The sequence below is a fragment of the Miscanthus floridulus genome, chromosome 12 (genome assembly GCF_019320115.1).
Source record: "Miscanthus floridulus cultivar M001 chromosome 12, ASM1932011v1, whole genome shotgun sequence".
Classification (NCBI taxonomy): Eukaryota; Viridiplantae; Streptophyta; class Magnoliopsida; order Poales; family Poaceae; genus Miscanthus; species Miscanthus floridulus.
Genome location: NC_089591.1, coordinates 68311114 through 68451820, shown reverse-complemented (window position 1 = coordinate 68451820; position 140707 = coordinate 68311114). Strand labels below are relative to the sequence as shown.

At 46.1% G+C, this 140707-nt stretch overlaps 10 protein-coding genes, 2 long non-coding RNA genes and 5 pseudogenes across 14 annotated transcripts; 10 read left to right on the top strand and 7 right to left on the bottom strand.

The window, feature by feature from the left end:
* The first annotated feature begins 4123 nt into the window (after positions 1 to 4123).
* LOC136497632 (FCS-Like Zinc finger 3-like) lies at positions 4124 to 5109 on the top strand. Its single transcript, XM_066493476.1, has 2 exons — positions 4124 to 4448; positions 4569 to 5109. Exons 1-2 carry the CDS (start codon positions 4219 to 4221, stop codon positions 4723 to 4725), a joined length of 387 nt encoding a protein of 128 aa, XP_066349573.1. The 5' UTR covers positions 4124 to 4218; the 3' UTR covers positions 4726 to 5109.
* Positions 5110 to 7146: 2037 nt separating this feature from the next.
* On the top strand, positions 7147 to 8608 carry LOC136498307 (uncharacterized). Its single transcript, XM_066494248.1, has 2 exons — positions 7147 to 7634; positions 7744 to 8608. Exons 1-2 carry the CDS (start codon positions 7348 to 7350, stop codon positions 7970 to 7972), a joined length of 516 nt encoding a protein of 171 aa, XP_066350345.1. The 5' UTR covers positions 7147 to 7347; the 3' UTR covers positions 7973 to 8608.
* A 25723-nt stretch (positions 8609 to 34331) lies between these two features.
* Positions 34332 to 36347, top strand: LOC136496999 (uncharacterized). The gene is made up of 2 exons (XM_066492778.1): positions 34332 to 34771; positions 35682 to 36347. Exons 1-2 carry the CDS (start codon positions 34482 to 34484, stop codon positions 35857 to 35859), a joined length of 468 nt encoding a protein of 155 aa, XP_066348875.1. The 5' UTR covers positions 34332 to 34481; the 3' UTR covers positions 35860 to 36347.
* A 2530-nt stretch (positions 36348 to 38877) lies between these two features.
* LOC136497429 (uncharacterized) lies at positions 38878 to 40990 on the top strand. The gene is made up of 5 exons (XM_066493225.1): positions 38878 to 39374; positions 39467 to 39546; positions 40194 to 40269; positions 40347 to 40478; positions 40566 to 40990. The coding sequence occupies exons 1-5, from the start codon at positions 39033 to 39035 to the stop codon at positions 40692 to 40694; spliced, it is 759 nt and encodes a 252-aa protein (XP_066349322.1). The 5' UTR covers positions 38878 to 39032; the 3' UTR covers positions 40695 to 40990.
* Positions 40991 to 41084: 94 nt separating this feature from the next.
* Positions 41085 to 44301, top strand: LOC136498265 (uncharacterized protein At4g15970-like; annotated as a pseudogene).
* A 649-nt stretch (positions 44302 to 44950) lies between these two features.
* LOC136498604 (uncharacterized) lies at positions 44951 to 48582 on the bottom strand. Its single transcript, XR_010769667.1, has 2 exons — positions 48007 to 48582; positions 44951 to 45272 (listed from the first exon to the last, which is right to left on the bottom strand). It is a non-coding gene; the product is annotated as an uncharacterized lncRNA (long non-coding RNA).
* A 2445-nt stretch (positions 48583 to 51027) lies between these two features.
* On the top strand, positions 51028 to 63539 carry LOC136496059 (glutamate receptor 3.1-like). Its single transcript, XM_066491790.1, has 21 exons — positions 51028 to 51494; positions 51600 to 51692; positions 51932 to 52005; positions 52089 to 52147; positions 52253 to 52301; positions 52869 to 52967; positions 53266 to 53299; positions 53387 to 53485; positions 53747 to 53805; positions 53904 to 54078; positions 54642 to 54815; positions 55001 to 55112; positions 55982 to 56039; positions 56119 to 56224; positions 57605 to 57802; positions 59560 to 59875; positions 60086 to 61434; positions 61527 to 61804; positions 62013 to 62044; positions 62146 to 62552; positions 62654 to 63539. Exons 1-21 carry the CDS (start codon positions 51108 to 51110, stop codon positions 63134 to 63136), a joined length of 4641 nt encoding a protein of 1546 aa, XP_066347887.1. The 5' UTR covers positions 51028 to 51107; the 3' UTR covers positions 63137 to 63539.
* A 2999-nt stretch (positions 63540 to 66538) lies between these two features.
* Positions 66539 to 68073, bottom strand: LOC136496057 (uncharacterized; annotated as a pseudogene).
* Positions 68074 to 71606: 3533 nt separating this feature from the next.
* On the top strand, positions 71607 to 82999 carry LOC136497172 (protein S-acyltransferase 21-like). 2 transcript variants are annotated; one of them, XM_066492962.1, is made up of 10 exons: positions 71607 to 72180; positions 78770 to 78883; positions 78965 to 79067; positions 79158 to 79363; positions 79889 to 79957; positions 80074 to 80145; positions 80281 to 80409; positions 81070 to 81150; positions 81257 to 81448; positions 81924 to 82999. In XM_066492962.1, the coding sequence occupies exons 1-10, from the start codon at positions 72136 to 72138 to the stop codon at positions 82746 to 82748; spliced, it is 1836 nt and encodes a 611-aa protein (XP_066349059.1). In that variant the 5' UTR covers positions 71607 to 72135; the 3' UTR covers positions 82749 to 82999. The 2 variants fall into 2 exon arrangements, with proteins under 2 accessions (XP_066349059.1, XP_066349058.1); XM_066492961.1 differs by lacking the exon at positions 71607 to 72180 and adding an exon at positions 77378 to 77499.
* On the bottom strand, positions 72188 to 76533 carry LOC136497174 (uncharacterized). 2 transcript variants are annotated; one of them, XR_010769231.1, is made up of 3 exons: positions 76264 to 76533; positions 72592 to 75590; positions 72188 to 72480 (listed from the first exon to the last, which is right to left on the bottom strand). It is a non-coding gene; the product is annotated as an uncharacterized lncRNA (long non-coding RNA). The 2 variants fall into 2 exon arrangements; XR_010769230.1 differs by lacking the exon at positions 76264 to 76533 and having other exon boundaries at positions 72592 to 72895; positions 72968 to 74968.
* Positions 83000 to 85163: 2164 nt separating the features above from the next.
* LOC136497968 (probable E3 ubiquitin-protein ligase ATL44) lies at positions 85164 to 87461 on the top strand. Its single transcript, XM_066493876.1, has one exon. It carries the CDS (start codon positions 86605 to 86607, stop codon positions 87160 to 87162), a length of 558 nt encoding a protein of 185 aa, XP_066349973.1. The 5' UTR covers positions 85164 to 86604; the 3' UTR covers positions 87163 to 87461.
* Positions 87462 to 90111: 2650 nt separating this feature from the next.
* LOC136497537 (probable L-type lectin-domain containing receptor kinase S.5) lies at positions 90112 to 92647 on the bottom strand. Its single transcript, XM_066493373.1, has one exon. The coding sequence runs from the start codon at positions 92379 to 92381 to the stop codon at positions 90279 to 90281; it is 2103 nt and encodes a 700-aa protein (XP_066349470.1). The 5' UTR covers positions 92382 to 92647; the 3' UTR covers positions 90112 to 90278.
* A 1033-nt stretch (positions 92648 to 93680) lies between these two features.
* On the top strand, positions 93681 to 96547 carry LOC136497166 (protein MULTIPLE CHLOROPLAST DIVISION SITE 1-like). Its single transcript, XM_066492956.1, has 4 exons — positions 93681 to 94208; positions 94812 to 94978; positions 95425 to 95812; positions 96204 to 96547. Exons 1-4 carry the CDS (start codon positions 93990 to 93992, stop codon positions 96387 to 96389), a joined length of 960 nt encoding a protein of 319 aa, XP_066349053.1. The 5' UTR covers positions 93681 to 93989; the 3' UTR covers positions 96390 to 96547.
* Positions 96548 to 96586: 39 nt separating this feature from the next.
* Positions 96587 to 100258, bottom strand: LOC136497165 (uncharacterized). The gene is made up of 6 exons (XM_066492955.1): positions 99766 to 100258; positions 99250 to 99310; positions 98968 to 99103; positions 98498 to 98825; positions 98119 to 98247; positions 96587 to 97858 (listed from the first exon to the last, which is right to left on the bottom strand). Exons 1-6 carry the CDS (start codon positions 99842 to 99844, stop codon positions 97362 to 97364), a joined length of 1230 nt encoding a protein of 409 aa, XP_066349052.1. The 5' UTR covers positions 99845 to 100258; the 3' UTR covers positions 96587 to 97361.
* A 477-nt stretch (positions 100259 to 100735) lies between these two features.
* Positions 100736 to 103775, top strand: LOC136498408 (putative pentatricopeptide repeat-containing protein At3g11460, mitochondrial; annotated as a pseudogene).
* A 328-nt stretch (positions 103776 to 104103) lies between these two features.
* LOC136497164 (calcium-dependent protein kinase 13-like) lies at positions 104104 to 108592 on the bottom strand (annotated as a pseudogene).
* An 8543-nt stretch (positions 108593 to 117135) lies between these two features.
* LOC136496056 (uncharacterized) lies at positions 117136 to 120484 on the bottom strand (annotated as a pseudogene).
* Between the last annotated feature and the right edge of the window lie 20223 nt (positions 120485 to 140707).

The window sequence follows — 140707 nt, the reverse complement described above, 5'->3', positions numbered from 1 at the left end:
AGCTGCCCCACCGAACGCAATCATGGCTCCGCCGCGCCTCGTAGGTCCGTCCGCACCGAGCTCGGCCACCACTTCGCCGCCGACATGCCCTCACCGTGGTGCCGCTCGGTCTTGCGCGACGACGCACATGGCCAGAGCTCCACGCCCTAGCTCAGGCCGAGTTGCGTCCTCCTGCGGGTGCGCCCGACATCGGGCAAGCCATGAGGCCACCTTCCCACCGCCGTCGTTGAGCGCGCGGTCGGATTTCACCGCCGGCCGGTGACTCTGTTCCGTCCTCTGTTTTTGGGGAAAGAGAGAGCAAGGTGAGAATATGTAAATAGAGATAGCAGAAAGGTCCTAGGTGCGATAATCGTGACTCATAGAAATAGTAGAAATGGTAGCATACTAAATAAATAGGAGTCCAGGAGGTTCATGCAAAACGGTCACTGTGCACTGGGCTTGCACAGCTGGGCCGCCCTGTCGCCCCGTGCCTGGGCCGCATGTGCGCGCTATGCGCGTGGGCCGTCTGTTTTGGCTGCTGGGCCACTGGTCGCGCGCGGCCTGGGCCTTAGGCCTGCTTGCACTGCTGGCCTGTTTCTGGCCGGGGCTGGACCGCGTTTCGCGTTGGGTCGAGATCGTTGACGCCGACCCGTTTCGATTTCTAGGGCAATTTATAATTTAGCTTATAAAGTAAACTTGTAAAATCAATATAAAATCGTGTAGGTATTCAAAAATGATGAAACCAATTTTGTTGAGTCTCTAAAATTATGATCTACCTGTTAGTATATTTTGTTCACATAGTTTGATAATATTCTTGGAAGCTATATAATTAATTTAAGGTACTTGATATTGTAAAATATAAACTTGTAAAAATTTCTAGGATAAATTGGTAATAGTGTTGAATCTAAAATTTATACAGTAGTCTCCTAGCAATATTAGGTATTCCCTATAAGTTTTGTAGCTCTAGAATAATTAGTTTTCTAAATAGATAATGATGTCCTATTACGAATAAAAATTAAATTGATAGAATAGAATAAAAAACAACCTTGGTTTATATAACTAAACTAATTGTTGGAAAGTAGCGTCTTATTCAACAACAGGGATACGTAGACCAGCGTTAGAGCTATCTCGTTAGCTTGGGAGGCGTGATCGTGTTTCTAAGCATTTCGGCTGTCGTTGATTAATTACTTCTTGCATTGCATCACATTGCATATCATATAGGTACGATGATGGATCAACGGATCGATCAAAGGATGATTGTGAATCCAAAGATGGTGTAAGGGTATTCTCTCCAGGAGATGATGCGATGGACTTTCTATTCAGTTGATGGTGGATGATCTGAAGATGCAGATACTAACTTTTAATATATCTTACCCAGGCAAGCCCCGGTGCATAACCTCTATTTTTCTGTAGTTTAAATTATATTTGTGTATTAAGTTTTAAGGAGTTGAATGAAACCCATTTGCATATATATCTTTATCCTATGAGTCTTACTAGTATGACAGGATCGTGTAGAATGCTATGCTATAGGACTCCGGTAGAAGTCGAGTGATTGCCTGTCACTCGCGAGAGATAGGAAATATATTGCTATATTATTATCACTTGGAAAAAATAAATGGTGGAAAGGAAAAAATGGTGACTGGATAGGGATATGGTTTGGGTATTGGTGGGTGTAAGAGGTTGTGTCGCCGTGGACGCGGGGCAGAGCTTGGTTACACTGTTTTCCCAGTCTGGTCGGTTAAGGACCGATCGTTGCATAAGGCTCTAGGCAGATCACAGACTTATTATCCCGAGCACATACTTGTGTATGGGCGCTTGGAAGACTTGTTGCTCACTTGTCGCGGATCCGGCTCTTTTTGGACCGACTGTCAGGGTTTCTTTTTGGTGGAGGAGGTCCTTGCACCGCACTGAGTCCGGGACTCAAGGACGGGGGCTTGGAGTCCCAGTTTTGACGGGGACCTGGATACCCGGGACAAGAGAGTGATGGGTTGGTCTTGCTTGTGCCTGGGGTACAAGCGGGGCATGTGTTTTTGGGGTACCAAGCTGGGGGCATTGATTCGCGAATCGCTGGGCAATCCGGTACGGCTTGTCTGCGGTTTAGCATTGTAGTAAGAACTGGAAGAAGAAAGATGGAAAGAAAAGGGATTCTGATTGCTTACCACCTACTTGAACGTAGTACATGTGTTTACATAGAATGGTTAGTTAATGAACTAATGTCGCTATTAATAAAAATCGAATATAAGGACGCATGTTTAGTAATGCTTTCTGCACATGCAATAAATACACAAGCCAGATAGCCTTGCATATCCTTGGAGTCTTCTCTTTTCTCCTGTCGGGTAAGTCTTGCTGAGTACAATTGAGTACTCAGGGTTTTATTCCCCCTGTTGCAGGTGACAGGTTGATGCTAGAGCTAACCCTTGTGTGTGGATAGCTCCTGGTGGGCTCAACGAGGTTTCCTTTACGCTGTGGTCGTAGTTTTTAATTATAACTCTTACTAAATGTTTTATAAAAGAAAGTTCTATAATATGTTGTCCTAATTATTTATCAATGCTTCATCATGTCATGTATAGATATTTATTTTCGCTGTAATTCTGATCACATGTTTATATTCCGCTGTTAACTTAAATTGTTCATAACTCTGATAATATGATTATATTCCGCTGTTATAATAATATTATTATACTCTGATGTACATGTAAAGTGATGTAAGAAATGGTTAAGAATATTGCAAGCTTTATTCTCTCATTTGTGATTCTGATGGCAAAAATGTGGATTTTTGGGTTCTCCCACGGGGTGTGCCCGATGGAACCGAGTAATTTGGTGTTCTCCTTTGGGTGCTTAGTGTCTAATGAAAGACGAGCGCTCCTGAGAGGCATTAGATTAGGCGATTCTGTCACAGTTTATATACTATAATTGTGCACGCTGTGGCTACACAATCTGGTATGTTTAGAAAAAAATTTAGTCAAACCTCAAAACACTATAAGCATAAATAGCTTTAAATTATTTAGTGTTAAAATATGGAAGTTATAACTTTATTTTAAAATGCTTTCAAAATCTTATGAAATTTAAAATGGTTTAATAATATATCTAGAAAGAACTAGCGGTCCAATGCCTATTGAAGACTGTGAATCAAATGAGACGCGCATATTTTACTGAATTGATTATATACGGGTAGGTACTCAAGTAGTCAAGCTACACGTCTACTTCATAAATATCTGATTAATTGCTTATCATAATCTTCACCCACATGAATGAATAGGTAGAGGAACTATGGCAGGAATGTGAACAAAGTTGAAACAACAGTAATCACAGCAGTAGTATATTCTCCAGTTCACTTGTAAGTTGTAACAAAAGCCCTCAAAGTTGTGCTGAAAAATCAACTTATCAAAAAAAAAGTTGTGCTGAAAATCACTAAAAAGTGTGCTGAAAATGGTTGAACCGCCCAATGCAAAAAGCAGAGTCTAGTCTACTACACAACCATGTGTTTTATGCAGTTTTCAATACATAATTTTTTTTGCATCATAAGATTAAGATCCAACAGCCTCTAGCTTTCTTCTATCTCCAAGCCTTCTAGCCTCCACAGATCACTATATCATGAATTTTTTTTTATAGAAAAATAAATCACAGATCCATCCGTCGCCGCCCGCCGTCTGTAATACTACATACCAGTAACTGGGAACGGCGGACACTGCTGCGTAGGGACTCTGGTGCATGTAGCCGTACATCGCCGTCGGCGTCTCTGGCTCCGGCTCCGGGCCGCAATCGAGGTTGACGCCGAACAGCCGGAGCTTCCTCGACGGCGCCGTAGCCGTAGGTGTGCCGCTGCTCTTGGCGTCTGCCTCACCTGCAGTCATCGACCGGAAATGGCGTGAGCTGACAAAATCTCTGCTCTTTTCTACCTTTGTTAGCATCACATCAATCATAAATAAAGAGTCAAGAGAGAGGGAGAGAGATAAAAAAAATTCATGTTTTTTTTCTTTCTAAAACACGTATAGCATTTCTGAAAGCGAAACATGGCTCCACTTGGGCATAAAGACGCGAGGGATTACTTTAAAGTTTAAACCCCACAAATAAACCGAGGACCAAAATGAGAAATTCCCCCTTCCCCCTCCCTCCAAAATATAAAGCCCCTCGCTCTCGGCTTCCCCGCACTCCACTAGTCCACTTCCTTCCTTTCCCAAGCGGAAAAGAGAAAGCAGAGCACCAATTCGCCGAGGAAACAGACAGAGCCAAGGAGAAATGGCGCACTACCACCCCGTCTCCACGGAGGCTTACAAAGACCTCGAGGCCGGCTTCTCCGGCCACTCCTCCTCCCCTCTGAAGCCGGCGGCCTCGCCGAGGCGGCCCGGCCGCATGTTCTGCGACCCCTGCGACGACTCCGACGAGCTCCACGGCCACCACCACTACCTCGACATCTGCTTCCTCTGCCGGAAACTCCTGTCTGGCAACATAGACATCTTCATGTACAGGTAAACAACAGCACCACCACCAATCTAGAATATTCAAAGGGTTTGAGATCTCCATGGCATGGAAGAAGGAAAGAAGGAATTGTTTCACTGATGGCGGTGTGGATGTTTTTGTTATCGCAGAGGTGACATGCCGTTCTGCAGCGAGGAGTGCCGGCAGGAGCAGATCGAGATCGACGAGGCGAGGGAGCAGCGGCTGAAGCAGACGGGGTGGGCCGAGCAGCAGCGGCAGCGGCAGCAGAAGCAGAGCCCCCAGAGGATCCCCATCTGGGCGTGGTGATGATGACAAAATTTTGGGCACCGGGAAACGAACGAACGGACGTAGTAGGATTTAGCTGCATCTCTAGAACAAGAAGAACCCAAGCAAGGTCGACGATGCGTGTGGATCGCCGGCTCGACGGAGGAGAAGGCCACGACACAGGCCGGCTGCGTCTTTTACTTCGGTGGTTGACGAAACCGATCGAATGACCTCCTCCTCTTGATCTCCGAAAGATGGAGATGGAAGGGTTTGGTTTGAGCGTGAGTTTGCACGGGTTCTGTTCCTCTTGCACGGTTGCACGAGTGAAAAGGTGTGCGTGCTGCGTGTGGGATTGCCGTGTAACGTGTTGATACGTGCTAGTATGAAACAAGTGAGAGGCCTAAGAAGTCCTCGAATTTCTCGTCAGTTTTCAGCTGTCTTCCGCTGCTCCTTCCTCTGAGCTAGTGATTTCTCGCTTAGATGTCTTCTTGCTTACCGCCACGGCAGAATCATTTGTTTTGGTGTGAACTGTGAAGGAGAAAAATCATGCTTATGCTGCCTGAGCTGTTAATGCTTTTTTTGGGGGGGAGTTCTTTGCTGTTAAAAAAAGAGACAATTGGACTGAAATGACCATTATTTATTCAGTTGTTGTGAACAGAATTCCCGTTGCAGGCTGCAGAAACCTCAGCCGGGTCATTGTCGCCTTTTTACTGTGCACAAACAGTGGACAAGGCACTGCTTGTTGTTCGAGCAGCTGAGCAGAAAACTCAGAGAGAGAGAAGCTTGTTTTTTCTGTTGAAATAGTATTTTTTTCTTCTAATAAATTAGCTGGAACAATATTTTGGCTTTGTTTTTTCAGCGAAGCGAACGCGACATAGAGAGAATCGTAGGAGAAATTGTTTACTCCGTATTTATTACAGTGCGGAAAATTGGCCGTGAACTTGTGAATATGCCATCGGCTGTTGCTCCCCACGAAAGAAAGGGAGCACGGAGGCAGTAATAAAGAAATGAAATCACAAAGCAAAGCCGAGCGTCATGTGTCGTCCATGAGGCCAGCTTCCTGGAAGCTTACAAACCTGAGGTCACACCACTAACTGGCCAGCGACAACGGTGATTTTTATACCCAAATGCACTATCAACGCTCCTTTTCTCCCTTAACTCCTTCATGGGCTCTCTCTGGAAGGTGGACCCACAAACCACAAATCTTGTCCCGGGCCCACATGCCAGCCTCTTAGATAGAAGGACATAAGCCGGTTGTGCTCGTACGTGCAACTAGCACCGTCCATTATTACTTCTAGAGGGCCTGACAGTAGCGTACACAAAAGCATGTTGGCACCGTTGCGTACCCCGGGCTAAACAAATCTTTCTCGACCAGGGACGTAGATTTCTTCATCTCGCCCCTGCAAGTTGCCGTCCATGTGCCGCCGGGAATCCTTTGGGCAATCTAGGCCTTAAACAAAGCACTCGGATTCCGCCCGCCACGTTACGCGGCCACGGCCTCCATCCCTCCATGCTCCACGACCGCGCGCACCGTCTGCCGGCGTGCCGCCGTGTGTGCCCTTTGGCGACCGTAGCTCGCAACGAACACTCGCTGCGCTGCGCGAGCGGCATCTCACCCGGCGCCGGTGGTTCGGGGGGGCACCCACGCCGGCGTCGCACGTGTCGCGGCCGCGCACCCATGCCTCCGCTCCGCATGCGCGTGCCAGGACGTCCTGGCGCTGCGCTGCGCCGCGCCACCAGCCCCTGCCCCCCTCCGCTGCCTACACGCACAGGACCGCGCCAGCAGGCCACCACGCCGTGCGCGCATGTGATGTGAAGCGCCTGTGCCTTCGTGTACGGTGGTTGCTGCAGCCTGCAGCGTGACTGTCCGGGTGGAACGCCAGGAAGAAGACGAACGCGTACGGGCACGAAAGCGGGCATGTCGCGGTGGAATCGAATCGCCCGCCTGCCTGTCCACCTCTCGGCGCGTTGGACGGGAGTGGGCTGTCGACCTCTTGAGGGTGCCAAAGTTTGAACGAGCCGAGGTGCATGTCGCCACCGTTTTTTAATGGCGTCCTGGACGGTAAGGAAAACGATGTGCGCTGCTAGCTAGAGCTAGCCAGTTCTTGTCGCTTTGGACTTTGGAGAGGTAAAAGACGCGCGGTGAAGGCGACACGAATGTTTTTATCAGAGGAGAGATGTCCTCGTTCCGCCTTGCCGAGACAGTGGCCTCGGTAGGAGTAGAAAATTTGGGGTCATGTACATGTGGAATCGCACTGTAGTTTCGGTACTTTTTTTTTTGGTTCGAGAAGACATTGACGTGGTCGACATCAGTTTGTCGTTTCACTGGAGGATGTACGTTCACATATGAGCAGGCCAGCTGGCAATGCAAGCACGAGCATGTTCCTAGTGGTGGTAGATCTTTCATTAGCATCCTTAAAAACTTCTTGCCCTTTGCTAAGTTGGCACGAACGTGATGCAATGCATCTAGCTAGTGGCCATAGATCTGTTCCGAAATAGAAGAACAGAGCAAGAAGGAATAGTAATATAATAATAAATTTAAGACAAGATCGAGTCTCTGCTTAATTTTAGCCACGTTGTTGTCCTGTTCATAGTACTATCTCCGGCTCCCGGCGACCGTGAATTCCCAGCCGCTCCTCGTTCCTCGTCGCTCGGCGGCTAAAAATGGACGCGCCGGGTGCACTACTTGAACGCGGCCCGGCCACACCCGGAGAGTCCCGCAAGCTAGCCGAGCTCCTCGGGATACCGGTGCCAGGCCCTCGCCCTCACGCGGCGGTGCTCCCTCTCTTCGTCCCCCAGCGACGCAGGACAGGCGGCATGAAGGGGGGCGGTGCCATGAAGCCGTCGTCCATGTTCTACGTCCACGAGGCGGACGTCGTCCAGATCCACCACTTCCTCGAGGAGTGCTCCCTCTGCACCAAGTCGCTCTCCGGCGACATCTTCATGTACAGGTCGCCGCCACGACCGTTTTTTTTTTGTTTTTTTTGTTTTTTTTTTGCGTATATCCAAGACGACAGATGCGTGCACGGATCAGAGAGGCTTAGTGGTTTGCGTGTGCAGAGGTGACACGCCGTTCTGCAGTGAGGAGTGCAGGCAGCAGCAGATCGAGGTGGACAGGGCGAAGCACCGGCGGAAGAAGCGCGCGGCGGCGCACGCGCTGACCGCGCGCAGCAGGGAGCACCGGCACCACCACCACCACCACCACCATCAGCAGCCGCAGCCGCGGAAGGCCAACCACCACCCGTGGGTCGACGCCGGGTTCGCCAGGGCGCCCGCGCTTCGCGTCTGAACAAAAGGAACGCGCGCGCCGCGAACTTCCCCCGCGCCGCGGGGGACAGACATCCATCCTTCTCCGCGGGTTTCTGACGCGTGCTGCAGCAGGCCGAATCCTTTGGGTTTTAGGGATCGGCTGCATGCATGCACTAGTGCGTAAGTACGCGGCCGAGGGGTTTTTGCTACTACACTACAAACACGTTAGTATCCTGATCCAAGCAGGCTAGAACTGTAGAGCCATGCTGCAACGACTACCACTGACGGAGAGCCAGGCATGGCCGTGGACCAATAGCGTCTCTCCTCCACTTCTTTGGGCCTCATATTTTGGCTGTAGTTCTTGCTTTCGTGGAATGAAATACGTATGGATTATCCTACCAGACTAGTATGTATTTCAGACTCTGAATGTATACCTACAAGCTACATCTTATATTAGATTATTCCTGGGTGCTGCATATATTGCCTTTAGCTAGTCACTGAGGCGGCAGTACAAACTGTAAAAGATACAAGACAAAACCTTGTGAAATACACGAACCGACGATGAGTCGGTTCGGAGGGCCAGTGAATATATGAAGTGGATTTAGAAAGTCAGAACGATGATGCAGTGTAATTTTGGGGATGTACAAGTGTAAACAGCCGTGGCACTACAACTTCAAAATCGATCTTATTTTACTGTCTCCGGCTCTCGCTCTGCGGGCGCTCTGACGCTCCAAGTTGTATCTCTTAGTCGTGTGTCCATGTAACCTCTGCCCGGTGTGCCAAAAACGTCCATACCACATTCGTCTCAAAATAAATCGATTTCTTGAATCACTCTAAATCATACTATCTTAAATTTGATCAACTTTATGTGAAAGGGTAACAACATCCATGGCACCAAATATTTGTGCTTGAAAATAAGATAAATTCTACATAAAAAATAAGATAAAATTGCAAATTGGAGTCTCTCAACAGCCTTCGCATTACTTGTGCTTGAAAATAAGATAAATTCTACATAAAAAATAGAAACACCCACCTACCATTAATTGGTAGGCTCTAATCATCATTGACAATCATAAACCTTATGTCTATTCAGTGTTATAAAGAATAACTAAATTTGCTATTTATAAGATAACACTAAACATAAATAAAGTAACCATCTAATTGTGCATATAATTTCTGACCTACCTCATTAAAATGATAATCTAAAAGCACCGCCTAAATTTGCATCCACCTATATTATTATATAAAATACTTGACTATGTAAATTTATCCCTAAATTTGCTTCTAATTCACCCTCATACCTTTATTAATAACAACTAGAAGAGTTAAATGCATCAACGCTTCTTGGACTTGTCAACGGAGCCATTTAGGTCCTCAAACTTTGAAAACATATTTCTAGTCCCTATACCTATTAAGTAGTGCACTGCACATCCCTAAACTTTTAAAATCGTGCACTGCAAATCCATTTCTGAATGATACCGTCTACTGTGGTGCAACTGCACCATTTTATAAGTTTATTGACCTAGAAATGTGTTTTTAAAGTTCAAGTACTTAAATGACATCCCTTGACAAGTTTAGGTGCAGCTGATGCATTTAACTCAAACTAAAATATCCTCCTCAAATTTTCTTGTACTTTACCGGTGGGTGCTATCAAGGAAAAAATAACCATGAAGTAGGGCAGTAGGCCATGTATGTTTCAGCAGAACAATGTATTTTTTGGACCGGGCTCAACAAATCCGAATTATTTGTGTCATAAAAATCACTTGTCACACCCAATTTTAAGGATAAAATTGAATGCACTAAACTCGTGTGTGCCCAGGAATCAATCACACACACAAGCTGACAAATTACAATAGTATCATCACAGTGTCTCATACATCAGAGTTATAATAGAACTTAGTCTCATACATCACAGCGGAATAATAAAAATAGAATGAACTCTCGTGGCCGTCATTACAGGGAAGGTCAACTGGTTGACCACAAGCCTAATAATCCTCCGGAAAATCCACATACCCGTTGTCATATGTTACCCATCCGGGATTTTTATCCAAGTAAAGAAAATAAACAAGTGTAAGTACATTCCGTACTTAGCAAGCTAACATGGGGTTATGAAGCTCAAAAAGGATAGACTCTGGTTTACTGCAGTTAGCATTTTTAATAGGTCAAACTTTTATTCTCAAGTATTATCAAGTTATGCTTAAGCTCCCATTTAAGCCCATAAGAACAAATATCGGGGTCAGGTGTACCATATATCATCATTGAACAACTTTAAATGATCATCAACAATTTAACCAGTTATTCTGTGAGTTTTCCGGGCCGCTCGTAACCGTGAGCACGGCTGTTATAACAGTTTGTTACCCTCTGCAGAGGTGGTGCACATTCACCGCGAGTCGTGATCCCCATACGCCCGGGTTAATTACTCCCATGTCACTACCAAGGTGAGCGGGCAGGGTACACTATGAAGCCATTTCATAGGTTTCCCTAACAGGTTAGGGCCGCTAGGTTTCCTTGGCAGGCAGATGTAGGGACCCCCCTTTCCTATGGCACAAATCCATCGCGGCTATACTCATAGGAACAGAGGCAACCCTATACCCAAAGTGGCAAGCCCCATTTGCGCCAAAAAGGTAACCTCTAACTAGCTAGGAAAGGTCCTATTACTGAGCTAAAGTCAGAGCCATATGACTCTCCCGGTTGCACTGTCAGTCCCAGCTTTTGCCGACAGATAAGTCCTTATGGAGGGCCGGGAGCAACATGAACCAAGGTCATTTGCACTTTCGCCCTATGGAACAGTTGTTATAAATCATGTCACTCACTTTGTTCCATAGTATTATTCATCAACATGTATATCAAGTTCAGTTAGAGCACTAGCAATCTACCCATATGCATTTAACCCATAGGAGACAAGGAACAGAATAACAATCACTAGGATTTCCTTACGAGTATCAAAATTAGACACATGCAAATGAGTAATTGATTAGAGTGAAATAGGACATCAAGGAAGGCCCATGTTATACTTGCCTTGGTTCAAAAACTCGTGCTGGTCCTGCTGGTCGTCGAAGAGTTCTTGGTCTCCAACGTTTTCCTCATCGTCTGAACGCGACCAACACGGCAACATACAACATTCCAAAAGCATTCATGCAAAGCAAACATTCCTATCATTAGAACAGTACACCAACAGTATTGAAAACAAGATAAAATATTTGTAAACATATTCTACGTCTCGCTACGATCACGTCAACGCGAAGTTCACGAAAAACGGAGCTAAAATGCGAAAGTTATGATTTAAACGGGTTTTCCTATAGCCATATATTTAATTAAATCTAATCATGAAATTAAAAAGTTCCAAACTTGACTAACAGTAGTTCTAACATGTAGCTTATGAAATTACGAAGCTAACGCGATTTGAATGGATCAATTCGGAGTTAAAACGATAATTCTATGAGCGAAACAGTTCGAATGGCATTTCTGTAAATACTGAAAGCGTACTTTAGACTAAACCAGTGAACTATACGCTTTCAAAACGAGAATGCGTACTCGAGGAAATACGCTAAGGACGGCGGGTTCTATTACGCGAAAACAGGAGGGCTCTTAAGCAATTTGACCCACGAAGGGGTATCGGCCAACGATGGCCGTCGGATTAGAAATGGACGGTCAGCAATGGATCTGGGGGGTTCGGCCGGCCGGAACAGTAACACCGGCGAGGCTCAGCCATGGCCGACGGCCAAGAACACGCCGGCGAGCTCGGTTAGGGGGCTAGGGTTCGCCAATCGAAGAACTGAGAGCACCGGGGTTATCGGGGGAAGCAGGGGGTTACGGCTAGGCCAAAAAGGTGGCCGGAGGGGAAGGTTGGAGCGGCGGCCGCCATGGCCGACGGCCAAGAGCTTCCCGGCCGCACGCAAAACGGACACACAAGCCATCAAACGCCAAGGTGAATGACAGGGAGAGAGAGGAGAGCCTGGGGGTCTCACCGCGGGGAAGAAATGGGTCGGAGATGGCTCGGGGAAGGCGGTCCACGGCGGTTCCAAACTCGGTGGACGGCGGGGCTTCTTCGAGCGACGGTGGCGGCCTCCGAAGCGTGAGCGAGGGCGAAATTGGAGCGGAGAGCGAGAGAGGAACGCGCGGGGGCTCGGCTTCGCTTAAAAAGAGGCCGGGGCGAGGGGAGGGCGATCCCACGACGCGCGACGTGGGCGCGGGCGGCGGTTGCGGCTGACGCGCGCTGCGGTTGCGGGAGGAAGGGGGCGGCACTGACGTGCGGGCCCAGGGCGTCAGCGGCCTGAAGGAGGAAAGGGAGGCGCGGCGGTTGCAGCAGGGGTGCGCGCGACTTGGGCCGGCGTGGAGCTGGGCTGTCGCGGGGGCAGCAGTACCGCCCGAACTGGGCCGGCCCAGGAAGGAGAATGGGAGGAGGGTAAGGAAGAGAAGTGAGCGGGCCAGCAGGCCGAAATGAGAGAGAGGGGGGAGATGTTCATTTTTTCCTTTTTATTTTCCAAACAAATTTTTTTTCCAAAAGCATTTTCAAATAATTTTTTGAATTCATTTGAACTCTAATTCATGAACAATCATCCCATGAATAAATGTTGCAGCAGCATGTATGCATCAAAAGTTTCAAATCTCATAATTGATTTTAATTCCCAAAAATTATTAATTTCCTATAATTGAATGCACACATAATTGCATATTTAAATCAAATTTACTATTTTAAAAAGAATTCAAATTTTAGGGTGTTACAATTCTACCCCCCTTAAGATGAATCTCGTCCTCGAGATTCGGGTGATTGCTTACTCAAACAGTTGGGGATAAGTCTTTCTCAGATCCTCTTCTCTTTCCCAAGTAGCCTCATCCTCGGTATAACGATTCCACTGTACCTTGCACATTTTTACTGTTCGGCTTCTCGTAACTCTTTCGGCAATTTCCAAGATCTTTATCGGATACTCTTCATAAGTAAGGTCTTCCTTGACAACAAGTTCTTCCAAAGGGATTTGTTCTTCTGGTACCCTCAGACACTTTTTCAACTGGGAGACATGGAACACGTCGTGCACACCGGATAAGCTCTCAGGCAATTCCAACTGATAAGCTACTTCTCCACGTCTCTCTAGGATCTTAAAAGGTCCTATATACCTTGGTGCTAACTTTCCCTTCATATTAAATCTTCTCACACTTTTCATTGGTGACACTTTCAGGTACACATAATCATCAATCTCGAAAGTCAGCTCTCTTCTGCGAGTATCAGCGTAACTCTTCTGTCGAGACTGAGCTACTCTCAAATTGTCTCTAATCATTCTCACTTGTTCTTCCGCGTCTCTAAGGACATCAGGACCAAACACTTGGGTTTCTCCAGTCTGATTCCAGAACAAAGGTGTTCTACACTTACGTCCATACAACGCCTCGAAAGGTGCCATCTTGAGGCTCTTTTGATAACTATTGTTGTATGAGAACTCTGCGTAAGGCAGACTCTTATCCCAACTATCACCATACTGAAGTGCATAGGCTCTCAACATATCTTCCAAAATCTGGTTGATCCTTTCAGTCTGTCCATCAGTTTGCGGGTGGTAAGCAGAACTGAAATTTAACTTGGTTCCTAAAGATCTATGTACTTTATGCCAGAATTGCGATGTAAATTGGGTGCCTCTATCCAACACAATTTTCTTGGGAACACCATGTAAGCACACTATTCATTCCATGTATAACTCTGCTAATCTTGCACCATTATATGTAGTCTTGACTGGTAAAAAGTGAGCGACCTTAGTGAGTCGATCCACTATTACCCATATTGAATCATAACCTCTTTGAGTGCGAGGTAATCCTACAATAAAATCCATGCCAACTTCTTCCCATTTCCATTCAGGGATCTTCATTGGTTGTAGTAACCCTGCAGGTCTTTGATGCTCAGCTTTCACTCTTTGACAAGTGTCACACAAAGCCACGTATTCCGCCACATCTCTCTTCAAACCATACCACCAATACTTTTCTTTGAGATCCAAGTACATCTTGGTACTTTCGAGATGTATAGAATAAGCAGACTCATGGGCCTCTTGTAGAATTGCATCACGGATAGCTTTCGCTTCCGGTACACATATCCTTTTCCCGAACCAAAGAGTTCCATTCTCATCCATTCTGAATCCGGGTGCCTTTCCAAGCACTACATTCTCTGCTATCTCTTTAAGTTTTTCATCCTCCAATTGACCTTTGCGTATCTCCTGTTCCAGTGTAGGCTCTATTACCAATCCCATTGCATTAGTGACCAGGCTCAAGTTGAGATACTCCATTTCAGCACACAACTCTGCTGACTTAGGTGTTGTCTGAATTCCATTGGCATAGCTCTTTCTGCTAAGTGCATCAGCTACTACGTTTGCCTTTCCTGGGTGATAATGCACTTCCAATTCATAATCTTTGATCAATTCCAACCAACGACGTTGTCTTAAATTCAGATTTGATTGGGTGAAGATATACTTTAAACTCTTATGATCAGTAAAGATATGACTCTTATGTCCAATCAGATAATGTCTCCAGATCTTCAAAGCATGAACCACAGCTGCCAATTCCAAGTCATGAGTAGGATAATTCAATTCATGCTTCCTTAGTTGTCGGGATGCATATGCAACCACTCTTCCTTCTTGCATAAGCACACATCCAAGACCCAAACGGGATGCATCACAATATATAGAGAAGTTCTTGTTTAAATCGGGCAAAATTAATACTGAAGCTGTAGTCAATCTCTTCTTTAGCTCTTCAAAGTTTGCCTGGCATTTATCCGACCATACATACTTAGCATTCTTTTCCAACAAAGCTGTCATAGGCTTGGCTAGCTTGGAAAAACCTTCAATGAACCTTCGGTAATAACCAGCCAATCCCAAAAAGCTTCGAATCTCACTTACAGTAGTTGGTGGTTTCCAATTCAGTACATCTTGCACTTTGCCTGGATCCACTGCTATTCCACCATTGGAGACAACATGACCCAGAAAAGAGACTTCCTTTAACCAAAACTCACACTTGCTCCGCTTAGCGTACAACTTATGTTCTCTAAGCTTTTGCAAGACCATCCTTAAGTGTTCCGCATGTTCTTCTTCAGTCTTGGAGAATATTAGTATGTCATCTATGAATACTACCACAAATTTATCCAGAAACTCCATGAACACCTTATTCATCAAATACATGGAGTATGCAGGTGCATTGGTCAATCCAAAAGACATAACGGTGTACTCATATAATCCATACCGTGTAGTGAATGCTGTCTTAGGTATATCCAAGTTCCGAATCTTAAGCTGATGATAACCAGATCGGAGATCAATCTTGGAGAACACATGAGCTCCTCTCAACTGATCAAACAAATCATCTATCCTAGGCAAAGGGTATTTATTCTTGATGGTAACCTCATTAAGTGAGCGGTAATCCACACACATCCGTTGACTACCATCCTTCTTATCCACAAAGATCACAGGTGCCCCCCACGGGGAAGAACTGGGGCGTATGAAACCTTTTTCTTGCAACTCTTTTAGTTGTTTCTTAAGCTCTTCTAATTCATTAACTCCCATTCTATATGGGCGTTTAGCTATTGGTGCAGTTCCAGGTAATAATTCAATAATGAATTCAATGTCTCGGTCAGGTGGCATACCTGGCAAGTCATCGGGGAAGACATCCGGAAATTCCTCCACGACACGATCTTGTTCATTGATTTCACCATCTAGCTGATTCACTGTGGCTGTAGGCTGAGCTTGCACTACTACTTCTACACAGATTCTATCCCCATTGAGTGATGTCACAACCACAGATTTCTCCTGACACTGTATCACTGCCCGGTGTTGTTTCATCCAATCTATTCCCAGGATAAGGTCAATTCCCGCTGTTCTCAACACAATAGGCTTCACCTTGAAGTCTACCCCCCTTAAGGAAATGCTAGTTGAGGGGCTCCAATAAGAAGCGGGCATACTACCTCCCGGGGAATTCACTAGTATTGGGTTTTTCATGGCACACAAAGGTATGCTATGCATTCTAACAAAAGCTTGGGAGATAAAAGAATGCGAAGCACCAGAATCAAAAAGTACGGTAGCAGAAATAGAGTTGACACTGAACGTACCCAACATGACCTCAGGCGTCTCCTGAGCTGCATCAGATGACACATAGTTCACCTTCGCTGTGAGAGGTGGTCGGGCGTTGAACTTCTGATTGTTGGCCTGATTCTGAGGTACTTGCTGGTTCTGCTTCTTAGGACACTGATGAGCATAGTGACCTACTTCTCCACATCGGTAACAGGCATTGGGATTGTTGGATGTGCCACCCTTTACAGGAGCATTATTAGGCACTCCCTAGCGTGTTGCAGGATTGCTAGTCTGTTGCGGGGGACGCTGACTTCCAAACTGTTGCTGATACTGAGGGCGTTGCTGGAACTGGTTCCGCTGAGGATACTGACCATGGTTTCCCTGATGAGTTGGTCCTTGATTCCTCTACTGGAAACCTTGCTGGGGAAAAGCACGTGGGCGTGTGTTGCTTCCAGAAGCTTGCTCTTGGAGCCTTCTCTTCTTAGCTTCCATCTCCTTGCGCTTATCATCAATCACGATTGCGTGATTCACCAAAGACTGGAAGTTAGGATAAGTATTAGACATCAGCTGGAGCTGCAATCCATCATAGAGTCCCTTGAGGAAACGGCGTTGCTTATCCTTGTCATCTGCCACATCATTAGGAGCATAGCGAGATAGTTGTGCGAACTTGTCCCGATATTCCGCCACAGTCATTGATCCTTGCTTGAGAGATCTGAATTCTTCCTGCTTTAGTTCCACTAGTCCATCAGGAATATGGTATGATCGGAAACTGTCCTTAAATTCCTACCAAGTGATATCAGGAGCATTGTTGGGACGTCCAAACTGGAATGATTCCCACCAATCCTGAGCAGCTCCTTGGAGTTGCTCGGAAGCATACAACACTTTCTCCAGGTCGTTGCATTGTGCTATGTTCAGTTGTTTCTCCACAGCACGCAACCAGTCATCGGCCTCCATAGGGTCTGTGGCATGTGTGAACACCGGTGGACGACCTTTCATAAACTCTCCACGCTTATCTCTAACCTGGACAGGCGGTGGACCTCTTGCAGGTTCATTGTCCAAATGCTGCATCATAGCTTGCATTAGCTGCGCTTGCATACCCAAGATCTGCTCCATGGTCACAGGTGGCGGTGGTGGATTCATAAGAGCATCACACCCACGACCACGGCCTCTGTCTCTTCCTCCTCTTGCGGCCATCTGTTTTCCAACAAATGTGCAAAATTTAGAGATTTTTTTTTCCAATTATAGAGAACTTACAAGAGATATGAAACAATGCTGAAATTTTTCTGGGCAAGACTCAATTTCAGCAGTTCAGTAAAACTGTTATAACTCGAGTTTCAGAGGTCCAACAGAGGTGCACCAAGATTCGTTAGAAAGCTTAGGACATCAGCTACAACTTTCATTTTGACCACTTTTACAGATTCAAACTCACACATAGTCAAAAATAGAGTTAAGCCGAAACTGTTCTGAGTTCCAGACAGCGCAGAGGAACATCAACTTGTGCCAATTAGATCTCCCAAACCTGAATAGCTATTGACGTGATTCCAAAGACACTTGAGAGATACAGAGGTCTAGTCATCTCCACAACAAATTTCAGAATTTTTATCATCCCAGATTTCGAGTTACAGATAAAGAACACAGGCTGCTCCAGAAATCAGCACAGCAGAGATAAGGTAAAATGATACTTCTGCATTAAGATTTCATTCTAAATTTAAAGTTCCAATCTAAAGAAGTTGTGGACATGCCCACAAACTTCCAACAATCAAACAAAATACCAAATCAACAAAGTCCACAAATCAAACATCTAATCAACCAAGTTCACAAGACCAACAAGACTAAATAAGGACACGAACTAACGACGTGATAATCTAGATCAAGGCACCTAACACCTATGGAGCGGTGTCAATCATGGTGAAGGAACGGCGCTTCTTCTTGTAGATGGAAGGCTGTCCCAGCTGTGCTCGAAGTTCATCCACTTGTTTCTGAAGACGTCTCTGCGCCCTCTGAGATGCACGTAGTTCTCCTTTGATCTCATCATCCACTCCCTGCATAGCGTGGACATGTTGCACCGTTGCCTCCAGAGTTGGGTCATTCTCTGGTGGAGCCAAAACCTGCCAAACACCCTCATGATCATTTCGAGGAAGGAACCTGAAACGATCCTCCCTCATGGCCTCGAAGCGACGACCATGGTAGTGGATGTAGGCATTCTGTGCTGCATCCTCCATGCCATCCAAAGCATGGGCTCTCCTGGCAGGGGCACTGTGGACAGTCTCCACCTCATGTCCATTGATGATATCATTCCATGCGGTGACCACCAACTCTACCTTCCAGAAGGTAGCCTCCAGTGGGTGCTTGTACTCGGCGCAGTGATAGCTGATGGAGGCGTGCAAGTCGGGGCAGTAGTCGTCCAGCACGTGGGTGAGAAGAGTGTGGTAGTAGGCTGTCTCTGGAGCTGGCTTGAAGTAGTACTTGCACTTCCAGCCAATCGCATCGTCCTCCACGGGGGCAGCTGGGGAGGGTGCAGGTGTAGGAGAAGTAGCCGTCGACTCCTCAGGTGTAGCGACCATAGGGTAGACGGGCACGGCGACTGGTGTAGGAGTAGGTGTAGGCGTCGGTGTAGCCATGTCCACGTCGTCGGAGATTATCACAATCTCCCTCTCTGCCGGTGGGGCACGCGGGGTGAACATGGCACGATAGCCGGCGGTGCTGAGTCGAGCAGTCTTTGGATTATGAGACATCTATAGATTTAAAGTGAGATAGAAATTAGAATCAACAATTTTAAATAATAGATTAAGGTATGAAAAACATAAATGTTTTAATAAAATAACAAGGATAAGTCAGTAAGCAAGAAACCAGAGGAGCAAAGCTGCTAAAACGACCATTTTCTAACTAGGCTTGCGTCCTACAGTCAACACGGCTCTGATACCAATTTGTCACACCCAATTTTAAGGATAAAATTGAATGCACTAAACTCGTGTGTGCCCAGGAATCAATCACACACACAAGCTGACAAATTACAATAGTATCATCACAGTGTCTCATACATCAGAGTTATAATAGAACTTAGTCTCATACATCACAGCGGAATAATAAAAATAGAATGAACTCTCGTGGCCGTCATCACAGGGAAGGTCAACTAGTTGACCACAAGCCTAATAATCCTCCGGGAAATCCTCATACCCGTTGTCATCTGTTACCCATCTGGGATTTTTATCTAAGTAAAAAAAATAAACAAGTGTAAGTACATTCCGTACTTAGCAAGCTAACATGGGGTTATGAAGCTCAAAAAGGATAGACTCTGGTTTACTGCAGTTAGCATTTTTAATAGGTCAAACTTTTATTCTCAAGTATTATCAAGTTATGCTTAAGCTCCCATTTAAGCCCATAAGAACAAATATCGGGGTCAGGTGTACCATATATCATCATTGAACAACTTTAAATGATCATCAACAATTTAACCAGTTATTCTGTGAGTTTTCCGGGCCGCTCGTAACCGTGAGCACGGCTGTTATAATAGTTTGTTACCCTCTGCAGAGGTGGTGCACATTCACCGCGAGTCATGATCCCCATACGCCCGGGTTAATTACTCCCATGTCACTACCAAGGTGAAAGGGCAGGGTACACTATGAAGCCATTTCATAGGTTTCCCTAACAGGTTAGGGCTGCTAGGTTTCCTTGGCAGGCAGATGTAGGGACCCCCCTTTCCTATGGCACAAATCCATCGCGGCTATACTCATAGGAACAGAGGCAGCCCTATACCCAAAGTGGCAAGCCCCATTTGCGCCAAAAAGGTAACCTCTAACCAGCTAGGAAAGGTCCTATTACTGAGCTAAAGTCAGAGCCATATGACTCTCCCGGTTGCACTGTCAGTCCCAGCTTTTGTCGACAGATAAGTCCTTATGGAGGGCCGGGAGCAACATGAACCAAGGTCATTTGCACTTTCGCCCTATGAAACAGTTGTTATAAAATCATGTCACTCACTTTGTTCCATAGTATTATTCATCAACATGTATATCAAGTTTAGTTAGAGCACTAGCAATCTACCCATATGCATTTAACCCATAGGAGACAAGGAACAGGATAACAATCACTAGGATGTCCTTACGAGTATCAAAATTAGACACATGCAAATGAGTAATTGATTAGAGTGAAATAGGACATCAAGGAAGGCCCATGTTATACTTGCCTTGGTTCAAAAACTCGTGCTGGTCCTGCTGGTCGTCGAAGAGTTCTTGGTCTCCAACGTTTTCCTCATCGTCTGAACGCGACCAACACGGCAACATACAACATTCCAAAAGCATTCATGCAAAGCAAACATTCCTATCATTAGAACAGTACACCAACAGTATTGAAAACAAGATAAAATATTTGTAAACATATTCTACGTCTCGCTACGATCACGTCAACGCGAAGTTCACGAAAAACGGAGCTAAAATGCGAAAGTTATGATTTAAACGGGTTTTCCTATAGCCATATATTTAATTAAATCTAATCATGAAATTAAAAAGTTCCAAACTTGACTAACAGTAGTTCTAACATGTAGCTTATGAAATTACGAAGCTAACGCGATTTGAATGGATCAATTCGGAGTTAAAACGACAATTCTATGAGCGAAACAGTTCGAATGGCATTTCTGTAAATACTGAAAGCGTACTTTAGACTAAACCAGTGAACTATACGCTTTCAAAACAAGAATGCGTACTCGAGGAAATACGCTAAGGACGGCGGGTTCTATTACGCGAAAACAGGAGGGCTCTTAAGCAATTTGACCCACGAAGGGGTATCGGCCAACGATGGCCGTCGGATTAGAAATGGACGGTCAGCAATGGATCTGGGGGGTTCGGCCGGCCGGAACAGTAACACCGGCGAGGCTCAGCCATGGTCGACGGCCAAGAACACGCCGGCGAGCTCGGTTAGGGGGCTAGGGTTCGCCAATCGAAGAACTGAGAGCACCGGGGTTATCGGGGGAAGCAGGGGGTTACGGCTAGGCCAAAAAGGTGGCCGGAGGGGAAGGTTGGAGCGGCGGCCGCCATGGCCGACGGCCAAGAGCTTCCCGGCCGCACGCAAAACGGACACACAAGCCATCAAACGCCAAGGTGAATGACAGGAAGAGAGAGGAGAGCCTGGGGGTCTCACCGCGGGGAAGAAATGGGTCGGAGATGGCTCGGGGAAGGCGGTCCACGGCGGTTCCAAACTCGGTGGACGGCGGGGCTTCTCCGAGCGACGGTGGCGGCCTCCGAAGCGTGAGCGAGGGCGAAATTGGAGCGGAGAGCGAGAGAGGAACGCGCGGGGGCTCGGCTTCGCTTAAAAAGAGGCCGGGGCGAGGGGAGGGCGATCCCACGACGCGCGACGTGGGCGCGGGCGGCGGTTGCGGCTGACGCGCGCTGCGGTTGCGGGAGGAAGGGGGCGGCACTGACGTGCGGGCCCGGGCGTCAGCGGCTGAAGGAGGAAAGGGAGGCGCGGCGGTTGCAGCAGGGGTGCGCGCGACTTGGGCCGGCGTGGAGCTGGGCTGTCGCGGGGGCAGCAGTACCGCCCGAACTGGGCCGGCCCAGGAAGGAGAATGGGAGGAGGGTAAGGAAGAGAAGTGAGCGGGCCAGCAGGCCGAAATGAGAGAGAGGGGGGAGATGTTCATTTTTTCCTTTTTATTTTCCAAACAATTTTTTTTTCCAAAAGCATTTTCAAATAATTTTTTGAATTCATTTGAACTCTAATTCATGAACAATCATCCCATGAATAAATGTTGCAGCAGCATGTATGCATCAAAAGTTTCAAATCTCATAATTGATTTTAATTCCCAAAAATTATTAATTTCCTATAATTGAATGCACACATAATTGCATATTTAAATCAAATTTACTATTTTAAAAAGAATTCAAATTTTAGGGTGTTACATCACTCCCACAACCGTCCCATGGGTGAGTCGAGCCAACATTTTTCAGGCTGGGCTCAGTCCTAGGCAGGCTGCCCACTATTACTCAGTTAGAAAACAAATAAAAGAAATACTTCAGGCCCAGAAAATTTTTTGTGGGCGGGCTGCCCACTATTATAACATATTTATAGGGATAATGTAGTTGTAAGCACTCTATTTTCGATAAAAAGTTACTAATACACACAAAGTTATTCCATAGAAGAAATTCAATATCTAGAGCCCCCCAAATGGTTGTCTATATTGTTGAGTAACTAAAGTGCATTTTAGGACCTATAATATACTTATTTAACAAAATAGAAATGAGATTTTTGAATAAAAGCAACGGCAACTCACTAGAGTTTCAACATAAAATATGGAGAAAAATATTTAGTAGCTAATAAGAACTAAAATTGAAAGCTGGAATAGATTTTTGAGGTCATGACACATATGCAACGACAAGAGCTGATATAACATGAACAATAGTGAAGACATATATGTAGAGGTGCCAAGGAGAGAAGCTATGAATAAAGATATGTAGGAATTGATTAATGTATTACTCCCCCCCATCTCAAAATATAATTTATGGAAACAAAAATTTAATCATTAGAAAGTATTTCTAAATACAAATATAATGTAACTAATTTTTGTAGTATGGTTAGTCTAATTTTTAGTCAAAGAAAATAAAATTTGAATTTTAAAATACGTGCAGGCCTTGCATTTCAGTACGGAGAGAATATAGTTGAATGGAGAGTACATATTGTTTTTATGGTTCTTGTGTTAGCAAAATGAACAAAGATAGACCGTGCAAAGATAAGCAGTTTTAAGTAGTTGTAGTTGTACGAGTAGGAGTATGTATCTAAATCTATGCACAAATTTATAATACTCCTTCTGTCTCTAAATAAATTAATTCCTATAGTTGATTTAAGTTATTTTTCTAATGTTTGATCAAATTTATATAAAGGGGCACATATACTGTATCACTAAATGAGTATTATCAAGATAAATTTTATAGTGTATCCAATAAACTAGTTCGGTGTCATAAATTTTAGCGCTCTATGGATTAGTGCACAAATATTTATAACAGTCTACTCTACGGAATATTACTCTACTAAGGGCACCCTCAACGGTATGAGATAGTTAATAGCTTTAAGACAATTTCTTCAATGATATTTACCTTTTTACTCATAATATGAATAACCCCATATTATAACCTCATATGATTTTGGAGTAGGTGCATGAGACTAGTTCTTTTCTCTCTTTCCTATTAAAATAGTTCATGAATCACCATTAGAGATGCCTTGATCCATAGATGACATCGCTAGCTATTGCTGGAGAATAAGATCCTCAGCGAGATTTTCCTGCCTGATTTCCCGGCATCTTGCCTGGCACGCCCGACAGCCAGAAAAAAAAAGGAGGTGCATATATTGCCATATTCTCGTGAGGCAGTGCACCTCGGCTACTAGCTTGATCGCATCCATGATTCTCCTCCTTTCACGTGTAGCAGGTTTCTTTAACCACCATACATTTCTTTAGCTCTGATGGTGACCTGTGTTGTCCAGCTTCCTTCAGATCGTCTCTTCTCTGAGACTCTGACTCCGAGCTCAAGCTCCAAAGCCGAGCCGTGCCATGGAAAGACGGAACCATCAACCCACGGGGTCCGTCCATCCACCGGTGTGTCCCCCCAGCGCGAACCCCGGTCCGGTTGGAATCCAGGAGACTAGCTCTGGGCGCCCGGCGTCAACCTCGCTCCCCATATTTTACCTCCTCCCATGGCCGCGACTAGTTTACTCGCAAGGGTCTATGCTTAGATCTCCGTTTCACTTGATTATTAGGAGTAGCTAGCTAGTATAGATGGATTCATTAGTGACGCGTGCAACCTTCCAAAGGCGTGACCGTGACCACAAATACGATGGCTGGCACCGAGACGAAGCACTCGATCGATTAACAAGTCCCGCCCGTCACCAATTGTTTTTTGCCGCACTTTTGTTCGGTTCCGCGGTTTCGTGACCGGAGCATCCGGTACATGATGGCGAACTCGCCAAATACATGAAAGAGCGAGAGGCATGGGGACCGTGCACACTTGTTTAATCTTGTGAGATAGGTGGCGGTGGACCAGCTCAAAAGGTGGCAGTGTATTCACCTCAGTGAGATCCATTTTTTCTTTTCTTTCTCTTTATCAGTAATGGTCCTAATGGAGTGGAGAGTAATCTATGCTGCTGATTGTACTGGGGCTTGTTGGTTGGTGAGGAGGCAAGCGATCAGAGGGGTGGTTAATTGGGCCGTGACATCACCTCACCACGGATGCTCATATTAGTTGAGTGCCGTACGTCCATATGCTTGTGCCAAGCACTGGAGTTAGATGACGTACTGCCCCCACTTCATTATTGCCCTGTGCAGTGATGAATTACCTAATCATGGTACGGGTGTCACTAGGATATAGTGCGACTCCATCTGTATAGGAGATTGTAATAAGATGTGAGTGCAGCGGTGCCACTCCACAAACAAAACAGTGATATAATGATGACTAGCTAAGCACGGTGACATTCCTGCGCTGGCCTGTGCTCAAACCTTACGGCATGGGCTCAACGCATGTGCCGGAGCTTGGCCCAGCCCACTTAGCAGACCTTGCCTTCCACCCGAAGTGGGTCAAATCCGGCCTTCTCTTTTGCTCTAGGACTAGGAAGTTTCAAAAAAAAAAAAAAACTCTAGGATGAAAGTAAACAAAACCTTGGGGCCTCGATGATGAAGGAAAAGAGGAAATACCAAGGTTCCTCCAACCTTGCCGACTTAAGCTTGCCACCCGAACGCACTTAACTTTGGCTAGGTAGTCAATTACTACACCACCAAACCTTTTTCTTTTCCTTCTGCAATCACAGAAGGATGAAAACAAAAGAGAAACGTTACCTTTCTTATTTTGATGCATCACCAAGATTCCCAAGAGGCCGCAATGACACTATGACAGTGATTAGCAAGCGCAGTGGTTACTTTAAGTGAGAAATGTGAGATCACTCTTGGATCACTGTCTTGCGCTACTCTGAGGATCGCTGCGAGGATTATTAATTCAGCAGAGGTTAGTAGGTTCTGAAATGTCAGAGCCTCATCAGAGGCCTTCGATGTACGGACTACGACTCCATGAATGGCAGTCGCATCTGACGAAAATAGCTCTCAATGCAGCAGCTGCTGCTGCTGCTTTCCACCAAACTCAGCATGTGCGGCCGGCTTCATTTTGAACCATAATAGTGAGTGTTAATTAAGTAACAACAAAATAAATACGTACATGATACATGTCTTCAGTGGAGTACGTGGTGTCTAATTATGCATACAGAAAAAACAAAAACCCCACACGGCCCCAGGTAGGGAAGCCCAAGGATCTCTACTCACCCTGTTCGCTTGTTGGTTTCAGCCAGGCTTATTCAACCAGTCAATAGTATTTTTTTCTCACAACAAACTAGCACCGGCCAGTCCAAATCAGCCCAGAAATCAACCAGTATACCTAATTTCTGTCGCTAAGGATGAAAGCCATACTGACACCATAATGCGGTAGCAATGGTACTCCGTATCTGAGTCATATATCAATCATGCATCATGCTGAAAGCAAACGAGACGTGACACTGAACATGTCGTGAAGAACCTAGTAGGAAAGTAAGCACGCGGTGTAAAAAGTTGATAAAACTGAAGGGACATCATCAATGGCCCTTAAACCAGAAACAATAAAAGGAAATGTGACTTTACATAATCGTTTGAGAGCACAGCTAGCGACTATAGCTTTAATTATAAATAATTATAAGGGTATAATAACTGTATAAAGAAATATAAATAATTATAAGGGTATAATAACTGTATAAGGAAATAACATAACCATATATTCAGAGAGACACGCACCTTCGTCCTTAAATAAATCAATTCATTCTTAGAGTTGTGTTAACTCAAACTTTTTTATGTTTCATCCAATTTATAGAAAAGACCATAAATATTTATGAAACCAAATAAGCACGTTATAAAAAAATATTTTATGATATGTCTAACAGTTCTAGTCTGGTGTCATAAATGTTTACGTTCTTTTCTATAAATTTAATTAAACTTAAAAAATACTTAAGACAACTCTAAAAATTAATTTATTTAGGGATGGAGGTAGTAACTGCAAAGTAGTTTTTTAATTAATATTGTACTATAAATAGGGGTAGATATCAAGCTAGCCCGGGACAATAGGGATAGATATCAAGCCAGCTTGGCTCGACTTGGCTTGTTTGCTAGCTCGAGCTAGCTTGTTTGGCACGCGAGCTATGTTTGAAAAATCAAAAATAGAAAATGAAATTCGGGTAACTTATACTAGAAAATGTCAATTGCACATTAGGAACAAATTATTTTCCATATCAAATCTTTAACCTTTTCAAAAGAGAATGGTAGATAATTTTTTGATCCCATCAATTGAACAAATGGAACAATACATACACAAATAAATATGGATGGATGAGAGATGAAGAGAGCTAATTTTGCTCCGTATTTCTGCTATTTTGGCCCTGTTCGTTTCGCTGAAATTTAGCTTATACTAATTTGTTGATTCGTTCGCTGAAAAGTACCGTTGAAAGTACAATTGTACCTTGCCTTGTTTGATGATTTGGCCTGCGTGTGCTTGTTAGCAGCTGCTTGGTGGCTTCCATGGTGGAGGGCGAAGGTAGGATGGGTGTGTGGTGGAGTGTCAAGTATACTCGCGACGTGTTGTAGCCGCTGGCTATAGGAACTACGACCCTATGAATAATGCACCATCACATCAGGTGTACGAGAGACGATGGTCGTAGGACGGTAGGAGTATAAGGCAACCGGAAAAGAGAAGAGTCGGAGATGAGGGGAAGCGTCACGAAGTGCGGTTTTAGTCGGTTGGGGACTCTGTCTCTAGGGTTAGATGGGATGTTAGGTTACAATGTTTTTGGTGGACCAATTCATTATTATTATTATTATCGTTGTTGTTGTTGTTGCTGCTGCTGCTGCTATTCCTATTCCTATTACTACTACTACTATTACTATTACTAATATTATTACTATTATTACTACTATACTATTACTATTAGTATTACTATTATTACTATTACTATTACTGTTAACGAGCTCAAGCTCGGATCGCTAGAAAAAGTAAATAAGCTAAGTCGAGCGAGTTATGGAGCCACGACTTTTTTCGGCCAACCCTAACTATAAACAACCTTAGAAACAAAGAATTGTCCTTTTAGTTTTATCCTAAACTTCTCTAAGTTTTATCAAGTTTATAGAAAAATATATTGAAATTTACAGCATTGAATTAGTTTACTAAATAAAATAAAAAAATATGTATTTATTTGGTATTGTGCTTGTTAAGATATATTTCATAAACTTGATAAAATAATATAAAAAAATTAACAATTGACATTTTAGAATGGAAGGATCAGTGAAAAAACTTAGGGTACATTTGGTTTGAGGAATGAGATAGTCCATCATCTACTCAATTCTCACTCTTTTGTTTGGTTTGTGGAATGAAATATGTGATGCATCACCACCTTATTACTCATAAGCCAATAATTAGTACTAGTACGAGAAATGAAGTCATTTCATAAAATTTGAGGAATTGACTCATGATGCACCACCTCATTTAGGATGGAGTGGCTTCTCAAACCAAACACACTATTAATGACTGATGCCATCAAAAACAATAGTTTTGGGGTTTTTGGAACGGATTGAAAACACTTCTCGATTAACATAAAACTAGTGAGATAATGGTTTTTGAATCCTGTGGACCTGGTGCCCTTCGCCCCGGTACCCGTTCACATCACCAAATTTGTCTTTGCCCGATAATCCTACCTCCAAAGCCGTCAAATCCCAGGGAAACCATAAATTTGCATCCACGAACCAAATAAAACAAAGCAACATCTCGGCGTACGAGACCAGGCGGACCACTAGTTTCAATTGCTTCCGCATTTCAGAGCGACGATGACTTCTACCCATGGGTATGTGGGCAAAATTTCATACCCTTTGGGTTAGTGGCGTTGGCCGCCATCGTGAGCGCGCCACGGCCTCCTTCCTCGCATGTTGCTGCGAGCGAGCCTCGACCTCCATCCTCGAGCGCTATCGGTTCTTCCTCACGCACCCCGGCCGCGAGCGTGAGGTCTGGAGAGGCCACACCCACGAGCTCCGATGAGATGTCGTCGCTGCGCTGGTCGCCGCCCCTCTTCGGGGCCGACTACGCGTGCCCCGGGCGCCTACCCCCATGCCCCACCCACCCGATCCGCATGCCCCTCTCCCGGCGGCTGCTCCCATCGTCACCATGGCGGCGTGGGCCCCCGCGCGAGTGCCGCGCCGCCGCCTACGGGAGCCACCATGGACCTGGCTCGTCGAACATGGAGATCGGGCCGAAACCGCGGTCGTGGCAGGTTTGACTGGGCCAAAACCACGGTCGAATGGGCACAATGGTCAATTTTAAACGGTTTTGAGAGTTAAGGGACTGCGCGTGTCTGATTTTCGAGTTAGAAGGCTAGAAACAAACTGTAGTTATAGTTGGAGGGCCAAAATGGACTTTATGCCTATAACACCGTAGAATGAAACTCTTCATTGAAAGTGTGTGCTTCATTCATGTTTCATTGCATTCTATGTGACAGTTTTTAAAACAACGTCATAAAACTCTCCACTGAAACTGACCTCGTAGTTAGGCTATCTACTTGTATTTTCCCCCTTGATATATTCAATAAAACTGGCATTGTCAAACGTCGTTTGTTAAAATACAGAAAGAAAGAGATAAGTGTGCGTATGTTGTGAGTGTCTACGGTGTACCGTGTAATTCTTTAAAAAAAGGGCGTTGACATGTCAGTGGCAACTTCTCATAAAGTTATGACCAAGCGCATTTCAATAGGCTCGCTGTAACGAAACTTCTCCTTGCATTGATCTTGGTCTTACATTTAGCGTCCCGGTGATGTCCACATTTGTGTCCCTAAGTTTCTAGATGGATATATAATTTCGACCTAGAAGAGATATGGGTATGCATGGCAATCTTAAACCATTCGTTCTTCTCGTGAGTCGTGACACTGGATTGTCAGTCGTATTCGGCTGGTACACTTTCAGCTGATTTCGGCTGATTTCAGCTAATTCAATAGTGTTCTGTGAGAGAGAATAAGCTGAAACAAGCTGAAAGGCTGATACCCACCACCTACAAGTGCCACGGGCCCACCCGAGCGCACGGGCCGCCATAGAAACGGTGTGCTGCGTGTCTGGACGGTCACTTTCCTAGCGGGGGCTTAATCGTGGGACTTATACGTTGTTTTTCTCTTGTAATAAAAAGCATTAGTGGGCTTATAAACCATAAAAATGATGAAGATACAGTATTGACCGCTGATTTTGCATTAATAAAAACGGCCGTGACCCTTCGCCTTTACTCGCTTCAATAAATAGCGCACTCCCTGACAGGCGGGCCCCTCGGTGCGCTTTTCCCCGGTTTTATGTTTGCATCACGTCCCTTTCCCCGTTTTTCTTCGGAAGGTGACGCCTGACGAGTAGTGCCCGCCTTGGAAATTTGGAAAAATCTCTTTTCAAGTCCTGCAACTTGCCTTGTGGTATTCCAGCTAACAGCAGCGTCTTCGTTAACACTTAACAGCGATGGTAAACGACGACTGGCTCCTGTACATGCATGCACAGCTGCACACACACTGGGATGCGCATACGATAGCGATGCGATGGTGTACAAGTGCTGCTTTGAATTTTGGAGATTAAATTTCTTCAGGCCATGGAAATGGAAGCCTCTCCTCTAGTGTCCAGAATCTGGTCACGAGGGGCGCCAAAAGTGATGACGGCGACACTGGATTCAGAGTACTGACGACGATGGTGAACTCGCCCCAGACACTGTACGCGTGCTCTGAATCCGAACAAATCTAGCGGCACCAGCAACGTGACCTTCGGCTTGTTCGGGAGGCCGTAAACGATCGTGGATTATTTATTGCTGGCTGATTTGGTGTGAGAGAAAAACACTGTTTCCGACTGGAAATTTACGATCGTTTACGAGTAAGCGAACAGGCTGCTTGTCTGAGCCGGCGAACCGGAACATTTCAACAGCCAAAAAGCCCGTGACCCTAGACTAGAGGTTGTGGATTCAGAATCGAGAAGATGTGAAATATTTGCACCTAACTGAACCACTCTGCTGAAGATCCAAAGGAACGAACGGAGCGCAGGAAAGGTGCTCACCAAACACGCATTTTCGATCTTGTTGTGCGGTGAACCTACAACTGCAAGGGAACCTGCCTGCATGTCCTTTTTGTTTGTATAAATCAAATCAGCGGAAAAAAACAATGGTGTTGCCAGGACAGCAGCGGTTGGAGTTGATTGAAGCGAGTTCTCCGGCCATTTTCTTCGGCGTTTCACATTGCGATTCTGACGGCTTACAGTTTTTACCTTGGCGATGTGCTAGTAGCATGATGTGATGCGGTGAGACAGCAACATCTCCACAGACCGTCAGAAATGGCCGCACGGGGAACCAGGGACCATGCCTTTCTTTGAACACGATGTAGTATTCCCTGCCCCTTCCTTCTGAACAAGAAAAACCCGTCCGTGGAAAACAGGCCACGGATGATAGAAAGAAAACAGGCTCAAGCCAAAAAAAAAAAAAAAACCCTGCTCGGTGGCCAATTTACCACAAAGTTCAAGAGGTTTGCGGCATGTTCACTCCTACGCAGACGGCAGACAGGCTCTGCAAGACAGGCCTGGGCCGCGTTTAGGTTCCGCCGGAATCGGTATTTGCACAGTGTTTGATGTGACGGCAAACATGGTAGTAATTTCGTTTGTATTTGTGAATTATTGTCCTAACATTGATTAGTTAGGCTCAAAAGATTTGTCTTGTAAAGTTTAACCAAATTGTACAATTAATTTTTGATTTCATCTAAATTTAGTACTCTATACATGTATCATAAATTTGATGTGATAGGAAATCTTATTTTTTATAGTGCCAAGTTAGGAGTCTAGGGAACTAAACAAGGGCGTGACCATTTCTTCTGCAATAGGGAAGAGCCACTAGTACAGCCGTCGGAGTCATCGGTCATTTACACCAGCTACACGGTGATTCCGTGAAAGTGACGGGTGAATCAAAGAATCGTCCTAACCATTTTCACCTCCACGATTTGTTAACAGGCACTCGTCGGTCGTGTTTGTACCACCGCTCACCGCCCAATTACAACCCCCGCTTTAGTGATTGTTTAGTTTCCAAAATTTTATAAAATTTTTAAGATTTTTCGTCACATCAAATCTTTAGAAGCATGCATGAAACATTAAATATAAATAAAAAATAAAACTAATTACACAATTTAGACGAAATTCACGATACGAATCTTTTAAGCCTAATTACACTATGACTAAATACTAATTACCAAATAACAATAAAAATGCTACACTATCGTTTCTCAACAAATTTCGCCAACTAAAAAGCCTTACTTTTTCCTCCCCTGTCGTCACGACCGGGACGGCGCGTTTCACTGTCTCTCGCGGGACTCACGGAGCGCGCGCGCGCGCACACGAGTCACAGCAGACACACACTACAAGCACTGTGGTGCCAGTGCAGCAGCCTACGAGGGTGACGTTTACTCGCGCATCAAACGATTTCAGTGTCAGTCAGAATCAGTACTGCTGCCACCGCCAGGCCGGAGCAAAGGAGATGGTGAAATTCAGGCCACTCCACCATCAAGCATCACTTCTAGTTAACCCGAGGTAACTTGGCTTGGAGTGCAGCGCATCAGTCATAATCCCCCCATTAACAATCCCATCACCATTGCACTGCCGTGTATGCGCCGGGGTCGCCGGCCAACCAAACCGTGGTTTAGTGGCGAAAGAAATGGATGAAACCCGCGCCACGAACACCATCGGGGATTCTTATGCGTCCCGTCGCTTTCGCGGGTCGAGCTCGATCCAGCGAGCATATGGAACCCTAGACACTAGACTAGTTGGCTAGCTTGCATTGCTTGGCCCATCCCGCGACCAGAGAATTCTCTTGGCCTCATCATCCGGTTCCCGAAATGTGAAACAGGACCCCTACTCCGCCGGAAAAGATGGAGCACGCATAGTATAGTGGTACGGGTCCAGCTAGGCCAGCCGTTCGCCGGCGCCGTTGAATCGTTTGATCGCGGATTCGTGCTGACGATCGACCTGTGGGCCGCTGGACGTCAATTAATACTCCTCTAGTTAATTTGCATGGAATGAGCTAGCATCGTCAAAGAGGGGTTCGGACTTGGACCGTACGTGCTTGGACCGGAGCTCGTTGGTGACTGGTGATCAGCAGGACGGCGCGCGCGGGGCAGGATCGCCGGTTGACCGGGGGAGCCAGACTGTCCAGTTTGTAATGGGATGAATCGGCCGGTCAACTAGACGTAGTGGTACGCTAGACTAGACGGCGGCTACTGGATGGCTGCGCCAGTGCACCCTGCATTCATCAAGCGCGGCGCGGCGCAGGTTGATCTGGCCTCGCTAGCTCTTCGATACGGACCGGTGACTGCCGAGAGCCAGAGACGGCTGCAGCGTGGCGTGCACCGCGAACGCGCGAGGTCAGGGCCAGAATTTACAGTCCCCTCAGATCAAGCCGCGGCAGAGCGAGTCGGTGCGCGCTGCGCGCTGCGCGCTGGGCGCTGGGCGCTGGGCGCGTTCGTCGTGAACTGGTCGTACACTGGCCGGCTCGCAGCCCACCGACCGCAAGGACGTGGCATGCCCATGCGTGGAGTGAATGCCATTTGCTGCTTCCAGGCCCGGAGGGAGCAACTGCGCTGCGCTCTGCTCCCCTCATAAAAACTCCCGTGAACGCGTCGAGGGAAGTAGGAGTACAGGTTTTGTTTACAGATCTGGGAGTAAAACGGGTTAGTTACTGCGATTAAGGCTATGCTTTTTTTTTGAAGGTCTTAAGGCTATGCTTTGTTTATGGGACGGAGGAGTAATCCATTAGGGTAAATCGTGACATCATATCATATATGTATAAATTGCAATTATACAAATCATCGAACATTGCATGTTACCTCTCAATTTCTATACAATAGCTATGCCACATAAATTATTAGCATATGCTTGGTTTGGGGATGAGATGAGACGGGACGGACCGGTCCTTCATTTTTTTTGGAATGAGACCAATCCACATATGTATTTAGTTGAGGAGACAGGCTGACCCTAATTTTCTGTTTGGATGGAGGGTTTACTCCCCTTGTCAATGCCCATGCCGTCCTCACCGCTCGGAGCGTCCGCCCACCACCAGTGTCCCTCATATGTGCCTCGCCAAGACGAAGGGAGATAGTGTTCAAAGATGATAAAGCACTTCCCTCGATTTTGTGAAACCGAAACATCTCGAATGTGAGAGGTATATTATCCTTAAACCACCTATCGTTCCGAAGCTAAACAACTTCAAAACTAAGATGGGCCTATCTTGTCCCTTGTTGTTTTATCAACCAAATACAAAGTACTAGGGATGGCAACGGGTGAGATAAGGTGCGGGTAAAGCATTTACTTGCCCCCAAGTATACCCGTATCTAAGTTTTACCTGTCCGCGAGCATATCCGCGAGTAAGATTTTGTACCCGTGCCTGCGTCTGGTGGGTATCTGGTACCCGTCAAGCATATTAAAGAGAGATCAATAAAAAAATACACGCAAATATGTCGAATCTCACTTACATATAGTTCACTAGGATAATATACACAAACCATAATAAATCATAGATTCATAATTCGATCATTTATGCTAATACAAAAACACACAAAACAACTTACACAAAAATAAAAGTAACAAGTTAATACTAGCTCACACAATCACTTTATTCAATCGTTCATAAAAAATATGTAATTTATAGTTGGACACGCTATGTATACTCTTATGTATCCGCTGATAAATTTTCGTCCGTACCCACACTCATCTCTACTACGTACATGCTTAGGTACTGCAATGTGATTGCACTGATGCCCGGTGCCGAGGGCACCTGCTCCTCCGCGTTGCAGCAGGTGCAGAAGCTACTAGAGAATCGAAGGGCTCAGGTGCAACGCGCAACAAACTCGCAAAATGTATAGTACTGTACTAATAAAGTCACAGAATCACGCTGTCAAGTTGCCCCGGATCCGGTTGCCCCCACTGAACAGTTCAAGAGAAGTTTCACACGGACGTCGAAACGGCAGCAGGCCTAACAAAACCCACGCGCCTGAGCGGCCGGGCCCGGGCCCGGGCCCAATCCCAAGGCGAAAAAGAACGCCCGAGAAAAACAGAAAAAGAAAAACCCCGGAAGCAGAGGCTTTCCTCTGCTCGTCGAGCAAAGCAACCCTGGGAGTCGAGCCGCGCCTAGATGGTCCCCCCGGGGCAGGGATCCCACTAACCAACACCGCCACGCGGGCCCCGCGTCCGGCCCGCGGCGGACCCACCACCCAACCTCTGGCCGCTCCCTACGCTCAACTTCATAAAACCACCTCCACCTCTCCCTTTAAACACACCCGATACAACAACACACCGTCCATCTCTCCCTCCCCCCTCGCACCGCCGCGCGGACACGAACACGCGAGCCACGGAACCGGGCCGAGCCCGATCGCACCGACGAGCCGCGCCCCCGGGGCGGGGAGGTGGATCCAGGGGCGGGCTCTTCTTCACCGCCGCCGATGGACTTGGGCCTCGGCGGCGCGGGTAGGACCGGGGGCGGAGGCGGAGGCGGAGGCGGAGGTGGGGGCGGTCGGGACAGCCCGTTCGCTCTCGGTAGGGGCGGCGCGTCGGCGGCGGCGTGGACCCGGCTCGTCAGCTCCGGCGTGGAGGACGAGCTGGTGGCCGCGTCGGGAGGAGGCGGAGGACGCGCGGGGGCGAGAGCGGGAGGGCTGCCGCAGGGCCACTTTTTGGAGGTCTGCTTCCTCTGCCGGAAGCCCCTCGCCAGCAACCGCGACATCTTCATGTACAGGTTCGCCACTCTGCCACCTCCATGGCTACCGCTACCTGGCCTTGTTGTGCCGCTCGTTTTGCTTTGCGCTTGTTGGGGGGAATGGTTTTGGAGTTTTCTGCAGCGGAGCGGGTCCCGTGGTATGGACGTTTCCGACATCTTTGGAAGGTGTATTTTTCCTTGGAAGAGCAGGAAATTTGACTGCCGAATCGTCTGCCGGAAAAGTGGGAGTTCGAACGTCCAGCCCAGATTAATTAAAAAAAAAGTACTAGTAGCATGGAAAATTTGGTGAGAGCTCTTTTTACTTTTTCCGATGTGGTGTTGGTGCGAAGTTTTTGTCATCCTTGATGTGTTCGTTCAGGTTGCTTTTGCGCGTGAATCTATTAAATTCTTGGGACCCAAAATTGGTGCGCTTATTATTTATGACCACGCCGTGAGTTCCTGCCAATTTACTACGGAGTACACTCTTTTGTTTGTTCTTTATATATGGAAATGTTGGTAATAATCGGAACAGGCCCTTCGCTGCTAAGCACGGGAGCTTTATGGGTTTGTTACCTGTGATGCGGTAAGGCAGAAGTAAAATATAGTAGTACGCGTTGGGTATCGTCAGGTCCATGAATTTGTGGGCAGGTTGAAGTTACTAGTGTTCAGTTCCATGAGTTGTGTTGTCCCCTTTTTAAATTTCAGCCATGACACTGGTCTAATGGTTCTGTTGCACGAGCACAAGTGGTGCACATTTTTTCTCTTAAAAAAAGTGGTGCAGGCATCCAAAGACGTCTATTCTTGGTACTCCCTCCATTCCAAATTATTGACTTTCTAATATTCTTGGAATGATAAATAATTTGAGATTGAGGGAGTACGATACTACTGCTTGGGGTTTTCATGGCCTGCTAATCTTATGGGGGTGGGTGGCCTTGTGTCTCTTGTGCAGAGGTGACATCCCCTTCTGTACCGAGGAGTGCAGGAGGGAGCAGATCGAAATGGACGAGGAGATGGAGCGGAAGGAGAGCACCCCCAAGAAGGTGGCGCCGAGAGCTGCATCCCCCAAGGACGTGGAGTCCCCGCCGAGGCCTCCCAAGGCCAGGGCCGGGTCGATCCTTGCCGGCTAACACCGTGAAAGAAAAGCTCACAAACGAGCTCGCTTGTGTGTGCTCTGTGCTCCCCCTCCCCGAAACCAAGAGATCAGACGCCCTCTTACCACCAGGAACTACCGCTACAGTTACGTATATGGGTTTGTGTTTTTTGTTTAAACCCTTGCGCCATTGGTGGCGTCGTGACCTACTCAGTCAGTCAGTGCCTGCCCGCCTGCCTACCTGTATCGCTGATGGTGTATAGAGACGGGAGGGAGAGGAGAGCGCGCCGGTGTTTAGGACTGCCTGCATGCAGCTCTTTGCGCTGCTGTGTCGTTCGTTGTATATCATTGTATGGGTGTTTCTGGCCTTCGTTTTAGGGGATTTTTGTGAAAAAAAATCTCTATGTGCTACGTAGTAGTAGTTGTTGATGGTGTTAGGCTTAAGGTTTTCCTGACGCTGATGATGAAAAGTTGAAAACATATGGCTACAGAAGAAATAGACATGAATGGCACCCTGGTCGCTTCGTTTATGTGGCAGATGCTCTTTTATTGTCAAAGAAAAATACTAGCAGATACGATTGAGCGAACAGGTTGCGACCCTTGTGTCCATGACTTGCTCCTGTACCATCGTCGATCCTGCTTAGGATCTTCTGATTGGCAACAAGTCCTGATTAGTGTTGTTCTTGGTCGATACCTCCAATGCTTTCTATGGCTGGTGCTGTGCAAGTTTTAGTGTGTGTGGTATGTGCCATTTATTATTGCTGTTTGTTCATAACGATGAGAGCAGTTAGCTTAACACTCCCCACTAGTTATTCGGTTGGCCGCTGCTTCAGCGTAAGAACATCAACCCTGAGGATGTCTTCAAAGTTGGTCGAAACGTAATAAGCATGCAAAATACCATCAAGAACGCTTAACTGCAATGTATAGTGACGATGTTTCGTACTACTACTAGTAGTGCGTAGGATTTGACTAGGCCTGTTTGCGCAATGTATAGTGACGATGTTTCGTCCTACTACCGGTAGTGCGTAGGATTTTACTAGGGCCGTTTGTTTCAATTTATCAGTCGGTTTATCGGACGATATTTTCGTGCGACGGTAAATTAGTTTTAGCCGGCTTAAATACTAATATCAGCCGAACGCCGCGGAGGCTTTCGCTTTTACCCTTTGGTACACGGAGGTGTCATCGAAAAACGGGAAGCAAAAGCTAAACCAGGAAAGACGATTCGTACAGACGGTACAGTCCTCGCCGAATCTACAGCAGATGTACTCGCGCCGCAGGCTAAACGACACAACTTCGCCGAGCCATGGCGGGGAGCAATAGCATTGAACCGTATAGCCCCCTCTATTCTCGTCGAGCTCTTCCACTTGCAGGGTTCCTTCCCTCCGGCGGCCACGAAGCGAGTCAGGCTAGACTGCTAGAGCATTGTAGAAGAACAGCAGTCCAGAACTGCAATTGAATGCCCATTTGACGCGAGAGTAGAGGAGCAGGTGAGGAGGAGCGGGTACTGTTGAACACTGACGGGAGCTTGCAGGAAGCAGCAGCAGTTATAATGCCCCACGAAGCACGCCGGTTTTATGCAAAAGAGGGAGGACAAGTGCCAGCCCGGAGGCCGGAGGGCTCGCCCGTCAGCCTAGGCCGACGTCTCCCGCGGGTCCAACTGCCAGTCCCTCCTCAAGTCCCTGTGCAGTGCTGCAGAGAAGACTCACATTCACCGCACTCGCCCTGCACCTGCTCCTGCCTTCTCTTCTCTTCGTCAAGGACCGCAGCAGCGCTTGGAAGAAAAGTTCCCGGTGCGGGAAAAGAAAAGAAAAGCGCCTCGTCCTCGTCGGTCGTCACGGGCGGCTCTTTCGCGCACCGGAGGAAAATGATGGCGCGCCTTTGGTTTGACGTGAGTGAGTGAGTTCGATCGATCGATCGGTCGCCCGAGCCGAGAGAGGCATGGCAAAGGAAGGCGCACGGCGGCGTGCCGAATTGATGAGGATTCGCAGGAAAGGACTGTGGTCGGTGATGGCGCCTGGCTGACTGCCAGCCCACTACTCGGCGTCCGCTGCCAAAAGCGACCAACGAACCAACCCCCCAGAACCCAAAAAGGCTGCTCCCGGCTTGCGTCATCTGCCCGGCTTTCTTTGTTTGGGGTGGTTGGGCAAATGGGCAGGCAGAGGCACGCGGCCCGCAGGGGGAGTTGCTTTCACAGTAGCGCAGCCTTCGCAGGGTGCCTGTGTCACCTCAGATCTCACCCACGGGCTACAGTGAACAAGTCAAACATTGGAAAAAGAAAAATCAAATTTCCCCTTTGGGCTGCAGCACGATGCCTGACTGGGAACAAAGCACGGCTAGCCCAACCTTCAAGAACCTTGCTGAACAGAAATGATCCGGCCTAGCCCGAGTCTGCTCACGCCGATGATTTGGGCCGTTCGATTCGCGCTTTTTCAGACCTGAGCAAATTGAGCTCGGCTCAAGCCCGATGTATTTTAGCCTGCCCACGAATCTTATGGACAGGGCCTGGGCGCAGATTCCGTTGTCCAGGAATTTTTTTCTTGGTCTGAGCCCGGTCCGAAAACTTTTTTTTTGCTATTTTACTGTACACTATAAAATGCACGTGTGGCCCACCTAGGCTCAAGCCAGCTCGAAAAATTAGACCCGACCTGTCCAGTAGGACGGTCATGCACGGGACTTTTTTGGCTTGAAATAATTAGTTTTTTTATGTCCGGTCTAGCCCGCAAAATGTTACTCCCTCTGTCATCGAATAAATCAATTACTAGAATCCATGCCATTAAATTTGACTAATTTTATAGAAAATAATAATAACATATATGACAAAAAATAAGTATATTATGAAAAATATATTCTATGATAAATCTAATGATACTAATTTGATACCACAAATCTTATCGACTTTTTTTAAAAATTCGATCAAAGTTTAAAGAATTTGATTTAAGGCAACTTTATGAATGTATTTATCTTGAAACCGATTTGCATACGTGTGCGTTTCACTTAAAAGCATATTTGTTTATTGGTTTTAGTCGAGCTTATCAGTCACCAGTATTTTTCACTCGCAACGAAGCAGCACCAGCCCGGCCCAGCCCAACAACCAGCGAACAGGAAAAGAGTAAATTCCGGCTCGGCAAAGGCGGAAATGACTGTCCTGCCAATTACCAGTACCAACCCTCTGCTTGCTCGCAGCCGCTGTTCCCCGCGACCCCAACCCCGATGCTCGCCGCCACCGCCGCCTCCCTTCGGCCTCCCCTCCGCCGCTTCCCTCGCGTCGCCTCTCCCGTGGGGGCCTCCCATGGAGGCGCCCGTGGGGCGAACCCGCTCCTCCCCTGGCGCAGGCGGCGGGCGCTAGCCTGCCGCGCGGACCTGCAGCAGGACGCGCCGTTCGCGGCCGCCATCGGCGCCTGCGTGCTCGCCTCGCTCGTGCTGCCCCCTCCAAGGCCCCGAGGGGAGGCGGGCGAGGAGTTGGAGGAGGAAGGGGAGTTTGGCTTTGGCGCGACGGACACGAGGATGGCCGTGATGGGGATCATCTCCTTCCTGCCTTACTTCAACTGGCTGGTGAGCGAGGCCGAAGGGTCCAGTGCTCTTTCTCTCCATTTTTTACCTTGATTTCATTGAATGATTTTTCGGTCTTTTCTTCGTGCACCTAGAGCTGGATCTTTGCGTGGCTGGACAGCGGGAGGCGGCGGTATCTGGTCTACGCTGCCGTCTACTTGGCTCCGTACCTTAGGTGGTTTGTAATTCTGAATCCTTAGAGACCAATTTCTGTTGCCTTTCTTATGCTTGGCTCAGTTGATTTTGCGTTCTGTTATGTTGGTTTACTTCAGACTTGCTTCTGCAAGCTTGTGTAGCTTTACATCCGTCTATTGCTAGTTGTCTGGGACTGTTGCTGTCCAAGGAGCATCTTTTGCTGGGAAAATACTTATATGTGCTATTCAATCTGTAGAATTCGCAAAAGCTGACTGATAGTGTTTGCGATTATGGCCTAAGTTATCAAAGCAATGGTTATGCTGAAGGTGAACTGTTCTGCAGTGCCTTGGTATTGCTGGCAGCCCAGTGTCCTCAATCTACTTTAATTTTAGTAGTATATAAAATGTTTTGCACCTGTTCAGTGGATTCTTCTGAACGAATTGAAGTGATAAATTACTTAAACTATCAATGGAATAATATTTTGTTGTGTGTTGTAATTCTCATTTCCGTGTACCATGTATGGATCGCTCTTGTTCTGTAATACTAACTGTTCCACAGGGCACAAATGTTTCTGGTTACTCATAAAAAAGAAGAAGAAAATTTTGCTGTTTTATCTGATCCCTGTGTTGGAGATTGAGTTCATAATGCCTTCCAAGTTCACTGATAAACACTGATATTCCTTTTCAGAACTAACTTATCGCTGTCACCTGATGAGAGCTGGTTACCTATTGCTAGCATCTTTATCTGCATTTTACATATTCAGGTCAGTGGATGAGGTTCCTTACAATCATTCAAGCAAGTTGCTTCTTTTTTGTACTGAGATGCTTTCTTCCCTTGCAGCTAGAAGCAGGCATCAGGAGTGGTGATATCGAGAGTTTCAAGTTCATCGAGAGAGCTTGGAAGCTCATCTCTCCGAGTGCTGCTAAAGAGAAGGATGACCACCATGGAAACAAGAGAGGCTCAATCGGAATGGTACAGTGCAAGGATCTGTACATGTTAGCATCATGAAATTTCTGCTCATTTATACTTATAAGTGATGTCCTTTGTCATTTGGTCCAGGGCGACAGACACAACAGGAGGATACCGACGGCGCATGAATCCAGGGAGAGGCTTCGCAATTCCGAAATCTTCAAGAGGAAGCTTGATGACCCCAACGATGAGAAGCAAAAGAAGTCAGATTGGAATTGATGCTCAAAGGTCCCTTTTCTCTTGCATTTGCCAGAATCTACGGAAAATGGTATAGGGGGATGCAATGAATTTGTAGGAAGCCATGCGGCTACGGGTGAAACTGAAATGGAGCTGTAGCAGTCTGCTGTTTCGAATGGGTCTGAATCGTCAGATATTTTTTTTCCTGGCTCCAAATACTAGATCTTAGGTATAGCTAGCTTCTTACAATGTAGCGCGCACAAATAACTTGTCAGCGGAAGCTAATGGACAAATCATTTTGTTGTCTACTCGTATAAATGGAATCAAGTTTGTTTTTAGTGTCTCTGTTTCACTGTTCGTGTAATCCCAGGCTGCAGTTGGGGCTTTGGACGAGAGATTAGAGCATGCGGTTCCGTCTTCCGTCTCACCGGCATGGCATGTTTTTCATGTTGCTCCCGGCCTGTCACGTGGGATGTAGCTTGCACTACCACGTAGTATTTCCTACGGTTCTCACAATCTCACTTCCGCAAACTGCAACGGGACTAGAGCGCTGGGGCGCCACTGAACTACGGTAGTCCTTTCTCTCCCGGCCCGACATGGGCAGTCCAGCACGCAAAGCCCTGATGGGCGCGCCCCCTTCCGCCGCGCGCTCGCGTGGCCTCCCGAGGCACGCGCTCCGAAGATTCGGTGCCGCTCTCTTCCTTGCCACCCTCGTCGCGCTGCCCTTCGCGGTGCTATACCACGCCGCCGTCTGGCGCTCGCTGGGGGCTTCCTGGGGGTGGGACTCGCTGCCCTCGTTCGCCGCATCCCAGGAGGAGGGCGCCGAAGGCGACGATCTGGTGAACCCGCTTGCTTCTATCTTCTATTAATGCTGATGATTTGGTGTTTCACTGTTCTGTATGATTGAGAGTTCTTAAGCATAGTGACATTGACATTCTGAGTTATTGGACAATTGAAGTTCGTGGTTGTGCGGTTGTGCCATATGTTTGTTCACTTGATGTCTTGGAAACGGAAGGCTTACCTTGGGATGAAGCAACTGAAACCAGTTCTCTGCAAGAGAGGAGAGAGCGGCGACTCAAATCTGTTGGTCGTGGTTTTAGATCGGCTAGTACATTAAAGTGTACATGAGCACGTTGATTTTTTTAACGAAACATGCTTCCTCCATCTAAACTAACCCCTTCTGATGCCATAGATCGAAAAATGGAAGACCGATACAATACTCATCTCATTCTACTGTATTTTCGCCTTTTGGGTGTCAGTTCGACTGTATATCCATCTGGAATAAAATTACTGTGTCTTGGAACATTTTTTAATTCTAGATACTTTATTTGAATCTTGCTAAATGACTCCAAGTTTATTAATGTTTGCTGCTGGTCATTTTTGTCATTCACTCTTTTTAAAGTACGGATTGATGCCTTCGCAAAAAAAAAAAATTTGGATTGATGATGTTTTCCCAACCTGGATTGGCCAAACAAGCAACAGCATGCTGCGAAGCTTATATGTAGTAGTTGTGCTCGGCTTCCAGCTAATCACAAACTGATGTTGGTTGTTCACATGGAAAATGCTGATTGTAATGGCAAATGAAATGGTGAACTAGGCTTATGAGAACTTACTAAGTAGTGATCATGCTGAAGTCTTGCTACTTATCTCTCTCAGAAGATCTGTTTTGTTTTAGTTTTGCATTGCTGATTTTTATAGCCAGTGGATAAGTCACTTTGCTCATTTATTTATTGGTTTCCAATTAATATATAATGATCTTTATAGGACAGTGAAGATCTCAAACTTGAGCGACTCCTAAGTCCTAAAGAAGGCTTCAATGCGAGACAATACAGTTATCTTGACTACACTTGTTGTCTCATTTTGTATGTATGTAGTGCACCGTGGGTACCTAGCTAGGGTTGGCCTGGCCGACGGGTAGCACACAGAGACACCGTACCCATCGTCCATAAGCCGCTTGTGCTGATTTGTACGGCTGATTTGTTGGGAGAGAAAAAACACTATACCATGGCTGATAAGCCGGCTTATTAGAACAGCCAAACAGAGCCTTAATGCTGCATGGGCTTCTCCTGGGTCAGTGATAGACCTTTTCATCGATAGTTTCCGTTCTGGTGTCAGAACAAATTTGCTGTTGAAACACCTTGTAATTGTAGCATTTGATTGGAAAGCATACGAGCAATGTGTCAAAATCCATCCCTACTGCTTTGCTCTGGGAACCGAGGGTGTGGATTTCTCTGAAGAGAAGAGGTTCCTGACTTTAGGATATCTTGAAATGATGTGGAGAAGGCTAGATTTCTTGCGGCTGGTTCTTGAAAAAGGTTACAACTTCATATTCTCGGTAAATTCTGCAAAACAATAACTTATCTTGATGACTAGTTATTCCCATTTTGCAAATGAGAAAGATTCAGGTGTCGTTTGTTTGTGAAATATGACCCCATGCATTATTGAATATGTGAAATGAAAGTAATTTGGTAGTCTTATTTATCTTTCTTTCGTTTTCATTGAAAACCAGGATGCAGACATTATGTGGTTTCGCAATCCGTTCCCACATTTCTATCCTGATGTAGACTTTCAGATTGCATGCGATCACTATGTCAGGAATGCAACTGACTTGAGAAATATTGGTATTGGAGGCTTCTGCTATGTGAAATCAAATGAAAGAAGCATAGAGTTTTACAGTTTCTGGTATTCGTCAAGATTGAGGTATCCTGGCTATCATGATCAGGATGTATTCAATGCTATAAAGCATGATCCTTACATTGTAGACATTGGATTGACAATTAAGTTTCTGAGTACAAAGTACTTCGGAGGGTTCTGTGAACCAAGCAGAGATCTGAACGAAGTCTGCACTATGCATGCTAACTGTTGCATTGGGTTGCGAAGCAAGATTCATGATCTTAGGATTATGATGGAGGATTGGAGGAGTTATTTGTCCTTGCCCCCAAATTTGAAAAGATTGCAGATATCTGCTTGGCGGGTGCCACAAAATTGCAGGTACGATATCCTACACTCAGTTCAAACGGTATGAGGTTAAGCTGGTTTCCGGCATGCTGTTGTTGCTGTGTCTTCATCTTAATTAGTAGTATTCATTTTGCAGTCTTTCATGGTCGCACCGTTAAGGCGATAAAGCATGCTGAGAGTCAAGAAAAGGATGCGAGATCACTGATACATAAAAAAGGTTCCATGTATTTTGATCCCGAGCCCGCGGCCGAAGTGGGGAAAAACCCTAGCGCCCGTACGGCCGCCGCAGCGCGTGGCTCTGTCAGGCGGCACGGCAGGCGGAGGCGAGGACTGGACACTGGAGGGAGGAGTGGGGAGGAGGAGAGCAGGGGCCGAGGCGGACGCGGTCAAAACGTGAAAGTCGAAGAAGGTGCGGGCGGCGATGGGCGACGGCTTTGGATTCCTCCTTGCTCTCGGGATCGGGCCGTCCGACTACTTCCAGTTGCAGTTGGTGTGTGGACTGCAATTCTGCAAACGATTTTGTTTTCCTTTTTTTACTTCGTTTTACGGTAAGGCAGGCTCAGTGCTAATTTATACAAATATTATTTTTAGAAACTATGTTTTAATAGTAGTTTTTTATAGAATAAGTTTTTATTCAATCATACGTCGTCGGCCCTGTTCGCTTTAACTTATCAACCTAGCCATGGTATAGTATTTTTCTCCTACAGCAAACCAGCGAACGGTACTTTTCAGCCTGACTTTTCAGCGAATGATATAGAAGCCATCTAATTTCATAGTTGGGAGTTCCCTAAAGAATCTTACTTTTTCCTTATCTAAAATATAAGTCCAATGGCACTTTTGTAAGTAATATATTTCCTTCATTTTAGAACAATTAATGTTTTAGAATTCAAAATTTGTATCTATAAAAATTTGATGTTTTAGTTCTTAGATTTTTGGTTTGACCAACATCAGTCTAGATAGCAGCATGTATGTTTATCCATTCATTTTAATCAGTAGTTTATTTCTTAGTTAACATAGTTAACCTTCAATGCAATGATAATTTCTTATCACTAATTTATCCTAAAAATCTTAACATCAAGTATTTTGTGACGAGGAACGACTATATAAATATATTTTTCTAAATAGAAAGAAAAGGAGTATATGTTATGAAGATTATTACGATAATGCATGTGTTCGTTTCGCTGAAATTTGGTTTATGCTAATTTGTTGTCAGAGAAAAACATTGTTCGTTTGCTGAAAAATATTGCTGAAGTAGTGCTACGGAACATGGCGACTAACTTTCTCTCGAATCTACCTCAAGTCACCCTAAGCGACTTATTGTTATCGGGCACGCCACCTCCTGCTGAAAGTATTTGAATTTGAGTGGACAAACTCCAAGAACACAACTTACCTGAGTTACCCTCAATTTGCTAATAACACTAACCTTGTGTTGTCAATATCAGTATATAAAGAGATTTAGATATGGTCAAACTTGGCTTGGCTCCTCAAAAAAAAACTTAGCTTGGCTAATTTAGGAACCAGCCAAACAGAGCCTTAATCCTGGGCTCCTGGCCATATGGCCTTTGCCTTTTGCCTCCTCGTACACCGGACCTTCCTGTGCCACGGTGCTTCGTTTTTTCTGTGCTGGACGCATCTTCTTGCCTGGAGGTTCCGTTCCGCCTCCTGAAATTTGACTGAAACTAACTGAAAATATTGTTTTAGCTGAATTATTGTGAGAGATAAACATTGCTCCGGCTGAAACAATAAGCCAAACAGTTTCTAAGTAGGGAAAATTGGTTCTATAGCACTCAAAGATTCATAGAATCGTGAAATACCATTGAAACTTCTTGGCAACGTAAAATGACACTGAAAGTTCAAAAGGGAAAATTGGTTCTATAGCACTCAAAGATTCATAGAATCGTGAAATACCATTGAAACTTCTTGGCAACGTAAAATGACACTGAAAGTTCAAACGTTAACCGGATCAAACAGTCCGTTAGAAAATGTTCACAGAAAACGTACTGGATGGGTACATAAGCACGTGAAATGACCGTTATACCCTTAGAGAGAGAACCTTATCCGGTTCACGATTCACGACTGCTATCTCCTTGAGCACGTCCGACTTCTCCAGGACCAAGCGCAGTCAGTCCATCTGCTCTGCGCCGGCGCCACCGCCGGTCATGCCCCACCGCCGGTCAGGCCCCACCGCCCGCCAGCCCCGCGACTCCGCCCGCCCCCATCGCCGTCCGAGTCGTCGCCCCAGACACCGGCCGGGTCGTCGCCCCCCGTCGAGGAGGGGGTCGTCGCCCTTGACGCCGGCCGCCTGAGGCTGGGGCTCGCGCCCACGACGCCAGCAGCCCGAGGCCAAGGCTCGCGCCCGCGACTCCAATCGTCGAGTCCAGGGCTCGCATCCGTGACAGCTGCTGGGCAGCGCGCTGTCGGCTGCCGGCTGTGCAGCACGAGCCTACCCCTGCCGGCCAGTGCTTAGAGCAGGTTGTTCCACTCCGCGTTGCTGCTCTTCTTCATCAACACAGTAGTGTTGTTCTCTTTCTACAGATGCATCGATTTGAGATCCCTGAAGGGTAAGTCTCGAACCCTAGCTCTGCTTGAATGTTCCTCTGTTGCCTCTAGGTCAGTGCTCTATGTTAAATTAGTTTGTTTCTCTAAAAATGTGATCCGTTTGTGGTGTCTGGATGCGGTTGGTCAGTGTTGATCTTGATCCTGTGGAAATTGCTGCAGGCAGTGCTATTAATTTTCTGCACTGCTGCTCTTTCAGGATCGATGAGAAGAATGGTTGTAAAATTTTCATTGATGTTTGCTCGTTCTCTACTATCGAGGATGATCGATCTATGTACTGTAAAGGCCGACGTTTGGAGTGGTGGGTGGATCCAGAGGAGTACTCCATCATTGAGATGGAGGACGATGTTTCAAAACATTACAGCTGGGCAAGTTATCAAGAACCAAATTTCTGGTATTCAGATCAGAATGGTCAAACAATGCGGCTTGCTAGTGATAAGGAGCTTCTGACCTTATTGCGGGCATCAAGACAGGTGAAGTTTATTATGACGGTTGATAGATGCTCAAGTGTAGGTGCTCTGAATGTGACTCAAAATGAAAACGATCTGGTCACAGATAGCAAGTTGCAGCTAGTTTAGGTGACAGGTGAGTTGAATGAGCAACATATTCAAGTGACAGATGAGTTGCAGCTAGTTCAGGTCATAGATAGCAAGTTGCAGCTAGTTCAGGTGACAGATGAGTTGAATGAGCAACATATTCAAGTCACAGATGAGGTGAATGAGTCCTCGGCTCAAGCTACACAAGAGGTGCCACAATATAATGGTCAAGAATGGGCTGAAGTACCAGAACTTGGACTTACAGCCGCTGGTCCTGCTAGAGTAGAAGAGGAAGAAAAGGAGCACTACATGGAGCCTGGTGTTGACCCTGACGGAGATGAACCAATTGGGGCTGATGAAGAATGGAGGTATTTCAAGAAGGCAAAGGTAGCTGAAGGAGATAAGATTGCAAAAGTGCTGCAAGAAAACAAGAAAGTGGATAAGAAAGGGGAGAAAAAAGGGAAGGGACAAGAAGCATTTGATCCTGATGCTGTACCAAGTGATGAAGCCACTATGGCCAATGATGCCTTTGTTGCACACACCACATATGATCGAGATAACCCTGACATAAAGAAAGGATCAACATTTGTTGACAAGAATGCCTTTGTGCTACTTATGAAGCAATTTGCAATCAAAAGGGAGTTTGAGACTTTTGTGGTGCATAGTGACAAGTCAAGGTATAGGGCTAAATGTGTAGATTCAGAGTGCATAGTGACAAGTCAAGCTGAATTTGGAGGTCAAGTCCGACATCACATCATAGACGAAAGAGCAGAACGGCCCAAGAGAATACCAACAAAAAGTGACACTTTTATTGGAGAAAGCGAAATGCCAAATCAAAACAAGACACATGCTATGCCGCAGGAGATCAGGATGTAGCGCTGCATAAAATTCAGGTAAACACCTGCCGTTAGGATAAAACCTTAGCAAAACCAAATCCATGTGCTACTACTTCGTGTTAAAATAGAGAAGTAACGGAAGTGACCAAATTCTCGCGCGCTTTTCAGAGTATACAGAGCCGCTCAAACGCATCGGGAAAAGAGAAGGACAACCCATCACATCGCATCGGATCACAGGAAACTAGGCTGCCCACAGCATTCCTCATCAAAAGCTAAGCACGTCAGATAGAAGCAGCACCAGGAAATCCGTTCCAACATCGCCCCAGAAACACCGACCGAAAACCTCCCCCACTTCCGCGGAAAACCGAGCACAGCGCGACGGGATCCGGAACCACATTGCGCGCTCAACTCGCACATTCAGAACGGAGAACAACTCATGGTGCGGGAGTAGGAGAATCGCGGGCGAACCTGCAGGGTGTGGGCGGGGAGCTGCCACCCGTGGCGCCGCGCCATGGCGGCTGCCCGCTGCAGCAGAGGCGGCGGCGGGAGGAGGAAAGGAATGGAGGCGGCCCCGGGATCAGCGGCGCGTGAGCTGCATTGCGGTGCGGCGCGAGATCCCGAGCCCGCGGCCGAAGTGGGGAAAAACCCTAGCGCCCGTACGGCCGCCGCAGCGCGTGGCTCTGTCAGGCGGCACGGCAGGCGGAGGCGAGGACTGGACACTGGAGGGAGGAGTGGGGAGGAGGAGAGCAGGGGCCGAGGCGGACGCGGTCAAAACGTGAAAGTCGAAGAAGGTGCGGGCGGCGATGGGCGACGGCTTTGGATTCCTCCTTGCTCTCGGGATCGGGCCGTCCGACTACTTCCAGTTGCAGTTGGTGTGTGGACTGCAATTCTGCAAACGATTTTGTTTTCCTTTTTTTACTTCGTTTTACGGTAAGGCAGGCTCAGTGCTAATTTATACAAATATTATTTTTAGAAACTATGTTTTAATAGTAGTTTTTTATAGAATAAGTTTTTATTCAATCATACGTCGTCGGCCCTGTTCGCTTTAACTTATCAACCTAGTCATGGTATAGTATTTTTCTCCCACAGCAAACCAGCGAACAGTACTTTTCAGCCTGACTTTTCAGCGAATGATATAGAAGCCATCTAATTTCATAGTTGGGAGTTCCCTAAAGAATCTTACTTTTTCCTTATCTAAAATATAATTCCAATGGCACTTTTGTAAGTAATATATTTCCTTCATTTTAGAACAATTAATGTTTTAGAATTCAAAATTTGTATCTATAAAAATTTGATGTTTTAGTTCTTAGATTCTTGGTTTGACCAACATCAGTCTAGATAGCAGCATGTATGTCTATCCATTCATTTTAATCAGTAGTTCATTTCTTAGTTAAGATAGTTAACCTTCAATGCATGATAATTTCTTATCACTAATTTATCCTAAAAATCTTCAGCATGTTCGTTTGGTCGTATTTGGCTTATTAGCCATGGCTTATCAGCCAACGAACAATATTTTTCTCTCACACTAAACCAGCCAACAGTACTTTCAGCCATGGCTTATAAGCCAAATCAGCCCAAACGAACAGAGAAAAGGAGTACATGTTATGAAGATTATTACCATAATGCATGTGTTCGTTTCGCTGAAATTTGGCTTATGCTGATTTGTTGTAAGAAGAAAATATTGTTCGTTTGCTGAAAAATACTGTTGAAGTAGTGTTATGGAATAGGGCGACTAACTTTCTCTCAAATCTACCTCAAGTCACCCTAAGCGACTTATTGTTATCTGGCACGCCACCTCCTGCTGAAAGTATTTGAATTTGAGTGGACAGACTCCAAGAACACAACTTACCTGAGTTACCCTCAATTTGCTAATAACACTAACCTTGTGTTGTCAATATCAGTATATAAAGAGATTTAGATATGGTCAAACTTGGCTGGGCTCCTCAAAAAAAAAAAAAAAAACTTCGCTTGGCTAATTTAGGAACCAGCCAAATAGAGCCTTAATCCTGGGCTCCTGGCCATATGGCCTTTGCCTTTTGCCTCCTCGTACACCGGACCTTCCTGTGCCATGGTGCTTAGTTTTTCTTGTGCTGGACGCATCTTCTTGCCTGGAGGCGTCGTTTGGCTCGCTGAAACTTGATTGAAATTAGCTGAAAAATATTGTTTTGGCTAAAATATTGTAAGAGAAAAATACTGTTCTAGCTAAAAAATCGAATAAGCCAGATTTAAGGTAAGCCGAACAGAACCTACACGATAAGATCTCACCAAAGACACACGAACAGCTAAACACCACAGTTCCATTTTCGATCGGATAAAATCAGTAAACTTCATTCACACTATCCGGTAACTATCACCATGGATGCATGGTCGATTACTGCTTGTTTCATCGAGCATGCTTCTTTTTAAGAATGTCTATTCAACAATCATATGTTTTATATAGTTTTAACACATAAATTTTTTTCACCATAGAATTAAGATTTAACAGCCTCCACCCTCCTTCTACCTCTCGCCTTTAGCATTCTTCTATATTCAGACAATCACAAATTATAAGATCACGGATCCACAAATCATAAAAAATAATTTTTTTTTATGGAAGGACAAATCACAGCAGAGGAGGAGAGGTCTACTTGAGCCGGCTCACGAGCACGTGTGCGTCAGAGAACGAACGAACTTAGGCTATATTTAGATGGCGAAAATTTTTGCAAAATGCTACTGTAGTATTTTTTGTTGTTATTTGACAATTAGTGTCCAATCATGAACTAATTAGGCTTAAAAGATTCGTCTCGTGAATTTCGTTTAAACTGTGTAATTAGTTTTATTTTTTATTTATATTTAATGCTTCATGCATGCATTCAAAGATTCGATGTGACGAGGAATCTTGAAAAATTTTGTAAAATTTTCGGGAGCACTTGCTTAGCCCTTGTTTAGTTGGACCCCAAAATCCAAAAAGTTGCTACAGTACCTGTCACATCGAATGTTTGCGGTCCGTGCATGGAGCATTAAATGTAGACGAAAAGAAAAACTAATTGCACAGTTTGGTGGAAAATTGCGAGACGAACGTTTTAAGCCTAATTAGTCAATGTTTGGACACTATTTGACAAATAAAAACGAAGGTGCTACAGTAGTCCCAAAATCCAAATTTCGCGAACTAAACAAGGGCATAGTCAGAGAACACGTGCGTCAGCGAACGCTTGCGTGCGTCAGAGAACATGTGCGGCAGCAGCACGGAGTGCTAGCAGAAGGGAGGGAAAGAGAGGGAAAAAAATTCATGTATTTTTTTACACTAAAATACATATATGTTGTCATTTTATGGATATAGACGAGGACTCGTCGTCTACGGAGTACGGAAAATACAGGGAGCTGTGCCGCGTTCCAAATTCTGTAGTCTGGCCGTGCGTCAGCTATCGCTAGACGGGCCTCCATTGGGCCACTTCATTCATACTGGACGCGCGCGTAGCTTAGCTTTTTCTACACAGGTCGGACTGACAAGCCGCACCTACGTCCATAAACCCCAGAACTCACCTCCTCCCCCTGCCTCCCCGCCGCCGCCGCTTCCCACCCCTCCCGCCATGGCGACATCGTCGTCGCCAACGGCGACCGTGTCTGCCTCTAAGAAGCGGCGTTCCAGAGGCGGGACCCTAACCCTAGATGAGGTGAAGAAGCTGGGAACCGAGCTCCTTTCGTCGCGCGCCCACCTCAACCACGCCCCCGCCCTCCTCGCGCTCCTCTCCCCCACCGCGCCGCTCGACCTCGCTCTCGAGGCGCTCATCTCGCTCCAGTCCTTCTTCGTACCACTCATCCCATCCATCCCTTCCGCCTCTGCGGCAGCCACCGCGGGGGATGCTGGCAGCGACCCCGAGCTCGTGTTTGGAGCCTGGCTGCGGCAGCGGTTCGACGAGCTCGTTGCTGCGCTGGTGGAGCTCAGCGTGTCTCCACACAGCGATGACGCAATCAGGGTGAACTTGGATAGCATTGCTAGCATCTTCTCTGAGTGTGTCGAGTAAATAGTTGAACAAACAATTTGGCTTTACTCTTAGTCGCGTACCTTTTGTGCTGGATAGGATGTAGCGCTGGATGCTCTCATGGATTTCGTGAAGCTGGGGAAGGACGGGAAGTTCCAATCGGCAATTTACCACAAGTTTCTCTACGCTGTCGTGAGTTTCTCTTCAATTATGGCATTACAGATGTTCGATTTTTGCCTTAGAAATGTATACTTTCCCCTTATTGCTGGGGGAGGTTTGCGTTGCGTCAGAGTTGAGCTTGTTTCTTAATTGATATAAATCTCTGTTTGTTTCTACTCAAGTAACCGTGTTGCCAACTCAATATTAGCGACTATGTATCTCCTGTTTATTACTCTAGGGTTTGCTCTTATCTGTTCCCATTCTTTCTACAGGTTCATGCTGCTGATCCCATTGATACGTTGTTAGAGTTGCTTGGATCAAAGTACTTCAAATACACTGATGTTTGGTAGGATGTGCTCAATTTTTCAATTGTATTACTGGCATTTTTCTCAATATGTACTTATTTTCACCCTACCATTGCTTCTGCAGTTACTTTACTTACACTAGCTTAGACAAGATTGCCAACAGTCTGGGCAGTAAAACCACTGGTAGTCTTCAGTCTTTGTTTTTTGTTCTTTCTTTGTTTGACCATCAAAACGCTTGCATAGTTTGACATCTCTACTAATTTGTAACTGTATTGTTGTTCTGTTCAGGTTCTGGAAAAGATGCCATGCAAAATGGAAATGATAGGTCAGAAAACAGGTATTCTTTCTTTTACATACTATATGTCTTAAATCTTAAGCTGTAGACCTTTAGTTTAATGCTTCCAGAAACAACTTCAGCGAAGCTCACACTTTGGACTCACAATGAGACCATAGAAAATTGCATTTCTGTGCCAAATTTAATGATTATTACAAACCTATGCACAAAAAATGCATGCAACTCATGCTTCCTTCTAAAGAACGTGGGTAGGAAAGTCTTGTGTGTAGGTGTTATTGTTCCAGTACTAGCTTCTTGGTTTTCGGCAATTAGCATGGAATCGTGGATTTGTTGCTTGTGTTTCATCCTGCGCTTGTGCACTCTAGCCATTTAGCAAAGGTTTGTTCCTTGTGGTGTTATAGTTTTGGCTCTGGAAAGTCAATCCGTAGGTTATGGTCATTGGTGTGGATTATTTAAAGCATGATCATGCATTGTCTTACTTCTCAGCTGAAAGATTGGAACCCATACAACCCCTGTGACCCTGTGGCTGTTGCTATATTTGATGCCTTTGAACATCTTCAAAGCTGTATAGTTTTAATGTCTTGTGATGTTCTTCTCCTTACATAACAGAAGTAGTATTTTTGTACACAACATATACAATCTTTTGGCACATGTTCCTTCGATGGATTTTCAAAAGGAATCATCATTTGATATGTGGAGTACTCTTGGTGAGTAATTTATTAGCCCTGTTTGCTTGAGCTTATTCAGCACTACTTTTCAGCCATGGAACAATATTTTTCTCTCACAACATTTCAGCATAAGCATCAGCATAAGCCAAATTTCAGCATAAGCTTTCCTCTCATTTACAATAGTAATTTCATGTATTCCTGTGAACCTACAAAATTATTCTCATTTAAATTATAAAATGGCTTTAATATTATGCTTTTATGAGCCCACGTATGTATATGCGCTAATGTGTGATTAGTGTTCTTACTCTTGCCTTTTGGTTTTGTACTTTTGATGATGGGCTGTCTTCTAAAGGAGAAAAGGACTCTTCCAAGGTACTTCATCATATATACCACAAATAAACTGGCATTTTTTTAGCTTAAGCTCAAATTTTCTGGGTATTAACTGATGGAATTATTTAGGACACTTCTACTTACATCAAGAAAAAACTAAAATTGAAGTTCACCAAAGCATGGCTGTCTTTTCTCAAGTTACCACTACCACTTGATGTGTACAAGGAGGTAAATCTGTTCTTGCCCTGAAAGACATAACTATGGTTACTGTTGTATCTGAATTATGAGCCCTTGCTGCAATGATTTTCTAATCCTATGTGCAGTCTAGCACATTGTGGTATGGTAACAATATACGTACTTAGGAAGATGAAAATATTTATCGTCTGCTTTCACTAATCTACATTACGAGCACTCACTTTATTTTGCAGTAGTTTGGTGCTTCATTGTTGGCTATGGTTTCCTGCCTTGATTTTTTTTGGGGCCTTGCAGGTCCTTGCTTCAATTCATCAAAATGTTATTCCTTCAATGTCAAACCCTTCCATCTTATGGTAGGTTGTACGATTTCCGTATTATTTGCATATCAGTTCAACATTTCACTGACATAAATCTTCTCATATGTATTAACTCTTTTTTTTTTCTGCTGCAGTGATTTCTTGACTAGATCATATGATATTGGTGGTGTTATCAGTGTGATGGCCTTAAGTGGCCTTTTCATTCTTATGACACAACACGGTCTGGAGTATCCAAAATTCTATGAAAAGCTTTATGCACTACTGACTCCTGCTGTTTTCATGGCAAAACACCGGTCAGTGTTCTTGCAAGTAAGTGAAAAAAAGTATGACTGCCACATTATGGTGCCGAGTATGGTAGATCACCCTTTTTTTTATGATGAATCAACTTCTGTGAGCTGAAAAATATCATAAAGTTCCACTATGGGAAAAATATCAAGGCCTGCAGCCATCCACAACTTCGTATTTTATAAATGCTGCTCCAGAGCATCTCATTCAGGCCCTATAACAGTGATAGTCTGCCATCTTTGTCTGGAACTATTTTTTCAGTTGGAACAATCATGGCCATCTTAATGTGGACTCTAGCAGCTAGCAGAAAGAATTATCCATGTGCAAGTTACCTACGAATTATAGTAGGCTAAACTTGTAGTTTATTAGTTAATCCTGATGCTTGAAAACCATGGGAAACACCTTTGAGTTCGTGTCCACTGCTGGTCTAGTTGTGGACAACACTTATGATTGAAAAGGAGCAAATATCCATAATACATGCTGCTGAATCTTGAAATAGATTTTGTTTTTATCTTTCTGTAAGCATTATTATTTTATTTGCCATTTAGTTATGGCTATCTGCTGACATTTGACTTGTTTTCTTGCAGCTTCTTGACACATGCCTGAAATCTTCTTATCTTCCTGCATATCTTGCTGCTGCATTTGCAAAAAGATTGAGTAGACTTGCTCTTTCAGTTCCTCCAGCTGGAGCTCTTATTATTATTGCTTTAATTCATAATCTGCTGCGGAGACATCCCTCAGTTAATTTCTTGGTCCATTGGGTATGTTACTTGCTACACCATTTTTTTATAGTTGTATTGGATGTGTAAGACACTTGATTGATCCAAGTGTGCATACTCCACTGTCCACTGGGCAGATTTTGAGCTACATTGGTAGCATATTCAGCCGTGCAATCTTTTTTTTGTTGTTTCACAAGCTAATTTTTATGCTATGGAATTCCTTTCAGGAGGTTGATGAGAGTGATAGCAATGCCACAGGAGAAGCTAGTCAATCTAAGAAGATTGGTGCTGATCCTTTTAACAATAATGAGGCAGACCCTGCAAAGTCTGGTGCAATGCGTAAGTATTTCATCATATCAAACAGATGTTATCTCATCCTTTTCTTTTTCTTCGGTTGTTTTCCTTGCAGTCCTGAGTGACAAGCAGTCACCTAAAAATCTTTCTTTGAGCTCAAGTTACACTAATGTCAATTCCCAAGCATGTTTTTTTAAACTTGATGGTCAGATTAAGGATTTCACGATAATGAGACTGAAATAGGAAGAATTATAACTCTGAAATAGAAAGCAGTAGAACTGTAAACTTCATCCCTTTTTTTGGTATATACTGACCTAATCAACCTACCTTGAAAAATTAATTATAGAACCTATACTTTTCTTAAAAGAAGAAATGTAGCTTCATTCTTTTGGCTCATTGCTTTATGATGCTGATGTAATTTTCTGTCTTTTGAGTTTTGATTCATTATTTTTGAGTAAAAAAACTTTAGAGGAAGCATGTTTACTATCAAAATCGGTATTGTATGAGCTTTAGTATTTAGAATTTTATTGGTGGACTGCTATAAATTCTCTTGCTTGGACCCCCACCTTTTTTTAGAGCTTTCAGCACTGTTTATGCCCTATGCTATAAAATATCCAGGTTGTCTGGTGGGAACTTAAATGAAATGACCCTTGGTTGATTCTATGTTGTCTGATATGACATTTTTGGACCAAACTAAATGATTACTGTATATTATGATTTATCAGCCATTCAGCCATAGTTAGATAATGACAAGTTCTAAATTACAGCCTGAAGTTACATCCATAATAACTTATGGATGCAACTGCAAGTTGATATGCTTGCATGTTTACATATTTATGCCAATAACACATTCATTTATGATTTTTTTGTGAACTGATTCCTCTGTATCATGTGTTATATTTGTTTGTGTGTAGGAAGTTCTTTGTGGGAAATAGACACGCTCCGCCATCATTACTCTCCCGCAGTTTCTAGGTAATAGGAAAGTAACTTGATGTCCTGATTGCTACGCAGTTTTCTTTGTTGTGTGCTCATTTTCTCGTGGTACTCTTAGATTTGTCGCATCACTTGAGGAGGATCTCACTGTCCGGGCCAAAACTACTGAGATGAAAATAACGGACTTCAGTTCAGGTTCCTATGCAACAGTTTTCAGGGATGAGGTACACCTTCACTGCCTTAGTACTTTTCACCTCGTGCATTTATACTTGAATCAATGCCATTTGCATCCTCCCCCCTGGAACTTGTCGCTGAGATTTAAAAAAATGAACTTGAGTACCAAACAATATACATCCCTATCTCTCAAAACCACACAAATTACGTGATTTCAAAGGTGGTTTTGGCTGGCATGGCATATACGTGTCATGTGATACATGCCATCAGTTTTTTTAGCCATGTCATCTATATTGGGTCATGTCTCTATCCCTCGTTTTAGCCATGTCATCTATATTGGGTCATATCTCTAACCTTCGTCTCTCTCTCCCTGCGATGCTGCACGTCTGCTGCCTTCTCCCTCTGTGCAACACTTCCACCTCCCTCTCCCTCCTCAAGCCTTGTTTTGAAGCCCATGTATCCACCTCAATCCATGTGTGTGGGAGTGGTTTGGTGTGGATTTTAAACTAAATTCCACATCAAACCACTCCCACACACATGGATTGAGGTGGATACATGAGCTTCCAAACAAGCCCTCAAGGTGGCATGGGCCAGCTCATCTGACGTGGGCTCTTCTTCCTCAGTTCACTAGTGCGCTTCTTCCTCGTATCTACGCGGCCATGGCAGGATGTGGCCGAGCTCCCATCTCCCTCTTCTCTCTCTCCACCTGGTGGGATGCGGCCTAGCTTCCAAGCTCTGCACGGGAAGTCATGGCAGAGGTGTGTGACGGTGTTGCATCTCCGGTTGCTCGCAAGTGTTCATGAGGGAGGCGGTGGTGGCACGTGTAGAGAGGGAAAGAAGAGAGAGACCACCTAACATGTGGGCCTCACTGCCACGTCAGCAAAACCACTTTGGAATAGTCAAGGGGGGTAATTTTTCCGGCTGTGAAAGTTAGTGTATTTGTGATGTCTGGTACTCGTTTTTTTTGTTGTGTGTGTGTTTGTGGGGGGGGGGGGGAGGGATACCGTAAATTTCACTGCTTTTACCTAATGATTTTTGTGCCATGAAGTACGTTATTTGTGCCATCTATTGGCTGAAAGGGAAGGTTTGATCGTGGTAGCAATTTCAGGTACTTTAGCAGAAACTGCAGGAACTTAATCATGACCTCAGATTTCTTTTGAAACCTGAAGGAAGTGAAGAATTTTGGCATTTGCCATTAGCATGCGTTAGAAGATATGAGGCTGCCTGGTTTATGCATAAATACGGACTATTGCTAGATGGTGTCTGATAGTCTAAATTTGTGTCTGCTAGAACCCATCTCCTTTCTGACTTCTCTCTGTAGAAGTTCAAACCAGAGCTGAATTTGCATATTATCTGTTGTCATGTCCATTATTAATTATAACTAGGAATTTTCCAGAAAAATTCACCAGTCTTTCAATTTTGAATTGTAGGTACGTCGGCGGATAAAACAGGTCCCCCTTGCATTCTACAGAACCACGCCAACTTCTTTATTTCTAGGATCAGATTTTCCTGGATGGACCTTTGGGGGCCAACACAATAGCACCGTAGAAACTATTGTAGAAGGCAATGGAAAAATCGAGGTGGTAGGAGCTAGCGACAGCACACCTTCCAAAAGGTTGCGGATGGAGGCCTGAGAAGGACTCAGAGCGAATCTCCAAGAATTAGGCCGTTGGCTTGTTGGGGTAGCATTGGGTTGTTGTGTGGTTTTCATTGGGAGTTTGGTTTCCTTGTGTTATCTCTATGAATGTCTGGGTGTTGCAGCTTCAATTTTGAGCTGAAAGGGTTATGTGAGGAAACTATTATTTCTGTTAGAACTAATATAAGATGTAAGCCTGGTTGCCGATTATATAGAGGAAATATCGTTTCAGCTTATTCAAGCAATTCATCAGGTGGATAGTGATATATTTATTCGTTGTTCTGGACGTATGCTTTTCGATAATGCTCACGTGTTTTTGACTTTTGAGGTAACGTTCTGTCATCTGTGTCTCTAAGTATTGTATAAAATACCCATATTAGGTGAAGACGCATTAAAATAAAGGAAAAATTGGGCCCTTAAGTAGAATTAATTAGTGATCGATTAGACCAAATGACTAAGAAATGAGGAATTTGATGAGGATATCTCTTTCATAGATGTGATGGCCGGGCCCAACGTCGTGTTCCGTGGCTATTGTTTGTGACAACTCGCTGCACCGATGATGTTGCTGCTGTTGGCCTTTACAGGGGAGGTTTGTGGACTGGGGTTGTCAAGGTACCTAGTCCACCCAAAAGAGCACAAGCTCGATGTGTCCTCAGGTATTACTGAGAGTACTACATGCCCAGATATGCTCATGTATGGAGTCGCATTTTTAAAGGTTACGTGGAATGTAGCTACGACTGAGTTACTCCCAGTCACATGTTCGACGTGAAGACCTGAATTTCTGAAGTAAAATATCTGTGTCTTGCTGATCTGTTTAGAACATGTTGGCATTGTGTGATATTTAGGCACTCCAAATATCATGCTTTACAGGACAAACTGGAGCCAGTATCTAGGAAAATATTCAGTGCCTGAGCTGCAAGAGCCAAGAAGTGCGATCACAGCCAAGAGCCAAGAAGTGCGATGACAGCCAGACGAATTTAAACATGTATTTCGGTGAGGCGTGCACCGTGCAGCTTCCAGAGCCAACAGGGTTATTCTCGTTCACACGGGCTACCGGCCCCTCACACCTATCTCGTGCAGTCTGAGAGGAAGCAACTGCCAACTAAGCTGCTCCGGAGCCAACGGTAAGAGCAACCATGCCTCAATTCACAAAAAAGAAAGCGCAGAAAGGGAAGAGGTTCCGGGGGGCAATTATTTGCGAATCCTGCATGCTCCACGCTTTTGGATTCACACTGTTGTTTTCTCCAAATAGTCCCATGTCCCCTTCGTACCTGATCTTCTTGCCCCTCGAGCTCATATATAGAGAATTCTGTGGTCAAACCCATCTCAGCTCATGCTTAGGTTTATGTTCTAATTTTGCTTGTTATGCCGATAGTTCATGGCCAAATCTTAAGGTGAGAGGTTGCTTAATCTCCACAGCTTCTAGGATCAGAACTCTGTTTTTAAGTTTGTTTTGGTCCTTTACCTTCCAGTTGTTCTTTGTTTCTTTTTATGGAATGGAATTCCCAGTTTTTTTCCACCATGAGTGTCCATTTTTGTGTTCTTGAGCCCTGAATTCATGTTGATGTGGAATATATCCCCACCTATACCTGATATTCGTTCCAGTTTGTAATTTGTGTCTGTAGTTCATCATGTAAATGCCTGAATTTCCCTTGATGAGTGGCTCGAGTCATTAGATAGCGAAAATATCTGCCAAACAGGCATCATCTTGAAATTTTCTTTTGGTTCTTCCAGAACATATGATGTTGAGCAGGAGGATGGACTCTTAAAGAATACCCCAGCTATCCTTTGGAGTCAGGACTAATCATGAAGTTCATGCTCCATATTTTGAGCATCTTCTGCTGTTTGTGGTCCTGTGCACTTGGACAAAATATTTCTGTGAGACCCAGTGTTGTAAACATTGGAGCTCTTTTTCCATTCGATTCGACAATTGGGAGAGTTGCCAAGGTTGCCATCGCTGCTGCAGTCAATGACATCAACAAAGATCCAAGTGTTCTCCGGGGAACAAAGCTGGTTGTTCAGATGCAAGATACCAACTACAGTGGTTTCATCGGCATTGTTCAAGGTACCCCTTTCATGTCTCTTGCCCTTTTTTTAGCTAGTCCTCTCTGCCATTGAGACAATAAAACATACTCCTTCTGGTTCCGGTTAACAATAGTTGACATAGTTTGTCCTAAACGTCAACTATTTTTGACTGGAGGTGCCTAAGTCTTATTACAAAAATACAATCCGCATGGTGCCTGACTGACTCCTTATCCTTTTATATCTTGCTTAGCCTTGCAATTCATGGAGAAAGATACAATCGCAATCATCGGCCCACAATCTTCAGTTGTTGCACACGTCATATCCCATGTTGCAAATGAACTCCAAGTACCTTTGATGTCCTTTGCTGCAACTGATCCGACTCTGACACCACTTCAGTATCCTTTCTTTGTGCGTACCGTCCACAGTGATCAATTTCAAATGGCTTCCATTGCTAGCTTAATTGATTACTATGGGTGGAAGATGGTGACAGCCGTATATATTGATGACGATTATGGAAGAAATGGCATATCCTCCTTAGATGATGAGCTTGCCAAGAGGAGATTGAAGATCTTGTATAAAGCTGCAATTAGGCCAGGAGCAAAAAAGAGTGAAATGGCTGCTGTGCTGGTCAAGGCTGCGATGATGGAGTCCCGGGTTTTTGTACTGCATGCACATGATGATTCTGGAATTGACGTGTTCTCACTAGCGTATAATCTTAGCATGACATCCGGTGGATATGTGTGGATTGCAACAGATTGGCTCACTGCATACCTCGATTCAGCTCCTCGTCTTGAAAATGGATTACTAAGCACAATGCAGGGTGTTCTTACATTGCGTCAGCACACAGAAAACACCAATAGGAAGAAGACATTAGTTTCACAATGGAGTAAACTAGTGAAGGAGGATAGTGGCAGCAGCGGCAGCTTGCTCAATTCCTATGGCCTTTATGCTTATGACACTGTCTGGATGCTTGCTCATGGGTTGGATGCATTTTTCAATAGTGGCGGAAACATTTCCTTCTCTCCAGACCCCAGACTGCTTGCAGTTGCAGGAGGAGCTTTGAATCTGGATGCATTGAGCGTCTTTGATGAGGGGATGCTATTACTAGAAAAAATCCGCAAAGTAAATTTCATGGGTGCAACTGGCCCTGTAAAGTTGGATTCAGATGGTAATCTTATCCAGCCTGCATATGACATTGTGAACATAATAGGGTCTGGTTTGCGGACAATTGGTTATTGGTCCAACTATTCTGGGCTGTCCATTGTGTCTCCTGAGACACTATACAAGAAACCATACAATGTCAGTGCAAATCAGGAACTCCACGCTGCAATCTGGCCAGGTGAGACTGTAACGAGGCCCCGGGGATGGGTGTTCCCTAACAATGGAAATGAGCTGAGAATTGGAGTTCCCAATAGGGTAAGTTACCGTCAATTTGTATCAGTTGACAATCAAACTGAAACGGTGGGAGGTTTCTGTATTGATGTGTTTGCTGCTGCAATAAACCTGTTGCAATACCCAGTTACATATAGGTTTATACCTTTGGGCAATGGCCGTGAGAATCCAAGCTACACAGAACTTATCAGTCGAATTGTGACGAATGTAAGTTCTATTTTCTATTTCTGAAATAAGCTTCATTTACAGTTAGTCTGTGTCACTGAGTCATGTTTTAATAGTCGTTTTTCTTTTTCTAGGAATTTGATGCTGTTGTTGGGGATGTAGCTATTGTCACAAATCGGACAAAAGTTGTTGATTTCACCCAACCATACGTTGGTTCTGGGCTTGTCATACTTACCGCTGTTAAGACACAGAGCTCGAATGGATGGGCTTTCCTGCAGCCATTTACCATCAGAATGTGGTCTGTGACAGGAATTTTCTTTCTGATCATAGGAACAGTGATTTGGTTGCTCGAGCACAGAATCAATGATGAGTTCCGCGGTCCTCCAGTGAAACAGGTTATTACTGTTTTCTGGTGAGTCCTTACTGTCTAACATGTATTTACATTTGCTTATTAATTTCCTTAATGTTTGCCATCAACTTACTGTCATCTTACAAGGCGGGTTGGAAGAATAAGCAGATCAATTTTGCTTGTTGAAAACATTTCTCTGCTTCTTGTGCATAGATTTTGGCTGTCTGTCGAATATCACATACTTAACATGCTATATATATGCTCTTTGCAGGTTCAGTTTCTCAACTCTGTTCTTTGCCCACAGTAAGTGAAATGCAGCTCTTTACATTTCTGCACAAGAATCAAGACAAAACTCCGCAAACATGCTCAGGAGGAGTCATTTCTGCATCTTGGACTTTTTACAGGAGAAGACACCAGGAGCACGCTCGGCCGCTTCGTGATCATCATCTGGCTGTTCGTCGTCCTGATCATTCAGTCCAGCTACACCGCCAGCCTGACCTCCATCCTCACCGTGCAGCAGCTGACGTCCCCGATCACGGGCATCGACAACCTGATCGCCAGCGAGGAGCCCATCGGGTTCCAGGTCGGGTCCTTCGTGGAGAGCTACCTGGTGCACGAGCTGGGCGTCTCCCCGTCGAGGCTCAAGGCGCTGGGCACCCCGGACGAGTACAAGCAGGCGCTAGACCTCGGCCCTCGCAAAGGAGGCGTCGTGGCCGTCGTCGACGAGCGTCCGTACGTCGAGCTCTTCCTGCTCCAGCACGACAAGGTCGCGATCGTGGGCGCCGAGTTCACCAAGAGCGGCTGGGGCTTCGTGAGTCGCTATTCACCTTCAACTCATGCATACGTACAGCTCGATGAGCTGTTGTTCTGCTGCAGATGTTTTCTGATAATCGTTTGGTCTGGCACTGGCAGGCGTTCCCGCGGGACTCGCAGCTGGCCGTGGACCTGTCGACGGCGATCCTGGCGCTATCGGAGAACGGCGACCTGCAGAGGATCCACGACAAGTGGCTGTCGAACGGGCCGTCGTCGCCGCAGTCCACGATGGACCTGGAGCCGGCCGAACGGCTGCGGGTGCAGAGCTTCTCGGCGCTGTTCCTCATCTGCGGCGTGGCGTGCCTCGCGGCGCTGGCCATCCACGGCTGCATCCTGGTCCGGCAGTACTCCCTCCACGTGGCGTCCCAGCCGCCGGACGCGGTGGCCACGGGCGCCGACGGCGCCATCTCCCGCTCCCGCCGCAGCAGCATCCGGGCGTTCCTGTCCTTCGCGGACCGCCGGGAGACGCAGTGCCAGCTGAAGGGGAGCTGCAAGGACCCCGCGGCGCTGGGAGGGTCCGGCACCAGCTCCAGCAGCGGCGTCAGCAGCTTCACGTCGAGCAACGCCAGCATGTCGATGTAGCCGCGTGCCCGCGTCCGGTGGACGGACCGGCGTAGTACGCACGATACGGCGACGGCGATGCCTCACCAACAGCTACTAGTACGGTACATGTACATGTACGCGCGCTTAGGCCGTAGATGCAACAGGCGTGTAGATGGTCGCAGCGACGTTGATTCGGCTTTTACCATCTGGGGTCGGTGCACGAACGGGTCCGTACGTCCAGGGTGTAGTGAATTTGGATCTCCGTGTGCCGCGGAATTGTATAGATGCGTAAAGCAGTGCGTGCACATGGGGGCGGGGGGCCTTAATTTGCCGCACATGTTGGGGGGACTAATGTCGGATCCTAGGCTCCATCTGTTCCGTCTGAATTTTGTTTCGTTCCTTCGTTTTTCTTCCGTAAAACTGAACTGATTTCCGTGTTCTAGACGAGTTCTAAATTTGGCTTCAAAACCCAAGTAAAATTACACTAAACTATGCCCTTTTTTCAGTTCATCTGATGGCTTTGTCGGTACACCCCTGCCGAACCCGGCAGCGGCATTGATGGGTGAACTCGATAGCTTTTCACGACAGCAATCAGGGTCGACATGGAGCTGCGCGTGCGGGCGGACGACGAGGGCGAGTGGGCGGGCGGACAACACATGGATATGCATGTCTCTCTTTTCAGGCTCGTCGACCACTCGTCTTCTCGTGACCGCGGGTTGTCCGTGCTCCACAGGCTAGCTATAAATACGTACACGTACTTTCTACTGTTCTCGATAGCTGTGTGATGGACCGCGAGTAGCAAATACGTACTGTAATCCTTCGCACCTGAGGAGTACAGAGTACTACATCATTCAATCCTTGAGGGGTACATACATTATTTACCGCTATACCGAGAAATAAATTCTGGGAAAAGTACAACCACCAAAAAGGTTCGAGCTGATGGAGAACACGCCAGCCAGACCAGACCAGCCCAACCGAATGAGCACGCTGCACGCAACAATCCTTCACACTTGAGGACATGAAACGGCCTGATCAACGCTCAGATCTTCCATGCCGGATTGTTTTCCGCAAGTGCCACATGCCCACGGCCCACCTTTCGCCAGCTAAGCTAGCGCGGCGTCATCCCTCGCCTTCTGTTACGAAACCAATAGAAAACAATTCACAGGCGTTGCATGCACTACACGGCGCTAGTAGTGTACTGCTACCCAGCTACTAGCAGAGATTCTGAAAGAAAATAGTATATAATAATACTGCGAATTACGGAGACACGAGCAGGACGAGAGCGGAGACCACCGACGACGTCACGGGCACGACTCCAGGTTAATCTATTCCTTGCGCATAAAATACGAACAGAGAAAGTGACACGTCGGATTAAGGTGTATTATGTATGTACGTACATACACGAAAGAAGCATGTCAACTGGGCGATCGATGCATCGGAGTCTCGTGCCCGTGCGTACAGTATCATGTTAGGCCCGAGCAGTGCGCCGCGTCATGTTTCGTCCCGCGCGCCGTCCGGTTGTTGTACTACGTGCGATTTGTCTCGGCGGATACAGACACTACCAGTTGCATTATCATAGCGTCACGTCGTTGCCAGTCCCAACCTCCTCCCATGGGCTCGCGAGCACGAACAGAGGTAGGCTGTCTCCGAGACGAGCGCCCTGTTTGTTTGGACTCGTTTGTTTATGGCTGAAAGTATTATTGATCGATTTGGTGTGAGAGAAAAATACCGTTCGTTGACGAATAAGTCATAACTTATAAGTCAGATATGAGCAAGCGAACAGGCTGAAAACCTCAAACCTAAAATGGATCTCTAACACAATACATATAATCTACAATAGAGTACCTACATGGAAGATCCATTTTAGGTGTTAGGAGAGGTATAATCCAAATCTGAGTATCCTCTCTCCTGAAGACTCATTTGCTGAAAGGGTTCTCTTTTAGGTCTTGTTGTTGGAAAAGACTAAAAATAGGTATTGAACTATTTGCCTATAACACTATCTAAACAAGAAATTGGTCTTGTATTTTGGGTAACGGTCGTTGGAGACACTATGGCCCCGTTCGGCTTGCTGAATCTTGGCTAAAATTGGCTAAAAAACACTGTTCTGGCTGAAATATTGTGAGAGAAAAATATTATTTCAACTAAAAAAAGAAATCGAACAAGCCAAATTTAAGGTAAGCCGAACGGAGCCTACCAAGACAGGGAGAGAGAGAGGCATGCATAGTCTACTGCTCCAGTAATTTTCTTTGCCAACAGCACTTAAGAGAGAGACCAAGGTAATTTAATGAATCTATATGCAGATTCCCAGGGCGGATCGCACTGGATTTGACTCGGGGAAGGAGCAAGAAACAAAATACTCTAAGTAATGCCCCCGTTTGGCTTACTTAGAAGGAAAAATTGGTTCTATAACACTTAAAGATCCACATAATCGTAAAATACCACTGAAAGATGTCTCCAACGTAAAATACCATTGAAAATTCTAAACCCTGACTAATTCTAACACTCTGTTACCTTTTGGCTGTAACGACGTCAAATGGGACAAAAGTACCCCTGAACTGTTATATCTCATTTCAGTAAGCTGAGAACGACTATTTCACTTATATCACCACATGGGTTATGGCTCTAACTAATTCTAGCACATTGTTTGAGCACATAACAGTGATTTCAGGTAGGAAAAAACGGTAATTTCAGCACATTAACCATCCAAGATAACAAGCCATTACATCATCCCTTTCAGCAACAGTCGTGATAGGGAATTTGAACACAAACAAACAGTAATTCCAGCACACCACAACCATCTTGCAGTACACATAACAGTTGACAAGTTTTAGTACACACAACACAAGACAAGTTCAGGACTAGCAGATAACAATGCCATAGATAGCTTTTTGCATGACAAATCCAAGCCTAATTTATGATGAGCCTTCTAGCAATGCCTCCTGGAGATATGTCTTGTGATTTGCTCCTGGTTGTAGGCCGTAGACTGGCTGGTGTGGAAATAGAAGCCGCCATTTGTCTGGTTGTTGGCCCTAGACTTACAGGTGATAGTGTGGCTAAGGAAGTAGAGGTTGTTGCAAATTCCTTCTTGGATTTTTTAGGAGCATTGGCAGACTTTGTAGTATCCTTTGCTTTCCTCTTACTACACAACAGGAAGGTAGTGAAGGCATAAGTAGTAAAAAAATGATGAAAACACTCATGAACATGGTATTGAAACTAAAGTGAGAGAGCTTAAATGTACCTAGACTTGGACTTGGTAGGAGCTGATGGTGGTAATTCATCACTAAGTTCAGTTGAGTTTGTTGCTACTTCCTTCTTTGATTTTTAGGATTATTATTAGAGTCTAAAGTAGCAGCCTTCCCTTTCCTCTTCCTAGTCAACAGCAAGGTAATGAAGCCATTGGTTAATTTGAAAAAGTGAGACCAAAGAGACAAGAGCTTAAATTTACCTAGAGTCAGACTTGGTAAGAACTAAAGGTGGTAATTCATCACCAAGTTTAGTAGGAGGCTCCCTGCAGCCCTTCGCAATATGCCCAAACTGAAAGCATCTTTTGCATTGATAAGGGCCCCTTTTCCCTGGTTCACCCCTACTCTTGATCCTTTTCACTCTTGGCCTACCAGCGGCCCTTTCTAGTTTCGGAGGCCACATCTCAAACCCAGGATCAGCTGCAGGCCACTGTGACTTGTCAACCATCGGGTTCACCAAAAACTGGTAAGTAGCCTTGAAACGCTCAACTGAAGTAGTAATCATGCACATAGTCATCAAGTTTCACTTTCCTTAGTGAACCTATAAAGGCTATAGCATGGGTGCAAGGTTTCCCAGAGATCTGCCATTGACCGCATGAGCATGTTTTCCCTTCAAGGTCCACTGCATGCCTCCAAGGAAAGTTGTCCCTAGTCAATCCAGAGACTTCAGCCTTTAGTCCACCACTCCCCTTGATTGTATAATTCAAGTTTCTACTCTTCTCCTTCAGCTCGTTGAGAACACTAGGAAGGATTGGCCCTTCAAGCTTCTGACTTATAAGCTGCCTCATTGCTATCTTCTCCATGATCTTACCTCTAATCATGTCCACGAGATTATCCACCAGCAGACCTTTGAAATCCTTGATCCAATTATTGAAGCATTCTGATATGTTGTTATTGACATAATCCACCTTGCACTCCCCTGAAAACTTTGCTCGTGACCAAACATGCTTGTGGTTGTCTTGCAAGTAAGGGATTGCTTCTGGACAGGTTTCTGAAATTTTGTTCCAAAGCCATTCATGCCTCCTAGTAGTACATGCCCAAGCACAAGGCCACATGTACTTCAACACATCTCCTTGGTATTTCTTTCTAAAATTATGCATGAGGTGTCTAAAACACTCTCTGTGCTCAGCTGCATCTCCAAATACTTTATGGACTGCTAGTCTCTAGACCCTTGCAAGCATCAGTGTGGATTGTCAGTCCACATGGAATCCCAATTGCCCTCTTCAATTGCTTCATGAACCAAATCCAATTGGCTTTAGTCTCCTTGTAAAAAATGCCATAAGCCATCGGGTACATCCAATTATGTCCATCAATCCGCAGTTGCTGCAGCTAGCTGTCCATTGTACTTGCCTGTGAGGTGAGTGGAGTCAACTCCAAGGTAAGGCCTACATCCCACAAGAAATCCATCCACACATGTTTTGATGGCCACAAACATCCTAGAGAAACGAATCTTGCCACCTTTAGTCTTCTTGCAATCAATCTCTACTACACTTCCTGGGCATGTAGTTTCTAACTCCGCTTTGAAGCTCCACAACATTCTGAAACTTTCCTGCCAAGTGCCATGAAGTTCATCTAGTGCACGTTGCCTTCCTTCCTAGACCTTGGTATAAGCTATTTTGACTGGGAACTGCCCCTCAAGGTGTTCTTGCAATTTCTTAGGACCCATTGTTGGTCTGGTCCTTAGTATATCTTTTGCTCTGTTGGCTATCCACCCCTTCGTTGCCTCTCTACTTAGCACTTTGCTTGTGCTGGCGCATGTATGACCTTCAGATATTGAAACAACCTGAAAATAGTATGAAAACAGCAAGTTAGCAATCTAAAAATTATATGAAATTGTTATAAAAACAGCTAGATATCATACTGAAAACTGTATGAAATTGTTATAAAAATAGCATGTTAGAAAACTGAAATCTATATGAAATTGTAATAAAAACAGCTAGATATCATACTGAAAACTGTATGAAATTGTTATAAAAATAGCATGTTAGAAAACTGAAATCTATATGAACTTAGCAATCTGAAATCTATATAAAAACAGCTAGTTAAGAATCTATATGAAAACAACTAGTTCACCATGAAAGTAGGGCATCCAAGGAGTTTCTTTGCATGAACTTTCCATTCGCACTCTGGATCTACACATTTAGCCCTGTACCTTGACTTGTCACTATGCACCACAAAAGTCTCAAACTCCCTTTTGATTGCAAATTGCTTCATAAGTAGCACAAAGGCATTCTTGTCAACAAATGTTGATCCTTTCTTTATGTCAGGGTTATCTCGATCATATGTGGTGTGTGCAACAAAGGCATCATTGGCCATAGTGGCTTCATCACTTGGTACAACATCAGGATCAAATGCTTCTTGTCCCTTCCCTTTTTTTCTCCCCTTTCTTATCCACTTTCTTGTTTTCTTGCAGCACTTTTGCAATCTTATCTCCTTCAGCTACCTTTGCCTTCTTGAAATACCTCCATTCTTCATCAGCCCCAATTGGTTCATCTCCGTCAGGGTCAACACCAGGCTCCATGTAGTGCTCCTTTTCTTCCTCTTCTACTCTAGCAGGACCAGTGGTTGTAAGTCCAAGTTCTGGTACTTCAGCCCATTCTTGACCATTATATTGTGGCACCTCTTGTGTAGCTTGAGCCAAGGACTCATTCACCTCATCTGTGACTTGAATATGTTGCTCATTCAACTCATCTGTCACCTGAACTAGCTGCAACTTGCTATCTATGACCTGAACTAGCTGCAACTCATCTGTCACTTGAATATGTTGCTCATTCAACTCATCTGTCACCTGAACTAGCTGCAACTTGCTATCTGTGACCAGATCGTTTTCATTTTGAGTCACATTCAGAGCACCTACACTTGAGCATCTATCAATCGTCATAATAAACTTCACCTGTCTTGATGCCCGCAATAAGGCTCAGAAGCTCCTTATCACTAGCAAGCCGCATTGTTTGACCATTCTGATCTGCAATACCAGAAATTTGGTTCTTGATAACTTGCCCAGCTGTAATGCTTTGAAACATCGTCCTCCATCTCAATGATGGAGTACTCCTTGGATCCACCCACCACTCCAAACGTCGGCCTTTACAGTACATAGATCGATCATCCTCAATAGTAGAGAACGAGCAAACATCAATGAAAATTTTACAACCATTCTTCTCATCGATCCTGAAAGAGTAGCAGTGCAGAAAATTAACAGCACTGCCTGCAGCAATTTCCATAGGATCAAGATCAACACTGACCAACCGCATCCAGACACCACAAATGGATCACATTTTTAGAGAAACAAACTAATTTAACATAGAGCACTGACCTAGAGGCAACAGAGGAACTTCAAGCAGAGCTAGGGTTCGAGACTTACCCTTCAGGGATCTCAAATCGATGCATCTGTAGAAAGAGAACAGCACTACTGCGTTGATGAAGAAGAGCAGCAACGCGGAGTGGAACAACCTGCTCTGAGCACTGGCCGGCAGGGGTAGGCTCGTGCTGCACAGTCGGCAGCCGACAGCGCGCTGCCCAGCAGCTGTCACGGATGCGAGCCCTGGACTCGGCGATTGGAGTCACGGGCGCGAGCCCCGGCCTCGGGCTGCTGGCGTCGTGGGCGCGAGCCCCAGCCTCAGGCGGCCGGCGTCAAGGGCGACGACCCCCTCCTCGATGGGGGGCGACGACCCGGCCGGTGTCTGGGGTGACGACTCGGACGGCGATGGGGGCGGGCGGAGTCGCGGGGCTGGCGGGCGGAGTCGCGGGGCTGGCGGGCGGTGGGGCATGACCGGCGGTGGCGCCGGCGTAGAGCAGATGGACTGACTGCGCTTGGTCCTGGAGAAGTCGGACGTGCTCAAGGAGATAGCAGTCGTGAATCGTGAACCGGATAAGGTTCTCTCTCTAAGGGTATAACGGTCATTTCACGTGCTTATGTACCCATCCAGTACGTTTTCTGTGAACATTTTCTAACGGACTGTTTGATCCGGTTAACGTTTGAACTTTCAGTGTCATTTTACGTTGCCAAGAAGTTTCAATGGTATTTCACGATTCTATGAATCTTTGAGTGCTATAGAACCAATTTTCCCTTTTGAACTTTCAGTGTCATTTTACGTTGCCAAGAAGTTTCAATGGTATTTCACGATTCTATGAATCTTTGAGTGCTATAGAACCAATTTTCCCTACTTAGAAACTGTTTGGCTTATTGTTTCAGCCGGAGCAAGTGTTTATCTCTCACAATAATTCAGCTAAAACAATATTTTTCAGTTAGTTTCAGTCAAATTTCAGGAGGCGGAACGGAACCTCCAGGCAAGAAGATGCGTCCAGCACAGAAAAAACGAAGCACCGTGGCACAGGAAGGTCCGGTGTACGAGGAGGCAAAAGGCAAAGGCCATATGGCCAGGAGCCCAGGATTAAGGCTATGTTTGGCTGGTTCCTAAATTAGCCAAGCTAAGTTTTTTTTTGAGGAGCCAAGCCAAGTTTGACCATATCTAAATCTCTTTATATACTGATATTGACAACACAAGGTTAGTGTTATTAGCAAATTGAGGGTAACTCAGGTAAGTTGTGTTCTTGGAGTCTGTCCACTCAAATTCAAATACTTTCAGCAGGAGGTGGCGTGCCCGATAACAATAAGTCGCTTAGGGTGACTTGAGGTAGATTCGAGAGAAAGTTAGTCGCCATGTTCCGTAGCACTACTTCAGCAATATTTTTCAGCAAACGAACAATGTTTTTCTCTGACAACAAATTAGCATAAACCAAATTTCAGCGAAACGAACACATGCATTATCGTAATAATCTTCATAACATATACTCCTTTTCTTTCTATTTAGAAAAATATATTTATATAGTCGTTCCTCGTCACAAAATACTTGATGTTAAGATTTTTAGGATAAATTAGTGATAAGAAATTATCATTGCATTGAAGGTTAACTATGTTAACTAAGAAATAAACTACTGATTAAAATGAATGGATAAACATACATGCTGCTATCTAGACTGATGTTGGTCAAACCAAAAATCTAAGAACTAAAACATCAAATTTTTATAGATACAAATTTTGAATTCTAAAACATTAATTGTTCTAAAATGAAGGAAATATATTACTTACAAAAGTGCCATTGGACTTATATTTTAGATAAGGAAAAAGTAAGATTCTTTAGGGAACTCCCAACTATGAAATTAGATGGCTTCTATATCATTCGCTGAAAAGTCAGGCTGAAAAGTACCGTTCGCTGGTTTGCTGTAGGAGAAAAATACTATACCATGGCTAGGTTGATAAGTTAAAGCGAACAGGGCCGACGACGTATGATTGAATAAAAACTTATTCTATAAAAAACTACTATTAAAACATAGTTTCTAAAAATAATATTTGTATAAATTAGCACTGAGCCTGCCTTACCGTAAAACGAAGTAAAAAAAGGAAAACAAAATCGTTTGCAGAATTGCAGTCCACACACCAACTGCAACTGGAAGTAGTCGGACGGCCCGATCCCGAGAGCAAGGAGGAATCCAAAGCCGTCGCCCATCGCCGCCCGCACCTCTTCGACTTTCACGTTTTGACCGCGTCCGCCTCGGCCCCTGCTCTCCTCCTCCCCACTCCTCCCTCCAGTGTCCAGTCCTCGCCTCCGCCTGCCGTGCCGCCTGACAGAGCCACGCGCTGCGGCGGCCGTACGGGCGCTAGGGTTTTTCCCCACTTCGGCCGCGGGCTCGGGATCTCGCGCCGCACCGCAATGCAGCTCACGCGCCGCTGATCCCGGGGCCGCCTCCATTCCTTTCCTCCTCCCGCCGCCGCCTCTGCTGCAGCGGGCAGCCGCCATGGCGCGGCGCCACGGGTGGCAGCTCCCCGCCCACACCCTGCAGGTTCGCCCGCGATTCTCCTACTCCCGCACCATGAGTTGTTCTCCGTTCTGAATGTGCGAGTTGAGCGCGCAATGTGGTTCCGGATCCCGTCGCGCTGTGCTCGGTTTTCCGCGGAAGTGGGGGAGGTTTTCGGTCGGTGTTTCTGGGGCGATGTTGGAACGGATTTCCTGGTGCTGCTTCTATCTGACGTGCTTAGCTTTTGATGAGGAATGCTGTGGGCAGCCTAGTTTCCTGTGATCCGATCCGATGCGATGGGTTGTCCTTCTCTTTTCCCGATGCGTTTGAGCGGCTCTGTATACTCTGAAAAGCGCGCGAGAATTTGGTCACTTCCGTTACTTCTCTATTTTAACACGAAGTAGTAGCACATGGATTTGGTTTTGCTAAGGTTTTATCCTAACGGCAGGTGTTTACCTGAATTTTATGCAGCGCTACATCCTGATCTCCTGCGGCATAGAATGTGTCTTGTTTTGATTTGGCATTTCGCTTTCTCCAATAAAAGTGTCACTTTTTGTTGGTATTCTCTTGGGCCGTTCTGCTCTTTCGTCTATGATGTGATGTCGGACTTGACCTCCAAATTCAGCTTCGCTGCCGCCCTATCCTTTTGTCTCCTTGCGCTTTCACCTTACATTCCCTAACTAGTAATTTGCGCTCGTCCATGCGCGCTGTGATAACACCTTTGTGATTTCATCGTATGAGATTGTTGACAGAGAGATGTCTGGGATTAGAACTATTAGACGTTAGTAGCATAACTTCTAACATAGCCAAGGTAAATGTTCAAAGGCACAACCTTAGTACACACTGATACATTGATCCTAAGATAGTACATTGGACGTACGGGATCACAATAGCCATCACATGCGGGAGAGAAATAGCAGTTCCTAGGGGATGCTACTGAGCCATGGCGGCGTGGTGCTTTTCCAGTTCCGGTTGGATATGTCAGCACCGTCAGACTCATAGGTTGTAGTGGGCGAGAAGGCTGCTTAAATCAACACAACAGATGTTACTTTTTTAGCTACACAAGAATCTGATATGTACTACTGTAAATGAAAATGCATTAGGAGCTATATAGCTTGGTTCGGAGCTGTACCTTTGGTTTCAAAGCAAGGACAGTAGCTTGTAATTTTGTTGTCAGTGCTTGAACGGTGGTGAATCAAACCGACGCCATAATAGCTTGGCCACTGGCATGCCTGATGAGCTGTATATTAGAGAGAATAGTGTCTAGGCATGTGATGAGGGCGCAACCGATAGTATATGCAGGCTAAGTGGCTAACTAAAAGAACAGAGCAACACTCTAAGGTATGGTGTATAGTGTCTAAGTGACATCACCTTCGTGCTGTTGTCTGTAGGATTCGTCAAGAGCCTCTCTATCCACATTGAATTCGTCCGTTGTTAGAAATTCAAGGAAAAACATGCATTAGATCAACGTCCAAAAGCATGCATTGGAGCTAAGTATTAGGAACTATGGATGCATCATCTGCATGAATACTGTAATGTCACATGTGTCCAAAAAACACATACAGCCTGAATTATCAGATGTTTCGTCGCCATCCTTGTAGTCTAGTGGTGTTTCAGAAAGGTGTGTGGAGCGTGATAATTGGCATCCTAGGCATCACAAGATGTTTAATTAAACCACTAAAAGAATAGTATACCGTAAAGGCAAGCAGAAATCAAAACATCATAAAATTGGCATCCTAGGCATCATATAATGAAATGTATTGTCAGTAAAGGGAACAAATGGCTCACATAGGCTGCAAACATAATAAGTTTGACTTTAAAACATTTTTAAAGGGAAAACACAGTTTCAATCTACACAGTAGAGAGGTATATAAAAATTTGGAAATCAGGCTACAAAATGTATGCAAGGACATCGAACAGAAGATAAAGCAATAATTTGTACAATAAACTGAGAACGTAACACTAAAGACTTTACAACCAGGAAGATAAATAAGAGATAGAAGAGTTGATATTAACCCAAAAGGCAGCTATAATTACCCAATGGTAGAATAGTTAGGTAACACAACTTATATTACGATCAGTCTACGTCTGCTGCCATTTGAAATATCTGAATCACCGAGTAGAAGCACTGAATCACCGATACTAATTAGATATCTAGAAAGGCATGAGGCGATGCATTAACATTACTGTATTCTGTAAGTGCATAGTTAATTGTCAACTCTAGAATAAGGCAAGTCAGAATACTATTGAGCAACACTGTTTTAGTTTGCTGCCATACAAGCATAGATACATGAAACTTTTTTCCACAATTATTAGGAGACATGTATCTTACCAGGAACTATCAAAGCAACAAATATACATGTATCTCCATTGTAGTGGCCAAATATAATTGGAAATATAGAGCAGAGAATAGAGGACGAAAGAACACTGCTCTATCTGGTCTGCTTACTGAAGAGGCAGCCAGCATAATTTCCCCTCTTAGCCTTGGAAAAACACACACTTGCTATCACAACCCTAAATCAGGGAAGAACAACATTCCATTTTATGCAGACTTACCAAGGGTTCTTGTTTTTGGAGACGCAAACCATCTTATTCTCGAGCGCGCGGATCTCTGAACTCTAGACCTGAATAGTTACATACAACAAATGATGAGTCTCAGGTTTTATTATCATATAAATCTACCTTACTGGGATTTAACAAAGGGACTCATTATAAATCTATGGTTACACAATTCATTACAAATATGGATCCCTACAAAGAGTAGTAAAACAATCCATTGATGGTTGGATTTTAAAATAATATCATAGCACAAATATTTGAGCTGTCTTAGATAGGGAAGTTCTAACAATCTTTCATTTGAATAAGATTATTAACTAACCCTGAAGCAATTTCCATATATCATGAAACATTAAATGGTAATATCGAAGGATTGTATTACATTAAAATTCCTACGACATGCACAAAAACATATTGGATTGAACCATTTCATTCCATACTTGAAATAGGAAAAGAGATGTCAGCACAGGCATTATATTTGCTAAACCACTGATAATCATCTGTGCATGACACAACAATGCATCTATAGGTAGCAACCAAAAATATACACTTATCGAGCAGTTAGTAGAACACCAGCCAAGTAGAAAATTATCAATCACAACTGACAATTCAGGCTTAGACTTATAAAGGAATTCACTCAGATAAGCGAACATATAATTTTTAATCAGATATAGCACAATACGCTCGCTGGTTGCCTTGACTGTTATAATCTGAACCAGATAATACCTTAAGGGTATATCATCAATTAACATTAAAAAATGTACAATTGGAATAACCTCACCTTTTCGTCTACTCAAACCAACTGTTCTGGAAAAAAGGAAGACTTTCTTATGGCTACAAAACGAAGATGTTACAAGTCCAGGCATCCGGTAACTGCATATGTGGTCAAATATATGATCCTGATCCATCAGCACCAGCATGCATACAGAATTTTTGACTTGTTATTTGGACCATAAATGAATGACAAATATTGGTTGAATTAAAGGAATCAAAGGGACAACTGAAATAATTTAAAATACAAGTTGATTGTTCTAAACTGATTTATGAAAAGTTAGAAACACTCACACACCAAATAAGTTTTTCCAAGTTAGAAAACAAATTGCAGGGAATGATTGAAGTTTACAAGGTAACTAAGTTTTTAGGTCATCTAGAAACCACACAATAGAAACCTGAGTCAACTTGGCCAATTCAGATTGGAAAACACCACAACCAAGTGGTAATGTATTCTAAAGGTTTTCTATGCAACCGAATTTACATCAGTTCCCATCTAGCACTAAGAACTTAAAACTGAAATATACATCAAGCATAAAAAAGGAGAGTATTTTCCTTGCAGCTGGTAATTTACAGAAGCAGACAGTAAGAGCAAAAAAAGACAGCATCATTTTAGGAAGGAAAATAACTTAGTACTATAGTTGTTGTAGACTAACTGTAAAGAGTAATAAGAATAAGTGCCAAGCTTAGGTGAGGAATACAAAGATTGTGGCACAAGAAGCATGATGTGTACAGGGTACTCCCAAGGGTGACATAAGAGAAATTCACAGAAACATTATAGGGGTACGGCACAAATCTTACCAGGACAAACGAAACCTGCATAGATTGGCGCGCCAGGAGCTCCTTGCCGCAGCAGTGCTAATCGTGCTAATCTTGCACACCTGCATAATGGTAAGTCTAAATTGATAATCTAGCAATGGCCATTGTGGCCATGAAAACAAATCAATCATGAGACCTACAAAGTACCCAAAAGAAATTCCAGAATACACAGGCCATCATTTGCACTCCATATGAACTATGCACTTCGAAGCTATTTAACACACTACCTGTTTTTTGTTTCAGTAATCGCAAGTAACGTCGCACACCTCACTACAATAAAAATCATGTTTCAAATCACATGGACCTGGAGACCATTCCTTGGTTCGTTAAATTTTCTACTTCTAAAGTAAACAACCGTGCCGGATGTATGCAAGATAAAGACAACTTACATTGGCAACATGCTACTGCTGCATATGCACAGAAGAGAGGGCAGCAATAGCTACAAAACCCAGCAACCAACAACTAATAACCCCTTCCGCACAGTGACCTGAAAATCAGTAACAGTGGCTCCTAAGGACATACGTAAATTCGGTAAATGCAACTGCAGTCTATAAACACCATGTACCAAACACACATCAGCAAGACGCCCCCATGCCGCATCCCTCGACGCTGGACTCTGCGAGAGGACGCCTTCAGGTCAGATCCGGTAGGGGAACGAACGGATCCGTCCATGGAGGTCCGAGGTCTTGGATCCGGTCGTGGAGGCCCCGGATCGACCCCAGCAAAGGCCGACACCCGTTTACCCTGGGGAGCACCCTCGCACCGCACCCGGAGCAACGAGAGAGGAGGAGGGAGGTGGGAGAGGCAGGCGCACTCGCCTTGCGCCGGCGGCCGCCGCTGGAGCGTGCCCGCGCCGGGGCACCGCGCCGCCACCGCATCAGGGCCCGCCCATGCCAGGGCTGCCGCGCCCGGGGGGCCATGCCGAGCCACCACGCCGGGGGCCTGCCACGCCACTGCCGCCGTCGCCGGGACGCGCGCGACGGGTCCCGCCCTAGCCAAGAGAGGGAGAGGGAGGACTGGAGGAGAGGCGAGCACGAGAGAGAGGAGTGTGTGCTGTGAACCGGAAGCCGGATATATATTTGGTGTTGAGTAGAAGCGGAAGCAACAGAAGCTACAAAGAAGATGCTCCGGACAGAAGCGGATTCAAGCAACATCTGCCGTAGGATCAAAGATCGGACGGCCAGAATTAATCGGAGTGACATGTACGCTCTCATTGAGGTTGAGGTCCTGCGGTTCTCTTGTTTTTAAATATGTGTACCTTCATTTTTGTAAGGTTTGATATAGTTAGGTTGTGTTAAACTGCATGTTGTATTCGATTCATCATGGACCCTATTTTTCGGGGTTGATGTTTTTTTTTCGAGAACGTGCTTAGCACATTTTTCATTAAGGAGCGGGTTTGCTGTTAAAATGTGTTACTGTACTTTTCTTGATGCCTTACAATGGATGCTTCCGTGTTCCTAAACAATAACTGATGCGTTCTGTTTGTTGTCATTCATCTGGATCTGACCCTGCCACTAGTATGTTCCTTAGCTTTATGCCACTGTCTCAGCCAATTAATAGTTGCCTGTGCTACAGCCAGATGTGCGAAATCAAATGTGCTGCACTGAATTAAAAAATTGTTAATGCATCGGTGAGTTTGAATGTTGTAGTGAGTTTGTCGTATTCTATTTTAGCGTCAATGCCTAGCTATTAGCTTTGGCAGCTCTGTGAAGTGTGTTGCTATAAAGCCTTTTTTCTGGATTCAATGAAGAATTGAATTGTAGTATCCTACTTCTGTTGATGCATTATCAGAGAACAATGGTATCCTGGTGAGGTCAGAATTGTGGAGTAGTGACTAGTGACCAAGATTTTTAAAGCATGAACTACGAGTATAATATTAATTCTCGCCTTAGGAAAAATTATCGATTATGTGATACTATCAAGTAGGTATTTTCATTATTTTGAATTTGAATTTTCCATGAACATTCAGTTAGCAGTGGCCTGGATCCATTCACAAGCCAATTCATCCTGCTTACTTTCATTTGCTCACCTTATTTGCCCCTCATCTATAAAGTCTTGATGCAAGTGCAAGCTTTGAGGGAAAGGCTACAAATTCTGAGCTACTATGACTTTATGAGTGTCCTGTAGAAGAAGCATGAAAAGTCTAAGCTAACGAGTTTGTTTTATAAAAAAATATATTTTCTCTTGGAAGTGAATATAAAATTTTAAGTCCACACTTGTAAATTTGACGGTATAATCAGTTGACATGCTTGTAAGCTCATCGTTTAGTAATATCTCTTAGGAGCTTCCCGTTTTAGATAGGGATTACTATGTACATTATGGAAGTCATGGCCTTCAGTTCTGCTGAACTTGTGGCCCTCTTACATTTCATTTGTGCTTCCTCTTAAAATTCTATCCTTGCAGGCAATGCATCCTTACCTATGCCCTATTGGTCCTTATCAGTGGAACAGTATGATTGTATGTAACATTTTATATATATTTTTTCCAGGTGGTGGCTATAACAGTGTACTTCTTGCTTTGTATGGCATTCTATGCTTTCTTCTCTCCATTTCTTGGGAAGGACTTGTATGAATATATCGCTGTGGGTATTTATAGTTTTCTGGTAAGATTCCACCCTACCATGCTTGGATTTAATACCTGAGTAAGTGATCACTGCTTTGATATTTGTTTTCTGTTTTGCCAGGCCTTATCCGTGCTGATTCTATATGTTAGATGTACTGCGATCGATCCCGCTGACCCTGGCATCCTGATTTCCATGGATGGCACACTATTTTATAAATCAGAAGGTATATCTTGCTCATTAACAATGCTTCTATAGTTCTATTTTGCACCCTATCACTTTATTTACTAATACATCTTCATCTTCTGGTTAAAAGCACCTGTAGACACTCAAGAAGAAGCTGGTAAGCCAGGATTGAGAACCGGTGACGGTGAGGATATCCAAAAGCATAAATCATGCTTTGGAAGGGTTTGTTTTTGTTGCGCTATTTTTACAACTGGGGACTGTCGCGAAGAGGATGAAGCTAACCATGAAGAAGATTATGGTGAAGAGGCACTCTTTTGCACCCTTTGCAACGCGGAGGTACTTTATGCTGAGCCCCAACCCTATTTGATGTGCATAGTGTGCTATATTTCTGTTCGACCCAATTTCTCTTTATCTTACCAAGAGTATATATTATTGGTTCTTTGCTTCTAGTTTACCAATTTATTAAGTACCCATGTACCTGAAAACCAAAACTGTTGCTTGCAGCATAACCGATGCTATGAGTTGGTGCCTAAAAAAATATTAGCGATCTTTTTGTATTCATGTAGTTCCAGGTACTCTCAATACAGCACTGTTTGGAATGTTATTACAATTGCAAGCTAGATAGTTTTTTATGCAACAAAGTTTTTATTTAAGCATAAGAAAATGACTTGTTTATATATTTTCACGACTATTCGGTGCTTCTGTTTTATTTCGAAGCCAGCAGTTGGCATCTTCATTTGCCATGATGCTTGCTTTTTTTTTCTTTGTATTAATCTTCAGTGCACTTTATGTTTGGACACATGGTATCAACATAAAGTTTTAGTTGACACTAAGTGCAGTTTCCTTTGTATTCTGATACAGGTGCGCACACATAGCAAGCACTGTCGAAGTTGCGACAAGTGCGTTGATGGGTTTGATCATCACTGCCGAGTATTATATAAAATCTTCTCTACCTAATTTGGCTTTCTTTGTTTTTTCTACTTTTTGTTGATTTTTTCCTTTTGTTATTGTTAGTACTCAAACCTGTGTTTTATCTTTTGATGCAGTGGCTGAACAACTGTGTTGGAAGAAAAAATTATATCACATTTTTATGCCTTATGGCTGTGAGTCTGGCTTGGGTATGTTAAAAATCATGGAATGTTAATATTTCTGACTGTGAACTTTACATCCTTTTAAATACCAATAAGCTTGTATCTTGTGGATTATTCCAAAAGCATTTTTTTTGTGATTAGTTGCCATTATTGTAAATTCAGCTTGCTGTTGAGTGTGGAGTTGGTATTGCTGTTTTTGTTCGTTGCTTCACTGATAAGACGGCAATAGAAGATCAGATTGTGGAAAAGCTGGGCTATGGTCTTTCACGAGCACCCTTTGCAACCATTGTGGTAAGTATTAAACTATTGATTTTTTTTTAATTTATTAGTCTAGTTTCTCTTACAATGTGAGTTTTTTTTTCCTGTTATATAGTTAACAGAATTTTTCATGTACATTTTATTAATTTTGCAAGCTTTATCATCGCTATTTCAGGATCCTTGTGATAATCACAATCAAACTGGTAGGTACTAACTTTAATTAGGCTGTTGAGGTAAGACAAGATATGGAGTTCAATACAACTTAGTATGAAAAGGGGCCAATCTTATCTAGAGGTGAAAATAAGGAATTGCTAACTTTTAGAAGCAGAAATTGTAATCCAGCACAACCAATGCTGAGTGTATCGCACATTTGCTACAATCCACAGTAATAGTCTTTGTCCAAACAAGTCATTTTACTTAACCTTTAGTCCAATTGAGGTTTAGGTCTTAGCTGAAAATCCAAGGTCCATGCTGACTATGTACACATGCACTAAGAAGAGAGAAAGATGATCATAGCTGAGGAAGATAATACTGACAGTACCTTAAACTGTCAAATTGAGTGGGCACAGATGTCCTGTAAACTGTGATGACTCTGAGATAGTTAATTGTCAACTGTTTATGAATTATGATATGGTATGGCTAGTAAACTGTCATAATCTTGAGTTCTTGACAAAGAAATCTCTCTGACTCCAGGCCCTGGCTACAGCTCTTTCTTTGCTTGCTTCAGTACCACTAGGAGAACTATTTTTCTTCCATATGATATTAATCCGGAAGGTTAGTCACTTTGTTGTCACTTGTCATTATTTGTTCCATTTTATTAGATCCGTGTCCAAGAATGCATCATGTAATATGGTTACTCTTGTTGCACTATGTTTTTCAGGGCATAACAACTTATGAATATGTTGTGGCCATGAGGGCTCAGAGTGAACCTCCTGGACCTTCTGTCATTGATGACCAACAAAGTTTGGCTTCTTCTCCAATGAGTTCTACACCAACAGGTTTTAGTGGGAGCTCGTTTGCACGGCACTACAAAGGCGCATGGTGCACTCCCCCACGTATCTTCATTGACCAGGTACTAATTGTACCATTGTCTTGTGTTCATGGTCTACTCCCTGCAGTCACGTTTTGGGTTGCCATAAGTCAATCATTTTAAACTTTGTTTACAAATTACTCTTTATGTGTTGAGTTTAATGGCATGAGTAGATTTGTCTTGAAATATATTTTCATAAAAGTGTACTTTTGCTATGTTTCATAATATCTTGTAATAAAAAGTACTAGTCAAAGTTGCATTCTGAAGACCGTTTCGAGTCCAAAACGTCACTTATTTGTGACTGGAGTGAGTATAATTGAAGGCACCACAATTTGATGTGCGGTCTATTCTTTCAGCTTCAACAAATCTTATCAGAAACTCACACTATCCTAGATAATCTATCAAAATTAGTGCTGTTCGGCCTGTCACAGTTGTCTGCGATTATAAGTTGCACCTATCTTTTCCTTCAGAGCGAGTCATCCTGCATATATTTGATCCTGTCTGCATCACATTGCAGGACGAAATCATCCCACACCTGGAGCCTGGCCGAGTCCCTTCAACTGTTGATCCTGATACCACAGACCCAATGGAAAGAATCAAAACCCATCCTAAACGTCCAGTCCGCATCAGTGCGTGGAAGCTTGCGAAGCTCGATTCAAATGAGGCCATGAAAGCAGCAGCAAAAGCCAGAGCCTCTTCGTCCGTGCTGAAACCGATCAATACCCGCAACCAGTATGAGGCAGACAGTGATAACCTCAGTACCAGAAGCAGTGTCATAAGTGCTGATACCGGACACCATAGGTACCCTCGGTCTTGCGGGAATTCGCAGTACAAGCCCTCTTATCCACCCAGCAGAGCAAGTGCAGATGACATCGATCTGTACCCCCAGACACCGAGCAGCTTCCAGAGCAACTCACGGACTCCAACTCCTCTTGCCGAGCACCATCCCTCCAAGCATTTCAACCCAATCTACCAGACATCAGCAAACAGGTCTCCATTCTCAGGAAAAGCAAGTGTCAGTGAAATCACCAACGCAGGGAAGTCCTACCCTCCACCACAAGCGGACAGATCCTCCCGGTCATCTGTTTACTGGGATCAGGAAGCTGGCAGGTTCGTGTCTGCGCAGGCAAACCAGGGATCCAGCTCTCGCTCTGGCCATCCTGAGCTTCTATACACTGGGCAGTCCATATTCTTTGGTGGACCTCTGATTGCAGACCCTGCAGCAAGAAGCTTCAGAGATCCTGGTGGTTCGAGCCAAAGGTCTGCCGGGCCTCGGCCGCACCAGCTCCCGGTGTTCGATCCCAGTAACCCCCAGAAAGATCAGCTGTCCAGGTTACCGTGAAATACTACTATATCAATTTTTTTTGGAGTGGTCTTCCGAAACACATGTTTCTCTGCTCGGTTATTATTGTATAGTAGTTCTTAGCTCTTACATCTGACAGAATAGTTCATGATTTTTTGTATCAGATTCATAGAAATTAAGATCAATTTAGGCACTAGAAACCATAAACACTGAAGTTATGGAAGTGATGATGAGTAGGATAACGAGGGTACCCCTATTGCCAGTTCTAGTAGTGAAGTGCAAGTGATAAATGTTATGTCTCCAAACCTAATTAGCTGCACCTGGCCATACTCAGAACAAGGCGATAACTACAAACGTGCTCCTTATTTACAAATGTGCTAAATCTATTCGCTAATCTGGATCGATTTTCCCTATCTCTTCTGGTGGAGACCTATCGATGTTTGGATAATCTTGTACTATATGTCAACTGTCCAAGCTATCTCAAATCCGCATGAGGCATCGTGCACTCGCTCGCCTGGACTGCCCATGACCATGAGTTTATCTCGGCCTGAGTGGCTGCAATCATATTTTACTCCCGCTTTTTGTACGACTTGTGGCTGTTAAACTCGTGTAATCCGCGAGGAATAAGTAAGTGGGTGGTTATCTCCAAAAAAAAAAGGTAAGCGGGTGGTTGTGACTCCACGGAATCGGGGCCCTCTTCATCGTGAGCCATTCTTGGATAAAAAGTGACGGTACTTGTCATTTGTCAATTGTCATCGACTAATGCTATATAGTTTGTTATTGCCCTGCACGTGTTAAAGATACACTGATCTCCGTGTTTATATATGTTGAAAAAGTGCCGGATAAATATTATATAGTTTGTTATTGCTCCCTTGTGATATGAAAGTGAAAAGGTGGGTGTTTCTTTCCGTTTTTTTTATTGTTCTTCCCCTCGTGGTACAGAAGTGAAAGTGGGTGCTACTCTCCGACCGATTCATCCAGGCTCCAGAGACAGGGAGAGCCTGGCCACCATTTCAGGTCTAGTATCCCTCAGCGTCCAAACTTTGGAACTGTCATGTCCAGTGTACAGGCATCGCTCAAAATGTGCGTGGGATTATTCCTCGCCGTGTGCCGCGTGGCGAATTGGCGGTGGCGTTGGTGGTCCGGGGCATTTCCGCGAACGCGACGGCAACAGGCGTCCACCAGGAGCGACATGCATGAATGAATGGATTACAATGATGTGTCAACAAATATCGCCCGGCTCTTTCTCAATCAATCATCAAATCAAAAAGAAAAAAGAAAAAAGAACGAACAGACAAATATCGCCCGGCTGGACCGCTGCTGCGGCAAACACGGCATCAAGAAGATGTAAAGCGGTTGTGCAAACCCACGCACTGAACCGTGCACCGTGTGTCACGTCTCTTGGTGACGGCCAAGCCCAGGTGCGGGTTCAAAAGCTGGAGATATTTTTCAGGTGCGAAATGATCAGACGGGGAGATTATCTGCGTCTGAATAATACCCCCCCTCGAGATCGAGCAGGCTGTTTTCTAGGATAAGACTTCCGAGTCGGCGGTTCCCTGCACCAGCACCAGGACCATCCTCTGCACGGTTGCACCTGCACCGGCCATTTCCATTCCACGCCAACGGCGTGAGCGCCACCTCCGGACGACACCTCCCGCGACCCGGCACCGGCCGGCGCTGCTAAGACTGACTCCAACAGCAGACACATAACGTGACCCAAACCTAAGAATGCGTTGTATACAGTGTTTTTGCGGGACAAAACGCGCTCCAACGGAGGAGGCAAACCGATGACCCATTTTGCGTCGGAGCTGAGGCAGAACCCAAAAATGCGTCTTCGCTCGCTCCTTCTGCGTCTCCACGCAGGGCCCACCACAGGAAGCGGACGACCAGAGCCCGAGATCCGCAACCTCGACACCGGCGTCGCGCTCCTCCACGTCGGAGCCACCGGAGAAGAGCAGCGCGAGGGGCGGAGAGAGCACGAGCGTGTGGGCCAGGGAGGGGAGCACACGCACGGCGGGCGCAGGGGCGAGACGAAGCTGCAGGCACAAGCTATCAGGCGGAGGTGCAGCGGCGGCAGTTAATTTCACCGGCGGGTTGAGTCGGCCGGTGGCGAACAGGAAGGGGAAAAGAGGAAGAACGCCGGCAGCTTGGGCTTTTAACGGCGAGGACGAAGCGGGAGGAGTCGCCAGCTCCGTGCGAGGCGGGTCCACGGCGGTGCGCGCGCGGCCGGCGAGGAGCGGCCCGATGCGGTGAGGCGGGCGGCGCTCGCTTCGCGTTTGCGTCGCTCGTTGGAGAAGTGGATTTTTTAGGTCCGTAACCTTTAGCTGTGGACGACCCAAAACATCGAATGCCTGTTGTTTTTGCGTCCGCACCATTGGAGACAGTCTAAAGACAGACCAGACCAGGACCACGCATTTCCGCTCCAAACCGTACGAACGGTGCTGCGTTTCCCCAGCAAGAAACCTTGGGCGAGAGGGCAGCGGAAAGTGTCTCGCCAACGCCTCGCCGCGACGGTTGGTCACTCAGTGAGAGGCGGCGACCGCGATCGCTCTGGCCGAAACGGACGACGACGCGGACGGGGCGGACCGGGACCGGGACCGGCCTCGCCGGGATTTGCGGGGGGCGGCGGGGGGCACCGAGGCACCGCCAGTGCCGGCCCCAGGGTAGGGCACGAGGTGCGGCGGCTGAGGGTCTAAGCGGAGGAGAGGCCTAAACCTAGATATATAAACTCCTGGTCCTATAGTTTATTAGGTATTAGCAAATTAATGAGAAGAGAGACATAGAACTGACTAGACGATAAAAAAATAACATCGGTATTTCTTTCCTAGTTTTCTTTCCCCACGGTCCTCGGATAGAGAGGAGACGAGGAGTCACGCTGCACACAGCACACTCTGATCGTGAGTTCGCGACGTGCGCCTTACACACGCGGAGCTGGCGAGCCGCGCCGCCGCGAAGAGCTAGACTACCAGAGACACGGACACGACGCACGAGGACAACGACCAGGCAGAGCAGATGACTTTTGTTAGCAGTGCTACCGTACAAGGCTTATGAAGCTATAATTAGACAGATTACATTGGGCTCGTCGATTTGATCCTTCGAGTGATAATATTAATACACGCTTAACATTTGCCACCGAAATAAGCAAGAACACAAAGTCATCAATGAAGCCACCGTCCAACTAGTACTAAATCCTATTTTCGTTCATTTCTCTAAATAATATAAATATTATCTAGGTACACCACTAGTTTATCCATATGGCAGACTTTTCAAACCATAAGATTAGAAAGGACCCCATCCCCCTTTGATCTTTTGCACGCAATGATTCCAGAAGTTTCTAAATTTGAATGAATAGATCAAGTGTGTCCAAATAACGTGTTGTCTTACGCTACGCTTGACACCTTAAAGCCAGAAAAAAACTGTTTTTTTTTTTCCTGTTCTGAATGAATGGATATACATATACTCCACGCTACCTCAAATTAGTTTTGCATCCAGCTTCGTTTCGTCGTAGGCAACACAAAGCTCGATTGCTCGAAGAGTATAGACATATATATTGGGAGCATATTCCTCGTATGAACAGTTTCAAAGCGAGAAAAACACCGAAGCCAGCATGGAAAGAGGTCCAAAACGTAGGAAAACCACGTCGGAGAAGACGCTATTTTTGTAGTACTCCTATAGTACACTTCACACAGGCTGCTTTTATTTATTTATCCGCTCCTACGAAAGGCAGCAAACAGAGACACCGGGATCTGTTTCTATATAAAAGGTAGGGCCACCCCTCGCTCCCCTTCCCACACACTGACACACACACACACACTTTGTCAGCTTCCTCCTCCCCTGCGCCTGCGACTGCGACTGCGACGATAAGCCCGCCCGTGAGCGAACAGTGCGAGCGAGGATGCACGGGGTGGCGAGGAAGCTGATGTGGGGGAGCAGCCCGGTGGGCGCGGCGGGGTCGGACAGGCCCGACGACCACGACGTCGTGATCGTGCTCGCCTCGCTGCTCTGCGCGCTCATCACCGTGCTCGGCATCGGCCTCGTGGCGCGGTGCGCGTGCGGGCGCGGCCGCGCGCAGGCGGCGGCCAACAGGGGCGTCAAGAAGTCGGTGCTCCGCAAGATCCCCACCGTGCCGTACGTCGCGCCGGCATCCGCCGCAGGAGGGGACGCGGCGGAGTCAGGGGGGGAGGCGGAGGCGGCGGAGTGCGCCATCTGCCTGGCGGAGTTCGAGGAGGGCGAGTCCATGCGCGTGCTGCCCCAGTGCGGCCACGCCTTCCACGCCGCCTGCATCGACAAGTGGCTGCGGGGCCACTCGTCCTGCCCTTCCTGCCGCCGGATCCTGTCCCTCCAGCTGCCTCCCGGCGAGCGGTGCCGCCGCTGCGGCGCGCGGCCCCAGGACGGGGACGACGCTGGTTGGAAGCCCACCTACTACAGCGCCATGCCGCCGTTCCTGGCGTAGGCGGCAGAGGAATCGTCCAATCCGAAAGCGAAGCAATCCTTTCGGTTAAATTCCATCCTCGCCTCTTGCGGTTTCGTCTACTGATCGTAGTAGATTTCAGTAGTGCCTGTCCGCGCCTCTGGTTGGTAATGCGTAGCGTAGGCGTAGCAATCTGGGAATGAGGAAGTTGGGGGGATCATTTCATGGCTCTCGATTGGGTGATAAAGAGTGTTTGTTGCAGCTGAAACGCTGCAGCGTAGTAGTACCAGCTCTGTACAATTTGTAAATACTCGACTAATTAATTAATTAGTATGCATGCAATGAGCTTTGGTAAGGATGATCTCCGTTTCAATTGGGTGATAGTGTGTTTACCACAGGATTCTGTTCTGGTCTTCTGGGTAACTCGATTTCACATGCAATCAGCTCCCCTGGAATGCGAAATGTATTTCGCATGGCCTAACTGCTCGGGAATGCATGATGCCTATTTTCTTGGTGCTGTGAACCGAGAATGGCAGCCTGTGTTCCTTTTCATCTTGATATTTAGCAAGTCGACGTCATCGTTTTTTGATCCCCGAGGGAATATGACATTGCCACCTTCTCTAAAAATCAATCGCCGTACAGCTGCTCTGCTCTGCTCTGAGGTCACGTGAGAGTGTTAAATCAAAACATCCTCAGTTTGTTTAATTTTTAATAAAAATTACTAATATTTCTGTTATCAAATAATTATCATTAAACTTATTATGAGATATATTTTTATAATATATTATTTAGACTAATTTGACTAAACCTAAAATTGCATTCTTTTGGGACTAGACAGCACTGTACATTGGTTCCAACTCCAACCCTTTTGGGCTCGGACTACTTGTGCTAAACACAGTTTGATTGAGAAGTTGTACGGCTAAATTAGGACTTATTACGAGCAGTCAAGGTTGCGCTGTGTCGATTTGAAGATTTCAACGCATTAGTCCTACTGCACAGTGATGAGTTAGCACATGGCATGGCAGTACGAACTGTGGAGTGATGAAAGATGCCACATGGACGGGGACCCCCTTGGCGGTTGGCGTGGTGATGATTCCCACCGGAGATCGGTGGTTCATCACCATGACATGACAAAACGTTCGCTGTCGCGTGGTAGAGTTTGGTACGGCGACCTCCTCCGCCGTCTGCCGCCGCCGCCGCCGCGGAACCAAGCCTCAGCCTGTTCGCTTGCTCGTAAACGATCGTAAATTTTCAGTCGGGAACAGTGTTTTTCTCTCACACCAAACTAGCCAACAGTAAATAATCTACGATCATTTACGGCCTCCCGAACAGACTGAGGCCTGATCCAGTGATCCTGGTTCTTGTGCTTGCATTGCACTGCATGATTGTCCCTGTCGGCATATTCTGATCAGGGCACGTGGATGAAGCAAGCAAAGCAGCACCAGCACCCCGGGGTTCAACGCTGACGACAGTGGTTGGGCGGACGCGCATCACTTTAGCCCAGTCAGTTGAAGGAGTTCAACGCCCAAGCACACAACGCGCACTCTCTGCCAGACCTAATAGCGCACTTGCCACCTTGTTTAGGAGCTGGATTGAAAGCGCAAAGTGCAGCGTGCCAAGTCGGCACAAAAGGGCAAAAAGAAAGGCAAAAGAACTCTTGCAGGTTGCAGGAGCACTCACACACAGCATAGGTCAACCTAATCCGATCCCTGAAATGAGATACGCCGATCAATGCAAAAAGGTCCAATGGACAGTAGTTTAAATGTTTAATGGCAGGGATATGGGATAAGATAAGAGTTTGTTTCTGAGTTTTTTTATGCATCGGGTGCTTTATTTGCGCTGGGATGGGAGTGGTACGCTGGCCTTTGTTGGTGTTGATTGGTACGAATACGAACCACTAGTAGTAGGGTAGTAGTAGCTAAAAAGTTCAGAGCCTTCCCCTTCTATTCTTTCCTGCTAGCTTGTCATAAAAAAAGTTTCAGAATTTGGATTCCACTGGTGGACGTGTAATTGTGGATCATATCTAAGTTGCACTGCAGGAAGAAAAAGTTTATCCACCTGGCACTGGCACTTTGTGGATCAATTCAAGCCTCGAGTATCACTGGATGGATGATTAAAATAAGACGAAGACGCTTGTTCAGTGGGATGGGTGGTAGGCTGGCGACTTTGTTTCAGTAATCCGCAGTGGCAATTATCAATTAATCTGCAAACAGGAAGTGCACGATCCCATGCTGACTTCGCATCCACGGGTCAATGCAACACGTTGGGGAAGCCGGAAAGCCGGAAAGGAATGGCATGGCACTATGGCAGTTTGCCATGCTGACTCGGGCACTAACTGTTGTGTTGCACTGGCGAGCGGTGACCCCTGTCCACTGACCACCGCAGTGGGTCGAAAGTGGCGCCAAGGTTTACACACAGGATTTACCTGACCATGACGCCAAAATGACTGCGATGACCGAAAACTTGCTGAATAGTACAGCGAAGTGGCAACTCTGCCTGTCTGCCATGCTCGTCGTCCGACCTACTTTTAGCATGAGCATGATCGGACATTCAGACCCAACATAAGTGGCTGGCTGGCTGGCTGGCTGCAAGTCCAACGCCATTGAACCGGAAAATCTAGTCGGGCAGAAGGTTACCTGGCCGTTAAAACTTACCGGTAGGGACGGGGGACGCAAGTTTTTTTTAGAATTAGACGGGGGACGCAAGTTGGCAGTGTGCAAGTGATGTAGGCAACCAAGGTTGGTCCGGCGGGCTCTGGCAGCCTGAGAAAAGCGGCCGCGTCCGCGTAGACCCGCGCATCACGTGTGACTGTGTGAGAGCTTGGTGCGCCGTCGGCCCGTAGCGTTGGGTTCGTGGTCGCCGCGGCCCGCGGGAGACAACAGACAAGACAGCCGCGAGTCCTCCGGCCCCGGGCGGGCCATTCGCCCATTCCGTTTCATGGGTGACAGGCTGATAGCTATCCTCTGAGCGCTAGTGGGGGCGTAATTCTTCTTCTAATATAAAGCTTGAAAAATTTAGAATGATTTTCTCTGGTTACAAAGCAAGAACATATTTTACTTGAAAAATATAAACAATTCATGATCCATCTTGACAGACCAAACAAATTTTGTGAACTCTGTATCATCTACGTAGATGTGCAAATAATCCTCGCTAATTCCTCACCTTCCCGTCAAGGAGGAGGACAGAGAACAGAAACTGGAGTGCCCTCCGCCTCCGGTGAAGAGCACCCCGACATGCGCCAGCTCGATCTCCTGCCGCTCGCCGAAAGGCGGCCAAACGAACGCAGGCTTCAGGAGCGGGGGCTCCGGCGCCTCGGCTCCACCGACCAGCACCTGCACCGACGTCCGCATGGACGGCCTCTCCCTCGGGTTCGGGTGGCCGCACGCCAGGGCCAGCCTCACCGCGCGGTCCACCTCCGCCGGGTCAAACTCGCCGCCCAGAGCCGCGTCGGCGGCGTCCTGCGCCCTCCCCTCGCCGTACAGGCGCCACGCCCAGTCCACGATGTGCATGGGCGGCTGCTGCCGGCCTCGCCCGAAGCTCGCCTCGTCGTCGCCGTCGCCGTCGCGGTACGACCGTGACGCCACGGGGCTGCTCGGCCGCCTCCCGCTGACCACCTCCAGGACGAACACCCCGAACGCGAACACGTCCGTGTCGAGGCTGGCGCGGCCGGTGAAGAAGCTCTCGTACGCCATGTACCCGCGGGTGCCCGCCACCGCCTGCGTGGAGTGGTGCGTCGCGCCGTCGCGCTGGATGACGCGGGCCAGGCCGAAGTCGCCCAGCCGCGCCTCGTACTCGCCGTCCAGCATCACGTTGCTCGCCTTCACGTCACGGTGGAGGATCCGCTTGCTGCTCCCGTGGTGCAGGTACTCCAGCGCCGACGCCACGCCGCGGATGATCCTGTACCGCCGCTCCCACGTCAGCAGCTCAAGCGTTGCTGACGACGTCGTCTCCGATGGCGACGGAGACGCGTTGCTTATTGCTCTGGCATCGGCGGCGTAAAGGTGCCTGTCCAGGCTGCCCATTGGGAAATACTCGTAGACGAGCAGCAGCTCGCCTCTCTCGTGGCACCACCCCATGAGCTTCACGAGGTTGCGGTGCGACAGCTTGCTGATCGAGTTCACCTCCGCCACGAACTCCTGCTCGCCGCGATTGGAGTTGCCGCTCGTCATCACCCGCTTCACAGCCACCTCCACGCCCAGCCTCTTCAGGTAGCCGAGGTACACGGTGCCGAAGCCGCCCCTGCCGAGCTTGCGGTCGGAGCTGAAGTTGGCCGTAGCATTCCTCAGCTCCCTGAACTTAAACCTGACCGGGCCTTGCGCGTCGATCATCTCCTCGAGGTTGCGGTAGGCTAGCCTTCTCGGCCGCGTCAGCCTTCTCCACGCCCAGAACGCCAGGAACGATCCGGCGATGGCGAACGGGATCAGGTAGGCGAGAAGCAATCTCATCTTCTTCCTATGTCGCCATCTTCTGTCTGCATCGTCGCCTAGCGTGGTGAAATTCCAAGACTTGATCTCATTCAGCTCGGTGAAGTCGCCGGTCGAAGCCGCGAAGCCGACGGTGATGTCGTCCGTCAGATACTGCGACAGGTCACCGGCCCAAGAATATATGAAGCTGTACGTCTGCACCGCGACTATGCTCAGCGCTGCACCGTCGTACTCTATGGTGACCCGTACATCAGCGCCGCTTGACAGCACGATGGAGAGGTTGCTGAGAGGATACGCGCTGGCGGACGTGACGCTGTTGACGTCGAGGCCGACATGGTTGTTGTCGTGGTCGTCCTTGCCGCTCTTCCTCGTGTCGAACTCCACGGCCACGATCCGGTTCGCCGGCGAGCCGTCCGTCTGGCTGTTCACTAGTCCCAGCCACTGCCCGCTGCTGTTCCGGGGCAGCTCCGGGTTGTTTGTGAGGATGAATGCCATGCCTTCTCCGGTCCCGTTCCGCGGGAGGATGTTGAGCACGAACTCCGTCCTGAACGACGTCAGTGCCGTCCCCCTGCGGTTCCACAGCTTGAGGGTTTCCCGCGCGTAGCAGACTCTCCCCGACCGGTGGCTCAGGTCTCCGGTGCTCGGCGTGATCTGCAGGGCTCCGTCTGCGATGCCGGCGCCGGGGCTGAAGCTGAAATCGGCCTCATTGGCGGTGCCGAAGGAGGGGTAGCTGAAGTGCAAGCAGCTGCAGGTGCCGCAGAGGATCAGGATGGCAAGAGTTGCAGAAGCGAGCAGAGCGAAGCACCGCATGATTCCGGTATGGGACGGGGACGCCATGGCTACCTACCGTTTCCGGCGAACTCTCTCTAATTCTCTGGGTTATATGCCTCATGTACTTGATGAATGAGGGCCACAAAATCGCGACGAACACGTAGAAGTCTTACTTTCGTAGCCCATGCCCATCATCAGGAAACATGCGTGCATTGAATCGTGTTGTTTGGCATTGTGAACGCAATGACCAGGCGTATTTAGACTTTTGCGTTGCAGAAACTTCACAGCAATGCGACCCAACGCCAGAAGCCCAGAAGAGACTTTGACTACGCAAACTTCTCCTGAACTTATCTGTTGTAAACAGGGAGGTTGCTAGCATCTAGTAGTACAATAAAGTCATCGCATAGACTATTGTACATACAAAGTCATCGGAGCCGTACAGCGTGTTTGGTTTAGTGGTTGGCTCCATACGGCTCCATACGACATGGGTTGGTTCGACATCTGTTGACCCGGCGAATTTTCACCGAACTAAGCAGTTGTGCATGTTAGCCTGTAATTATTGCTATAGAGAATGAACAAATGACGAATCAGGTTATTTCATGACTTAAATCAAACTGTTACATAGGTTCGGACATAGGTTGATCACTCATAGACCGTTTGGTCCTGCAAACCAAAAGCGCCAATGGCTTTAGATTGGTCAAACGGCAAACTACTGAGCTTAATTATCGTGAAAACACAGCAGAGCTGAACTCGTATCATCTTGCAGTTGGTAACCGGCAGAAGCTGTCTTCTACTCTACAGTATTAGATAGAAATTGGCACAACTAGTGCCAGTTTGTTTAAAAAGCCTAGAAGTTGTAACTGAAAACTTGATGTATATATACAAGGAAAAAAATCATTTTGCCTCCCTTAGCTATCGCAAAAGTCAACATAAACCTAGATAAATCTATAACTCAGTCACACATGATTTAATGAACATGAAATTTTTACTACATCTCAAGCATGCAATGATTAGCTCACCATAAAAATTTCGCCGCCATTGGACCAAAGAAACCACGGCTATGAATTAATTACAAAAAAACATAGATGTAAAGTTACAGCAAAAACTTTATGTTAAAGCATAGTATATCATATATTAACTGTGTAGATCTAATCATATGGAGTCCAACACAATTAAATTTTCTATTTTATGATTTTTCTGTGATTTACTATGATTTTTTAAAATTCAGCTAGAATAAAAATAAAAGAAAAAGAAAATCACCAAGGAAACAGCCACGGAGGTTAAGTGACCGGTTTGGAGGGAGCAGGGGTTAAGTGACCGGTTTGGAGGGAGGAGGGGAGGAACTATTTCTGGTTTCAGAGAGTTGAGAGAGAAAATCTAACTTTTCCGGTGTAAGAGAGGCAAAATTGACTTTTTCCTATATACAAAGGAGCTAATAAGGCATGGAGGCCCATGGGCTTTCTCGAGCTCGCTCTGCACTCCGGCCCGGTTTGTGACGTTCACTGGACAGGGCAGTGGAAGTGAACGCCGCCAGTCTCTTGCCATGGCACTGGCAGCCTCCGTCTCTGACCATCCCCAACCTCGGGCCTTGAGCACACCGAGTCCCACAGCACCAAAGCCTCTTGAGTCCTAACCTTGGTTACCTTCTGCTTCTCCATCCATGTGAGGGCGACAATGGCGACCGCCTCCGTCGCCGTCTCCCTCCCGTTCCGCCTCTTCCTCCCTCCGCAGCTGTTCCGCGGGAGGGCGGTGAGGTGGCCGCGGCCGATTAGGGCTTCGGCGTCGAGCAACGCCAGTGACGTCGCAGGCGGGGAGCGGAAGCTGGGGGCTCTGCAGAGCAGGGTGGGAGATCTGAGGGGGCTCGTCGCCTCCGTGCCTCCTGCTGTTGCTTCGGTAAGGACTCCCCTTACCTCTCCCTCTCTGGGTATTTTGTTTTTACATTTGGATTGCGGGATTGGTTTGTGTCAGCACGAGATGGCAATTGCTGTGAAGGGGAGATTGTAATTGCTGTGGAGAGGAGGGATATCATATATTTGGCTAGTGGATAAATTGCGACGAGTGTGAGGGAGGTTTTTGAACGAGTGCAAAAGCAAAACACAGTTGTGTTCCCTATGATCGTCTATGAACAACTAAGTAGCAAATTGATATTAATTGGGACGGAGGATCTGTTGAATTGATTAGTACACAGTGGCATGAAACTCGTGGCTGCATAGATAAGCTGAAGACACTGAATGCCGAATACTATCATATGTGATTAGACATCCCTTGTTTCTCTGTCCGTGATCCTCATCCAGCAAACCATAAATGTCATCAACAAGTTTCAGTACATCAGGGAATTGGTTTTAAACTATGCAGACAATTTATTTCTTTTATTGTGTGCCTTCCTTTTCTTTTTTACCATAAGCAATAACGTTTTCTGCTTTAACATGCTCATCCTTGAGTTGTACCAGTTTCCATGTTGTGTACTTCATGTTCTTACTTTTTCTTTTCATGCAGATCCAGAAAAGCATTAGCCCAAATTTTGTTGCTGGTTTCTGCGTTGGCATTGCATTTTTGGCTGCTGCTGCAAGGCAGGTTATCATTAGAAGTCGAGAGCATGATAATAGAGGTTCTGTTGCTGATCTAGTAAGGCGTGGACAGTTAAAATCAGGGCAACGAGGGACGTATGTTACTAATTCCTTCATTTCCTTGAAGTTGCATTTTGTATTCTCATTGATGTATTGCTGGGTTTATGGATGCTTGATTATCGTTTGGACTATAGCCTCTGTTTTAATGATCATGTTTTAACATAAGACTTGAAACTTTGTCTATGTGACTTGGTCATGCCCCATTGTCTACTAATTAATTTTCTGTTAAGTGATCTTATCATTGTGCTTATGCTTGTGAGGAGTTACTGTCCCTATTTACTTGTTCCATGCCATTGTAAAGCTTCACCATAGTTTTCACATGTTAGTCTGGTTCCTGGTATGGGCACGGGAATTCAACTTTCAGAAACTAATTACAGGGTTCATTTCAATGCAGATATAAATGGTTAAATGAAGCTTTTCTGTGAACTTATAAACCTTTGACTTGTGCAATAATCATGACTGAAGTAATTCCTTTCCTGCAGTGCAAAGCTCCGCACATACGATGATCCTTTCAATAATCCATTAGTCAAGATTGATGAGGGCACATCTACTGCACAAATGTTTGGCAAGGAGTACCGTTTGGCTCCTGTTAGGCTTACGAAGGAGCAACAAGAAATGCATCAGAAGAGGAGATCACGTGCATATCAGTGGAAAAGGCCAACCGTGCTTCTCAGGGAAGGTGATTCCTTACCTCCAGATGTTGATCCAGATACAGTTAGATGGATCCCAGCAAACCATCCTTTTGCTGCTGCTTCAAGTGAAGTAGATGAGGAGACCGCCAAACAGAATGTCTATCAAAAGGATGGCGTCCCATCCCGTGTTAAGGCTGAGCATGAAGCTTTGCAGGCAAGGCTAGAGGCTTCAAATGCTGTGAGTGCTTTGCCGATGAACATGATCTTCTTGACATTTAAAATGACAACAATAGTATCCATTAGATCCTCCCTTCTGTCAAATCAAAATTGATTATATTGGTAAAGCTCCAAGCCTTGAAGGGCGGGCCTGGTGCAAGCGGTAGAGTCTTACCGCCTGTGACCGGAAGGTCCCGGGTTCGAGTCGCGGTCTCCTCGCATTGCACAGGTGAGGGTAAGGCTTGCCACTGACACCCTTCCCCAGACCCCGTACAGAGCGGGAGCTCTCTGCACTGGGTACGCCCTTTTGGTAAAGCTCCAAGCCTAGTCTGACAAAAGAACCAATCACACATACTTTTGTTAACCACCCACCTTCCAGAATAATGATTCTGAATCCCAACGATGCTTTGCAGGTTACCAAACTCCCTTCGGATCCAACGAGTATGCAGCGTAATGAGAGATCAATGAGATCATCCGGCAAGCCATCTGAAAATCTTGAGAGCTCGAAGTTTGATAACCAAGATAGACAAGTGTCTATTGAGTCTGGTAAACATAGCTCTGATGGAAGTTTACAATCAAATGGGCCGGAAGGGCAATAAGATTTGTGTACTTCAGCTCTTTGATGATATTTGCTTTGTTGCATAGTGTTATCAGCTTTTAGGCTGTAGCTGTAGATAGACAAGTTTTGGAACAGTGGGCTTACCGGTTTACACATTGCCTTTAATATGGAAGTCGCTTGACGTGTTGTGAATGGATATTTATTCTGACAAGTACATGGGTACTGGGTAGCTTCACTAATGCCATAACCGACTCCTAGGACAAACACGACTGAGGTGTTAATCGATGTGCTGCGCCTGCGCTGCACTGCCATTTGCACGGTTTCGACTAAGCAGGGGACAATTCCAGCACAGGAATCACACTTATCTCAATAGTGAACCCATCAGTCGGATGTGATTGTAAATAGCTAAGCAACACTATCGTTGATTGTCAGGGGCTGCATGTTTGTAACCATATACCCGGAGCCTGAGACTAGAACTTAGACCGGGGACAAAGACGGACACACATTTCATCCCCTCTACTTGACATCGAACTGAGTACTCTGTGCAGAATAAATCAATACAGATACTCCTCATTCACTGGATGTAGTCCACCCCGCCTGACGTATTTCCTCTATCAGAGGTATTTAAAATGCAAACTATGCACTCTGTTTTTCATCCGCTGAAGTTTGGAAATACAATAACTTGTAAAGTTATCTTTTTTTTTGTCTGCGGTTCTACAATTCCATCATTTTCCTATTGCACCATAACATAGTTCAGAAAGTTTTCCACTGAAGGATTCAAGGGAGTTAAAGTTCATAATAATACATCTTCCAAGGCTATATAGAACGCCCAATAGGCACAAAATTTTCACCAAAGAAAAAGACATTATCATGAGAAAGGCCCTAGGTGCCGTGCCGTCATGCCGAGAGGCTCATCGGCTTGTACAAAACCATCTTTCCATCATCTGCAACCCTGTCTGGGAATCAGCAGTAAGGTGGAATTACATGAATTGCCTTAGATATCCTCTAATGCCTATTCTTCATCACCACCAAACATGGCTGCCATTTTCATGGCTAGCTTTGCAGCCATCTCCCTCCTTTGGAAGTCAGGCATGAGCCTTAGGTTTGATCGCATGTTACCAATCTCCGACATGATTTTCTCCAGGTCATCCAGACCATAATGCTCGTCCTCAAAAAGATGGTTAGCCTCTGGAAGATCACTTTGATGATCATCAGTGCTATATGCTGTGGTCGTGTCCACATGATCACTATTGTCGGTTTTGTTGGTCCGAGTTACAGTATTTTCTTCAGCAGTTTCTGTGGACATGGCACTCGGGAGAGGGTTGGATGCTGAAGAGTCAGTACCGGCCTTCACAACTTGATGTGTGTGATCCTGCGTCCCATCAGCCTCATTTGATCTCTCAAAGCTTCTGGATGTACTTGTCTCGCCAACAAATTCCCACTGGTCATCAGATCCATGGGACAGGACCTCGTACTCAAAATCATAGTTGGATTCATCATCCGTAGATTCTGTCGGAATGAAAATGAATAATCAGGGACATGTAGTGCATTATTTTATATTCAATAATTTAAAGTAGTTTACTGGTGCAAAGATTTCACAACACATTTCATGTAAAAGATGGACAGCAAATTCTAACAGCTGAAATTACTTAATATAGAAACTTTCTAAGCATGCCATGCCGTCCCATAGTTTTTCAATAGTGCAGAATAAGTAAGGCACAGATCAGCAATCATCAGTTCCAATTTACTCATTTATGGCATTTAACTACCTTCTTTTTCAACCAAGGATGGGGCAGTTATTCTGTTTCCAGATTTCAGAATCATTTCAGGCCACATATGTGCAGAAAGAGCTCCAAAGAGTCGCTCTAAGCCTTGGCTATCACCATCCACTGATAGACCTGTTAGTTTGAATAAACATCAATTCAGATAGAAAAAACCACGGCTCCTATAGGATATAATCCTTCTTCTATTGGAGTCCATAAAAGATATAAGTTTTCATTGGGTATAAAATAATTAATTGATGCTCAATTTAGAGCTCATGGTAATAGATTGATTACTGGAAATAAGAAAAGCCTAATGGCAAAGTGTAGAAACTTGAGGAGAAAAAACTTTAACAGTTACAGGTTTACAACCGAGGAGACAACTTACACTTATCAAAGTCAGCATTGGAAGCACAGGCCTCAATATATTCTATGTTCTGCTCAATGCACCACTTTGCAGTAGAGTTTCTGATCTCTATGCATGGCTCTTCCTCAGATAACAAGCTACAACCCTCACTTTCATTTATCCCAAAATCGAAATAATCAGGGTGTGGATCAGAACTTGACTCCCCAAGCATTAGCATACGCCTCCTATATTCTATATGTGCGCTATGACCAGGTACAAGATCTGCTTTATTTCCAATGCATAACAAGACCTCAAACCTCTGGATATCAACATTGGCAGCCCAGCTTTGCAGAGTAAGCAAGGTGGATTCCTGCATAATTAGTTAAGGCTGTTACCCTACTGTAGCACTGAGGATAAAAAATTGAACTCTGAAAATTATAAGGTTCAGAATCTTTAAACGCTAAGACAGAAAGCACAATAAGGTTGAATGAGAACACAGGTTCAGTACGGACATCATTCATATCAAAGACCATAACGAGGGCCGCCAGCCGGTCTAGATGAGGGAGGGAACCAAGAGAAAATTCTTCACCAAGATTTGCTGTCCAGATGGAAAGATCAGCTGAATAATACTTTGTTTCAATTGTCCACCTGCATGGCAATCAGTAGCAAAATAAATTATATCATGTGTTAGAAGAAGATTTAACTGAAAACAATGCTTTCTACTTCTATATAAGTAGGAGTATTTGACATTTCTCACAGACAAAAATGTAATTTGACAAGATGCTATTACATACCCCTGACACAGCACACCGGATGATAAGTCATGCACGTCAGGTATTTCCGCTGCAAGCAACCCTGAAGTTCATGGTGAAATGAAAATGGTCAGGAAATAATAAGCACAACCACATATAAATATTATGAACAGTAAAATTTGGAATATCAGAGTAATATCTTATTTTAGCAAAGCACGTAAACTTAAATATCTATATCTACTCCACAGCCCAACGAATTCATCAATTATCAAGGTAATGGTTGAAACTAGAAGCGTTAATTTGTCAGCTAAAACAGTACAAGCTTGTCATCTTGTGTCTTCTCTTCTCTATCTACTCCGAATCAACACCCGTTTTACTTGGTCCACTAAAAAAAAATCAAATCACAGGTGGACCACGGGATCTTCTCCTCCTGCTCACGACGCGAACACATCTGATTCAGATCCTAAATAGTTCAACAACTCTACCCACTCGATGTTTCGCATTCAAATCGGGAGAAGGAAACCCAAACATAAGGAAAGGAGGACAGCGAGATCTCACGGGAGAGGATGGTTCGCTTGCCGACGCCCGGCGCGCCGACGAGGAGGACACCGGGCCGCGCCTCCAGGGATCCCTCCATGGCCTCGCGCCAAACCACTGTCCCCTAACACCGGATCAGAAGTTCCCCGGCTTTGGTTTCCTCGCTGCCGAATGGGAAGTTCGGAGACTCCACGCGCGAGTACGAGAGACAAGGAAGACGGAAAAAAGTCTACACGACCCAAACTATTCATCGCGTGGACTGCTTCACCTCAAATTATTTAACTTTCTGAAACCGGTCAAATAACCCAAACGACGATAGTTTTGATACAATGACGGTAATTTTATTTTTTTCTTTTTATTTATTTCTGCTGATTTTAAAAAAAATCATAGTAAATCACAGAAAAATTATAAAATAAAAAATCTAATTTTGTTGGATTCTATATGAGTAGATCTACTCAGCGAACATATAATATGGTATATTTTAATACAAAGTTTTGTTGTAGCTTTAGATAATTTTTATGATAGGCTAATTATTGTATGTTTGAACTGTAGTAAAATTTTTATATTCGTTAGATCATTTATAACTTAGTTATAGATAAAGCATAGGTTTAACAAGTATAAACCTAAATAAATTTATAACTAAGTTATACATGATCTAATGTGTATGGAATTTTTACTACAGTTCAAGCATACAATAATTAGTCCACCATAAAAAATTTATCACAATTGGACCATAAAAACTACAGCTATGAATTATTCCATTTAATTACAGAAAAACATAAATCTAAAGCTACATTAAAAACTTTGTACTAAAATATACCATATTATATATTCACTGTGTAGATCTACTTATGTGGAGTCCAATAAAATTAGATTTTTCATTTTATGATTTACTATGATTTTTCAAAGATTCAGCAGAAATAAATAAAAAAAAAATGAAACCACAGTTACTGTAGCAAACCATCGTTAAAACCGTTTGGGGGTTATTTGATCGGTTTTAGAAAGTTTAGGGGTAGAAAATCCGGTTTTATACTTTAGGGGTGAAATAGTCCACCCTAAATATGTTACGCTTTCATTTTGAGATGGCGTATTTTCGGTGCTTGTGTTTCTCCAACCCGGCAACCCGCAACCAAATTTCATGGGCCGAATTGGACCATGCGATTTCGCTTCTTCTGGGAGCACGCATAGCATAGCGCAAGGCCGCAATCGTTTGAATGGTGGCGTCCCCATGGCCGCCACCGCCGCCTCCTCCTCCGGCGGTTGCCTCCCACATGGCGGTCACGCAGGCGTTTGCCGACGCGCTGCGTTCGTGCGGTGCACGCGGCGCGCTCACCGGCGCCCGCGCGCTGCACGGCCGCCTCGTTGCCGTGGGCCTCGCGTCCGCCGTCTTCCTACAGAACACGCTCCTCCACGCCTACCTCTCCTGCGGAGCCCTCCCCGACGCCCGCCGCCTGCTTCTGACGGACATCGCCCACCCCAACGTCATCACCCACAACGTCATGCTGAATGGGTACGCCAAGCTCGGACGACTGAGCGATGCCGTGGAGCTGTTCGGTAGAATGCCCGCGAGAGACGTGGCCTCGTGGAACACGCTCATGTCCGGATACTTTCAGAGCCGACAGTACTTGGCTTCTTTGGAAAGCTTTGTGTCCATGCACCGAAGTGGTGATTCGTCACCAAATGCATTCACATTCGCTTATGCCATGAAGTCTTGTGGTGCCCTTGGACAGCACAGTTTGGCGCTGCAGCTGTTTGGGATGGTTCAGAAGTTCGGTTCCCAGGATGATAGTGATGTAGCAGCTGCCCTTGTCGACATGTTTGTGAGATGTGGAACTGTGGATTTAGCTTCAAGGTTGTTTGTTCGCATTAAAGAACCCACTATATTCTGTCGGAACAGTATGCTAGTGGGATATGTCAAGACATATGGTGTTGACCATGCCCTTGAGCTTTTTGATAGCATGCCTGAACGTGATGTTGTTTCATGGAACATGATGGTATCAGCATTGTCTCAGAGTGGCCGAGTCAGAGAAGCCCTTGATATGGTTGTGGACATGCAAAGCAAAGGGGTCCGCCTTGATTCAACAACATACACTAGTTCTCTTACTGTGTGTGCTAGATTATCTTCTTTAGGATGGGGTAAGCAACTTCATGCTCAGGTGATTCGGAACCTACCCCACATTGATCCATATGTCGCTAGTGCTCTTGTTGAACTGTATGCAAAATGTGGCTGTTTCAAGGAAGCTAAGCAGGGTGTTCAACTCTTTACATGATCGTAACAACGTGGCTTGGACAGTTCTCATCTCGGGATTCTTGCAGTATGGGTGTTTCACTGAATCTGTTGAATTGTTCAACCAGATGAGAGCTGAGTTGATGACACTTGATCAGTTCGCATTGGCAACTCTTATAAGTGGCTGCTGCAGCAGGATGGATTTGTACCTTGGGAGGCAACTACATTCACTTTGTCTGAAAAGTGGGCAGATTCAAGCTGTCGTTGTCTCCAATTCTCTCATCTCCATGTATGCAAAGTGCGACAATCTCCATAGTGCTGAATCTATATTCAGATTTATGAATGAAAAGGACATTGTATCATGGACAAGCATGATCACTGCACATTCTCAAGTAGGGAACATCACAAAAGCTCGAGAGTTCTTTGATGGCATGTCGACAAAGAATGTAATTACATGGAATGCTATGTTGGGAGCATATATACAGCATGGAGCTGAGGAAGATGGCCTCAGGATGTATAAGGTTAATGCTAAGTGAGAAGGATGTTAGACCTGACTGGGTTACCTATGTCACATTGTTCAAAGGCTGTGCAGATTTAGGTGCAAACAAACTTGGAGATCAAATTATTGGTCGTACTGTAAAGGCTGGTCTCATTTTAGACACCTCTGTTGCGAATGCAGTTATAACAATGTATTCCAAGTAGCGGAAGGATTTTAGAAGCTCGAAAAGTATTTGACTTCCTGAACAGGTGAAGGATATTGTATCTTGGAATGCCATGATCACTGGTTATTCACAGCATGGCATGGGAAAGCAAGCCATAGAGATCTTTGATGACATACTGAAAAGAGGTGCAAAGCCAGACTACATAAGCTATGTTGCAGTTCTGTCAGGCTGTAGCCACTCCGGACTCGTGCAGGAGGGGAAATCTTATTTTGATATGATGAAGAGAGGTCCATAACATATCTCCAGGTTTGGAGCATTTCTCATGCATGGTAGACCTTCTTGGCCGTGCAGGGCACCTGACGGAAGCCAAGGATCTCATTGACTGAGATGCCCATGAAACCAACCGCTGAGGTTTGGGGAGCTCTTCTTAGCGCCTGCAAGATACATGGCAACAATGAGCTCGCTGAACTTGCAGCGAAACATGTGTTTGAGCTTGGACTCGCCTGATTCTGGGAGCTACATGCTTATGGCGAAGATCTATGCCGATGCTGGGAAATCTGATGATTCTGCACAGATAAGGAAGCTGATGAGGGACAAGGGGATAAAAAAGAACCCGGGATATAGCTGGATGGAGGTTAACAACAAGGTCCATGTCTTTAAAGCGGATGACGTGAGCCATCCCCAGGTGATCGCCATTCAGGAAGAAGCTGGATGAGCTCATGGAGAGGATCGCGCGCCTCGGGTACTGTGAGGACTGACTCTCCCGCGCTCCGAGATTCACCACAGCTGAGAAGCTAGCTGTAGCCTTCGGGCTCATGAGCTTGCCCGCCTGGATGCCGATCCACATCATGAAGAATCTGCGCATTTGCGGCGACTGCCACACTGTGATCAAGCTGATATCCTCAGGTGACTGGTCGTGAGTTCGTGATTCGAGATGCCGTGCGATTCCACCACTTCAATGGTGGTTCCTGCTCTTGCGGGGATTACTGGTGAGTGGTGACCATGGATTCGTGCGTAGTTCTTTTTGTTGACATTGGTTGAGGACAGCATCATAGAATATCTTGATGTTATCTTTTTTCCGTCATTCCTTATCCATAATATCTATAGATTCGCCCCAGCCTAAACAAAGGCGGCCAGACCGCCAGATCATACTTACATCATGGCAAGTATCGGGAAAACAGTACATTAAGTACAGTTTCATACAAACGGAGCAACGCATTGCATTGAGATACAGCCGTGCATCCAAGAATGGATGTCATCAATCAAGGGAGACTGGAGACATACATGGCGAGCTAGTTCACTGAACATTAGTGTTTCTGAGAGTCAAGGGGCAGCAGCATCATTTACAATTCCGGGTTCATGCGTGACATGGACATCTTGTTATGCATTTCATGGAATCAATCACAAGAGTTCAATCAGAATCCCCAGAAAAACACAGCCACACAGACACTTGACAACATCTTGAAAAATTGCAGAAGGTTTTCGTAGGGCAGCAAGACAGAGGAAGTAGCTAAGCCACAAGCTGTACATCGTGTTAAGTCTCAGAATGCACCAGGTGCGTCCCTCATGCTGATATTCAAGCTGTTTCTCATTGTTCTTCGACCAACTCCCATATTGCCCTTGGTCATCATGGCAACAAACTCTCCATAGTCAATGCGGCCATCCTGGCAAAAAAAAAGAGCAAGGTTAGACTACACGTGTCAACGGCATTAACTTTGCTTCATTACTAACAGAACCATAACCATTGATTAATGAAAATTTTGCAGGTGAGGAAAGACCACCCCATGGCGGCAAACTGATTGAGAGAGAGCCACGAACTCCAGTTTCACCCCTATAGGGCTGCATCTACGAGGGCCAAACGACCACTGCCACTACCCCTATAGGCCCGCATTGTTACCACTGGGTGGTGCTTTGCCACTATTTCTTGGGGTCACCAGAGAGGAGCGTTTTTTGGGGTGCTACCAGTGTTTGATCCCTTGCTGGCTGCGCCCACACTTAGGGAGATAACCTTACACTTGAAAGCATTGGCCACATTGATTGATTGAGCATCAAATGAACTATGTTGATCAATAAAATGTGTCCGTCCTTCCTTATTGGCAAGTTGTACGTGTTTTCATTGCATCACACTACTTGCATTGGTTGTACATTTCATATAGGTTTAACGAAGGTGAGTAAGAAATAAACAAGATATGCCATTCTATAACTTTTATGCATGTGGCCTAATTAAAGTAAGACTTACATTGTCCTTGATCAACTTCTTTGATGACATCATCAAGAAAAGCATCTGGCATGTTATGCTCTTTGCAAGCTTGCTTGTAGTTCATCCACTGTGATATAGCCACTACCATCTTTGTCGAAATATGAAAAGGCTGCCACAGAGATGTTCCTCGCGCTCCAGCTTATTGAGATGCAAAGTTGCAGCAATGAATTCTATATAGTCAATTGTTCCACTGTTGTCAATATCAGCCTAAACAAAAGAAAAGAAACACAGTAAGTTTTTTGGTACAATGTGTTATAACTTCTCTTTTACAAAGCCTCTGGCATAAGAAGTGAGCCAAGTGTGATGCTCAATTTATCAGCCTCTAAATTAAATATGCATAGTTGCTAGACCACTGAAGTAAAAAAACACGCATACACGTCATGTAGCACATAAGCGCAGATTTATAAGACATAAAATGGTGGCTGCTTTAAGATGAGGAAATATTAGTTGTACCCCATGCTGTCTACTGCTCTCATCCTAATCATAAATATGTAATGAGAAATGGTCATACATAAGTTGAAATTGCAACAAGTAACTGATTGACTTTGTAGCCTAGATTCTTAATGAAGCCAAATATTTATGATTCTTAATGTATAGCTTCAGGAAGGTCCCGGGTTCGAGTCGCGGTCTCCTCGCATTGCATAGGCGAGGGTAAGGCTTGCCACTAACACCCTTCCCCAGACCCCGCACGGAGCGGGAGCTCTCTACACGGGGTACGCCCTTAATGTATAGCTTCAGGACCCAGGTCGTTGAAGCTAAAAATACAAACAAGCATACCAAAAGGTTTCAGCTAACTTACTGCTTCCATAAGGTCACGAATCTCAGTGTCCTTTAGTGTGGAGCCATATTTTCTCAATCCTTCTTTTAGCTCATCATAAGTAATTGCACCACTGTTGTCAGTGTCCATGGTCTGGAACATTTCCTTCAACCCCGCGATTTCCTCTTCTGATAGGCTCTCAGCTATTACCTATTAGAATGAACACATATAGTCAATTAGTTCAGCGTTGCACAAGCAAGCAATCTAAAATGTAACACAACTCTCCTGGTCGATACTAGGTAATAAGGGTCCAATCAAATAAGGAATATTAGCTAAGAACTATTGGGGTGCTATCTTCTGAACCTGCGAATCAAAGTTCATATAAATCATGCCTAAAAGAACTGCACTTACTCGTAAAGCCATTTTCTTCAACTTATTCATTGCAGAGAATTGCTTAATGCGAGATAAGACAGCTGGATCCAGTGGACGGTCAGGAGCCACTCCATGATCACGAATCCATGGATGGCCTGTGCACAAGTTCAAGTGTCATCTTTTTATCCAACAATTGCAAATACATCAGGTGAATGGATGCAGTTGCGGTGTTAGAGAAATAACAAATCAATAGTATAAAGTGGTGAAAGAAACTAACATAGAACTTCGTGTGCTGTTAAGCGCTCGGCAGCAGCGAGGATTCAGCATTCGTCTTATAAGATCTTTTGCACTATCAGATATGACGGGCCACGGATCAGAATCAAAATCAATGACACCTTTCAATACAGCATCAAATATTCCTTGTTGTGTTTCTGCATTGTATTCATTAAAATGTTAGCATCGTGGTCAAAAGGGATAAAGTTAAAGATCCTAAAGAACTTAAGGCAAACATACCAAAATACTATACGGACATACCTGCCCAAAATGGAGGCACACCACTTAGTAGAATGTACAGAATGATACCAGCTGTCCATACATCAGCTGCTGGTCCATAACTTTTCAGCAAAACTTCTGGAGCTACATAATATGGGCTACCAACAACATCGGTGAAAACTTGACCTGAAAGAACAGAACAAGAAAAGCGAAAAGTGTCAAGGATGCAGATAGCATGCCTAATTGGTTACAAGTTGGAGCGAAAAAGGTTCTGTGTACTATTGCACTATTATTAGAATAATAGGCAGCTTCCATCAGATCCAGTAATTCAACTGCCACTCAGCTAAGAAATGCACCCTGCTGAACTTGCATTTCGGGCCTAGCAGGTTAGGGCACTAAACTCATTAATTAGTGTTTGCCACTAATCTTGAATGGCAAGTAGCAAGCTGCATTTATTTCCTGTGAAACTAAGCTATTGCAACGTTAGCTTTCATCACATAACAATCAATACCGACTATTTACTAGTACTTTTCAACCCCTTCTGTTGCCAAATTTCAGTTGCATGATGACTCCAAAAAAGCTGCTGTTACAGAATTTCACCTGCAATCATCCATTTCATTTCCTACGACTACGAACATGAATAAAACAGAGCTAACGCAAGCACAACTGTACGAGCTACCGATTAGTAACACATCCCGTGCACAAGTTTCAGCCGTTGACTAAAACAGCACAATATGTCACAATGGGAAGAACTCAAAAGAAGTTTGCGATTCTGCAGCAGCAGCTTACCAGGCTTGAAGAAGACAGAGAGTCCGAAATCGATGGCCTTGAGCGAGAGGTCATCGTCCTTGTTGGCGAGCAGGAAGTTCTCGGGCTTGAGGTCCCGGTGCATGACCCCGAGCGAGTGGCAGGCCTCGACGACCCCGACGATGATCCTGGTGAGCTCGGCGGCCTTGCGCTCGCTGTAGTGCCCGCGCTGTATGATCCGGTCGAAGAGCTCGCCTCCGGCGCAGAGCTCCATGACGATGTGGACGTAGACCTGGTCCTCGTACGCGCCCTTGATAGCGACGACGTTCTTGTGGCCCGAGAGGTGGTGCATGATCTGGATCTCGCGGCGCACGTCGTCGATGTCCTCCTTGGTGATGAGCTTGCGCTTGGAGATGGACTTGCAGGCGTAGTCGACCCCCGTGGCGAGCTCGGTGCAGAGGTAGGTGGTGCCGAACTGCCCCTGCCCGAGCTTCCTGCCGAGCGCGTAGAGGTCGCGGAGGTTGGGGGTGGGGTGGCCGAGCACGGACCCGAGGTCGGGCGTCGCGCCCGCCCCGCCGCGCCTCATGGCTGCTGCGGCGGCGGGCGCGGCCGGCGCCGGCGCGTGGGCGTCCGTGGTGGCGGGCGGCGTGGGCTGCTTCCTGGGCGAGTCGTCGGCGGCGGCGACGGCGCTGCTGGCGCTGTACTCGGAGTCGTGGCGCTGCGACGCGGCGTGCTTGAAGCTGTGCAGGTACTTGGATCTAAGAGAGCCGCCGCATGCGTTGCCCATCAAACGACGGGGTGAGGCCGCCGCCCCTGGCGCATGAAGCTAGCTCCGGACGGTCGCCTTCGCCCTTCGCCCTTCGCCCTTCGCCCGCCTCGCCTCACGGAAACGCCAACGCCACAAACGTAATCTCTGATCTGGGTTGGGTCGGGGTCGGGCACCGGGGGCGGGCGGGTGCTCGTGACTGGGCGAGCAGGGATTTAACGGGGACGACTAGGAGGGCAGCTCCAGCAACTGCTGCTGCATCATGGCGGCTTCTCCTCCCTTGTCCTTTCTCTCTCTCTGCAGCTCGGGTCACGTTTCGGGGAAAGCGAACGCACGCAGCAGCTGGTGCCGTCCGTGCGTTCGTCTGGATTGGTCCCGGTTTGGATTGGCCTCAGCCTGGCGGTCAGTGAGTGCGTGCGAGTGGCGACGGCGACACCGGCGACGCGAGCGATGCGTGCGGCCGCAGGGAAAGGAGCCGCTGTTTTGGTCGATGGATGTGTCCGGTCCGGTGCGCGCTTAATTAATCGCGGCGTGGCATTTGGATTTTTGCGGGTGGGGGAAGGTGAGGCGAGGGTGAGACGAAGGTCGGCAGCGGCCTTCCTCTCCGTCCCCCGCCAGAGTTGCCTTGGTTTCGGCGACGGCGAGGAAGCGGACAGGTACACTGGACTCGGGGTCGGGTCGGGTCGGGGCGACCCAGCTGGGTGCGCGCTGGTGGGCTCCTCCGGGTTGAGAGGACTTGGGGGCTGGAGCTGGCGGACGGACCCGCGCGTGGGGTGAGACGGAGGTATTTTTTTTTGGATGGAAGCATGTGTACTTGTCTGATAAAAAGTGTTGCTTAAAATTTATCTAAAAATTTAATAAAATCTGTCTAGTCAGTTAAGGTAGAAGATGTTGTGTTTAGTTGGAAGCTTGTATATGGAATGCTAATGAAAGATATAATACCATTTTAAAACATACACGGTTAGTGTTAGAATGTACAAACAATAAATAAATAAAACCATCCACATATTTTATCAATTAACAATATATTTGAAATTACAAATAAATTTAATAGTTTTCCTAGCTATTTAAAAAATGTTACAAGGAAAGATGTACGAGGAACAAAGATAATTATAATTACATTGTATACACGATGCTAGTGTAGGTTTATTAGTAGAGAACAGAAAAGATATATGTTTTTTTTCGTGGAATTTCGTGTACACAGTACCAGCTAATACAAAGAATAACAGTAAATAAGGCAACAAGTGATTAAACGGGTGATTAGTCTAGGCAAGCCAGCAGCCGCACCCCAGGCGACCGTTTTCGTGCGCCCGAGCCTAGAGGCTGATGCCTGGAACAGACAGCTCACCAGGGCTGCATCCAAATACCGCACAGGCAGCATCTAGTCACGCTACAGGTCAGGCATCTTCTACCAGGTTTTGATCCAAACACGCCCCGAGAGAGGGGAAGGCGCCGTTCGCGAGCCATGGAAAGCGCCCAACCGCCGGCGTCGTGTCTCCGGGCACGGACGAGGCGTTGAGGGGAACGTGCGTGTGCGGCCACGGCCGCGGCGGCAGGTCTGGTGAGCCCGTGCCCGTGGGCCCCGCGGCTGCGTCGTCGCCCCCTGGACCTCTTTTCGCTGCTCGCTGGCAACTCACAAGCTATTTTGCTGCGTCGTAAACGATCGTGAATTATAAGCTAAAATAATATTTTTCTCTTACACCAAACCAGTCAGCAGTAATAATCCACGATTGTTTCAGCCGAAACGAACAAGCAGCCTGGGTTCTCTAGTCTAGGATAAGCGTGTCCGGTGTCCCTACCTGTCGTGATGCATGTTCCTCCTTTTGCTTTGTTGCCATTGTTGGGAACGATTCGGAATCGAAGGTGAGCGTAGCTAGATACTGTGAGGATAAACCCATAAAGTGATTGGGGAAAGCAACCGCTGATCATCAAATATATATATACACACACACACACTTACAGTAAACTAGAAGGAGAAAGGATTTACTAGTACACGATGACACGAGGAAGAGATGTTTCGTGTGCAAGAATTTGGACGTCTGACTTTGACCTCGTCGGGTGGGAGGAAGCTTCTGCGGGAGTTTATCATGTGAGAGGATTCAGAGTTGACAAGTCATCAGATTCATCTGTTGCATCATCGCATCTATGGATGCAAAGCATTTTTTATCCGAAGAAAATCTGTATTGTACATAGATGTACTACCTGACACAAACGTCAATATGCTGACTTGACTTGTACGTTGACTGGCTGCCTTCGTTTTTCCCACTGCACAGGTTGGAATGCGGCGGTGAGTGGCTGTGTGACCTGTCAGCCTGTGACCGCACCATTTCTAGGAGAATGTCTATCTTACCCTAATTTTTTTTTTTGGTTTGGCTATTGTTTGGCTACTGTAGCATTTTCGTTTGTATTTGGTAATTAGTATTTAATTATAGACTAATTAGGTTCGAAAGTTTCATCTCGCGATTTCTCACTTAAATGTGTAATTAGTTTTTTTCGTCTACATTTAGTACTCCATACATGTGCCGCAAGATTCGATGTGACACTTTGGAGTGAAATTTTTTTAAAACTAAACATGCCCGTAGTTTGGTGGCATAAGAAATTCATCCAAAGGTACAAGTGAATAGGGCAAAAGGATATATATCATACAAAAATTGAGTTCGAACCAAAACTCATCCAAGAAGAGGAAGCTGAGTCATGCCATGGGGCCGCCAAGTGCTGTCGCGGGAGGCAGGCTGGGTGCCACAGCAGGCCGCCGCGGGATGCCAAGTCACACCGCATGCATGTTAGCCATGGATGCCGTGGATACGTCGAGTCGCCTCGCAGGAGGGAGATAGATGCTGCAGGGACACCGTTTGTCGTACAGTGCCATTTGCATCGTGATGTAGAGTGAACTGAATGACATGTTGCTTCCGGGAGCCCAAACATCACGCTCAACCGAGTTAATAACAGGTAGAGCCGTAGAGGCATGGTATGCTGATAGATGGTTTGTAAATATACATATAATAACCAATAACGAACTATATTATTAGCCATGCTCTTATCGAAGTTTGTGGTCTAGCTAAGAAAATTACTAGGGTTAGTCATTCTGACATTTGAGTAATGGAAATCAGGGGCGGATGCACAGCCGGTGCATGGGGTACAGTTGTACCCCCAAAATTCCTGCAAAAATACTAAGCACATACTCCGTATACTCTTTAGTCCATTATATATGTAGCATGTAGCGTGATCGTGTGTTGCTACGAGATAACTAAATCTTTTATACTAAAAACGCATGGATCGCACGATAAGATAAGCAATACTGTTAAATTAAATACCAACGCCAAAGTGACATTTAATTCAAAAAGCAAAGTTCATAAAATTAACACTGTCACGGAGAACGCGACGTCGCAGGCTCACAAACTCTACTATATAGACTTTTTCGTGATACGACTAAGATAATATTTTATATCAGCAAAAAGAATTCTACGATATCCATTTCTTTCATGCACCAATAAATCCATGAATAATTCCTGCTGCATCTCCATATAATCACGTACACACATGTTCGAGTATATATGCAAATAGGTTCGTGCCCGTGCGTTGCTACGGGGCAGCTAAACTTTTGTACTAAAAACACACAGATCGCACGATAAGATAATAATACTGTAAAAGTATATAACCAACGTTAAAGTGACAGTTAATCCAAAAAGCTAAGTTCGTGAAATTTACACAGTCACAGAGAGCGTGGCGTCGCGGCTCACAAACTCTACTGTGTAGATCTTTCCGTGATGTGGCTAATATTATTTTTTATATCAGCAGGAAGAGATTTCCGATATCCATTTCTTTTGTGCGCCAACAAATCCACGAATAAGTTCCACCACATCTCCATACCATCCTATACACGGCGCTGGCAAGCGAATTAACCACAACTTATGTAATTAGTTTTATAATTAGCTCATGTTTAGTTCTCCTAATTGATATCTAAAAATTTAATTTGACGGGGACTAAAGTTTAGTCCTAGGATCCAAACATCCCTGACTGTCGACTCCTGCTGGCTGCTCACTTGCACCACCATGCCTATGTGTCTGCACGTATATACTCTAATGCCAAAACATCTAAGATGGTCTTTATTGTCCACCCTTTAAAAATATAATAACTTTAATGCTGTCATTTATGTATGTTGTAGGATTGGGATGCTTTGCACTTATCTATGAGGGTGTCTATGATAGTCGAAAATTTTTATGCCATTATGATGTCTAAGCTTACCAATCAGACAGAGACGAACTTGATTGTTAAAATATTTTCAACACTGTTTTCATATACTCCCTCTGTCACAAAATAGAATTCATTATCGCTTCCCGAGAAGTTAACTTTTTTTAACTTCGACCAATTATATATAAAAGAATATTAATATTTATAATACATAATTAGTATCATTACATAGAACATTGAATATATTTTTATAATAAACTTATTTGGAGATATAAATGTTACACATATTTTTTACAAACTTAGTCAAAGTTGACCTGCACGCATCCCATAACGACTTATATTTTGGGGTAGAGAAAGTATATGCTAATGGGAGTAGTCAACTGGAAGTGGTGATGAACACAACAATACTTTCATATTATATGCTAATGGGAGCACGAAAAAACGCAGGGGAATGGACCTATATACTAATGGTGGGAATATTCGTTTAGTAAATTGCAGAAGGTTCAACAGTCTCACCATGTATAACCTGCACATCTTTTATTTGGCACTACTGATGTTTCCTTTCATGCATGATTATTGTTTCCTTTCGTGCATAATTATTGTTTCCTTCCATGCATGATTATCATGGGATCGCAGGCATGGGCAGACGGACGAACTAAAATAAATATTGCACAAAAAAATATCCACACTTTGTTCTTTTTAGTTGTAGGAGATAATATATTGTTAAGTAGCAAGCCGAAGTGCTAGTTCATCCGAGTGGGAAAAGAAAGCCTCATGCTTCCGTTTTGCATTGTTTCTTTTCAATCTAGTCATTGGCGGACGTACAGGGGGCTGCCCCCAGCCCCCCCTCCCCCCGTGGGCTGCAAAAAAAAATTTAACAGGCTTTAGCCCAGCCCAAAACTCACGGCCAGCAGAGGCGCAGAGCAGACGACCTCACGGTCTCACGGAGTCATGGCCTCACGCAGAGCAGACGCATCGCTGCAGCGCCGCTTCTGGCTTCTCCTCGCGCGTCGCGCAGGCGTAGCATCGCGCCCCGCCGCCGCCCGCCGCGCCTCCTCACGGGCTCGTGGCTCGCCTGCTCGCGCGTCGCGCCTCCCCTCGCTCCTCGCCCCCTCGCGGCCTCGCCCCCCTCCCGCCCCTCTGCTCTGCGCATCGCATCGGCCAGCGGCCCAGCGCCCAGCGACAGCGAGGACGGGCACCGCCGCGCCGGGTGGCCAGAGCCAGCAACATGCAGCCGGCAGCCTGCAGCCAGCGAGGACGGGCGTCGGGCGGTCCACGGCGGCGCGACCGATCAGCCAACCGGCCAGGCGGCCAGCCCCCAGGTGGCCAGGTCCTAGGACAGGCTGACAGGTTGCATCTGATGATTAGAGTATTGGGGATAACTCAAGACCTATCACAATGTTTGCAAAAGAAAAATCAAAACATTGTTCGTGCAATAGGATTGATTGGTTCTGTGATGAGAAATATAAATGCCATGAGGGAAAATGGTTGGGATGATCTTTTAGAGAAGACAAAAGCCTTTGCTGCCAAACACAATATAGACATTCCTAATATGGAAGATATGATACCAATGAGAGGTCGTTCAAAATGTCGTGGAGCCAAATATGTGACCTACTACCATCATATTCATCATGGGATTTTCAATGTTGTCCTTGATCAAATAATTTATGAGTTGAACAATCGATTTCCAGAAAGATCAACTCAACTATTGAGATGTGTTGCTTGTCTTGATCCGACAAATAAGTTTGCCAACTTTGAGATAGAGAAATTAGTTGAGCTTGGTAAGATTTATTATGCTGACTTTAGTGATTATGAATGTGAAAAGCTAAAAACTGAGCTTGAAAATTTCATGGATGAAGTCAAACATGATGAAGAATTTTGCTCTTGTATTGATCTTGGTGGCCTTGCTGAGAAGATGGTTAAAACTGATAGACATACATATTTCCCTTTGGTGTATCGCCTCATTGAGCTTGCATTGATATTGCCCGTGGCAACAGCAACAGTTGAAAGAGCCTTCTCTGCTATGAATATTATCAAGACCGACAGGAGGAATAAAATGAATGATGATTGGATGAATAATAGCATGATATGCTATATTGAGCGGGATTTGTTTTCATCCATTGAAGATGATAAAATTTTAAAGCGCTTTCAAGGCTTAAGAAACCGTAAGATAAACTTGCCACCTAAGGTCCCAAGGTGCGTATTGTTTTAGAGCTTTTCTTTGTATTTGTTATCTTGGTTATTGAAGAAGTGTTTGACATTTAAAAATTATGTAGCATTGAGCGTGGCGGTTCAAGTGGTGTGAATTCTTGAAGATGGAAGACTCCTTGTATTTGGTACTTTTCTATGCTTATTATCATAATTCTATGTATCTTTGACTTTGAGCACTTTGAATCAATTATCTAATTCTATGCTTATTAGTGTACTGTGTCCAGCGAGCAAAATTTTTTTGGCCTATGTTATTTAGCCCTCCCCCTGGTCCATTTCTGGATCCGCCACTGAATCTAGTGATTTCCTTTGCTTTTTATGACAAGGAAAAACATATTAAACTTGTAAAGTTTTATATATCCTCAAGATTTGATGAGTACAAATCCGGTCTAACTTTCTTTGCAACTGAATATATTTGTTGTTGATGTTTGTAACAACACATGGTTCCAATAAGCAAAGAATCTTAGTGAGCTCCCTCTTAGATTTGTTGAGACAAACAAGCACAGTCGCTTTAAACTTGTTTATTTGTTGCTTAAATTACTCGTGTCGAGAGAGTATTTTTTATCCTACCTATGGCTACTTCAAGTGTCGGAGTATTTTCAGCAATGAACCATGTGAAGACCAAGCCTTGAAACAAGATGGGTGATCAATATACTAATTGAATGATTTTTTATCACATTTATTGAGCTCGTGACTTTTTTTCTGATGTGTAAGCAATGAAGATGTCATTAAAAGCTTCCAAGAGTTGCGGAATGGCTTGTGAAGATTTAGTTTGTATTATAATAATTTATAAGAATTAGTTGCAAACCTGTAATGAAAACATATAACTTGTTCCATTTATATATCATTACAACTATTTTATTATTATTAGTGATCGAATTATATCATTTTATTAGTATCGATGAACTACATCACTTTAGTCTGTACCCCAACGATCAAAATCCTAAATCCGCCTCTGATAGAAATGTCACTGATGGAAATGTTAGGTCGGGCAAAGTTGTTCCCATGCTTTGAGGAAGTCCAACACGGAACGCCACACCATCGTATCCATGTTGCAGATATTTTACCTTGGGTTACAGAAACTTGTCGTTTATGGTAAGGTTTCGTCAAACCTTAAATAACAAAAACTATATGCATCTATAACTTTTAGAATTAGAATTTTATTTTAGAAGCGTATATGTTGCATGTGTCGATTTGAATTCAACATACTTGAAAAGTCTACTATGTTTAAATTATTTTAAGAATATATATTATAAAAAATATGATACTAAAAAGTACATGGTTCCACATTTATTTTGTATTTGGATCCAAATTTGGGCAATGAAAAACAAATTCTGATATATCCACGTTGAAAACGGTGCAGCATGTATATTCGTATTTATATTTTTTGCGGATATGAATTCAGATGATTATTATATATCCATCTCCACCCAACTCGTAGTACTCACCTTTGCCGTCGCCTTGTTTCGTGTTTCGTCGTAGGACGGTAGGAGGAAAAGTCTAGCCGCGCCTAGCTTGTTTCCTCCCCCACGGTGCTTTCGGCTGCTTCAAATCTTTCCATGATTACCGAGTCACTACGCCAAAAGAAATGTTGGGTCATTGCCGACACTTCAGCTTCTCCGTGCACCTGGACACCACCAGTGCCCAACTTGGAGAACCTGCTCGTGCGCCCTTGGCAGATTCGAACCAAGACGTCTCGTCACTCTGGCGCACTCATCTCACGATTCACGAATACGCGGGTGATCATCCTTTGGGACCAACCGGTATATGCGATGCCGGCGTAAAGGGAAGAAGGGTCCCGCGCCCGCCGTCCTGGAAACGCTTCACGGTCACGAAACCGCGCGCGACGCAAGGAAGGGCGTTGGAAATGATACAAGAAGTTGACTCGAAAATCTGCCAGGACGCTCATCACGCTCGCTCGGGCTGGATCGACAACGATCCTTGGCACATGCGCAACCGCCCAACCGAACGGCAAGTGGCGCGGCTCATCCCTGATTGATCAGGGGTGCCCGGACGCGAGGCGACCCATCTGTCCCCGTATCTGGGTCCCCTGACTCCAAGCTGCGAAATGTTTTGTACCGTCGATAGCATCCCATGTGCGGGAAGCCGTTGAGGTCCGCGAACAAAAACTGCAATCGCAACTGACGAGTCGCTGTGGTGCATAAGAAATGTCTTTGCTACGCTGTAGTGCATCTTTCCAGTGAGTTTACTGTGTTCCCTTGATGGAAATTGGAATGGAATGAAGTGTAATTGTAACGACGGCATGCATGTGAATCACGATGATGAGGCGTTCCCTAGCACACGTCTCCTACCCAACGAGGGGGGATTAGAACTAAGGCCACTTAAAAGTCCACAAGCTGGCGTACACGGCTGCACGAGATAGAGACAGTAAAGTATAGGAATCCACGGAGCCCACAGTATATCCGGTCGTAGGTCAAGTGCTACAATCAATATTTCCAGGCCATAGCTCCGACCTGTTGGCTGTTGCTAAACGTCCTAATCCACCACGGTACCACCCAAACTCCCAAGTGGAGAAGATCATTCCAACGCTGAATAATCATGGCCACAAGCAAAAAAGAAAGAAAGAAAGAAAGAAAGAAAGTCCGGATCTCTCTGTCAAAACTGAAAACCATCGTGTGATATTCACAGCCGGCGCCTCATCCATCACAAAGCTTTGCAGAAGAAGGGAAAAAAAAAAATTGACGTCAAAGGGTTCGTTCTATCGAACGGGTCAAGAAAAGCAGCGGGGTTTCTTCAATCTTCACACATTTCCGCTGAATCTCCCACCGCGATGATGAGAGGCCCCGTCGCCGGCGGCCCTCCCACGGCACCCGGTGAGCGCGCGGAAGTCAATCGTCATTCGTGGCCGCGGAGTTCGGCGGATAGCTGACCGGCCGTCCATGTCAGCTGCGCGAGCTCCGCGAGGTGGTCGCGCAGGCCGTCAGCTAGCAGCATCAGCAGCTCCCTGCAGTCTGCAGCAGCGCAATCATTCCCGTCAGTCACATGACACCAGCAATCTCGTGGCTGAAGGATGGTCCAAAGTCCACTTCTGCGCGCGATCAGGTTGCCGATGGCTTCGGGCAAGCAAGAACGAGACATGACAGAAAAAGAGAGGGAGACCCGCACGGGCGTTACCTGGGATTCTGCTAAAGTTGTGCAGCGACACGGCCGCGAGGACCCTGTGCCGGGCGGGCCGGCGGGGCGCCAGGCACTGCTTCAGCCGCGGGACGAGCGTCGAGAACGCGGCGAGGGACGTGTCCGTGGCGCCGTCCTCGTCCCCCGACGAAGCCAGCGCGCGGCTCAGCTACCCGGTCGTCGTCAGGCACGCGCCCACCAGGCCGGCGTCGGGGGAGCCCAGGCACTTGGACAGCGCCTCCAGGAACGGTCTCCTGATCCCGATGCTGCTGCCGAGGAGCGCCGCGGCCACGTGTCTCAGCCACGCATCGTTTTCGGCCGCTTCCTTCTCCTGAGCGGTGCGCAAAGCGAACTTAAGAACTGTTCATTGGTAGTGTTCTGGGTGTAAAAGGTGGCCAGGTGTGCAGTACGTGTACATGTATGACAGCGTCAGAACTGGGAGCAACGGCCTGTGAGTGGTCGACGAAGCCGGCCTGTTTCAGCGTCCAGTCGTCTGCGAGAAGGTCGCCTGAGGCTGTCTCCAGCTCAAATCTAAAATGAGTCTTCAACACGATATTTATAGTCTTCAACAGAGGACCTATATAAAAGACTCATTTTAGATGCCAGGGGATGCATAACCTAAATGTGTGTATCCTCTCTTCTAGAGACCCATTTACAGAAAGGGTTGTCTTTTGGGTCTTGTTGTTGGATAAGACCAAAAATAGGTATCGAACCCTTTGTCTGTAGTGCTACCCAAAAAATGAATGAGTCTTATATTTTGGGTCGCGGTTGTCGTCGATAGAAATGTCCTCCCAAGTCCCAACAGCAGCAGAGCTCTCCGAGTGCTGGGCACGACATTGTCATCTGACAGGCAGCATCTCAGAGAATGTGTGATGGTCTTGGTCGCCTCTTCTCTGTAGGTGCTGCAATGCCTCTTCTCTGTACGTGTTGAAGATCTGGCGCGTCAGTGGACAGAGGAAGTCGCTGGGAACCGTGGCGAAAATGGATAACTCGTCGTTGCCATCTGTGTCACTCTGGAGTGGCACTTCACTGAGGAACTCACAAGAAATCACAGCGATCAGTACAGAATTGTATTGTATGCACTGGAAGATTGGAGGATAGTCGAAGGGAAGGGAAGGGAAGGGAGTGGTGCTCGTACCAGAACTCGAGCGTAAGAAGGTGAATAGCAGAGTTGTCAGAAATCGTCGGGTAACTTGCTGACGCATCCGATTCCTTGTTGGGTTCTTCTTCGACCTATGAATATGATTGTGAGATGTAATTTGTCATAAACTTTGGTGTATTTCGTGTGAATAAGCATGATGGAATGTTTCCGGGGAAAATGCTTAGGCCCGTTTAGATGCAAGCCAAAATCCAAAAATTTTCAAGATTCCTCGTTACATCAAATCTTGCGGCACATGTATGGAGCATTAAATGTAGGTAAAAAGAATAATTAATTACACAGTTTGCCCATAATTGACGAGACAAATCTTTAAAGCCTAAATAGTCTATAATTGGACAATTTTTACCAATACAAACAAAAGTGCTACAGTAGCCAAAAGCCAAAAATTTTCGCATCTAGACGGGGCCTTACAGGTGGTTCGAACGTCTCTCTGTCTAAATTGTCAGGCACGGGCACGTTTTCTTCTGCCAACAGAGCGGGAATGTAGCTCCTTTCCTCACCTCCAGCTCCATCGCTCTCCTGGTCCGGGAGCACGGTCACCGCGTCTGCGGCGGCGTCGGAGTACACCGCTTCTTCCTCCTCGATCTCCTCGGGTGCCCGCATTGTGTCGTCGTACGCGAACTTCGTCGGACTCGAACTCCCGGAGCCGAACATAACCTCCGAGCTGATGTCGTACGACGTCGACGCTGAGCACCTCGGCGCGCTGGCATGGACCGTGCTCAGCGGAGCAGGAACGTCCGGGAGAGCCATGGCGTCTGTCCGCCCCAGCAGCCAGTCCCTGTAGTAGAACGCGAGCGCGCGCGTCCCCTCGTCCAGTACGTCGACGAACACCTTCTCCACCTCCTTCACCCTTTCGTCCGCGCTTGCCGCCGCCGACTCGCGGTCGCGCCACGTCCTGAGGTGAGAGAGGCCCGGCCGGAAGAGCCTGTCCCAGAGCGCGGGCAGCAGGACCGTCCGCGCCTCGCGCGGCGCCAGGCAGAAGGCCTCCAGGGCGTGCACCGCGGCGGAGTGGTCCCGCTTCTGCAGCTTGGAAACGACGGACATGTAGAGGTGCGCGCACGCGGCGAGGCGCGGGTAGGGAACGCCCGCCGCCGCGGTCACCGCGTCCGCGTCCTTGCCCTGGAGCGACGCCATCTCGTGGAGCTTGAGCGACGCGCGCTTCAGGTCGCGCGGGTCCAGGCCCTCTGTCGCGGCGCTCTCGATGGTCTGCGCGTGCACGCGGAGGTCCAGCACGGCGCGGTGGTTGGAGTCGACGAGCCACGACGCGTAGCCGGCGCGCAGCGAGGCGCGGAACGCCTCGTCCTTGGCGAACCGCTTCAGGGGCCCCGAGGCCAGGGAGATGAGCGGGGTGAGCGCGGACTCGTCGAGCGCCGGCCCCGCGGAAGGGTCAGACGCGTTGCCCCTCCTGGCACCGGCGCCCGAGCCCCTGTCGCCGTCGCCCTTGTTGCTGTGGCTCCTCGCGCTCGTCAGCGACGCCGACGACCCTCGCGTCTAGGTCGCGGCCCGCCGCCGCTCGGCACCGGCGTCCCTGCTGCCATCGTCCGCGTCGACGTTCATCTGCCTCAGGCGGCTGCGAGTGAGCACATCGGACTGTGACCGCGAGGGCGGCTTGTCCGGGCGCCGGTGCTGGAGTGGCATGCTCGCGGCTCTCGAGGCCGCCGGGGCGGAGCTGTCGGGCGGCTTGTGACGGTTCTTGAAGCCGTCAGCTGCGAGGAGCTCACGGAGCAAGGACGACGGAGGCGGCGCCATTGTCGTGGACGCAGCGGGTGACGTACTGACGTGACCGAATCAACCAGGAGCTGGCTCTGCTACGCGGTACGCCTCGTGGTGGCAGTGGGGTAGCGGCAGAATCCTCGGTTGTTCTCATCATACGTGACAGGGCGACGTGGTGAAATGCGCGAAGGGGGCAGCGGGAAACGGTCTCGCGGGACAGAGTGTGCCAAATGGGGGGTTTTGGCGGGCAGCTCGTCGCCCCGGCTGGCCGGCAGAGTTTTACGATTTTCTGGTTCGGCTGGTGCGTAGGCTATTGGTTGCTGCGTCAAAGTGTGTGTGCTGTAAGTGTGTGTGCTGTTAGGTTTGATCTCTCACCAGTTAGGCCCAATGGCTTTTTGGGCCTTGTTCTCGCGCTCTGATTGAGGCCGCCCAACCCTACATGGTTGGTGGGCCCCCGTCGCGCAGCGCTATAAAGGAAATGTGGGGGCCGGGGCTCGCAGTACGAGGTTCACCGCGCCGCTAGTCACCCCACCGACATCCTAACCCTAAACCTGATCTTGAGAAGGGGCGCTGCCAGCGACGGGAAGCACCACCGACGCTGGCAACGCCACCCTGACGCACACGCCGCCGCCGAGGACGCCACAGCGCCGACTCCTCCCTCTCCACCGAACATCGCTGCCGGCGCGCAGATGGCGTCCGCCAACGAGACCCCGGCCGGTGCTTCGACAACTACGGCCTTCGATGGTTTGCTACATCTCACTCCCCTTCTCTCTGCCTCTCATGTAAATCCCGAACATGTATTCTATTCCTATGCAATATATCCCGATCTGATGAATATGACTAAAAGATAAGATCCAACAATGGTACCGGAGCTAGGTTCCGAGAAGAAACTGGATCGGGAAAGAAAATAGAAAGCCGAACCCTAAGACCTAACCCTAATTCCCCAAATCAAATCAGAGAAGGGAAAAGGGGAGGGTCGGATTCCGAGAACCCTAGACCCAAATCCAAAAGAGGGAAGAAGGGGAAGAAGAAAGAAAGAAGGGTCGAAACCCTAACCCTAACCCCAGTTTTCCATTCGGATGAACGAAAAGAAAGAAATCGAAAGCAAAGAAAACCAAATCGGCAAGAACGAACCCTAACCCTAACCCTAGTTTCCCATTCGGATAAACCCGAAAAGAACAACTCAAATCAGAAAGGGGAAAGTGGGTTAGGGTTAGGGTGCGTCGGATGAACCTGCGCCGGCGCGGGAGAAGAAGCTGAGCTGGGGGCGCTGGCTCGCCGGGCTCGGCCAAGGAAGCGCCGCGGCCAGGCCGCTCGACAGCGGCGTGCTCACCCGTTGGGGAGCACGCACGCCGACGAGGGCGCCGGTGATGGCACAAAGGCTCGCCATGGCTGCCCACTCTGCCTTCCTCGCTCGCGGCTGCTCGGTGGCTGCTGTCATCGCTGCGGCTAAGAAGAGAGAAAGAGCGAAGAGAGAGAAAGGGCAGGAGCCGAATGAGCTAGGGTTTTAGGCCCCCGCGCGGCGTCGGGGTTTTTATCCGAGCGATGGAAACAGACGACCGTCCGATGGGGAGGAACGGCGCCAGATGCGCGGGCCAGTGTCCCGGCCCAGGCGGGAGAGCGCGCAAGGCCGAATTTCCAGCCCAGGCCCAGGTTGCGGCCTCGGCGCGGGGGGAGCGCGCGGGACAGCGCGAGCGCGCGGACGCTGGGCTGTCTTGGGCCGCTATAGTGTGCGCTGCTGGGCGAGCTGGGCCGCGCTAGGCTGAAATGAAAGAAGAAGAAAATTTTCTTATTATTTTCCAGGAGCAATTTTAATGCATATTTTGATGAATTTGAATGATTTTGATACAATTTTCTGTGCAAATTTTATCCAACGATATTTTGCTCAGAAAACAGTGAATTTTTTAGTGCTTCTGGAAAATAATAATATAAAAAGATTATTAATGTTTCCGCTGTGCATGATAATTATTGTTCTCTTTGATTAAATTTGAACCAACGGGATAATTTAATTTTTAGAGAAATGAATTTCTGATAATTTTGATACGATTATGATGTTATTATTTTCTGACCAACGTTGTTAATAACAATATTATAATTTTTGATCCATGAGAAATTGTGCATTAAATTTACTTCTGCCCAACGGTGATGTAAAATGTTTGCATGGATGAATTATAAGTTTTAATTTAACCAACGTTGAGTTAAAACATGAAATTTTACGTATAAATGTTTCTTACTTACTTTGGTGTGATTTCAGAAGGCAAATGTATTGTGAACATTGCCAATATCCCGACACTCAATGGGACCAATCACCGTGTATGGCGGGAGAAGTATGAATTGGAACTTGCGTTGGGAGAGGTCGATTTTACCATCACCTCACCGTGTCCTACTGAGCCAGAAAACCCGATGAGAGGTGAAAATGAATCTGACGTCGATTTCGCTGCTCGAAATCATGATCATGCTGAAATAAGAACGAAATATGACCTTGAACATAGGCAATGGACTCTCTCCAACTGCAAGTGCCTGTTGGTGGCCAAGGCCACCATGGAAGAACAGATAAGGGGCTCAATCCCTGAATATGCTACTGACAAAGAATATCTTGAGAAAATCAAGAGTCAGTTTACTGGGTCTACCAAGGCCACAACAAGTTTACTGATTAAGAAGCTTGCGAATGAGAAATTCACTGGTGGTAGCATAAGAGAGCACATTTTGAAGATGAACACTACGGCATCTAAGCTAAAAGAAATGAATTTGAAGGAGGAGGATTTCCTAATTCATTTGATTTTTGCTTCTTTGCCAAAAGAATATGACACCTTCATTGTGAACTACAATATGCAGCCTGAAAGATGGGGCATAGAAAGACTCATCTCAATGTGTGCTCAAGAAGAGGAGAGGATAAAGTCCTCACAAGGTGAATCTGCTCATTTTGTGAAGGATAACAAAAGAAAGAACTTTAATGGCAAGAATTCTAAACCACAAGGGAAACTTAAGTGGGATAAGACCTCTTCCTCCAGTTCACAGGAAAAGAAACCTTAGGATTCTGAGAATCAGCTGTATGGTGGAGCTGAAAAGGATCAGTGCAAGCACTGCTTCAAGAAGGGACACTACAAGAGGGATTATCCAGACAACCTGAAATCTCTGCTAAAGAAAGGTGATAAATTTATTACATTTGTAGATGAATCCCTGTATTTATGTTATGATAAATCCACTTGGTGGGTTGATTCAGGAGCAACTACTCATGTTGCAAATTCCTTACAGGGGTTAAGTGGGATGAGAACCTTGCAAAGAGGAGAAAGAACGATTAAAGTTGCAAATGGAGTGCAAGCCAATGTTGAAGCCATTGGAGTTTTTTCTTTAGAATTGAATAATGGTTTTATACTTAGACTTAAAGAAGTACTTTATGTTCCCTCTTTGCGTAGAAATTTGATAAGTGTTTCAAAACTTGATGATGATGGAATTGATTGCCATTTTGGTGATGGCAAGTGTAAGATACTGGTTAATAATAAATGTGTTGGTCTTGCCTTCCGACAAGACAAGCTTTATTTATTATCTCTTGCTAAGAATGCGAACAATGTATGTGATGAGAATATGAATAATTTCCCATCTGCGGATGTAACTAAGAAGCATAAGAGAATTGATACTGTCTCTTCAAAATTATGGCATTGTCGCTTGGACCATATTTCGAGGGGGAGAATGGAACGATTGGTTAAGGAATCAATTCTCCCGCACTTAGAATTTTTAGATTTAGAACAATGTATTGATTGCATCAAAGGAAAGTATGTCAAGAAAATTAAAAAAGATACCAAACGAAGCACAGGAATTTTAGAAATAATCCACACAGATATATGTGGTCTTTTTCCTGTGAAAAGTGTGGATGGTTATGACTCGTTTATAACATTCACAGACGACTACTCTCGTTATGGCAATATTTATCCAATTAAAGAAAGATCGGAAGTATTGGATAAATTCAAAATATTTAAAGCTAAAGTTGAAAATCAGCACAATAAGAAAATCAAGATAGTACGATCAGACCGAGGTGGAGAGTACTATGGGCGACATACCCCATATGGCCAAATTCCTAGACCATTCGCAAGGTTCCTACAGGAAAATGGCATAGTTGCTCAGTACTCCACACCGGGGGAGCCTCAGCAGAATGGAGTGGCTGAAAGACGTAACCATACCTTAATGGATATGGTAAGAAGCATGATGAGTTACTCCACATTACCGATTAGTTTATGGATGGAGACACTGAAAACTGCCATTCACATACTTAATCGAGTACCAAGTAAATCGGTGCCTAAAACACCGTATGAATTATGGACAGGAAGGGAACCCTCACTTAACCATTTGCGTGTGTGGGGCTGTCCAGCTGAGGCAAAAGTGTTTAACCCAAACATAGGAAAGTTAGACTCCAAGATAGTCAGCTACCATTTTATTGGCTATCCAGAAAGATCGAAAGGATATCACTTCTATTGTCCTGACACACATACGAAGATTGTAGAAACAAGACACGTTGTGTTCTTGGAGGATAACATGATCAGAGGGAGCATGGTAGCACGAGAAATCTGCCTACAGGAGAAGTGGGTACATGTACCCACTCCATCCCACCGATTTCAGGGGACGGGGGCGTCCCTTCATCTCGAGGAATATTCCTCTCTGGAGTCATCTCTGTCCCTGATGTCTCGAAACCAAACACTGGATGAAATGGGATATCCCACCTGGTCCTCGTCCTGCCCCTAAACCAAACACTATCTAAATCGACAGTGTAGGATCATTGATACGCCTAGAGGAGGGTGAATAGGCCTATAAAAATTCAACTCAAACTGAAGTCAAATTCACCCACGGCACTACCACACCTGTAGTTGAGATTAGTTCATAGTTCAAAATATACCCAACAAAATTTATATCGGGTACATTTCTTAGCTTTCTGCAGGGTAGTAGATCATAGATTGATAGCTGAAAGTGGTGGGGACACCACACACAAGTAGATTGGCCTCAAACTCTAGAAATCACCTCAACAACAATAAGAACACAAATGTAGCAACACAAGCACAAGATGACACAAGGATTTATCCTGTGGATCAGCTCGCCACCAAGGCTTGCCTATGTCCACGTTATTGATGTATACCACTAAGGCTTAGGGATTCACAACCCTACCTCATTCTCAAGTCAAGAGAGTGAACTCTTGAGATGAGGGGTGATTTTACTCGCTGTAAGATGTGGTTACAAACTTCTCGGTGCTGCCACAAACTCGGCAAGCTCACCGGGCGATGCTCTAGCCGGCTAGGAGCTAAGCTCCAAGAGTAATAAACGCAACCGCTGGCTAAAACGTGAACCAAGTGCTCTTTAGAGTTTGAGAATCAATGGAGCTGCTCTCTAATAGAGTTTTGGACCCTTTTCCTTCAAGGATTGATGGGGAGATCAATGGATTTGCTTGGGGGCTTGAGGTCAACAATAGAGTGAGAAAGAGAGAGAGCTCCTACTCTGTTTTGAGCGTGCTGAAGTGAGAAAGAAGAGGCTGGTTACCATTGGAGAGAAAGGGGAAAGGTATATATATACCTTCCAGCCCCCAACGGTCACTTGAATCATAGATAGCCATTGGGGGAGGAAAGGGAAAGCTATATATACCCCCATCCCTCAATGGACACCGCACCCAAGGGGTCAGGCGAGATGAAGCCCGTGGCCTCAAGGTCAGACGAGAAGGAGCCCATGGCCTCGTGGTCGGGTGAGACAGAGCCTGCGACCATGGGGTCGGATGAGCCAGAGCCCACGACCAAGGGGTCAGGCAAACTAGAGCCCGCGACCAAGGGGTCGGACGAACCGGAGCCCACGACCAAGGGGTCGGGCGAGCCTCTCTTTAAGTGCGGTAGTGCCACACCACATAAGACAGCAAGAGTAATAGTGAATTGTAGATTGTCTTGACTATGAATCTGAGGATGCATATGGTTGTTTGAGCACTTGGTAGCACATATTAGCTTAAGCATTGTGCCCTCCTTTATAGTATGGCTTTTCATATACTCAAATTCAATATATAAAAGAATTTAAACCTCCTTTGAGTTTGAAGCCATCTACATTTATAATTGGGGGCTCTTCCATTTCGTGTAGCATCCTCGAATATAAAATTCCTGCTTGTCATCTCGATAAATCTCATTAGTTCTCTAATTGCATGGTCATTATCACCAAAACCCACAATTAAGGCTTGATTGCACTTTCAATCTCTACCTTTTTTGTGATTGATGACAACCCAATTAGAGCTTACAAAAGTTATAAAATAAATACTGAGACTTTCGAGCCATGGGTGTAGATCCTCCTCCTAAGTATGTGAATAAAGAATTGAATTCTCTAATTGGCATAAGAAGCCAATATTCACATTTTAGTGAAAGTGATGGGGCTCTTCATACATCCATGCTCCTGTGGGGTGCTGTCGGGTATGTAAAATGTGATGCAAATGACAGTTTATGCACAACATGGTTTGCTGTTGTAGCTGGGTGTGGCACTACCGTACTTGCTGTAACAGCACAGATCAGAACAAACACCACATAATATGTGAAACATATAAAGATATACATTCTAGCATAATTGTATCACAAGCGATAGCATAGATTAATATATATCCATATCCCACACAAAGGTCAAATAGTAGCATTATTTCACAATTTAGAGTTTTGAGCGACTCTCAAACTTTCCACCTAGCGAAGACTAACACTCATTGAATATGTCATGAAGCGTAGCTGCTGACCATGGCGTCAAAAAGTTGTTGACCCCTCTAATTTTCTCCCCCTTTGGCATAAAGCATCAAAAAGAGAAGAAAAGAAGAAAGATCAACACCTACTCGTCATCTCCTTGGATGTCCGTCCAATCAATATCATCATGTCCTACAGCCCTAGCACCTCCTGTAGCAGTCCTGGCACCACCATCACCATCATCGTTGTTGGAGTCAATACGTGCACGGCCTTGATGGTGAGTAGTGGCGGTGTAGCGAGTGGAACACCTCGGCTCCTGTCTTTGATAGTATCCCTCCAGGGTCTCATCCCAATCTACTGCTCATCCCTGTTGCCCCTCCTCCTCCTCCTCCTCATCATCATCTGAATATGTGTCGAAGAGACTCAAAAGGCCGTACTATGGAGGAGGTGGAATAGGAGGAAGTGGTGGAAGGTCCTTTTCACGCTGCTGACACTGCTCAAGCTATGTCTCATATGCTCTGTCTGCTGCATAGGTGCACTTGCCAAAGATTGCCTTCAACCACTTATCAAACTTCTTCATCTTGTCTCCTCTGTGAGACCTAGAGCAAGAAGACTCAGGGATATCTATATGAGCATGAGAGCTCCGTGCTTAATGAGTAGCTACAGCTGGCTGGGTCTTCTCAATTTTATAGATGGTGTGCATCCCATCCTTTAGAAAATAAAATCTAGTGACCCTCTCAATCATGAACATGAGGTAAGGGGCATAGGGCAGCCCCCTCCTCCCATCCTCCACTACAAATCTCAACTCAGTCCATATGAATATAGGGACATTGAACTTGTTCCCACATGGAGCAAATCTAGCTAACACATTTATCACATAGCCATTAATATCTGAGGCTGCTCCATCTTTTGGGTTGATGGTGTTCCTGATGAGGTTGTTGAGGATATAATAGAAGCTATGTTGACCACTCCTCTTGCCATCTGCAACCCTTCTATCTCTCCACATGTAACTGATGTCATGGATCTCAGCTCGAGGCTCATCATGAATGTAAGTGTAACCTCTGTGCTCCTCTCTAAAGCCAAGAATCTGGCTAAAAGTGACAAAGTCGACTCGGTAGTGCCAACCATTAGTCATCTAGTGAATCTCATTAGAGGTCTGGTCATAGAAGTATGTGGCATGAAATTGTGCAAGGACCTCCTCATTCCAGTTATACTAGAAAACCATGATGTCTGAAAGCTAGAACCTGCCACAAATTTTGATTACCTTGTCAAACTCAGGCTCCTCCTTCTCTTGAATCTCATCCCAATCAATGTACTGCATCTTGATGATCTTGGTTTTCTTGGATGTAAGAATGGCAGTGGCATAAATGTTGGAATGAAACTCATTCCAGAATCTGTAATCAATGCCCAAATCCTTGCGTACTGCATAGGGATTGATCCCCCCTTGCCTCTTCCACTAGTTTTCAACTCTTAGAATAGTTGACAACTACATGCTGGTAGGAGTCATCTGGAGGTCTTATGATGATCTCACCCTCAAAATCTCTCATGTATCTACCATCAAACTCAGAGAGATGTTGTGGGGTGTCAGGAACGACATCAGTGGTACGACCTATCATCTCTAGCCTCTTCTCATCTTCAATGTATTGCTCGCGCATCCCCCTCTCACCAAGTCCCCTTGGAGCTACACTACTGCCTACTGTTGTTGACCTCCCTTGACCACGGCGAGGTGGGTCCTTGTCTCTTTGCTCATTCATCTTTCTTTCCCCCCTTCGGTCATTATCTTTGTCCTCCATCTTCTCAAATGAGGATAGGAGATGTGAGGGAAGAAACTACTTAGGCTAGGGGCAGTTGCAGCCATCAGCAATGTTGAGGGAGGTTTGGCAGCTGTTGTGACACAGCTAGAGTCCGGCAACGTGTGGCCAAGCGACGACGATGGCATGGTGCAAGAGGAGAGAGAGGCGCGGGTGGCGGTGGTGAGGAAGAGAGAGAGGGAAAGAAGTTACCGCGGACCTAAGGATAAGAGGAAGAATAAATGGGCCCAATAGTAAAACTGTTTGGGCCAAATCTCAATTGAGATTCAAAGTGTGGCACTGCCGCATGCCTAGCCCCACACTGCCGCACTCCCCAAAACAGTGTGAGTTAGCTATAATCTATATGACTCTCTGAATAGGATATGGACACATATCACCTATATATCATGACCAGAAACAAAAAATCCATACATACCATGATCATGATACATAAGTTACCTTTTATAAATTATTTTCATGCATAATATGAAAAATTTCAACTCTTTTGCCTAGATACTAGTTTATCAAACAGAGGCATGCTAAAATTCAAACCACGTTACGAGAATCAAGTATATTTAGCTCAATACGCAAAGCACAAAACCTTAACTCATCGAGGGGCTTTATGAAGATATCGGCTAGTTGCTTTTCGGTGCTCACATGATGAATTTTGATATCTCCTTTGGTTTCGTGGTCTCTCAAGAAATGATGATGGATGTCTATGTGCTTAATTCTAGAGTGGCTTACTGGATTGTTTGCAAGCTTAATCGCACTCTCATTGTCACATAATAATGGGATTTTGGTAAAATGACATCTAAAATCACAAAGAGTTTGTCTCATCCAAAGTAGTTGGGCACAACATGCACTGGTCGCAACATACTCGGCCTCGGTAGTGGAAAGGGCTACACAATTTTGCTTTTTAGAACTCTAAGACACTAGGGATCGTCTAAGGAATTGATATGTCCTCGAAGTGCTTTTTTGATCTACTTTGCAACCGATGTAATTGGAATCTGAATACCCAAGTAGATCAAACTTAGAGCCCTTAGGATACCACAAACCAAGGATAGGAGTGTGTACTAAATATCTCAATATTCTCTTAACGGGCACCAAGTGACACTCTTTTGGGTTAGCTTGAAATCTATCACACATGCACACACTAAGCATAATATCAGGCCTAGATGTGCACAAATAAAGTAGAGAGCTGATCATGGAATGATATACCTTGGTATCCATGGCTTTCCCTTCAATGTTGAGATCAAGATGTCCATTGGTTGGCATGAGAGTTTTGATACACTTGGCATTCACCATGTCAAACTTCTTGAGCATATTATGGTTGTACTTCGTTTGACTAATAAAAGTTCTATCCTTCACTTGCTTGATTTGAAATCTGAGGAAGAACTTCAACTCACCCAGCATGGACATCTCAAATCTCTTCATCATGATCCTACTAAATTCCTCACAAAAAGTATGATTAGTACTACCAAATATTATATTATCGACATATATTTGGCACACAAATATATCTTTACCAACTTTGTGGGTGAAAAGGGTAGGGTCGGCTTTGCCAATTTCAAAGCCTTGTTTAAGCAAGAATTCCTTAAGGCATTCATACCACGCTCTTGGTGCTAACTTATGCCCATAGAGCATTTTTTGGAGTTTGTAGACGTGGTTAGGGAACTTGGGATCTTCAAAACCTGGTGGTTGCTCAACATAGACAAGTTCTTGAATGGGGCCATTGAGGAATGCACTCTTCACGTCCATTTGATATAGCTTGAAATTGTGATGAGTGGCATAGGCTAGAAGCTTCAGATTGCTTCAAGTCTTGCCACCGTTGCATATGTTTCCTCAAAGTCCAAGCCCTCTACTTGAGTGAAACCTTGAGCAACAAATCTTGCCTTGTTTCTTGTCACCATGCTATTCTTATCTTGCTTGTTGTGGAAGACCCACTTGGTGCCAATGATATTGGTGTTGGGTCTCTGCACCAAGGTCCACACTTGATTTCTTTCGAAATTATTGAGCTCATCTTGCATGGCCATCACCCAATTTGGATCACCAAGTGCATGCTCAACCTTAAGAGGTTCTAAAGAGGAAACAAACGAGTAATATTGGCAAAAGTTTGCTAAATGTGAACGAGTTGTTACTCCCTATCGGTGCAGAAAGTGACTAACACGTAAATATTTGTAGTTTTACCATACGTTGTGATCGGAGGTGGCCTAGCACTCAATGACATAGGGTTTATACTGGTTCAGGCAACGTGCCCTATGTCTAGTTTGAGTCGGTCGATGACTTTATTCCTAAGCCCAGGTGCTCAAAGTCTACAGTGGGGTTACAAACGAGAAGGAGAAAGATGGGATGTACAAGAGGTCCAGTCGGCTCCGGTCAAAAGGGCCGAGAGCAACAGGAGCTCCGCTATAGGCTAAGTGTTCAAGCGTGTGCCTGAGGTCTGAACCTAGCGGTTCTATGGTTGTGAGCTAGTAAACTTGATCGATCTAATGAATCTAAAGGGACTTTGATCAGCCTAGATCAACTAGGTCTATTGGGAGAGAGCGCATCCCCTTTTATAGATGAAAGGGATGGCCTTACAAGTGAGAGGGAGAGAGTATGAATGCTTCTAAGCCTTGTTGCCCATGCTGATGGATATAGGATGATGGTAGGTGCCCACAACACTATTGGATGTCAAATGCACATGGGAGGTTCTGTCGTCCTTGTTTGGGTATGACAAATGTCGGTACCTGCGTATACTGTTGATGCCCAGAGGCATGTGAGGAATTTCACCATGTGCACTTGGTACGATAAATCCCGGCACCCACAACACTATCGATGCCTAGAGGCATGTGGGGGAACCTTACCGTATGGGAGTTTAATGGTGCCCACAATACTATAGGGGAAATGTAGGCACCTACAACACTGTTTATGTTAGGGCGGTTGCGGAGTACTGTTTTGTGCAGGGTACGGTCCCTGGTGCCATGATTTAACTTATGCGCCTTGCCTTGCTTTTCTCCACACGTCTTCTGGTCCCTACCGAGCGGGCATCCCCAGTCGGTTGATCCTAGTTGGCTCTGATTGTGCCAGTCAGAGAAGAGCGGTGAGCAAGGGCCGAGTGTATCCCTGGTCGGAGAGTGCGGGGTCAAAGTTGGAAGCGGTGCTTTTGGCTAGGCCTTCCGGTGGAAGAGGCCATCTAGAGGTGGGCTGGCGACCGAAGCAAGCGCTCCGATCGAAGAGGTGGGCCAGAGTTAGAAAATGGGCGTTGTTCCTCCTTGGCCTCATCTTTCGGTCAGAGATTGGATCACTCCCCTGGCCTATCGCTCAGGTATTTGGGTCGGCCCATGAGTTGCGCGCTGTCTGCTTGGGCCGGGCCTTTGCAAGGAAGCTGGTCTGTGAGGGACCCTGAGTTTATGGACCTAACAGGAGCCCCCGAGCCTCGAGCGATTCAGGCAGAATCGTCTAGGGGATTTTTGCCTTGACGGTGGATGCGCACGAGCGCACCCGCGGGTGTAGCCCCCAAGCCCCTGGGCGGTTCAGGCAGAACCGTTTGGGGTTTTTTCCCGTGTCGCTAGCGGGGGAGGTTATTGTTTTATTGGTGGGTACGCGCGAGCGCACCCGTGGGTGTAGCCCCCAAGCCCTTGGGCGGTTCAGGCAGAACCGTCTTGGGGGTGTTTTGTTAGCGGGCGTGTGTGCGTGTTTTTAGTTGAGACGGAGTTTGTCAACCAAGGCATCATTATGTAGCTGAGGCAGTTAGGTGTGGGGATCAGATGAGACAGAGCTCATGGATCCTGGTGTCGGTGTGCGCCATGGGATCGAGCGAGGTAGTTAGTTCATTAGTTTAGGGATCAGGCAAGGCGACAAGGTGGTGCTTATAGATCCTGGCCTCAGTGCAGCCCGCATAGCCAAGTTAGTTAGTTTGTTAGTTTAGGGATTAGGCGAGGTGATAAGGCGGTGCTTGCGGATCCTAATGGGGTGAGATCAGGGTCATAGACCCAGAGAGTTTTTGGAGCATAGTCGAAGCATAGCTGGATGGGGCGAGATTGGGGTCATAGACCTAGGCGTTTGGAGCGCAGTCGGAGCATAGTTGGATAGGGCAAGATCAGGGTCACAAACTTAGGTGTTTTGGAGCACAGTTGGAGCGTAGCCAGATGGGGCAAGATCAGGGTCACAGACCTAGGTGTTTGGAGCGTATTTGGAGCGTAGCCGGATGGGACGAGATCAGGGTCATAGACCTAGGTGTTTTGGAGCATAGTCAAAGCATAGTCGGATGGGGCGAGATTAGGGTCACAGACCCAGGTGTTTGGAGTGTAGTCAAAGTGTAGCATAATGGGGCAAGATCGGGGTCACAGACTCGGGTGTTTTGGAGTGCAGTCAGAGCATAGCCGGATGGGGCGAGTTTGGGGTCATAGACCCAGGCATTTTGTGTCTTGAGCCCCTGAGCCCTATTGGGCCTTAGTAGGGGTCAGTGTGAGTTGTGTGCATTACCCCATCCTCGATTCCTCACAACCGGAGGGGCTGAGTTTTGTTGCTTGTCCTGATCGCTCGAGCTCAAGTGACGCGCTCGATGAGTTCGCTAACGGGTATGATCGAGTGGAATTCGGGTCTGTCATTCGGGACAAGGTCAACATAGCCCTCTTGTGACATTCCACTGCTCCTTTACCTGCAACCCAGTAGATGCCTAGGTCATTCCAGAGACTGACCCAGGTGGCCTAACGGTCTCCCCTCGATGGAGATTCTGTGGGCTTGGCAAGAGGTTTAGGATCGAACGAGAAGGTTGAGATGACCCTGTCTACTAGATTGGGTGAGGGCCATATGGGGCTCACCTATGTTTTTCTCCCCTAGCTCTATTGGTTGCTCATGTTGAATGAGGCAATTGCCACTTTGTGATGCAACATGAAGCGTTGTGATGCATTTTGCTGCACGTGCGATGCTTAGTTCCCGAGCCCCCAGACGGTTCAGGGCCCAAATCGTCCGGGAGGCATGGGCATATGGAATGAATGCATGTATGGATGTATGAAATGATTATAAAGAAATAGAGGGGGTTGGTAGTTTTTACCTTGGTGACTCAAGTGATGGGGTTTGTAGAGCTCAGTTAGAAATGTTTGACCGGAACCCATGCTCGTCGTTCGTGATAGAGTCGGCATGGCCTATATGGGGCATCCCTTTGCTCTTTAGCTGTCTCTCGGTGTTTATCCTAAGCGATTCAATCGACTTAGGGGGCCCAATGGTCTCTCTCGACGGAGATCCTATTTTGGGTTTTTCCTGGTCTAGCCTGGGGAAGCGGAGAGCCACCCGTGTGCGGTGGCGCTTTGGTTCTTGTGCCCAACATGCAGCAGTGGTTGGTCGTGTGGTAGTGGTGGGCCATGCCCAGGCCATGTCCTCGTTCGATCAGAAGCCGTTCTGTCAGGTAGGGCACATCTCATCGGTCAAGGCGCATCTCATCTGTTAGTGCACGTCTCACTTGCATTAAATGGGAAAGAGAGTTTTTCGCTCCACCATTTCGCCTTCCCCGATCGGCGCACCCTTCCCTAACTATTGTTCCCTTTTACTTAAGTAGGAGAAGGGAGAGGGTTTTCGTCCTATTTTTTTTGCTTGTTCCTCATCTGTCGCCTCCTTTCCTCTTCCTTCTTGCGTTCCTGAGAGCTACGGTGGTTTCTAGGAAAGAAAGGGGAGAGAGTGAGGGAGAAGAGAAAAACTCACCATCCTTTTGCGATCTCGGAGCGAAATGTCAGACTGGAGGTCATCCACCATGAGAGAGTCGGTGTTGAAGGCCTTCATTGCGAAGGGGTTCCTACCGCCAAAGGAGGTGGCGCACTGGAGGGTTCCCAAGAGGGAGGAGTTCCCACAACCTCGGCCTAGCTTGGTGGTGTCCTTTCTTACCTTCCATGAGCATGGGTTAGGCTACCCCACACACTTCCTGTGTGGGCTCCTCAATGAGTAGGGTCTGGAGCTACAGCACCTTAATCCAACGGGGGTGCTGCACATCGCCGGCTTCATCACCGTCTGCGAGGCTTTCCTTAGGATGGAGCCGCATGCGGATTTCTTCTGGCGGCTGTTCTTTGGGAGAGCCTTGATGGTGGGGAATCTGGCTGAGATCGCGCCAGTGGGGGGTTTCACCCTATAGAGGAAACCGAGCGTGGGAGGCTCGTATCCCACGTACCTCCCCGGTGACTCCAACCGGGGGTGGCATGGGGAGTGGTTTTAAATCAGGAATCTGGCAGAGGCATCATTCCCTGCGTTCACCGGTGAGAGGCTAGAGAAGCAGGAAAGTTGGTCATGGGGTTACGCCCGTAAGGAGAGGAAGAAGGTGGAGGTCATCGAGGAGGAGCTCTGGAAGCTTGTGCGGTGTGGTCTTGATGGGGTGCAGGTGTTCCACACCCTCTACCACCACCGGGTTGTGCTGTTAGCGGAGAGGACGTGGCTGATGTGGATGTACAGTGGCCCATCAAACCCAGACCACGCATTGTCGGAGGATCTGGTGGACGATGAGGTCTAGAGTCGCCTTGGCTGAGTGCTGCAGCTAAAGCCCAAAGAGAGGGTCAGAGGGAAGCCTGTGCCTTTTAACTCTGCGATTGTGTCTAGACTGGTATGCTCCCTTCTCTTTAGTCCGTACTTCTTCCTCTGCTTTTCCTATTTTTTGATTTGGAGCCACATGTTCCATAGGGGCTTGGAGTTTATAAGTCCCGATTGCACCTTCCTATGGGTCCAGAGGGCGTGGCCCGGTAGGCCGCTTAGAAGGAGGCGGCAGATGCTAGGAAGAAGAAGAAGGCCGAGGTGGCTCATCGAAAGTATAAGAAGGAGAAGGAGGTTGCCCAACGTGTGAAGGTCGGGGAGAGAAACAGTGATGTCAAGTCCGAGCTCAAGTCAAAGGATCCCACAGATGTGGATGACATGGTTTTCTCCAAGGAGGAGGAAAGTTGGGAGGTCATTACAACCTCGGTGGAGCGCCACGATCCTGTGGTGGTGTCTGCTAGTGAGGAGCAGGAGGCAGAGAGGCGCGTGGTGGTTCCCATGCCGAGGAAGCGGGCGGCGAGCGCGGATGCCATCGGCGAATGGGAGGCAAAGCGGACGTGGTCACCACGCCCCTTGGTGGTGGTGTCGGTCCCGTTGCCGCCTGTGGCGGACGTGGCCGAGCAGTCCAAGGAGCGGACTGGCACTTGTGTGTCGTCGGGACTGGTGCCGATGCGTGACTCATAACCGAGGGAGGCCTCGCCTACCGTGGATGCAGTCGAGCAAGCCAGGCGGTCCGAGGAGCAGACTGGCACCCGTGTGTCGTGAGACTCGTAGCTGGAGGATGCCCCGCCCGTTGCTTCAGTCGGGGAGTCCCGAGCCGAGGGTCGTGGTGAACCGTAGGCTGGGCAGGAGCTAGTTGGGATGACTTCGCCCCTGGCTAAAGTGAGGGGAGCGGGTTGTAGCCTAGGAGAGGTCCTTGCCCTATTGGCCCGTCGACATTGGGTCTCGCCTTCAGAGTCATGCCGCTCACCTCCCGGTACGTTTTCCTTTATTTCTTTTCGATCTTTCGCTATTAAGCCTTTTTTGGGGTGTGACTTACCTGCACTTTTTGTTAGTGGCTGGGAGATGTTAGGGTTGAGCATCACCCCAACTCCCGTGTGGAAGACTTGGAGGCCCACCATGCAGCGTGTCACGGCGAGCGACGGGGGGAACAGGGTGGTGGTGATGAGTCCTTCCCTTCTGGCGGTGGTGCCCCCTGGGTCGGTTGCTGGTATGGTGATGGAGGCATCGGCATTGGTGACAATCCCGGTGCTGACAGTGGGGGTTGTGTCGAACATAACCCTTGCGGCCCCTCCTCCTCCAGCTGCGGTGGAAGAGGAGAGGGAGACCGAGCTCTCGGCCTCACCGGGTGGAGGGCTACATGGCTCACCCTCGTGGTTAGAGCCGAAGGCACTGGGGGAAGACGTGGCCGAGATGGAGTCAGAGCGCCTGACAGTGGCCTGCGCACCCAAGGTGGTGGATATGCCATCTGACGACGCGGCAAATGTCGAGGTGGAGCTGCCGGTGTCATCGTGGGAGCTGGTGATGGTTCGATCGGAGGCTAGTGATGCATTCGGCCCAAGTGGGGTTGGCCGAGGCCCAATAAATTAAGGCTGTCCGGACCCCAACAGTTCTCAGGCACACCCACTTGGGGAAAGGCCCATTATCTCTAAAAGACTAGTCCAATAGGGGAAGGGTGGCTCTCCCTTTTAAGGTGGCTTCCTCCTCCCAAGCTAAGCAAGGTGGGATTATTTAGAGGCACACACGGTCGCCGCCCGACTACAACTAGGCCACTTGGCCCCTTTGTTGCGTCTTTGCCAGCGGTTAATAGTGGAGGATGTCCTCATCATTCCCACCCCCTTAAACAAGGGCCCAGCTCTGATACCAAATGATGCATCCGGCCCAAGTGGGGTTGGCCGAGGCCCAATAAATTAAGGCTGCCCGGACCCCAACAGTTCTTAGGCACACCCACTCGGGGAAAGGACCAATGTCCCTAAAAGACTAGTCCAATAGGGGGGATCCCGATCTTCCGTCAGGTGATGGTAACTATCGTTGTGGCGGAGAATGACACACCGATCCGGCTTCAGATCGAAAGATCGAACCCTGCAATCTTAGCACCACAGCTCCTCTGGTTATCAACCGAGTCACAGACTAGATTGACCTCGCCAAGAAGGCTAATCCCTGCCTGCGCAATGAAGAACACAAGCAAGAACAAAAAAGATCGCAACCAAATTGCAGATGTATGATTAATCTCACGAGTTGGGGTCTCACAAACCGAAGAACGGCAAAACTGTTTCTTGACAGAATAATCTAAGCAAAACCCAAACCCTAATGGAGGGGTGGTGGCTGTTTATGAAGACTCTAGGGTTGTGCAAGACCCCTGGACGCGCCCCTAATGGGCCCAAACTCGATACATGGTCCAACGGACCAAAAGACGGTGTCGCAGCACCCTGGCAGATTCTGGATGCTGAGTTGTTTCGATGATTCCCGTTGATTCCGAACAGATTTTGATGTGAAACCACTTGTATTGGCTTCCTTATCAAATTAGCTTTCCATCCATATGTGGATCATCGAAAACGGAGTCCGGATGCATCCTGGGCGACCAGTTTAAGGCAGACTGGTCCTAGAGGCCGAGGCAGACTCGAATTCATGTTGGACTGGGCCTCCGGCTTGTGTTGGACGTCCTTGCTGGTCATCATCACCTCCTCCACGTCCTCTTAGTCCCTCTTGACCCTCTCCAATGTTCCTAAGCAAGATAACATCATTAGGTAGTAGTCTATTCTCAAAAGTATGAAAAGGATCGCTTAAGAACGAGCTCACCTGTAAATTGAGTTGACGCATTCGAGCCCGGGTCATTGGACCTCGCATGACTGTTGGAGGATCAGCTGTTACATCCAAAGGAGTGATATCCTCATCATCCTCCCCCTCTTGAATTGGAGTCATCCTCGACTCAAGCTCACCTTCTTCTCCCAAATAAGGTTTCAAATCTGCAATGTTAAATGTGGGACTAACCCCGAACTCGGGTGGCAACTCAAGTTTGTATGCATTATCATTTATTTTCTCAAGAATCTTATAAGGACCAGCTGCTCTTGACATTAATTTAGACTTACGTAGCTCAGGAAATCTATCTTTTCTTAAATGTAACCAAACCAAATCACTCGGTTCAAGTTTAATCTCTTTTCTACCTTTACTACCAGCAATTCTATACTTTTCATTCATGCTTTCAATATTTGCTTTAGTTGTTTCATGCAACTTACAAATAAAATCAGCACGCTCTCTAGCATCACTATGTATTCTCTCAGTGGTAGGTAAAGGCAAAAGATCAATAGGAGCACGGGGGTTAAAACCATACACTACCTGAAAAGGACTTACCTTGGTGGTGGAATGTTCCGCCCTGTTATATACAAACTCCACATGTGGCAAACACTCTTCCCACATCTTCAAATTGCGCTTCAAAATGGCTCTCAACATGGTGGACAATGTTCGATTCACAACCTCAGTTTGCCCATCAGTTTGGGGATGACATGTTGTAGAAAACAGCAGCTTGGTCCCCAATTTATTCCACAATGTGCGCCAAAAATGACTCAAGAATTTTGCATCACGATCTAAAACAATAGTAGAAGGCATACCATGCAAGCGAACAATTTCTTGAAAGAAAAGGTCAGCAATATGAACAGCATCGTCGCTCTTATGACAAGGAATAAAATGTGCCATCTTAGAAAAATGATCAACCACCACAAAAATACTATCCCCCCCCCTCTTAGTCCTTGGCAATCCCAACACAAAATCCATAGATATATCTGTCCAAGGAGTAGAAGGAACAGGAAGAGGCATATACAAACCATGTGGGTTCAAACGCGACTTAGCTTTTTGACATGTGGCACACCGAGCCACGTACCGCTCCACATCACGCCTCATCCTAGGCCAAAAGAAGTGTGTGGACAGCACCTCCTCCGTCTTCTTGGCACTAAAATGTCCCATCAATCCGCCTCCATGTGCCTCCTGCAACAACAAAAGACGAACGGAACCAACTGGAATGTATAGGCGGTTAGCTCTAAACAAAAACCCATCGCTGATCATAAACTTATTCCATGTGCGTCCCTCTCTACAATTAAGCAACACATCCTTAAAATCAGGATCAAGCGCATATTGTTCTTTAATGGATTGAAGACCAAAAATCCGGCAATCAAGTTGAGACAGCAATGTGTATCTTCTAGACAAAGCATCAGCAATCACATTATCCTTCCCTTTCTTATGTTTGATAATATAAGGAAAAGACTCAATAAATTCAACCCATTTAGCATGCCTACGATTCAGATTATTTTGAGAGCGAAGATACTTAAGTGATTCATGATCAGAATGAATAATAAATTCTTTAGGCCACAAATAATGACGCCACGTCTCTAAAGAACGGACAAGTGCATACAATTCTTTATCATATGTGGAATAATTAAGAACAGGACCATGTAATTTTTCACTAAAGTAAGCAACAGGTTTACCATCTTGCATCAAAACACCACCAATGCCAAGTCCACTAGCATCACATTCTAGCTCAAAAGTCTTACCAAAATTTGGAAGTTGCAGCAATGGTGCAGGTGTAAGCTTGTCCTTCAAAGTGTCAAAGGACTCCTCATGTGCCTCTCCCCAATGAAACACCACTCCTTTCTTCGTTAACTCATGCAATGGGGCAGCAATGGTGCTGAAATCTTTGACGAAGCGGCGGTAGAATCCTGCAAGACCAAGAAAACTCCTCACCTGTGTGATAGTTTGGGGAACCGGCCAGCTCTTTATGGCTTCAATTTTCATCTCATCCACCTCAATTCCCTGTGGAGTTACAACATAGCCAAGAAAAGAAACTCGATCCATGCAAAAGATGCACTTCTCAAGGTTACCAAATAAACGTGCATCACGTAAAGCATTAAAAACAGCACGTAAGTGATCCATATGTTCATCAAAAGACTTGCTGTAAATCAATATATCATCAAAGTAAACTACCACAAAATGACCAATAAAAACTCTTAAAACCTCATTCATTAAGCGCATGAAAGTGCTAGGTACATTTGTCAAACCAAAAGGCATAACTAACCACTCATACAACCCGAATTTGGTTTTAAATGCAATTTTCCATTCATCTCCAAGTTTCATTCTAATCTGGTGGTATCCACTTCGCAAGTCAATCTTAGTGAAAATTATAGAACCACACAACTCATCAAGCATGTCGTCTAGCCTAGGAATAGGATGACGATACCGAATAGTAATATTATTGATGGCTCTACAATCAACACACATACGCCAACTTCCATCTTTCTTAGGAACCAAAAGTACAGGAA

Bases quoted from the DNA above. Each gene is read 5' to 3' on its own strand.
- LOC136497537 (XM_066493373.1), bottom strand. From the start codon at position 92,381: ATGGCGTCCCCGTCCCATACCGGAATCATGCGGTGCTTCGCTCTGCTC.
- LOC136497429 (XM_066493225.1), top strand. From the start codon at position 39,033: ATGCTCGCCGCCACCGCCGCCTCCCTTCGGCCTCCCCTCCGCCGCTTC. The intron at 40,270-40,346 runs GTCAGTGGATGA...CTTCCCTTGCAG, and splicing joins TCTGCATTTTACATATTCAG to CTAGAAGCAGGCATCAGGAG. The intron at 40,479-40,565 runs GTACAGTGCAAG...CATTTGGTCCAG, and splicing joins AGAGAGGCTCAATCGGAATG to GGCGACAGACACAACAGGAG.
- LOC136497165 (XM_066492955.1), bottom strand. From the start codon at position 99,844: ATGGAGGGATCCCTGGAGGCGCGGCCCGGTGTCCTCCTCGTCGGCGCG. The intron at 99,104-99,249 runs GTATGTAATAGC...ATTGCCATGCAG, and splicing joins TCCGGTGTGCTGTGTCAGGG to GTGGACAATTGAAACAAAGT. The intron at 97,859-98,118 runs GTAGTTAAATGC...TCATTCCGACAG, and splicing joins ATCCTTGGTTGAAAAAGAAG to AATCTACGGATGATGAATCC.
- LOC136498307 (XM_066494248.1), top strand. From the start codon at position 7,348: ATGGACGCGCCGGGTGCACTACTTGAACGCGGCCCGGCCACACCCGGA. The intron at 7,635-7,743 runs GTCGCCGCCACG...TTGCGTGTGCAG, and splicing joins GGCGACATCTTCATGTACAG to AGGTGACACGCCGTTCTGCA.
- LOC136497632 (XM_066493476.1), top strand. From the start codon at position 4,219: ATGGCGCACTACCACCCCGTCTCCACGGAGGCTTACAAAGACCTCGAG. The intron at 4,449-4,568 runs GTAAACAACAGC...TTGTTATCGCAG, and splicing joins ATAGACATCTTCATGTACAG to AGGTGACATGCCGTTCTGCA.
- LOC136496999 (XM_066492778.1), top strand. From the start codon at position 34,482: ATGGACTTGGGCCTCGGCGGCGCGGGTAGGACCGGGGGCGGAGGCGGA. The intron at 34,772-35,681 runs GTTCGCCACTCT...TCTCTTGTGCAG, and splicing joins CGCGACATCTTCATGTACAG to AGGTGACATCCCCTTCTGTA.
- LOC136497968 (XM_066493876.1), top strand. From the start codon at position 86,605: ATGCACGGGGTGGCGAGGAAGCTGATGTGGGGGAGCAGCCCGGTGGGC.
- LOC136496059 (XM_066491790.1), top strand. From the start codon at position 51,108: ATGGCGACATCGTCGTCGCCAACGGCGACCGTGTCTGCCTCTAAGAAG. The intron at 53,806-53,903 runs GTAGGTTGTACG...TTTCTGCTGCAG, and splicing joins TCAAACCCTTCCATCTTATG to TGATTTCTTGACTAGATCAT. The intron at 57,803-59,559 runs GCCTGAGAAGGA...ATATGATGTTGA, and splicing joins CCAAAAGGTTGCGGATGGAG to GCAGGAGGATGGACTCTTAA.
- LOC136497166 (XM_066492956.1), top strand. From the start codon at position 93,990: ATGGCGACCGCCTCCGTCGCCGTCTCCCTCCCGTTCCGCCTCTTCCTC. The intron at 94,979-95,424 runs GTATGTTACTAA...CCTTTCCTGCAG, and splicing joins AAATCAGGGCAACGAGGGAC to TGCAAAGCTCCGCACATACG. The intron at 95,813-96,203 runs GTGAGTGCTTTG...GATGCTTTGCAG, and splicing joins GGCTAGAGGCTTCAAATGCT to GTTACCAAACTCCCTTCGGA.
- LOC136497172 (XM_066492961.1), top strand. From the start codon at position 77,404: ATGCTCCGGACAGAAGCGGATTCAAGCAACATCTGCCGTAGGATCAAA. The intron at 78,884-78,964 runs GTAAGATTCCAC...CTGTTTTGCCAG, and splicing joins TGGGTATTTATAGTTTTCTG to GCCTTATCCGTGCTGATTCT. The intron at 79,364-79,888 runs GTACTTTATGCT...ATTCTGATACAG, and splicing joins GCACCCTTTGCAACGCGGAG to GTGCGCACACATAGCAAGCA.